The 122,262-nt window shown below is 44.7% G+C and overlaps 2 protein-coding genes across 3 annotated transcripts; one reads left to right on the forward strand and one right to left on the reverse strand.

Moving 5' to 3' along the window:
- Positions 1-5,400: 5,400 nt before the first annotated feature.
- On the forward strand, positions 5,401-82,780 carry LOC134337194 (uncharacterized). Its single transcript, XM_063032023.1, has 14 exons — positions 5,401-5,702; positions 6,384-6,443; positions 10,080-11,550; positions 12,667-12,863; positions 15,949-16,120; positions 21,063-21,113; positions 22,647-22,755; positions 42,253-42,980; positions 51,707-51,868; positions 71,620-71,765; positions 74,398-74,592; positions 76,925-77,096; positions 77,793-77,834; positions 78,836-82,780. Exons 3-14 carry the CDS (start codon positions 10,435-10,437, stop codon positions 78,935-78,937), a joined length of 3,192 nt encoding a protein of 1,063 aa, XP_062888093.1. The 5' UTR covers positions 5,401-5,702; positions 6,384-6,443; positions 10,080-10,434; the 3' UTR covers positions 78,938-82,780.
- A 1,168-nt stretch (positions 82,781-83,948) lies between these two features.
- On the reverse strand, positions 83,949-105,414 carry tm6sf2b (transmembrane 6 superfamily member 2b). Of its 2 annotated transcripts, none has more exons than XM_063032389.1 (10): positions 105,111-105,205; positions 94,946-95,049; positions 94,486-94,583; positions 92,836-92,939; positions 91,784-91,866; positions 91,127-91,251; positions 89,911-90,012; positions 88,321-88,413; positions 86,368-86,487; positions 83,949-85,876 (listed from the first exon to the last, which is right to left on the reverse strand). In XM_063032389.1, the coding sequence occupies exons 2-10, from the start codon at positions 95,043-95,045 to the stop codon at positions 85,667-85,669; spliced, it is 1,035 nt and encodes a 344-aa protein (XP_062888459.1). In that variant the 5' UTR covers positions 95,046-95,049; positions 105,111-105,205; the 3' UTR covers positions 83,949-85,666. The 2 variants fall into 2 exon arrangements, with proteins under 2 accessions (XP_062888459.1, XP_062888458.1); XM_063032388.1 differs by having other exon boundaries at positions 83,962-85,876; positions 105,166-105,414.
- Between the last annotated feature and the right edge of the window lie 16,848 nt (positions 105,415-122,262).

Below are 122,262 nucleotides of genomic sequence, written 5' to 3' on the forward strand. Positions count from 1 at the left end.
CTCTCACAGAGCAGTTCCCTCTCAGTACTGCCCCCTCACAGAGCAGTTCCCTCTCAGTACTGCCCCTCTCACAGAGCAGTTCCCTCTCAGTACTGCCCCTCTCACAGAGCAGTTCCCTCTCAGTCCTGCCCCTCTCACAGAGCAGTTCCCTCTCAGTACTGCCCCTCTCACAGAGCAGTTCCCTCTCAGTCCTGCCCCTCTCACAGAGCAGTTCCCTCTCAGTCCTGCCCCTCTCACAGAGCAGTTCCCTCTCAGTACTGCCCCCTCTCACAGAGCAGTTCTCTCTCAGTACTGCCCCTCTCACAGAGCAGTTCCCTCTCAGTCCTGCCCCTCTCACAGAGCAGTTCCCTCTCAGTCCTGCCCCTCTCACAGAGCAGTTCCCTCTCAGTACTGCCCCCTCACAGAGCAGTTCTCTCTCAGTACTGCCCCCTCACAGAGGAGTTCTCTCTCAGTACTGCCCCTCTCACAGAGCAGTTCCCTCTCAGTACTGCCCCTCTCACAGAGCAGTTCCCTCTCAGTCCTGCCCCTCTCACAGAGCAGTTCCCTCTCAGTACTGCCCCCTCACAGAGCAGTTCCCTCTCAGTACTGCCCCTCTCACAGAGCAGTTCCCTCTCAGTACTGCCCCTCTCACAGAGCAGTTCCCTCTCAGTCCTGCCCCTCTCACAGAGCAGTTCCCTCTCAGTCCTGCCCCTCTCACAGAGCAGTTCCCTCTCAGTCCTGCCCCTCTCACAGAGCAGTTCCCTCTCAGTACTGCCCCTCTCACAGAGCAGTTCCCTCTCAGTACTGCCCCCTCACAGAGCAGTTCCCTCTCAGTACTGCCCCTCTCACAGAGCAGTTCCCTCTCAGTACTGCCCCTCTCACAGAGCAGTTCCCTCTCAGTACTGCCCCTCTCACAGAGCAGTTCCCTCTCAGTACTGCCCCTCTCACAGAGCAGTTCCCTCTCAGTACTGCCCCCTCACAGAGCAGTTCCCTCTCAGTACTGCCCCTCTCACAGAGCAGTTCTCTCTCAGTACTGCTCCTCTCACGGTGCGGTGTGTTACCCATTCACAGTACCCTGCTGTCAGTACTGCCCCTCTCACGGTGCGGTGTGTTACCCATTGACAGTACCCTGCTGTCAGTATTGCCCCTCTGACAGAGCAGTTCCCTCTCTGTACTGCCCCTCTCACAGAGCAGTTCCCTCTCAGTACTGCCCCTCTCACAGAGCAGTTCCCTCTCAGTACTGCCCCCTCACAGAGCAGTTCCCTCTCAGTACTGCCCCTCTCACAGAGCAGTTCCCTCTCAGTACTGCCCCTCTCACAGAGCAGTTCCCTCTCAGTCCTGCCCCTCTCACAGAGCAGTTCCCTCTCAGTACTGCCCCTCTCACAGAGCAGTTCCCTCTCAGTCCTGCCCCTCTCACAGAGCAGTTCCCTCTCAGTCCTGCCCCTCTCACAGAGCAGTTCCCTCTCAGTACTGCCCCCTCACAGAGCAGTTCTCTCTCAGTACTGCCCCTCTCACAGAGCAGTTCCCTCTCAGTCCTGCCCCTCTCACAGAGCAGTTCCCTCTCAGTACTGCCCCCTCACAGAGCAGTTCCCTCTCAGTCCTGCCCCTCTCACAGAGCAGTTCCCTCTCAGTACTGCCCCCTCACAGAGCAGTTCTCTCTCAGTACTGCCCCCTCACAGAGCAGTTCTCTCTCAGTACTGCCCCTCTCACAGAGCAGTTCCCTCTCAGTACTGCCCCTCTCACAGAGCAGTTCCCTCTCAGTCCTGCCCCTCTCACAGAGCAGTTCCCTCTCAGTACTGCCCCCTCACAGAGCAGTTCCCTCTCAGTACTGCCCCTCTCACAGAGCAGTTCCCTCTCAGTCCTGCCCCTCTCACAGAGCAGTTCCCTCTCAGTCCTGCCCCTCTCACAGAGCAGTTCCCTCTCAGTCCTGCCCCTCTCACAGAGCAGTTCCCTCTCAGTCCTGCCCCTCTCACAGAGCAGTTCCCTCTCAGTACTGCCCCTCTCACAGAGCAGTTCCCTCTCAGTACTGCCCCCTCACAGAGCAGTTCCCTCTCAGTACTGCCCCTCTCACAGAGCAGTTCCCTCTCAGTACTGCCCCTCTCACAGAGCAGTTCCCTCTCAGTCCTGCCCCTCTCACAGAGCAGTTCCCTCTCAGTACTGCCCCTCTCACAGAGCAGTTCCCTCTCAGTACTGCCCCTCTCACAGAGCAGTTCCCTCTCAGTACTGCCCCCTCACAGAGCAGTTCCCTCTCAGTACTGCCCCTCTCACAGAGCAGTTCTCTCTCAGTACTGCTCCTCTCACGGTGCGGTGTGTTACCCATTCACAGTACCCTGCTGTCAGTACTGCCCCTCTCACGGTGCGGTGTGTTACCCATTGACAGTACCCTGCTGTCAGTATTGCCCCTCTGACAGAGCAGTTCCCTCTCTGTACTGCCCCTCTCACAGAGCAGTTCCCTCTCAGTACTGCCCCCTCACAGAGCAGTTCCCTCTCAGTACTGCCCCTCTCACAGAGCAGTTCCCTCTCAGTACTGCCCCTCTCACAGAGCAGTTCTCTCTCAGTACTGCTCCTCTCACGGTGCGGTGTGTTACCCATTCACAGTACCCTGCTGTCAGTACTGCCCCTCTCACGGTGCGGTGTGTTACCCATTGACAGTACCCTGCTGTCAGTATTGCCCCTCTGACAGAGCAGTTCTCTCTCAGTACTGCCCCTCTCACGGTGCGGTGTGTTACCCATTCACAATACCCTGCTGTCAGTACTGCCTCTCTGACAGAGCAGCTCTGGGAACGTTAGGTTAGATCGAGTCAAGTTGACACTCGAACTCTTCACTCTTTGACTCAGAGGCAACAATTTTACTCCTAATGCACATATGGGGCACCGGCGCCACGCAACATATAGACAACTGACTTCATATAGCATCAAAGTCACTTAAAGGACAAGACAGCAGGTGAAACACGCACAAAATGCTGGGAGAACGCCGCTGGTCTGGTAGCACCTATGCAGAGGGTTAAATAGTTGACGTTTTGGGCTGAGACCCTTCTTCAGGACTCTCAGCCTGAAACGTCAGCTCTTTATTCTTTTCCATAGATGCTACCTCCGCTGTGGATTTCCAGTATCTAAAGAATCTCCTGTGTTTATGAGACAGCAAGTGAATTATTGCAACAAAAAATATGAAATGACAGGTTCTTCAGATCCATTTAAAAGTAATTCCCAGAGTGTGTTAACATGCAGTCTGTTCCTTCACAAGAATAAAATCAGAAAACTAATAAAGAAAGCCTATTTGTTACCAGTTTTAATTCTTTTTCACACATCTCACTGTAGGAAATCTGATTTATCAGCATATATGTGTGGGTGTGCAGCATTCTAAAGGTTTCAGAACTCCCTCAGTCTTCTTCAAAACACTGGAATTGGAAAGGGGGGCAGGGGGGGTCTGTTTAATGTCACACCTGAAAGGCAGAAGCATCAGCGGTGATAAAGCTTCAGTACCATCCCTCCAATATTGCAGTCCTCCCTCAACAGTTTCCTCCAATAAATGCGGTCCTCTCTCAACACAATCCCCCCAATAAATGCACTCCTCTCTCAACACAATCCCCCCAATAAATGCAGTCCTCTCTCAACACAATCCCCCCAATAAATGCAGTCCTCTCTCAACACAATCCCCCCAATAAATGCAGTCCTCTCTCAACACAATCCCCCCAATAAATGCAGTCCTCTCTCAACACAATCCCCCCAATAAATGCAGTCCTCTCTCAACACAATCCCCCCAATAAATGCAGTCCTCTCTCAACACAATCCCCCCAATAAATGCAATCCTCTCTCAACACAATCCCTCCAATAAATGCGGTCCTCTCTCAACACAATCCCCCCAATAAATGCACTCCTCTCTCAACACAATCCCCCCAATAAATGCAGTCCTCTCTCAACACAATCCCCCCAATAAATGCAGTCCTCTCTCAACACAATCCCCCCAATAAATGCAATCTTCTCTCAACACAATCCCCCCAATAAATGCAGTCCTCGCTCAACACAATCCCCCCAATAAATGCAATCCTCTCTCAACACAATCCCCCCAATAAATGCAGTCCTCTCTCAACACAATCCCCCCAATAAATGCAGTCCTCTCTCAACACAATCCCCCCAATAAATGCAGTCCTCTCTCAACACAATCCCCCCAATAAATGCAATCCTCTCTCAACACAATCCCCCCAATAAATGCAGTCCTCGCTCAACACAATCCCCCCAATAAATGCAATCCTCTCTCAACACAATCCCCCCAATAAATGCAGTCCTCGCTCAACACAATCCCCCCAATAAATGCACTCCTCTCTCAACACAATCCCCCCAATAAATGCAGTCCTCTCTCAACACAATCCCCCCAATAAATGCAGTCCTCTCTCAACACAATCCCCCCAATAAATGCAATCTTCTCTCAACACAATCCCCCCAATAAATGCAGTCCTCGCTCAACACAATCCCCCCAATAAATGCAATCCTCTCTCAACAGTTTCCTCCAAAAATGCAGTCCTCTGTCAACACTATTCCATAAATGCAGTCCTCTCTCAACACTAGTTAAGTTAGCTAAAAAGTTAAAGTCTGTCACAAGCCTTGTGGTCCGTCAGGCCGGTGCTTATGCTGGTTTCCGTGGTGTGAAGCGACTGAGAGAACGAGAACACTCCCCCCCCCCCCCCCCCGGTTAGGACGCCAGTCTGTCGCAAGATTAACCCCCAGCATTTTGCCGGTACCCATTCTCAGCTGGGTGGACTGGAGCAGTGTGTGGTTAAATGCCTTGCTCAAGGACACACATGCTGCCTCGGCCGAGGCTCGAACCCACGACCTTCAGATCACTAGTCCAACACCCTAACCACTTGGCCACACACCACACCTCTCAACACTATTCCCTCCAATAATGCAGTTCTCTCTCAACAGTTTCCTCCAAGAATGCTGTCCTTACTTGACACCATCCATTTCACATTCTGACATTCCCTCAGTTCTGTCTAATAATGCAGTCCTCTCTCTAAACCCTTCCTCTGACAATGCCCCCTTTATGCTCTCCGAAAATGAAGTTCACTCCCAGTGCTCTCAGTTTGGCTGTGCGGTGCACCCTCGGGACCATTCCTCCCCCAAAATACTCTTTGTCCATACCAGCTATAGTAAATTGGAATATGCCATTTTCTTCATTTATTTTACTAATCCAATCAATGCAGTTCAAAGCTCTTGGACCGGAATTTGAAGTCACAATCTTTTGTGTGGGAGCCATTGAAAATCATTCACTGTTCCCTGCCTTCATGATAAATATCCTGTATTCGTAACAATCAAATACTGCGGTGGAACGAAACTCTGGAATTCCCTCCCTCCACCTGTCTCTCTGCCTCTCTCTTAAAGCTCGTGACCAAACTTGGAGTCGCCACACTTAATGTTTCCTTACGGGATCAGATTTAGTTTGCTAATATTCCCATCTACGTCCTGGGACGGCGAGGGGCCCGTATAAATGCAATAAATTGAGGTTAATAACTATTTTTCCTCCAAATCTGATCAGAAATCAGTTCTCTCTTTGACACTCTCTCCTGGTTAATATCTAACCCAGTGTGCTGGTGTTTCAATAAGCGGGCGTCACACTTGTGTCAGCGTTTCGCTCAGCCATTGTCTGGTGTTCGAGTCCAATCCGAAAGAACACGGTCCAATCCGAAAGAACACGATCTAATCCGAGACCAGCGGACGAAAGACAGGTTCGTATCTAGAACGGGATCGGAAGTACATTAGGCAGGTGGGTAACCAGTCGCGGGGACACTACCGAGAAGAGTTATTGAACTGAGTTTATCTGGTCTACTTTGTCTCTGCGTGCGTTAACGGTTCTCATTAGAAGTCGATTTGACGAGAAGTGGACTCGGATCCGCCCATTCTAGGGAAACAGCCTGCCCGTGATGTTTGGTGAGAGGGGTGGGGCTCCAACACCAACGAGCCTCTGACTGAGGGGAGGGGAGGAGGCTTCTGACCCTGAGGGAGAAGTTTCCGAATCCTGCAAGGAGTTAAATTGTGGAACCTGCTCGCTGTTCCCTGTGCCCAGGAACTTTTATTATTGTACATATTGGTGTCAGATCCAACTGTCCAAGGTTAATCTGACCGTTGTGGGATAAAACCTCCTGAACGAGGCGTGGAAATTCTTTTTTAATGTATTTGCTTCATCCAGTATGTGTTGACAATACAGTAATGGGTAGCTGGAAGTGTAAGAGTGTGCTGGAAGCGCCAGGAAATTACCCAGCCCCAATTTAGAAAATGGTGGGCTTCCTTTGGGCACAGTGCTGATGAGGTTGTGAGTTCAAGCCCAGGTCAGCATCCCTGATGGTATTGTGTGAATTGTTGACTTCCAGATGAAACAACACTGAGAATTGTTTTTACTTATTTTTCAGGATGTGGGTGTTGTTGGCGAGATTGTCACCTATTGCCCATAGCTAATTGCCCTTGAGAAGGTGAGCCTTTTTGAACCACTATAATACACATATGATGATTATGAGACAGAGCTCTGGATTGCTGATCTGGAGACAATCTCAGATCCCACCATGGCATTGGGGAGTTGAAATCCAAGTGATTCAATAAATATGGACTAAGCCTAACCACGAAACTATCAGAATGATGTAAAAAACTCACCTGTTTCAATAATATCCTCAATCTATTGGCTTTATCCCGTCTGCACTATGTGTGACTCCAGACCTATTAATGTTCTTGATTCTTGACTGCTTCTTCAAGGGCAATTGTGCATGATGGAATCTTCAGCATGTTCATTGCTCCTGTTGTAGGGCTGAGTGCTAGAATCTAGAGAATATTGATGGGATCTGAGGAGAATTAGGGCATTAGGAATAACATGGCAGTAGAGCAAGTGATGGTCAGTGCAAGCTGGACAGGCTGAAAAGCCTGTTTCTGTACTATGGCTAAATGACAAAATCTTTTACAATGCTGTTGGCTAGGACATTCTAGGACTTGGACCCCAGTGCTGGTGAAAAAATGGTGATAAATTTCTACATCACTAAGTCTACTCTGTCAGGTAGATCTAAACAAGTGCTTGGCCTAAAGAGGAAACGAGGGAAGTTGCCTGGTCTTTGCCTCTCTGCTGCTATTACTAAAAGCAGATTTTAGTTCTTTGCTAGGTGTTGGGAATTGTCTGCCCTACTTCCTGGACAGCCCTCCAAAACCACTGCTCTTTGAGACATTGTGAGAAGATACTATTTATGAAATTCTGCTCACTTGTGCAGAAGAACATAAGGACATAAGAAATAGGAGGAAGATTAGGCTAGCTGGCCCATCAGATCTGCTTGGACATTCAATGTCTTGTCTTGGACATTCATGGCTGATATGACCATGGATTCAGCTCCACCGACCTGCCTTTTTCCTATAACCCTTAACTCTCCTGCTATGCAAAAGTATGTCTTAAATATATTTAATGAGGTAGCCTTTTGTGCTTTGCTGGCAGAGAATTCCACAGATTCACTATTCTCTGGGGAAAAACTATTTCTCCTCATCTCCATCCTAAATCTGTTCCTCCAAATCTTGAAGCTATGTCCCCTAGTTCTAATCTCACTACCAGTAAAAGCAACTTTCCTGCCTCTATTATATCATAATTCTATAAGATCCCCTCTCATTCTTCTGAATTCCAATAAGTATGGTCCCAGGCAACTCAATCTCTCATAGGCAAAACCCCTCAATTTCAGAATCAACTTGATGAACCCCTTCTGCACTGCCTCCAAAGCCAGTATACTGAATCTACCCTCAAGTAGACCAGAACGACATGCAGTTCTCCAGGCACAGCCTCACCAGTACACTGTACAGTTCAAAGTTCAAAGTATGTATACATTATACAACCTGAAAATTCCTCTTCTTACTGGTAGCCACAAAACAACTAATCCATAAGAACCCATATAAAAAAGACTGTGAAACACCCAATGTGCAGTGAGAGAAAGTCATGCAAACAATAAAAGTAAGCAATTAGTATTCAGAACAAAAGTGAGACCGTAGACACAAAGCATAACCTCCCTGCTTTTACTGTAAATCCAGTCTTTCTGGCAGTAAAGGCTAATGTTCCATTTGCCTTCTTGATAATGTGGAAATACTGTAAAATAACAATGAAATCTCACATTTTAAATATTTTCCCTGAAGACCGACCTAGAAATACATTGTTTGGGGATCTCCCAGTGGAAAATAATCCCACAGTAAATCTATATACAGTAAATGCATAACTTTTAAATTAATTGTAGCTTCAAAACCGGCTGCCTTACATACTGTTTATCAATTAATGCATTCAATTCCAACTTCAACCTGGGCAAAACTAAGCAGGAAACAGCTATGTTCACTCCAAGTATTGACAGTCCATATCTAAATGTAATACGAACAATCTTTAGAAATGAATGTACAAATAGACAAAGTTCCAGGCTGCTAAGTTTTATAAGTAGACAATAATCCACAAGAAGCCTGCATTGGTCAATTTGAAGGTCACAGTAGAATAAAGAACTATTCCAACAGATATCTTTTCAAGGATTTATGTCTTATCCAGGATTTAGCCACAAGCATGTTCCATTCCCATCCTATGTCACTTAAGGCAAACTCCAGAAACAAATACAACTTAAACATCCCCACCAGCTCTTGTTCCCCTCTGCTTGTGAATACATAACAGCGAGCTTCACTCAGTCTGGGCTGTTTTCTGGCATGGTGGCAATCACCGACCAACAAACTGAGCGTGTGTCGCTTTTCCAAATTTTTCCCCTTTTCCAATGTGCCACCATTGCCAGCAACATCTGCTGCTGCCAGAGCTGAGTTCTACCTTCAACATCGTCTATACTAAAATCCATAATGTGTTGATTCTAATTGGCTGCATTACCATCTAAAATGGGTGGGTGGGATGCTACTGCACAGGATTGAAATAAGCTGCAGAGAGTTGTAAACTTCTCTCCATTGGGGCACTAGCTTCCGTAGTATCCAGGACAGCTTCAAGGAGTGATGCCTCAAAAAGGTGGCATCCATCATTAGGGATCGCCACCAGCTAGGGCATGCCCTCTTCTCGGAGCTACAGAAGCCTGAAGGCACACACACACTCAACGATTCAGGAACAGCTTCTTCCCCTCTGCCATCCGATCTCTGAATGGACATTGAACCCATGAACACTACCTCACTACGTTTTATTTCGACTTTTGCACTACTTATTTCATGTAACTATTGTGTGTATGTATATTGTACTGTAATTCACATTATCTCTGTTATTACCTATTGCATTGTACTGCTGCCACAAGGATAACAAATTTCATGACATATGCCAATTCTGATTCTATGAAACTTCTCAGAATACTTTACTACTTTGAAAGTACTTAATAAGTTCAAATTGTTGTTAAATAGAACAAGTCCTTCTTTAGCAACAACCATGGTGTAAACTAGATGCAGTGAGGTTGACCTGAAGCCAGGATCAGTGTCTCTGTGCCAGCAATAAACTACACTCTTAATATTAAATTTCTGTGTGTGGGAGTCCTTCACTGTCATATTGGCCCATATCCCTCAACTCCTTTTCTATCCAAGTACACGTCTAAATGCCTTTTAAGTATTATAACTTTATGTGTCTCCAACATCTTACAGATAGTCACCAAGCATTGCGTGAATAACCTGCCCCTCGGTCATTAAATTTCTCCCTTTTCACCTTAAGCCTGCGCCCTCTGATTCAAGATTCCCCAGCCCTGGGAAAAGTATACCTGCCCTCAGACAGTGCTTCAAAGTGTATATGCCAGCATGTATATCTAATTGTGTGTGTGAACATTGTCCTGACTATCTGAGGTCTTTCTTTAAGGAAGTCCAGCACAGTGGGGTAGAAGTTTGTTCAGTAAAGTCTGTGGGACAACAGTGCTGAATGCCAAACTGAAACCTAGAAACAGCATTCTTACATACCTAAGTGCCCTTGTTTTCTAGGTGTGTGTGTGTGTGTGTGTATATGTGTATATATGTACCTGCCTGTGTGTGTGTGTGTGTGTGTGTGTGTGTGTGTGTGTGTGTGTCCAGTGAGAATAACAAGTAAGAGAACCACAGGAGAAAAAAGCCCGAAGAGATTTAAGTTTGGCTTGTATTCTGTTTAGGACTGGCTCTGCACTCACTGCTCTGTCCAAGGAAGTGAAGTCACTGAGGGCACCAGGCCAATCCATGGAATGTTAAAACTACCCTCGGCTTTGAAGTAGGAAGGAACAGAAGTTCAATTCACACACTGGTAAAGCTCAGGAGGAGGTCCTGAGGCTCACTGAGTCTGCTGCAGCTCTTTGGAAGATTCAGTCCACTACCCGGCTTTAGCCCTAAAATATCTTTCGCCTTCAAATATCTATTCCGTTAGTTTTTGAAACCTGAGATGGTGAATTGAAGCTGTAAAACGATCAGTACTTTTGCACTGTCCTTTTGCATTTTCTGGCAGAGCACAGTGTTAAGGCAGATAGAAAGAGGATGTCGTCACATCAGAGAACGGTATCGGCCGATTATGACTGGGGTTGGCCAGCAACCAGTGCTGAACGTGCCGAGCGTCCTGGCCTGCAGAGGCAGATGCTGCCCACACACTTAATGTCAAACACAGGTGCCAGCACCAGCGAGGAAGAAGACTCTTACAGCTCAGTGGCCGTACCACCACCACTCCCCCTGCAGCCACCGGTGGGCTTGCCGGATGAGGAGCATCCTGGCATGATGCCTGACATCAAACCGAAGAGAAGGTTCATCCCCGACTCTTGGAAAAACTTCTGGAGGGGCCGCAGAGGGCAGGACAAGTTGCTGCTTGACCTCAGTTCCTCGTGGGGAGTAGAAGAGTGCTCGCCGCCGGTGTCACCCTTCCTAAATCGCCGCAAGGACACTTCTGAGGGAAGGCCCAGGGGTGCGGCTGAAGATGATGATTGCGGGACGTCCAAAACTGAACCAGAGTCCATGCCGGCGTTTTCAGAGAAGGAGCCCGAGACGGCCCAGAGCTACATGGAGAGGATGCACGTTTACCAGCTGAAACACGCCTACATGAAGTCATGGCCGGGGTTGCTGAGGGTACTGGGAGTAATGGAGCTACTGTTCGGAGCAATGGTATTTGCTTGTATATGTGCATACGTACAGAAAGACAGCCAGTGGTACAACTTCATTGGCGGGTCTTACCCAGCCTACGGACTTGGGAACAATTATTACTATACTGGACCCAAAACACCTTTTGTTCTGGTCATGGTCGCTCTGGCCTGGGTTGTGACAATAGGCCTCCTCGTCTTGGGACTGTCCCTGTATTATAGAACTATTCTTCTTGACTCGGGCTGGTGGCCCCTGACAGAGTTCACCATGAACACTTGCCTCTTCTTTCTGTTCATGGCAGCCGGCATTGTCTACGTCAACGGGTTAGGCCTGGGAGGCTTGTGCTACACCATGTTGGCCAACAACCCTCTGTACTACCAGCTGTGCCGAGTGGAGAGTGGACAGATTGCCGCCACGGCCTTCCTGTTTGTCGACATGCTCCTGTACCTGGTCAGCGCGGGCGTGTGTCTCAAGGTGTGGCGTCACGAGCTGAACAGAAAACAACGGGAGGCTTTGGCCAGTAAGGTAGGCTGTGCCCCATCAGTGACCAAGACAAATTAATCGCACAAACTCTTTCCTTCTGACCATTCAGGAAAGGTATTTTACCTCAGTCTAAAACCATGACTCATCTCTTCACAATGTACAAGAAAGTTTCAACACAACCCTTCTCAAAGGCCCAAATAACATCCGCTGTGACTCTGACTCAATTATCCATTCTTTTCACCCGTTCTCCTTAATCTGAGTAGTCCTCGCTATGGTGACCATGACTTCATCTTCTATTGCTTCCCCACTCTTAGCCAGTTCTTTTCTTCTGGATTTAGTCATCATCAGAAGATCCACTGCCATGGCTTCTCTTCCTGCTCCCTCATCATTCACTCAGGGATTCCTCCTTGGTCTCTCCTATTTCTCATCCCCCCCAAATACCCCCCTGTTCACCGACAATCCGCAGCTCTATTTGACACCTTCCCTTGTTTTGTAGGTCACGTAGACATTCAGGAGCAGGAACTTCTTCCTATTCAGCATAGGTACATTCAAACCATTGTCCTCTGTTCCCAACACAAACTGCACCCCCTTTTCACTAATCGATAGAAGCCGTTTGAAACTAAATCTACCTGCTCACAAACTTGGTCTTATGTTTGATCCTGGGATAAGTTTCTGATACCATCCCCATCCTCAAAGTGCTGCCTCTCTCCACCACTGCTTTGTCTCACCTGCTGCAGTAATTCCCGTCAACGCCCTGTCTTCCATCTACCCTAAGCTTAAACTCATGGGAGACCATATCTAAACTTGTCAGAGTCTCACTCACCCACTGCTCCAGGCTCTCTAACTCAGACTGGTTCCTGGTCCGTCAGTGTCGTCATTTAAAAATTTTCAACCTTGTTTTCAAATTGTACATCTTGTGTAGATTTGTAGAGATTGACTCCTGATCACTATCTTTGTGTGGTTCCAGAAGAAGGATCTGTTTAAGTTGAGGTCCCTTGAACCCTGAGTATAGGGTGGGGGTGGGCAGAATGTGATGAGGTGGGGGCAGAACGTGATGCGGTGTGAGCAGTGCTCCGTCTCCCCGCTCAAGTGAAAAGATCAAATTTATTGGCCGTGCCCGAGTTTTCTGCTGACGTGTCATTGTGTTGCTTTCTGTAGCGTGGAACAGTCACGGTGACCACACAGAGGCGCCCGTTCTTATTCAAGCGCATGTCATTCCGGACAAAAGCATCACGCCCTCCAGATGAAGAGGTTACTAAGAACATCCCATCAAGGTCCGCTGGTGCACACACCCTCAACAAGTCTATTCCAGCTGGATATATTCCGAAGCCCCTCATCATTCCTGATTATGTAACGTAAGGAAGATAGCCCTGTTGGTAAACACAAAACAATTGTTAATATAAAAGAGTTAATGTTTCTGGCCAGTGCACAGGAGACACAGTGGCATGACTACAATCCCGTAGTTTCCATGATGCAGATTCAATCCTGACCTCTTTTGCTCTGTATGGAGATGGTATGGTCCTCATTAATTAAATGGATTTTCTCTGATTTCCTCCTATAGTCCAGGAAACATGCAGGTGATAAGTTGCCCCTAGTGTAGATACAATCTGGGTGGAGTTAATGGGGAGAATATGTTACAGAGAAAATTAGTATTAGTGGGGAAATGAACATCATTTTTAACATAATAGAAAATGGAAGAACTGACACTGGAACAGATCCATTTGGTTTACGGTGTCTACACCGACCACTGTGCCAGTCTAAATTAATCCCATCTGTCCGTACAAGGTCCATGTTGCTCTGATCCCTTCCCGTTCGTGCCACTGTCTAAATGTTGCTACGTATCCGCTTGCACCACTAAGAGTGATTAGTGTGTGACAGCGTAGACTCAGTGGGCTCTTTGCCCTCCTTTTTCCAATTTTTTTTTTAGATTATGAGGACACACAGTCCTCTTTTATTGTCATTTAGTAATGCATGCATTAAGAAATGATACAATTTGTTCCTCCAATATGATATTACAGAAACACAAGACAAACCAAGACTAAAAAAAACTGACAAAAACCACATAATTATAACATATATTTACAACAGTGCAAAACAATGCTGTAATTTGATAAAGAACAGACCATGGGCACAGTAAAAAAAAGTCTCAAAGTCTCTCGAAAGTCCCAACATCTCACGCAGACGGTAGAAGGGAGAAACTCTTCCTGCCATGAGCTTCCAGCGCCGCAAACTTGCCGATGCAGCACCCTGGAAGCACCCGACCGCAGCCGACTCTTGAGTCCGTCCGAAAACTTTGAGCCTCCAACCAGCCCTCCGACTCCGAGCACCGAGCACCATCTCTGCCGAGCGCTTCGACCCCGGCCCCAGCAACAGGCAATAGGCAAAGCTGAGGATCTGGGGCCTTCCCCTCCGAAGATTCTTGATCGCACAGTAGCAACGGCAGTGAAGCAGGCATTTCAGAAGTTTCTCCAGATGTTCCTCCGTGCTGCTCACGTCTGCCTCCATCAAATCAGGATTGTGCACGGCACCTACTTACAAATACTGATATCAATTCAGAGCAGCTGCTTTGCGCTGCCATCTTCTCCTCCCCTCCTGTTTTAGGGATTCTTGGAAATATAGTCCCACTTGGTGGTCATTCCTGTGAAGCAGGTTGTGATAGTTTTAGAGGCTTAGGGGAGATTGCAGTAGAGCTTCACCAGAATGTTGCCTGGTGCGGAGAGTATTAACTCTAAGGAGAGACTGAATACATTTTGATTGTTTTCTCCGGTGCATCGGAAGTTGAGGGGTATATAATTATCAGAGGCATTGGTAGGGTAGATGGTCAGTCTTTTTCCCAAAAATGGAAATGTCACATGCTCAAAGACATAGCTTTAAGTTGAAAAGGGAAAAGTTTAAAGAGATTTAAAGAGACAAGTTTATTTACGCTGATAATGGTAGATGCCTGGTACGTGCTGCCTTGAGAAGTGGTAAAAGCAGGTATGTGGCAACATATAAGAAGATTTAGACAGTGGCACGAACAGGAAGGGATCAGACTCACACATGGACTTCGTACAGGCAAATGGGATTAATCTAGACTGGCACAGTGGTCGGTGTAGACACCATAAACCAGAAGGATCTGTTCCTGTGTCAGTTCTTCCATGTTCTATATTTATGTTCTATTAGGTTAAAATGACGTATGGATATGGGTTGAGTTGACATGACTCATGTCTCTTCTAATCAGTCAGTGCACGGAACTCAATTGAACCTCTGGTATTCAAGATTATTTATTGTCATTCTTCAGTAGACGTGTATAAAGGGGAGCAAAATGATTGTTACTCCGGATCCAAAGCAGCATAAAAACACACAATAAGCATAAAGAACACAATAAAAAATCACAATAAGTATAAATATAGAAGCAATGCTCTAATCACAATGTACAAGTATCTATTATATACACAGACTGATTGTATGTACATAAAATGACACTAGTTGATGAGTAAGTGGTGTTGTGAGTGGTGCAGTGAGTTAATGGGTTGAGGTATCGATCAGCTTAATGGTTTGGGTGAAGTAACTGTCTTTGAGTTAGTGATCCTGGTGTAGATGTTAAGTTTCCTCTTCCCTGATGGGAGTGGGGCGAGCAGTCCATGAGCAGAGTGGGTGGGATCCTCCATGATGTTGCTGGCACCTTTCTGTGGATAGATCCTTGAAGGTATGTCTGCTGGTGCCACCCATCAAGGTCCGATGGTGCACACACCCTCAACAAGTCTAGTTCAACTGGATTTATTCCGAAGCCTCTCTTCATTCCTGATTATGTAACGTAAGGAAGATAGCCTTGTTGGTAACACAAAACGATTAGATTAGATTAGATTAGATTTAGATTTAGATTATTTATATAAAAGATATATGGCCAACGCATGGGAGACACAGTGGCATGAGTACAATCCCGTAGTTTCCATGATGCAGGTTCGATCCTGACCTTCTCTGCTCTGTATGGAGACTGTATGGTCCTCATTAACTAACTGAATTTTCTCTGATTTCCTCCTATAGTCCAGGAAAGATGCAGGTTGTAAATTGCCCCTAGTGTAGATACAATTTGGGTAGAGTTAATGGGGAGAATATGTTACAGAGAAAATTAGTGGGGAAATGAACATCATTTTTAACATAATAGAACATGGAAGAACGGACACAGGAACAGATCCATTTGGTTTATGGTGTCAACACCGGCCATTGTGCCAGTCTAGATTAATCCCGTCTGTCCGTACAAGCTCCATGACCCTGTGATCCCTTCCTGGTTGTCTAAATGCTGCTACGGGTCTGCTTCCACCACTAAGAGTGATTAGTGTGTGACAGCATAGACTCAATGGGCATGCACCTATAAAGGGCCAGAGAGGTTTTGCACAAAGTTCAGATTTGTCTCCATGCTAATTACAACACATTGCAAACTTGTCTTCACTTTTGCAGGAAGTACCCGAAGATTGAGGCCGCGGAGGAGAGAGAGCGCTACAAGGGAGTGTTCAACGACCAGTATGCAGAGTATAGGGAGCTACACAGTGAGATCCACGCAGCCAACAGGAAGTTTGCAGAGCTGAGGACCCTGATAGAGAAACTGCCACGTTACACAGAGACATCAGAGGTCAGTGGAAATTAGATGTGTACTGCCTCCAGAATAGGTTTACAACCTACTAGGGCTGCCTGGGGTTTCTGAGAGTCAAACGTTAATCGTTGGGACACTGCTGTGAGTAAAGACATAGAGAGTTGTAGCACTTATAAGCTACTCAGTCTTTCAGGACTATTCTACCAATGAACACGACCATCCACATTAGTACCTTGTTCCCACCTTCTCCCCAGATCCCTTGATCTGTTTAACATCAAGAAATATTGCTATCTCCTGGGATATATTTAATGGCTTGTCCTCCTTTGTTGTCTGAGTGGAGAATTCCACAGGTTCACCATCCCCTGAGTGAAGTAATTTCTCCTGATCTAGGTCCGTTATCCTGAGGTTTGTTAGCCCTGGTTCTGGACACCTCGGCCTTTGGAAATATCGTCCCTCTTTCCAATCAGTCTAGTCCTGTTACAAAGACTAGAGGTTCCAACACTCAAATGTTCATTTATTATCAAAGTATACAACTCTGAGAGTCTTCTTCTCCAAATAGCCATGAAACTGAGAGAAAAAAAAATATAACAGCTGCACGATCATCAACCACAAACCACCCTCTTCCCCCCCCAACGAAACGCAGCAGATCCCCTTCCCCCACACAAAATAAAATGAGAAAGAACCGGCGTAAACATGAAATGTGAAATCATCTTTAAACTCCAAAGGGTACAGGCCTGTTGGCTTGGCCATTCCAGGGAGCAGTGTGGTAAGCCTTCACCGCACTCTGTCCATGGTAAGAACATCTTCCACCAGATAAGTGCCAAGCACATCACACAAACCAATCTTCCGTCCATGGACTCACTTTACACTGCACGCTGTCAAAGCAGTGCTGCCAGGATAATCAAGGACACGACCCACCCAGCCAACACACTTTTCGTCCCTCTTCCCTCCGGGAGAAGGCTCAGGAGCTTGAAGACTTGTACAGCCAGATTTGGGAACAGCTTCTTTCCAACTGTGATAAGCCTGCTGAACGGATCCTGACCCGGATCTGGGCCGTACCCTCCAAATATCCCGACCTGCATCTCGGTTTTTTTGCACTACCTTAATTTCCATTTTTCTATTTTCTATTTATGATTTTTATTATTTACTATCGAATTGTAATCCAGGGAGTGGGAAGTGCAGAATCAAATACCGCTGTGATGATTGTACGTTCTAGTATCAATTGTTTGGCGACGATAAAGTAAAGGCTCTGTCCAGCTACAACAGTGCTTGGCCCTCTTGCACCGAAGGTCAACGTGCCATTTACTTCCCGACTGCTTACTGTACCCTGACACTTGCTCTCAGCAATGATGTACAAGAGCACCCAGGTCCCATTAATCTTCCTCCTTTCACAAGCATCGCAGATAACAAACCACTTTCTCCTTTTAAAACCAAAGTTGATCACCTCTCATTGATCCATATTACCCAGCATCTGACTCGCACTTGCCCACGCACCCAACTTGTCCAATTCACGTTGTAGATCCCTTGCGTCCTCTTCACAACTCACATTGCGTCCCTTTCCCCAAATCTGGGCCATCTACAAACTTGAAAGTATTATACTTGGTTCCCGCATTCAAATCATTGATCTATATTGAATAGTTGGGGCCGCAGCACCGATCACTAGGCCCACTAGACTATGCTCCCCCTGGAAGAAAGCTTCTTTACTCCTACCCTCTGTTTTGTCTGTCAACCCATTCTCAATCGGCAGAGATTGGATAATATGGGCCTTATTTGCCTATGGTCATTTAAACATACAGTGAAACGTGTTGGTTGTGTTGAGAACGTGCTGGAGGCAACCCACAGATATCATCAAGCTTCTGGTGCCAACGTAGTGTGCCCACAACCTACTAACACTAACTCTTAAGTCTTTGGAATGTGGGAGGAAACCGGAGCACCCGGTGGAAACTACATGGTCATGGGGAGAATGTACAGACAATGGCAGGAATTGAACCCCAATTTTACAGTTGTAAAGTGTTGCACTAACCGCTATGCTACCATAAGAAAGCATCAGTTTTTTTTAAATGAAACACGTCTGTTCCATTTTCATAAAGACTACTGGGGCTGGGAGGTCATCTGATGAAATCTCCAGGAATATATTTTGACCAGGGTTGGTAAATCAGAGCCTGCTGCAATTACAGGACATCTCCTCTGATCCCCTTGTGTATGAGGCCCCTCCTCAACAGCCTGGGAACACAGCAAGGGTCAGGGTGCCTCGGCAGCTAAAGTGTCCACCTCCCTCCCTGTCAGCCTCTGGGGAGGAACGTCAAATTGAGCAAGGAGGGAGTGGTGGGAGAAGGTGGAGGAGAGAAAGGCGAGGTGTGGGGTGCGGAGAGAGGGAGGGGGGATGGAGCATGGAGGTCGAGAGGAGAGGAACAAGGAGTGGAAGAGGAAGGGAATGGGGATGAGGGATTGAGAAAAAGATGGATGGGGAGAGGAGAATAATGAGGAAGGTAAAGTCGGTGTGGGATGAGCAGAGGAAGAGGATTGAGGAGGGATGTGGATTGTTGTAAAAACAGCTCTTCTGGTTCACTAAACGAACAGGTCTCATCAGCCTCCCCCATTCCGGTTCATGTGTGACTCCAGAACCATTGTTAGGGTTAATTGTCTCCTCTATTCAGGTCTGGAGCAGGATACGCTGTGGGTAAACATTCTCCAGCACCAACTGTTGACAGCAAATATTTAACAGCTCTTGGCTTTTGTTTTCTTGAGCCTGAGTTGCTGATAAGGAGCTGATAGTCTGAGGAATGTTCCTCTCATTTTAAAATCTCCATAACTCATTGCAAGTTTAAGAAAACACAAAGCACCCCAGGGCCAGCTGCACTGGGTACACAACCTGATGTCTAAGGTACAGTTGCCGTCAGTGGCAGCAGTTCTTTGGCACCTTTGTTTAAAGATCCTGGGGACATTACCATCCACCATCAGCTCTGTTCCTGGCCCATCACAGCATCCACGCCTCTTTCAGAAAGGCCAACTTGGTTGACCAGAGAACCATAGAGTCTCAGAAATTTACAGCACAGAAGGAAACCATTTGGCCCTTTGTGTCCATGACAGCCAAGAAGAGCTATCCAGCCCAACCCCAGCTATTGGTCCATTACCTTGTAGAGCTTCAGGTGCTCATCTAATTAGATTTACATATGCTGAGAATCTGCCCCTCCCTCTCTCCAGATTCCCCACCAATTCTGGGCTCTGGCTGAAAAATTTTTCTTCAGCTCCTTTTTAATGCTTCTGCTAATGAACTAATGACTTTATGGGTGGCAGTGGAGCATTAGACCTGGTCATCACTGGCAGTTACAGGAGACGCCATTGGACCCATAACTGGTCATCACCGGCAGTTACGGGAGATGCCATTGGACCCATAACTGGTCATCAGCGGCAGTTACGGGAGACGCCATTGGGGCAGCACAAGGCCGTCACTGGCGGTTACAGGAGACGCTTGCGGGGGATACGCAGTAAAGAGTAGGAGGAACGCTGTAGTGAACACAGAAGCCCAAAGTGCAGATCCAGGTGGAGCCGCCACAGGTGCAGATCTTGGTAGTAATAGCAAATGTTCCACAAAGAACTTTGAAGGTGGAGGTGGAGAAGGGTTCCACGTGAACAACAGCAAACATAGGACAGTCAGCCATAACAATATGGCCTCTGATTGTGAACCTCTCCAGTAAAGTATCCACTCTGTCCAGCCTTCTAGTAATTGTGGATTTTAAATTGTACCTAAGCTTCATCTGTTCTAAAGACATACCCAGTCCTTCCACATAACTAAACTTCTCCAATCCTATAGCACTTGCCAAACACGAGACCTCCACCACACCGAAGGAGAGCAGCAAAAGCTTTGCACCAATCAAGCAAAATAACACTGAGTGTGCTGTTCCCTCAGCTGTTGCTGGGACAGACCTCCAGAACTCGCTACCCAAGAACCTCAGGAAGCTGGCTCACCTCCACCTCCTCACATGAATGGGACTCATCTATTTATCGCAGGCACATTGAAACATACAGAGAAATGTGGCGTTTGATTTAACAACCAGCACAAGTGTCGCCACACGTTCCAGTGCCAACGCTGCATGCCCACGGTGTTCAGCAGAGCAACAGCAGCAAAGCAAGCCCCTTTCCTCCCTCCCATCCACCCTCTCTCTCCCTCTCTCTCTCACACACACACACACACACACACACTCACTCACTCACTCACTCACTCACTCACTCACTCCCTCACACACACTCACTCACTCCCTCACACACACACACACACACACACTCACTCACTCACCCCAGGACAACCCTTGCCTCTAGCATCCATTGGACTTGCAGATGTTGGCCTCCAACTTTCCCACGACTTGCAGACTGACTGCTTCGACCCCCAGGCCTCGACTTCCAGACTTTTGATCTTCAGTATCAACCACAGGATTCACTGATGACGGGACTCCAAACTCCGGACTTGCTGATGATGGGTCCCTGAATTCCAGGCTTCTGTGGGAGGAAAGATGAACCTTGGTCTTGGTAGCAATGCTCACATTGCCATTAGTGTTTTTTTCTAAAATCCTGGTGTATGCTTTGTTTTCTCATTCCAGGAACTCTGAATAAGTTGCCTTTCCACAATCCATAACCCATAACCCATTGTAGCCATTCTCAGTAATTCCCTGGTGGAGATCAGCTGATACAGCACAAACCAAAATTCACCCATTGCGGCTTTATGGAAACTAAGCCCCAATCATTAGGGTTCCTGCTTTGGACCATGAAGAGATGGTTTTGTGTGCATCTATGTGAGAGAGAGAGTTGGGGTAAAATGCAAATAAATACTCTTTTCAAGCCAATCCAACAGGGATGAGGGAACTTGGGACGTGGAGATAAACATGATGGTTAAATACGTGTGAGATAGCTGAACTCTACTCAGAAACTGACTCACCACACTCATCTCACTGTGACTTCCACCCTTGCCCTCTTTTCTTCCCAGGAGCACAAACGGATCATGAAGATCATAGAAGGTTATAAGGAGAAAAAAAACGTAAGTAATCCTCATTGCAGCGGGAGCACTGAATGTTTGGGAAAGAAAAATAAATTGGAACAGTAAGAGGCTACCCAGCCCCCCCGCCATCCAATTCCATCATTAAAACAGACCATGGCTAATCTGTACTAATTGTAGAAAATTCTCAAAAGAATCAAGTGACGAGGTGGAAAGGGGTGCAAATAAAGATGTATGCCTGTGTGGTTATCTGCAATGATGGAAAATGTCAATAATTGATAAACCGGGTACGGGAGGTTGGAAATAAAATGTTGCTGATGCAACTCCCCCCTCTCCCCACTCAACGAGTTCTTCACAAGGCCAATCAACCGGCTTAAACACCCAAGAAATTTGCCTCAAACTACATTGGAAAAGGTTAGTTTCTTTGATGCTTAATGAGGAATAAATATTGTCCGGAACGTCCCGGAGACCCCCACAACCCCGGCTCTTCCTTGAAACAATGCCTGGAGGTGTTTTATATCCAGCACAAAACAATATTTTATCAGAAAGGTAACACCTCCGACTGTACAGCACCACTCAGTAGTGCACTGAGTGTGTTAGCGGAGATTAGTTTCATTTCACTCATTCCTGGACTGGAATTTAAGAGTACAGGAGTTGGGGTGTAATGTTGACGTTATATAAGACATTGGTGAGGCTTATTTTGGAGTAATTTTGTGCAGTTTTGGTCACCTACTTACAGGAAAAATATCAATAAGATTGAAAGAGTGCAGAGAAAGTTTACAAGAATGTCGTCTGGGCGTGAGGACCTGAGTTGTGAGGAAAGGTTAGGACTTTGTTCCCTGGAGCGTAGGAGAATGAGAGGAGATTTGACAGAGGTATACAAAATTGGAAGGAGTAAAGATATGGCTGGTGCAAACAGGCTTTGTCCACTGAGGTTAGGTGGAACTAGAACTAGAGATCATAGTTTAAGGGTGGAAGGAGAAATGTTTAAGGGGAATTTTCGAGGGAACTTCTTCACTCAGAGGGTGGTGAGAGTGTGGAAAGAGCTGCCAGCAGAAGTAGTGGATGCAGGTTCAATTTCGACGTTTAAGGGAAGTTTGGCTAGGTACGTGATGGGAGGGTATGGAGGGCTGTGATCCAGGTGCAGGTTGATGGGACTAGGCAGAATAATAGTTTAGCATGGGCTAGATGGGCTGAAGGGCCTGTTTCTGTGCTGTAGTTTTCTATGACTCTATGCCTGTGAGGATTACTGACAAACTAACCACTTATTACCCAGTGCCCAGAAGATGGTGAGCCACTTTCTAAATTAGTTACAGTCAATGCCTTCACAGCTCATTTGCAATGGAATGAGCCATCTTAGTGGACAGCTAGGAGTCAGCTCATGGTTCTAGAGTCACATGTAGGAGAGGACAAGTATGGTTTCTGGCGTGGGACTTGAATCCACAACCTCCTGAAATACTGTGCCCTGCTGACTCCTTTTCACAGGAGTTACTTGGTCAAACAATGGTCCTTGAGAAGTGTTTCCTAACGGGAGAATTGTGCTGCATTCTGACTGCAGCTCTTTTTATTCTCCAGGACCCAGCGTTTGTGGAGAAGAAACAACGATGCACCTACCTGAAAAACAAGCTCTCGTATATCAAGCAGCGGATCCAAGAATATGATCTAAAATGTGATTCCTCTGGGAGTTGCTGAAAAACTGTTCGTTAATATTTCATATGCTGTATGAAAACGTTCACATTTTCTTGCCAGAAGCCACGTGGTCCATCGGTTGTGTGCCAGTACTCAGAGTAATGGCAACATCCCCCCACTTATTTCCCAGTAACTGATTCCGTCTCACACACCCTGCTTCTCCTAGCACTCAGCACATACACTCCAAACACAAAGCTTTTAGAAAAGAGAGGATATCAGATCACTGGTGGAAAACTAGTCAGGTGTGATCACTTACTCTTCTGTCTAACGGAATGCTACATTGCAATAAAAAATCTGTAGCAATCCGTTCACTGGAAGAGGAGGAGATCACACCAGATTTAGACCACTATTTGGTTCTCAATCAGCATCATTAAACACAGATTACCCAGTTATTACAACATCACTGTCTGTGGGAGTGTTCTATGTGTTAAATGACTGCTCTGTTTCCCGTATTACCACATACTTCAGTATTTCATTAGGTGTGAAGTCTCTCGAAGTGTCCTTGCTTTGTGAAAGGTGCTATAGAAGTATAAGCACAAGAGATTCTGCAGATGCTGGAAACCCTGAGCAACACACACAAAATGCCAGAGGAACTCATCAAGTCATCTCGGCTTCTACAAAAGGGAATAAGCAGGCAATGATTTGGGCTGAGACCCTTCATCATGAAAGCATACGACTCTCTTTTGGTTTTGTTTGTTTGCATAGTGTGTCCGGAAAATAAAAGTACTTTTGCAACCAAACAGTGTAGAGTGAGCTTTACTCTCTGACCTGGATAATTTTCTGGGACATGCTTTGTCATTTGTGACCCTGGTCTGAATTCTGAATGCAGCTGCAGAGTGTCTTTAGCCAAAGGGTGGAGAACCTGGAACTCATTGTGGAGGCCAGGTCATTGGGTATATTTAAAGCAGATGTCGATAGGTTCTTGATTAATAAAGGTGTCAAAGATTACAGGGAGAAGGCAGGATAATGGGGTTGAGAGGGTTAATAAATCAGACAAGCTCCAATGTTGGAGCAGACTCAAAGGGCCGAATGGCCTAATTCTTGTTAAAGTTAGCAGGTCCTTGAAAGTACTCCTTGGGAGGAGAGGATATCAGGGGTGCCCCATGTATATCCATCTCTGTAGAACCATTACTGTGCCCTCTCTGAAGGTTTCTGGGTCAAGCTCTACGTGGGCTGGCAGCTCACCCTGATGACAGGACCCATTTGACCAACAGAAGATGTGCATGTCCAAGTGGTCATTTTGGCTGCATCTTCCACATTGGGACAATCAGTCCAAACTCCCAGTAGGATAGTGGATCCCTGCCAAAGAAGATGAGACCGTTCACATGGAGCATCATGGACCTCTCCTCTCTGGAAAACCTGAGGAAACTTGGTTGTTAAACTGGCAGGAGCTGGATGCAAAAGTCTCTATTGAACTGGATAGGATTGCAGTCCTTCACCAACAGCAGCTGGTAGCCTTGATGCTGTGGTACCAGTTGGACACTTTGGTCCCATCCTGTGCTTTTGCTGACCAAATCCAGAAGGAGCTGCGGATCTCTGTCCAGCACGAGGTGACTCTAGGCCTCTGCAGGTGAGGAGGATGGTCTGTTATTGATTTAACTCTCCTGCTGGAGTGGAGCTTATCTAGAGGATTAATGGGAAACAGATGCTGGAAATCCAGTGCAACACACACAAAGTACAGGAGAAACTCATCAGGTCAGGCAGCATCTATGGAGCAGAATAAGCATTCAACCTGTTGGGCCAAAACCCTTCATCAGGACTGGAAGGAAAGGGAGACGAAGCCAGAATAAAAAAGAGGGGGAGTTGAAAGAGTCCAAGCTGGCAGGTGATAGGTGAAGCCATGAATGGGGGATGGTAGATGGGTGGGGGAGGTAAATGAAGTAAGAAGCTTGGCGGTGATAGGAGGAAAAGGTAAAGGGCTGAAGAAGAAGGTATCTGATAGGAGAGGAGGGTGGACCTTGGGAGAAAGGGAAGAAGGAGGGGCACCAGGAGGGGGTGATAGGCAGGTAAGAGGGAATCCAGAATAAGGACTATTTTCCATATCTCCAGAGTCACTTCTGTGAAAAAGACAGGGTTGATGATGAAATTAACCCTCTCCTTTACCATGACAGCACAGAGTATGGGTATGAATGTTTGAGGAGGAACTCAGCATGGTTGATCGTGGTCTGCATGGAGCAGTGATCCCTACCCTCCTGTAAGCTTCCGACAGGCACTTTACAGCACTGCAGAGATACAATCAACCGATGCTGTCTCTGCAAAACCCTCCAAACCACAGAAACGTTCAAAGTAAATTCATTATCAAAATATGTATATGTCGCCATATACTACCCAGAGATTCATTTTCTTGCAGGCTTTCTCAGTAGAACAAAGAAATACAACAGAATCAATGAAAAACTACGCACAAAGACTGACAAACAACCAGCATGCAAAAGAAGACCAATTATGCAAATAGAAAAAAAATCAAATGATAATAATGATAAATAAATTATGCTGAGAACATGAGTTGTAGAGTCCTTGGGACTGGTTACATCACGACCTGGCATGGAAACACCACTGGTCAAGAACAGAAAAGCCTGCAGAAATTTGTGGATACAGCCCAGCCCATCACAGGAAATACCTTCCCCACCATTGAGCATGTCTTCAAGGAGCACTGCCACAAGAAAGCAGCATCTCTCATCAAGGGCTTCCATCATCTAGGCCATGCTCTCCTCTCACTGCTACCATTGGGAAGGAGATACAGGAGCCTTAGACCCCTCCGGTTCAGGAATGGTTATTACCTTTCAACCATCAGGCTCGTGAATCAGCATGGATAACTTCACTTACCTCAACACTGAACTCATGCCACAACCTATGGATAAATAGATATCACCTTGTTCATGGCCCAAATATCAGACTCCCAAAACACAGTCAAGACCGCGAGCTCCATGACAAACATTGACTTCAAGAGACAATTTAAAATTGGACAGGAGATTAGACCACACTTGGAGTACCGTGTTCAGTTCTGGTCGCTCATTATAAGAAGGCTGTGGAAGCTTTCGAGAGGGTGCAGAGCAGATTTATCAGGATGCTGCCTGGATTAGAAAACGTGTCTTATGAGGAAAGGTTGAGTGAGCTAGAGGATGAAGAGCAAAGGAGGATGAGAGGTGATTTGATAGAGATATGTAAGATGATAAGAGTCATCAGTGGAATGGACAGCCAGCGACATTTTCCCAGGGTGAAAGATTCCAGAATGAGAGACCATAAACTGAAGGGGATTGGACGGAAGTATGGAGGTGGGGGTGGAATGTCAGAGAGAGATTTGTTTTACACAGAGAGTCCCTGGAACGCACTGCCGGGGCTGGTGGTAAAGATTAATATATTAAACACTTAAAAGACTCTTGGATGAAAGGGAAATGGAAATCTATGCAGAAGGGCAGCATTTGTTTCATCTTGGAATAGGTTTAAATGCTGGCACAACATCATGGGCTGAAGGGCTTGTACTGTGCTTGCTCTCTATGTTCTGTGTAAGCATGCCAACACACATCACAAGATTAAAACCTTTTACCACTGCCACTAACATTTCCCTCCATCGAACACTACCCAGGTGAGAGTGATGAGGCTGCCCTGGAGAATTTCAGTCATATTCTGTGTCCCTGCAAAGATCTGGGGAGCAGAAGGGAGTCCTCCCTCACCCCATTTGTTTCTCACTTCCCAACTGGAGCATTTTGATAGTGAGGATGCAGGCGTGAGCCATCTGAACTCACGTTGTTTCCAGCCTAGGAGTTCCTTTTTAATTCCACAGCCCATGCAACCTGCTTTTTCTCTCAGTGAAAACCCCAGTAAAAAGAGCAAAACTCCAGCGATCAGAACAACAAAGAGGTGGTTGCAGGAGGCAGACGAGATGCTACAGGATTGCTTCCAGTCAGTGGACTGGACCATGTTCAAGGACTCATCCGTAGATCTGAATGCAGACACCATGGTTGTCACAGATTTTATTACAACAGTTGTAGATGAACGTGTCCCTACAAAATCATTCAGTCCTCCCCAACGAGAAGCCCTGGATGAAACATGAGATGCGCAATCTACCAAGGGCCAGATCAGAGGCATTCAAGGCTGGTGACAAGAGATCCAGGTACGATCTCCTGAAAGCCATCTCACAAGCGAAGTGGTGATTCTGGATTCAACTGGAATCAACGAAGGATGCTCGACAGTTGTGGCAGGGTTTGAATACTATCACCCATTATAACGTTAAATCAAATGACAGGCAGCAACAGGGCTTCGCTTCCCACTGAGCTCAATGCCTTGTATGCTCACTTTGACTGTCAAACATGGAGGAACCATCATGAATTCCAGCAGCCAAGTACTAAAAACCTGTGCTGATCAGCTGACTGGAGTACTCGCTGAGATTTGTAACTCCTGATTTGGTTGTCTGAGGTACCCACCTGCTTCAAGCAGGCTTCCCGTATACCGGTGCCTAAGAAGAACATGGGGATCTGCCTCAATGACTTTTGTCCATTCGTACTTACATCCACAGTGATGAAGTGTTTTGAGAGGTTGGTGATGAAACATATCAACTCCTGCCTGAGAAGCGATTTGGATCCACTCCACGTTGTCTACCAGAGCAACAGATCCCCAGCAGATGCCATCTCATTGGCTCTTCACCCAACCCTGGAACACTTGGACGGTAAAAATAACACAATACAGCTCAGCATTCAACACTATCATCTCCTCAAAACTAATCAATAAGCTTTAAGACGTTGGCCTCAATACCTCCTTGTGCAATTGGATCCTAGATTTCTTCACTTGCAGACCCTAGTCGGTTTGGACTGGAAACAACATCTCCTCCATGATCTCCATTAGCACAGGTGCACCACAGGGCTGTGTGCTTTAACCCCCTGCTCGACTCACTTTACACAGCTCCAATGCCATTTTCAAATTTGCTGATGTCATCACTGTGAATCAGAGGTGGTGAAGAATTTGCATATAAGAGGGAGAATGTAAATATGGCCAAGTCGTGCCACAGTCAGCAAGACCAAGGAGCTGATTATTGAGTTCAGGAGAAGGAAACCAGAGATCCATGAGCCAGTCCTCTTCAGAGGATCAGAGGTAGAGAGGGTTAAAAACTTTAAATTCCTCGCTGCTATTATTTCGGAGGACCTGTCCTTGCACGTAAGTGCAACTATGAAGAAAGCACAGCAGCACATCGACTTCCTCAGGCGTTTGCGAAGACTTGGCATCTAAAACTTTGACAAACTTCTATAGGTATGTGTTGGAGAGTATATTGACTGGCTGCATCACAGCCTGGTATGGAAACGCCAACGCCCTAGAATGAGAAATCCTACATAAAGTAGTGGATACAGCCTAGTCCATCACAGGTAAAGCCTTTCCCACCACTAAACACATCTACATGGAGCGTTGTTGCAGGAAAGCAGCATTAATCATCAGGGAGCCTCCCCACCCAGGTCATGCTCTCCTCTCGCTGCTAACACCAGGAAGAAGGCACAGGAGCCTCGGGACTCACACACCAGATTCAGGAACAGTTATTACCCCTCAGTCGTTAGGTTCTTGAACCAAAGGGGATAACCACTCAACTTCACCTGCCCCATCATTGAGATGTTCCCACAACCAATGGACTTACTTTCAAAGACTCTTCATTTCATGTTCTCGATAGTATAGTTTATTTATTTATTTATTTCCTTTTCCTTTTTTTGTATTTGTAGAGTTTGTTGTCTTCTGCACACTGGTTACGTATGTTTCACCATATACAGCCTTGAATTTCTTTTCTTGCAAGCATTTACAAGAAAATAAAAGAACACAATAGAATTTAATTTTTTTTTAAACTGTACATAAACAAAGACTGACAGACAACCATTGTGGAAAGAAGACAAAATGTGAAACACATCTTATGGAAATGTTTGTTTGATGATGAACTTCAATAAAAAATAAATTACAAAAAAAAAGAAATAAAAATAATACTGAAAATATGAGTTGTGGAGTCCTTAAAAGTGAATCTGTAGGTCATAGAATGAATTCAGAGTTGGGGTGAGTGAAATTATCCACACTGGATTAGAAGCCTGATGGTTGTAAGGTTAATAACTGCTCCAGAACCTGGTGGTGTAAGACCTAAGACTCCTGTGACTCTTGCCGGTGGTAGTAGCAAGAAGAGAGCATGGCCTGGATGGTGTGGGGGGGGGGGGTGCGGTTCATTGATGATGGATGAGGGGGAGACTATTTAGGTCTGTAATGAGGAAACTTTCTTCTCACAGAGGATGGTGAACTTTTAGAAGTCTCTAACCCAGAGAACTGTGGAGACTAGGTCATTGAGTTTGTTGAAAACAGAGGTTTAACACACTCAGTGAATCAGTGCAGGAAAATGGAGCTGAGGTAGGTTAGTCATTACCTTGATGAGGGGTGTAGCTGGCTCAAAGAGTCCACCTGCTTTATATCCTGTCTTGTAACTAAATTTTCAAACTGTCCCACTTGTTAATTTGAACTGACAGTAATTCAAAGGCAAAAGCTTTACACTGCCACCCACACCTGTTGCTCAGGGCCTGAGTATGCTGTCGTTGACATTAAACCAGTGGATTAGGTCGCAATCAAAACAACTGTGTGTAATCTGCACGTGCTTTCAATGCGACCTCATCCACTGGTTTAAGGTCAACTCCAGGCACGTTCAGCCCCTGAGCGGTAGAAGGATTACTCATGTGTAAGGTTTCGACCAAGCACACGAATGCTGAGTCCAGCTTTGGTGACTCTGCACAGAGGTTGTTGAAGTGGCCCTTGAAAAGACTCCGAGAAAATCAACATGATAGAAAAGAGCTCCGTTTCAGAACAGGCTGAGAGCTGAGTATTTCTACATGAAAGAGTCAAGGGATGGAGAAAGAGAGAGGGGTGAGAGACAAAGAAAGAGTTTGTAAGAAAGACTAGCTTCCTCATAGTGCCATTCCCAACTCTCCTGTGAAAGGGCTGGGCAGCCAATCGCATATCAATGGTGTGGCTACTGTTGTAATGTAAATCAGATCACACAGCAAGATCCCACAAACGGCAATGACCAAATACAGTAAAATTCCAATAACCCAGTGATTTCGGGACTTTGGAGGTGCCAAATAGGCAGATTTGCTGGACCATTGAATATTATTCCAATAATAACCCAACACACCTTTAGTTCACTTTTGTTTTAAGAGGTTACACAGCAATATAACCAATTTTCCATTGAACTTGGTGTGATTAAACACAGTTGGAGAAACAGAACACAAATGAGTTTAAAGGGAGTGCAATAAATAGGGTCCAGCGTGTTTAATAAAACATGAGAGATGGGGTTTGAGCAAATCTAAAGGGAACACACGAAACAGCAGCCGGTGTATTTAAAGAAACATAGCAAACAAGGTCCCAGTGACTTAAGGGACATGCAGGAAATGGGAAAAGGTGAAGCTGGTGCCAGACAATCGTGACTTCTGAGTTACGAGATAGCAGATTATCAGGGTTTTAATGCTTTTTTAAAATCTTTTTTTTGCCACATTAATATTGACCCAAGAAAACAAAACCATGTCATGGGAACTTTAATACATACTTCACAGCAGAGAGATGATTTAGCATCTTATCTGAAAGACGGCAGGCAGCTCTCACAGCACAGCGCTCCTTCATTCAGTATTGTGCGAGAACATCAGTACAGGCTTTTGTGCTCAGCTCTCCGGGGTAAGAACTGAACAACCTTTGACTCACAGATTACTGTGCAGTACTCTGAGGTGTTACTTCACCTTCAGGATCTTTGATTGACAACTTTGAAATAACTAGAGAAAATATTTAAATGTGTATTTATGAAGGATTAGAGAAATCACACCATTTAATCTTCCCCCTCACCTGGTTTCACCGATCACCTTCCACCTTGTACTCCTTCCCCTTCCCCACCCACACCTTCTTATTCTGACTTCTTCCCCCTTCCTTTCCAGTCCTGATATAGGGTTTTGGCTCTTTATTCCTTTCCGTAGATGCTGCCCAATCTGCTGAGTTCCTCCAGCATTTTGGATGTGTTAGGGAAATTATCACAAACTAGATAAGGAGATACGCAAACACGAGGAAATCTGCAGATGCTGGAAATTCAAGCAACACACATCAAAGTTGCTGGTGGAACGCAGCAGGCCAGGCAGCATCTCTAGGAAGAGTTACAGTCGACGTTTCAGGCCGAGACTCTTCGTCAGGATGACCCTTCACCAGCAACTTTGATGTGTGTTGCTTAGATAAGGAGATAAGTGGGTCTGTGTTTTTTTCACGATTCCCTAGAGATTTTCTGTGTTTGTGGATTTAGAAATTCACTTTGTCTAATTCAGTTGCTTGATGTTCTCTAGTTCTTGGATGCCCTATCCAATTTCAGTCCTGGGGAAGTACCGAGGTTGTAAGGGGGTAGCACAGGGTCAAGGGTGTTCTCATCAAAGGCAGAGTCTCAATGGTGTTCGTCAAAGATCTCCTTCCAGTTCTCGGTCCCTGTCTGACCTCTCTCTCAGCCCCCTCTGTAGAAAGTACTTGGACAGTAAATGGTCTTAGCAGCACTAAATAATCCATTCATCTCACCATTAGGTCACAAGTTTCTTGTTGGTCCGTAGCTTTCAGGCATCTGTATGTTGTTCCTTTCCTTCAGTTGTGGGTTCTAAGAAAGGAACCAAGTCCAGTTGTGGCAATGACAGTGAAAACTCCCACTCTGCCCATTGATTCATTTCCATCAATGCAAAAGTGATCACTGATTGCCTCTCCTTCAATTCCTTTGAACTGAGCACTTTCTTGAGAGGCATTCAAGAGTCAACCTCATTGCCGGGTTAGGTGTCACCTATGGACCAGGCTGGGTAAGGAGAGCAGATTTTCATCTCAAAGGCATTGCTGAACCATATGTGCTCCCGATAACTGGCTGAACCATATCCATTCCCAGTAACTGGCTGAACCTAGAGAACTAAAGGCACCCTAGAGTAAGTGAAAGGATAAAAGGGTGGATAGATGTGTGCTTTTTTAAAAATTCAGGTCTAAACTGAATTCAAATTCCACAACTTCCAAGGTGGAGTATGAACTCACATAAAATGCTGGAGGACTCAATGGGCCAGACAGCATCTGTGGAAAAGAGTAAACAGTCGACGTTTCGAGTTCCTCCAGCATTTTGTGTGTGTTGCTCAGATTTCCAGCATCTGCAGATTTTCTCTTGTTTGTGTATGAACTCACTTCTCTGGGTCATTAGTTGAAGCCTTTGGATCGGCAATACCCCAAAATCCACCCCGTCCTAGTGGCTGAACAACTGCTCCAGTATCACAATGCCAGCTCCTCTATCAAGAGGGACAATGGACATCATCTCCAGCAAGTGAACAAGCCAAGAAAAAAGTAGGAACATGGCCTTTTCTGACATCTCAAGGGTCTTCACATCCATCAGTAGAAGCAGGATTGTGGAAGATGCTTCTCAACTGTGGCTGTCCTCTGAAGTTCACCAGCTTCTCTTGGTGTTCCATGTGAGCCATCATCCTCCTCAAAGGCACCACCTCAGTGCAAACTGGGATCAACCAAAGCTGTGCCTCGGCACCAGTCCTTACTGGATAACTGCTTCCCAGCTCCAACACCGCAGCGGAACTAAATCACACCATGAGCAGAAAACAGTTTCAGGTCCAAGCCTGCACCAAGCTTGGCCATCGGTTTACAGTGCCCGGATGGCACCATCATTCCGCACACGGGCACCGAGTTCTCCTGAGATGGATAAGAAGCAAAACTTACATGAAAAATTTGGGAGGCAAAGATCCTCCAACAGCCCATCCTCTTGGTGCACACTATCCCTCCTCCTGACAATTCGGATCCAAGAGAAGACCCTGGTCAACATGAATCAATTACCCAGGGAGTCGCCTCTCATTGATGATAGAATGTACCACACCCTTCAAAAATATGGCACCAAGTTCATGGTCACCAAGCACCAGCGGCCCCTCCCCCACCCTCCTGTATCCTTTGGAGACAGGGACAACTCAGAATGAAAAAACCACTACCAACGCTGCCTCAGCAAAGAATTTATTTCATTTTATTTAAAAATGCAGTACGATAACAGATCCTTCTGACTCAACGTGTCCGCGGCACCCAATTACACCCATGTGACTACTAGCCCATAATCTTTGGAATGTGGGAGGAGGAAGAATTGTAATCCATCTACTGTCTTTTATTGGCTTTCCTCCATTATGTCCTGTTTAAGTTTAGAGAAAACAAGAAGTCGGACATTTGATACATCCTTTAAATTTGAGCAAATCTGGCGACCTTTTATTCAATATTTTCATTTGATTTGATTTATTACTCTTCCAATTATTTTTTTCGAAGTTTTAGATTTGATCAGAAAGTCTTTCCTTTTTTTTTGGTCGTATCCTCAGATTGGACTGCCCAGTCCCTTTTTTTCCCTTTTCTCATATAGTGTAGTGGGTTTTTTTTTCTTCTTCATTTAAAAATTTAAAGTTTTTTTTCTCTCTCCATGAATTGATAAGAGGAGAATTAGCTGTCTTCTTTTTTATTATATACTACATATTAGCTTAATACTATGTGTGATTTTGATAATGTCTATTTCACTTTCTGTTTGTATTGTTATTAATATATATATTTGAGATATGAGACCCGTGGTGGGTCTCATCAGCAAGAACGATGAGTCAGCATACAGAGAGGAGGTGCAGCGGCTAACGGACCGGTGCAGAGCCAACAACCTGTCTCTGAATGTGAACAAAACAAAAGAAAAGGTTGTTGACTTCAGGAGGACACGGAGCGACCACTCTCTGCTGAACATCGATGACTCCTCCATAGAGATCGTTAAGAACACCAAATTTCTTGGTGTTCACCTGGCGGAAAATATCACCTGGTCCCTCAACACCAGTTCCATAGCAAAGAAAGCCCAGCAGTGTCTCTACTTTCTGTGAAGGCTGAGAAAAGTCCATCTCCCACTCCCCATCCTCACCACATTCTACAGAGGTTGTATTGAGAGCATCCTGAGCAGCTGCATCACTGCCTGGTTCAGAAATTGCACCATCTCAGATTGCAAGACCCTGCAGCAGATAGTGAGGTCAGCTGAGAAGATCATCGGGGTCTCTCTTCCCGCCATTAGAGACATTTACACCACACGCTGCATCCGTAAAGCAAACAGCATTATGAAGGATCCCACGCATCCCTCAGACAAACTCTTCTCCCTCCTGCCATCTGGCAAAAGGCACCAAAGAATTCAGGATCTCACGACCAGACTATGTAACAGTTTCTTCCCCCAAGCCATCAGACTCCTCAATACCCAGAGCCTGGACTGACACCAACCTACTATACCCTCTACTGTCCCTATTGTCTTGTTTATTATTTATTGTAGTGCCTGCACTGTTTTGTGCACTTTATGCAGTCCTGGATAGGACTGTAGACTAGTGTAGTTTTTGTGTTTTTTCTTACGTAGTTCAGTGTAGTTTTTGTATTGTTTCATGTAGCACCATGGTCCCAGAAAACGATGTCTCAATTTTACTATGTTCTGTACCAGCAGTTATGGTTGAAATGACAATAAAAAGTACTTGACTTGAGATAATTCTCCTCTTGTTTGTATATATGCTCTTTTTAAATCAATAAAAAGATGGAAAGCAGGAAGGACTGACTGTGGGAGGAAATTGGAGCACCCAAAGGAAACCCATGTGGTCATGGGGAGAACATACGAACCATTTAGAATCAGCGGTAGATTTGACCCCAGGTCACTGTCACTGTAATAGTGTCACACTAACCCACTAACAAGCCGCTCCAAAATGCCACCTCATTTTCTAATCCACTGGCACTCTTCTCCAGCTTCTAGGCTCTGATCATGGTGGGTGTGTGACATATCTGACACCAGACACACTGCTCAGCGTTCCAAAGTGGCGAGAAATTTCCAAGATGGCAGCGAAAGCTCTTCTTGGAAAGTCACGACGTCCTCTTTGATTCAAGGAAGTCGCTAGCCTGGGAGGGTGAGGCATCCAGGAAGGCACTGAGCACTTGAAATCCCTCTGGACACATGTGGAGGCGAAGCTCAACTTGTGGATTAGCACTGGAACAATCCACCACCAGCTCCAACTGCCCTTCTACTGCACCACCACCATTCCCCAAGGAGCCTCCTCAACCACCAGCAGGCAAAGATCTCACCCCAGAATCACACCACGATTCCTGCACAGGTCTCTTCAGTCACTCAGACTGGAAGCACGTCATCCTCAATACTGAGGAAGAAGAATATTTAAAAGAAAAACAGAAAGCACTAGAAACACTCCACAGGTCAGGCTAAATCGTGGAGAGGGAAATGGGGTCAACATTGCTAGTGGATGGCCTTCTGATGAGAAGTCACTGGCCTGGAAGTTGCATCTGCAGTCGGTATATATTAAGCACCTACTGAATATTGAAGGACCTTAGACAGAGTGAAAGTGCAGAGGATAGTGGGAGAGTCTAAAATGAGAGGGGACAGCCTCAGAATAGAAAGGCAACCACTGGAACAGATAGAGGAGGAATTTCTTTAGCCAGAGGGCGGTGAATCTGTGGCATTCATTGCCACAGGCCGCTGTGGAGGCCAAGTCATTGTATGTATGTAAAGTGGGGCGGAGGGGTAATAGGTATTTAATTAGTAAGGCATCAAAGATTATGGGAAGAAGGCAGGAGAATGGGGTTGAGAGATGATAAAACAGCCACGATGGAATGGTGGAATGGACTTGATGGGCCTCTGCTCCTATGTTTTATGGAATGTTAATTGTCTGTCCACAGCTGCTCCCTAACCTGCTGAGTATCTCAGCATTTCCTTTTTTTAAATTTCAGATTTCCTTCTTTAACCGTCCTTTATGAGCAGCCCTGAAACGTGTTTGCCCTCCTCTGTTTGTAGTAGAAAGCCACTCTTTGATCCAACTGTTTCTTTTTATTAGCACTTTGACTCATATCAGTAATCAAACATGAATTGTTAACTGAGTTTCTGCGGCATAAAAACGACAAATCAGTGAGGACCCATCATTGGGGGAATGTTTCGCAAGTTTCGGTTAGGAGAGGTAAATTTTCAACTAGTTTCGGTAGATTTTTTGCCATTTCCCGTTCTGCCCAATAGCGCTGAGGGGTTTTAATTTAATCACTTCCACCGATTTCACAGCGAAAGGCGCTGTTACAAGTGAGGGCAGTCGGAGTTAATGAAGCTGAACTTTCGCCCTTTCTTTGAGTGCAGTTTGTTTATCACAGATGAATGATTAAACCTCCTCGCTGCCATTTTTCCCTCTCAGTAACTGGCTGAAACCGTACGGCTGAAGCCAACGTAGAGGGAGAGAGCGGACAAATGGGTGGTTAGATTAACTCTCGGGATCCTGAGACACCGAGTGGCAGTGGAAATCTTTCTGGATTCAGACAGAGAGAGAGAGAGAGAGGGAGGAAGGACAGAGAGAAAACAGTACAGAGATAGTTTTTGGAATAAATCGCGTAAAGCGAGAACTCCAGACACCACACCCGGTGAGCGGATTGAGGATTGAAAGGTAAGGCACTTTCAGGGTTACTTTGAAGTAGACTCGTTAGGTCTCCGTTTTGCAACTCTCTCATTCCACAGACGATCTCATACACTTTAAAAAGGTGTTTTTATATTACTACTTTCGGAAGTTGTGTGTTGATTAAATTCAACTTTGAGAACAAAAAATCGTGCAAGGTAATTGCAAGTGGAATTGAATTGAAGGTGAATAATCCGGTGAAGTTTGTGGGGGGGAAGAGTCTGCGGTCTGCAGAGAGCAAAAGGGCGTATGGAGAAAGGAACCCTACACCTTGGTAAAACATTACGTGTTTCTCAGTCTAATCATCCTGAATAAAAGCTTTTTAATTTGTGCAACGCGTCTAAATGTGTGTTGAGCTGGGGGAAGGTGTAAATCGCAGGAGAAATTGTTAAGGATTGATTTTTGGGAAAATATGTTTTGTTTAGTTCAGGTTTGAAGCACGTGATTTGTTATTTAAATAGTTTCCCCCACCCTGGCGACACATGCTGTCGTAAAGGACAATGCGAGAGAATATGGGAATATGTCCTCTATAGTTCCGAAATTTAACACTAGCTTTCGTGTATCTCCGCTTAAACTGTCCTAATTGATCAAATCCCCGGAGCGTTAATATCATGCATAATTGTTAATTCTATTTGCATTTCTTCAGACATTGAAGCAGCTCGTGCCTGTATGCAATAAAACCGGACAGCATTCACCCGTTTAGAACATTAACGCACAGTACAGGCCACTCGGCCCGTAACGTTATGCTGACCTTTTAACCTACTCCATGATCAATCTAACCCTTCTTTCCTACATAAATAACCATTTTTTTTCTATCATCCACGTGCCTATCTAAGAGTTTCTTAAATGCTGCTAATATATTAGCCTTGAGCACTACCCTGGCAGGGCGTTCCACATACATACCACTCTGTTTTGTTTTTAAAAAGAAAAAAAACATATCCTACCTCTGACGCTCCCCCCCCCCCCCATACTTTCCTCTAGTCATCTTAAAATTGTCCCTGGTATTAATCATTTCTTCCCTGGGGAAAAAGTCTCTGACTATCCACTATCTATGCCTCTAATTATCTTGTAGATTCCATCAAGTCACCTCACATTCACCTATGCGCCAAAGAGAAAACCGCTATCTGCTAAATCTGTCTTCATAAGACATGGTCTTTAGTCCAGACAGCGTTCTAGTCAATTTCCAGCGCCCTCTCTAAATTTTCCACATCCTTTTCTATACTGAACACAATGTTCCAAGTGAGGTCTAACCAGGACTTGGAGCTATAACTCTTGAACTCAATCCCAAACTAATGAAGGCCACCGCACCAGATGCATTAGTGATAATTTTTCAAAACTCATTAGATTCTGGATGCATTAGTGATAATTTTTCAAAACTTGTTAGATTCTGGACTAGTTTCTGAGGATTGGAGGGTGGCTAATATAACCCCACTTTTTAAAAAAGGAGGGAGAGAGAAACCGGGGAATTATAGACTGGTTAGCCTAACGTCGGTGGTGGGGAAACTGCTGGAGTCAGTTATCAAGGATGTGATAACAGCACATTTGGAAAGCGGTGAAATGATCAGACAAAGTCAGCATGGATTTGTGAAAGGAAAATCATGTCTGACGAATCTCATAGAATTTTTTGAGGATGTAACTAGTAGAGTGGATAGGGGAGAACCAGTGGATGTGGTATATTTGGATTTTCAAAAGGCTTTTGACAAGGTCCCACACAGGAGATTAGTGTGCAAACTTAAAGCACACGGTATTGGGGGTAAGGTATTGGTGTGGGTGGAGAATTGGTTAGCAGACAGGAAGCAAAGAGTGGGAATAAACGGGACCTTCTCAGAATGGCAGGTGGTGACTAGTGGGGTACCGCAAGGCTCAGTGCTGGGACCCCAGTTGTTTACAATATATATTAATGACTTGGATGAGGGAATTAAATGCAGCATCTCCAAGTTTGCGGATGACACGAAACTGGGTGGCAGTGTTAGCAGTGAGGAGGATGCTAAGAGGATGCAGGGTGACTTGGATAGGTTGGGTGAGTGGGCAAACTCATGGCAGATGCAATTTAATGTGGATAAATGTGAAGTTATCCACTTTGGTGGCAAAAATAGGAAAACAGATTATTATCTGAATGGTGGCCGATTAGGAAAAGGGGAGGTGCAACGAGACCTGGGTGTCATTATACACCAGTCATTGAAAGTGGGCATGCAGGTACAGCAGGTGGTGAAAAAGGCGAATGGTATGCTGGCATTTATAGTGAGAGGATTCGAGTACAGGAGCAGGGAGGTACTACTGCAGTTGTACAAGGCCTTGGTGAGACCACACCTGGAGTATTGTGTGCAGTTTTGGTCCCCTAATCTGAGGAAAGACATCTTTGCCATAGAGGGAGTACAAAGAAGGTTCACCAGATTGATACCTGGGATGGCAGGACTTTCATATGAAGAAAGACTGGATGAACTGGTCTTGTACTCGTTGGAATTTAGAAGATTGAGGGGGGATCTGATTGAAACATATAAGATCCTAAAGGGATTGGACAGGCTCGATGCAGGAAGATTGTTCCCGATGTTGGGGAAGTCCAGAACGAGGGGTCACAGTTTGAGGATAGAGGGGAAGCCTTTTAGGACCGAGATTAGGAAAAACTTCTTCACACAGAGAGTGGTGAATCTGTGGAATTCTCTGCCACAGGAAACTGTTGAGGCCAGTTCATTGGCTATGTTTAAGAGGGAGTTAGATATGGCCCTTGTGGCTACAGGGGTCAGGGGGTATGGAGGGAAGGCTGGGGCGGGGTTCTGAGTTGGATGATCAGCCATGATCATAATAAATGGCGGTGCAGGCTCGAAGGGCTGAATGGCCTACTCCTGCACCTATTTTCTATGTTTCTATGTTTCTATATGCCTGCTTAACAACCCTATCAACTTCCGCAACAACTTTTGAGAGATCTATGGACGTGGACCGCGAGATCCCTCGGTTCCTCCACACTGCTGCAGATTAACCATTAACCCTGTATTTTGCCTTCAAATTCAACCATTTAAGATGAATCACTTCACACTTTTCTGGGTTGAATTCCATCTGCCCCATCTCAGCCCGGCTCCTCATCCTGTCAATATCCCAACTACCCTCACTCAACCGACAACTGCATCAATCTTGGTGTTATCTGCAAAATTTCTAACCCGCCCTTCCACTTACTCATCGAAGTGGCTTATATAATAACATTTAGATCAAAACTATCACCTTTCATCTTTAATGTTACCATAGGTGGGTCTCTCACCCTCAATATCCTGGGGATAAGCATTACTATTCACTAGAAACTCTACTGGATAGCTCAGAGACTTATGCACCAAGTAACATGCCTCTTGACTTCCAAAATTCTTGGCATCATCTACAAGCTGCAGATCAGGAGGATGAAATTATATCCACTTCTCTAGACGAAAGCAACACTTAATGACACTGGAAAAGCGTATCCCCATTTCGGACAAAGCAGCCAATGTGACTGACACCTTTTCAACCTCCCGAAACGCTCCTCCGAACATGGTTGAAATATGTGCCATCTACAAAATACACTTTTTCAAAACCACGATTGATCTTGGCAATTTTTTTTCTACAGAAGTGGTTTGCCATTGCCTTCTGGAGATTGTTTTTGTAAGACAGGTGACCCTAGCCGTCATCAGTGCTCTCCAGAGACTGTTTGCCTGGTGTCAGAGGTCAAATAACCTGGACTTGTGATGTGCACCAGCTGCTCCCATGGCTTCATTGGAGAGGGGGTGGTTATGCAAGTGCTACACCTTGTCCAAGGGTGACCTGCAGGCTAGCAGAGGGAAGGAGCACCTTGCACTTCCTTTGGTAGAGACGTATCGCCGCCCACGCTTAATGACGTCCTTCCAATAGCAGGGTGATCAGAGTTGTACGCAGTACTCCTGATGTGGCCTTACCAGCGTCTTGCATAGCTGAAACGCGATGTCCCAGCTCCTCTACTCAGTGCCAACCCAATAAAGGCAAGCACGCCCAACGCCCTCTTCACCTCTCTGTCTACCCATGTCATTACTTTCAAGGAACTATATATCTGCACTCCCTAGGTATCTCTGTCTTACAGCACTTTCCAGGGTCTTGCCTTTCACTACACTGGATCGGTTGAGGGACCCAACATCCTAACGTTAGGTCTAGGAGACTGATCACCTTTGACGTACACTCTTTCTCCAACTCCCCCCGCCCCCACAAGCAGTCATCACATGGTACTGAAACAATTGATGCTATGTTCGCAGTATCTGTGTTCCCAGGGTACACCATCTTACATGATCACTGTTTCATTAGTAATTTTCCCTACGCAAACAGGCTGCCCAAACACTGACACGAGGAATTCTGCAGATGCTGGAATTTCAAGCAACACACATCAAAGTTGCTGGTGAACGCAGCAGGCCAGGCAGCATCTCTAGGAAGAGGTACAGTCGACGTTTCAGGTCCTGATGAAGGGTCTCGGCCCGAAACGTCGACTGTACCTTTTGCTAGAGATGCTGCCTGGCCTGCTGCGTTCACCAGCAACTTTTATGTGTGTTGCGCAAACAATTACTTCATTTGGGTGCTGCCGTAAGAAATTGGGTGGTGGTGTTCTGAACCTGCCGTGCCAGGTTTCAGCAGCCCTGTTAACTTTGTTACTGTGTGACTTGAAAACCTTTGAGCAGCCTGACTTGTTCTGGTTCATTTATTGACGAGCTTTCCATCGCGCCCTCCTTTCTTAGTTCCCACCCCAGCATCCCTTCCAAATTAATTAATAACCTTTGACTAACACATCCATCTTAACACCAATCTCCCAAGCCTGCCTCTAAATCCATCTAGTGGTTGCCCTGATTACCTTTCCCGCCCCTCTTCTCTAACCCCTGGCCTCTCTTCCCCCAGGGCCAGACACCTGGTTTTCTCCTTGCACTTCACTCGGGTGTGGTATACAGATGAAAGCCCTGTCCTCCTTCAAGACCATCTCAGTAGCTGCAGATACAGCACTGTGCAAAAGTCTTGGGTAGGACTCGGAGCTATTGAGCTGGTCTTACAGGAGGACAGGGCTTTCGTTCATGTATGTAGCGCCTAAGACTTTCGCACAGTAGTGCATTTGTCAATGAAGAGTGGAGATCGAGTTTATAAATCTGGCGGGGGCAAGGGATGTTGGGAATGACGAGGGTGGGACTCCATGGGAGGAGGGTGGGGTAGTTGGCAGACAAGAGGTGCCAAGACTGTGGACGCAGATGCACCCAGCTCTGAGACAGCAGGGAAGGTCATTTGATTCCAAGCAAGACATTGCAGAATATTTCTCCCTCCCTTCTCCCTTCCCCTTTTCCCAACCATGGTTCCCCTCTCCCTGCCCCCTTCCCACTCTCAGTCCACTATAGAGACCCATATCAGAATCAGGTTTATCATCACTTACATCTGTCATGAAATTAGTTCTCTGAATCGTGGCAGCAGTACAGTGTAATACATAAAAATAAAGTACTATGTATAAGTCTTGGGCACCCTAGCCATATACATGTGTCTCAGATGTTTGCACAGTACTATATATGGAGCCTTGGATCACGTGAAATTTTTAAGCATCGTGACCAGACTGGTTATTAACACACCTCACCACAAACAGTTAAAGCGTGCACTGCGGCCAGCAAAGAATGACTCGTATTCAGTTCTGATTTACTCTTAACCCTGCTTCAAAGCCCCTGAATGCTACATGCCTGGTCTTGCATGAGGCCACGTTCCAGTGCCATCTCGAAGCCTGAGATCTCACCTTTGTGATAGTGATCGGAACCGTGTTCGCGCGCATGCCCCAGTCGGACATGTAAACACTCCCACCCAGCATCTAAAACGCGAGAGTAAACTGAAGCAGAGAGAGCCTGAATTCAAAGTGCGTTTGGCTGAGTGGTGTCAGCCTGGGTTGATTATTAGGTGTTCATCAGATATGTAGAGTTCTGAGCACAGTGCTCCATTTCAGTAAGGCTAGCATTGGCTGTTCCGCGATCACTGTCACGATGTGATTTTTTTTTCCCCCTCTCTCCTAGGTCATTTTGCCAGCACCATGTACGAGAGTCGACCCTTTGGCAGCCCCCCTGCTTACAGCCCCACCCAGTACAGCCATCCAGTGGCCTACAGACCCTCGATGGGCAGCTTTGAATTTGACGTGCATTCGCCCCCACCGGGCTCTTACTACTTTGAGGATAATCCGCAGCACTTTTACAAGTGGAGCTCCCCGCCTGGCATCGTCCGCATTTTAGAAGGGATTGTTATCATCTTGTGCCTGGCTATTTTTGCCTGCGTGGCGTCTACGTTGCAGTGGCAGTACAGTTATGGCTATGGTGGAGGATTTGGAATGGGTGGTGGCTTCTACCCTGGGTTAGGAGGAGGTGGCTATTATCCTGGGATGGGGGGTGGCTATGGTTATGGTGGAGGTGTCACCGACCCCAGGGCAGCCAGTGGCTTCATGATCGCAATGGCGGCGATCTCGTTTATCATTGCCCTGGCCTTCTTCATTACCAGTGTCAGCAAGTCCCAGAACTCCAGGAGTCGGAAGTTTTACCTGTTGGTGCTGGTGTTCAGCACTATCCTGGGTGGGATGGAGCTGATCGCCAGTATCGTTTACATCATGGGCGTGAACCCCACGGCTGGCGGTGGTGGGTCTGTGTACTACAGCCAGATCAGAGTGATATGCAGCCAGTTCTATACAGGAGGAGCAGGGTTGATGATTGGCAACCAGTATCTCTATCACTACTGTGTTGTGGATCCTCAGGAGGTGAGTCACACTTTACTCTTACTGTGTCCTGGCCTTTCTTAGAGCTTTTCTTTAAATTGTGCATAGAGTAAAATATGAAAATCTTCATGACCTCAAAACATCTTGGTTCGCAAATGCACTGTGTTGTAAATATTATAAAGCTTTTTGGTATGGTTCTGCTCTTTGAGTGACTCAAAGGACCATGGCAACAAGAGGAGACCATTGCATTCCTTACCATTCACCGCTGATTTATATTTGCACTCTGTTTAATCTCTTTGGCTCCTTTCTTGTTTGATACGATCACATAAGAAGGATCAATCAATCACTCTCAAATTCTTCAAGTGAATCCCAGCATCTGCAGTATTTGGACGTGGTGGGGTGGGGGTTGGGAGTGAAAGTGGGAGAGAAATATCTCCCTTCTGCATGATAACGTTCATCCTGACAGCAGTCTTAAACAGCCAGGCTCTGGTTCTGTTGTGAGCTGCTTCACTGGGGGAAATAGCTGGTCTTTCTCTGCCACATCAGTCAATTCAGTTGGATCATCCCCTCTGTGTTATTTATGCATCTTCCCTCCTAATTTATTCCTTTCAACCCAAAGTCCTCCAAGACCTGTTTCTCATTTCTTTGGCTTGAGGCCCGGAACTGAACAGTCTGCTCTGGGGGTGGGGGGAGCTGTTACTCAAGAATCAATGCTTCAGAATTATAACTCCCTTCTGTTTGCATTCCAACCACCTTATGATAAGGCAAGTGTACTGCAGTCCTGCAGGTTGTTTTCACTAGTTAGTCCGTGCATAACCAAGACACTCCCTCAGAGCTGTGGGGTGGGTGTAGCAGGACAAAGGTTCAGCAGCGATGAAGGAGCCGTGAAATATTTTCTAGTCAAGCTCGTGTTTTTCTGGGAGGGACACATCAGATGGTCATGTTCCATGTGCCAACCCCCTCTTCATCTAGGCTGCAGAGATCATGAATCTGGGAAATGCTGGCAAAGGTCCAGACAAGCAACTGGATTAGCATTATTTGTTACATGTATATCGGAGCATTCAGTGAAATGTGCCATTTGCGCCAACGAACAGCACTGTCCAAGGAATGTGCTGGGGCAAATGTCGCCATGCTCCCGGTGCCAACTTAGCATACCCAGAAGACACCAACCCTAACCATGCATCTTTGGAATGTGAGAGGAAACGTCACCCAAGGAAGCCCATATGGTCAGAGGGAGAACATACAAACTCCTTACAGACTGCAGTGAGAATTCAACCCCCCTCAATGGTCAACACTCACACAATGCTGGAGGAACTCAGCAGGCCAGGCAGCATCTATGGAAAAGAATACAGTCGACATTTCGGGCAGGACTGGAGGGAAAAAGCTGAGGAGTAGATTTAAAAGCTGGGGGGGGGGGGAGAGGAGAGAGAAACCCTAGGTGAGTGGTGCAGTAAAGCAATAGTGCTAACCGCAAAGGTACTTCAAAGTTCAAAGTACATTTATTATCAAAGTATATGTAAAGTATACAACCTTGAGATTTGTCTGCTTGCAGGCAGCCACAAAACAAGAAACCTGAAAGAACCCATTTTAAAAAAAAAAGACCAAAATTCAACAGAGATATATATACACACATACACCTTTTAGGAGTACCTTGTAGATGGTGCACTGGTGATACAGGAATGAATGTTTCAGGTGGTGAAAGGGTCAGTCCAAGAGATTGATTTGGTCTGTTGAACTTCAAGTATGTAGCTGAAGTTCCATTCATCCAGATAAGTGGACCACATTCCTGCCCTCTACTTTTGCTTTTTTTTTAAAGCACACCTCTCGTGTGGAAACATAGAATGCTTCTTGAAATCCCAATTGGATAGAAACTATAGAAACTCCTTAATACAGCATTTAATAGTCAATAGCCTCATTTAAATTATACATTTCAGTTAGGTTAGTCAGATATGACCCTCTTTTCAGATTTACACAAGTATTAAGTCATTTGGTGAATAATGACAGAAATTCCCCAGAAAACTGGGGCCAGGTTTTAAAGAATGTCCTCCAATTTTTTAATGACCCAGGGTTTCTTATCACTACCTGGAGATCAGGAGCAAACCTGGGGATTGACCATAACACCACTAATTTGTAAAAATTCTAGAAGACACCTCTAAACCAAAGAAACACAGAAGTATTGCTGTATTCTTCAAACAATTTTGTGTGATTTAAGATTTCAAAAATCTGATGTGGAGGGGACTAGTGATGGACAATGGCAGGCAAACAGGAATAGTCTGATGCAAGAGTCTGTTTGCTTTAAGGCTGGGAAAGATGGTTGACAATATCAGACAGTATAACGACAAGTATTGCAAGTGCTGGAAATTTGAGAAAGATGGAAATACACAACTGGTCAGGCAGCATCTGTGAAGAGGGAAAAAAACCAAAACTAGTATTTCAGATTGAGGACTCATTTGGGAGAGAGTCAGCCTGCTGATTCAGCCTTCACTGTTCTACTTGTCAGCGATACACAAGTGATACTTGGATCAGACCAATAGGGCACTGTGGTACGGTGGCTAAATTTGGAGACCTGACCTATTGACCAAGCCTATAGCTCTGTGAAAATATGAATAAATAATTAATGTTTGAAATATAAAGCTGGCCTCAATAGTGGTGACTGTGGAATCTCTAGATAGTAATTAAAAATCTGCTGGTTCATGGAATGAAATCTGCCATGCTCGCCCAGTCTGGACGACAGGTAGCTTCACACACACTATATTGTTGAGTCTTACCACCACCCCTCAACCTGAAATTATCTAGCAAGCATAGATAGATTCAGCAATAAATGTTATCCTTGCCAGTGACACCTACTGCCAATGAATTAAAATCAACTAAGATAAATGTAGAATTAAAGTGGCTTCTTATCAATACTCCAATGGAGTTTATGATTGAAGGTTGATGCTGTAATTTCCATATTCAAATTACAGGAGTACAGGCAGGGGTTGTAAGTGGAAAAATTTGAAGACCTTCTCAGGAGATTCTGTCAGCATTTTTTTTCAAAAATCGATAGATTCATTTATTATCAAAGAATGTATAAATTATACTGTACAACCTTGAGATTTGTTTGCTTATAAGCAGCCGCAAAGCAAGAAACCCAAAAGAACCCACTTAAAGAAAAAAACGATAAAAGACCAACACCCAAAGCACAAGAGAAAGGAAAAAAATACACAAATTACACAAACAATCGAAGCAAACAACAACATTCCAAACCAAAATTGAGTCCTCAGATCGGAACCCTGGAGCAGGCCCAAAGCCTCTCTTATCAGTTCATCATATTAGCCGGCACAGAGCACAGCAGCCGGGGCAATTTTCGTAGTCTCAGCACCATGGAGAAAGGAGAAACCTTCGTGGAGAATACGTGAAATTGGCTCTCATCTCACTGGTGTTTAAATTGGAGGAAAAGGGGGTTTGATGGAATTTTGGTCAGACTTCACAACTTTCTTGGGAATTTATTGTGGAAATGAATGAAGCAACCCACAGAAACTAATTGTTCAGATTCATCTAACTGTTGTTGGATCTGGTGATATTGATCCGTAGGTGGTTCAGAAGTCAAGAATGAGGCATAAAACTTGGTGGTTATGACCATTTTATTAATTTTACAAGTGTTCTGGTTTATAACTCCAGAAATTAATTGTAAGAAAAACCCAGGAGCCCGGGCTACAGCTGTACTCACTTTCTTTCCTTTAGCGAGGTGCGCATGTATGACATGATGTCATAATAATGTATGCAATTTGCATACTTTTTACATCTAACCTGTAATGAATTATGTAAACAAAGATTGCTTAATATATTTACAATATTACTCAAAGATTACTGAAATATTAATTACACAACAAAAAGAGCAAAGAAAAGGAACACACATCAAAGTTGCTGGTGAACGCAGCAGGCCAGGCAGCATCTCTAGAAAGAGGTACAGTCAACGTTTCGGGCCGAGACGTCGACTGCACCTCTTCCCAGAGATGCTGCCTGGCCTGCTGCGTTCACCAGCAACTTTGATGTGTTTTGCTTGAATTTCCAGCATCTGCAGAATTCCTCATGTTTGCGATAGGAAAGGAATCATGGTTGCCTTGTGTTCAGCCTAGAGAGAGCACAGTCTATGGTTAAGATGTGACCTATGACATAGCCAGATTCAAATGGCTTGACACCTGCTGCTGAAAGGCTAAGAAGATTCTAGGAAATAGAGAACCAGCTATGCAATTACTGAAAATTCATTGAACAATTGCCTGTATATAGGTGATTATATAAGAATTATAAGCAAACAAAGGAGGTTGAAACTACAAGATAAACTATTTTACGCCCTAGTCCAACACTGTCCGGTGGTATAAATAATTTTAGGTCGAAGATTAGGTGTCCTGTAAAAGATGACTCATTTTCAGTCTCCCAAAGCCTTTCCAGCATCTACACGGCACAGGTCAGGAGTATGACAGAATACCCAGGCTCACAAAGATAAATGCAGATTCAAAGCTCTCACGAAGCCGGGACAAAGCGACCTACTTGTTTGGCATCCTACCCGCTACCATAAAAGATAATTCCTGTGGGGCGCATGTATGCAGTGTCTGTCATCTGCTGTTGCTAGTCTGGGTCGATGTGAGGCACCTCCCAAATCCAGGACCTTCACTGCCCGGGTGATCAAGAGTAGCAAGCACACAAAATGGCTTCTGGCAGTTGCTCAAGTAGGCAGCTCACCCTCTGTAGTTGAATTGGGATTGGGCAATGAATACTTTACCAGAAAGGCCTTCATTCTGTGAAAGAAATAAAAGATGGTTCATAAAAAGCCACACCTTGTAGTTTCTTCATAAAGGCACACCATAACGCTGGGTACTGTTCTGGATGGAATCAAGGGATATAGTAACCCGTGTGAGAGACAGCACAAGAGGCCAAATGGCTCATTCCTCTTCCCATTTCTTGTGGGAACATCTATGCTGAAGAGTCAGAAGTATTGCAAAGAGAAAATGCAGGAAAGTGTCAGCTCTGTGGGTTGAGTCTCCCCCCTCTCCCCCCTCTCCCCCCTCTCCCCCTCTCCCCCCTCTCCCCCCTCTCCCCCCTCTCCCCCCTCTCCCCCCTCTCCCCCCTCTCCCCCCTCTCCCCCCTCTCCCCCTCTCCCCCTCTCCCCCTCTCCCCCCTCTCCCCCCTCTCCCCCCTCTATTTATGCTTTCTATCCAAGGGGCTTCTTCACTTTGGGCCTCCCTCCCTTCTGAATATATGTCCTGTTTACTATGTGGAAAATTTATTCCATATAGTAAACAGACTTATTCTCAGTTAATTAACTGTTTTTCAAAAGAAGTCAGTTAAGAGTCACTTTGAAGAGAGTTGGCAGAATGGAAGATATATTGGGTAACATCTCACTCGAGTTCAGAAAGTCATGGATTTGAGTTTGGCTCTGAACGTTGAGCACGTGTTTCAGGCCGACCCTCCCAGTGCAACACTAAGGATGAGCTACAGTATCAGAGGTGCCATCTTTCAGATGAGAGATTCAACTCAAATCCCACGTACACTTTCACTCAAAGAAGCATTCCACAGTCTCCAGACGAGTGCGCGAGCCAAAATATGATGACAATTTAAAAGATAAATTTAAAAGGTAATTTGATAATTGCTCAGCGCCCCATGTCCTGACTCTCACCAAGTCCTATTCAGACATTAGCCTAGTTCTGGCCAATCTATCCATACATTGCCCTGTTAAACAATATCTCAAATCTGAAAATCTTATCTTTGTTTATATGTTCTCCTCCTTTGTTTTTCCTGAGACCTCCTCCCATGCTAATCTTTTAATCGCTGTACCTTCACCTCGCATGTAAAATGTCCTTTAAACTCTCTCTCTCACCCCATTCAGTTAGATACTAATTTAAAACCCACTCACTCTGTCAACCCGCTTTGTCAATCTGCCCTACTATCTCCTCCTGCACCCTGTCTTGTGATTATTTTTGGATAATTCTCCATTAAAGACGTGGTGATGATTTCCTGTTTTTATCTCATCCCTATCTACTGTGCAGATTGGCTGCTATACTTTCTGCATTGCAACAACTACTGCTCTGAATTTTCTGCAACTTGGTTTCAGACATCCTGGAGATTTTGACGATGTAACATAAATTCCAGTTCTACACCAGCCTTTTGTGCAATCATGTGACCGGCCGCATTGCGTGACTGAACTGAGGGCAGAGAGTTCTTTTTATTTTGTTAGCTTTGCACTGGAAATCCTGCTGTTAATGTTGCATATAAATATTACTTTGCCTGGGTGCATTCTCTGTTGTCGGCTGTGACTGGAGGCATACAAGCTATCAAGTGTGCAGATTTAAATGGTGTTTATAGACGTGAGCCTGGAGTGTGAGTTGTATGTCACAAACTCTCCCGGGGCAACTCAGAAATGATCTGGAATTAACCCTTTGGGGATGGCTGGGAGCAAAGCCCTGGGAAATAAAAACTAGTGCTTTTGGAACATTTCTCTCCGCTAACTTTGTTTCGGAAGTGTTGGTGAATATGAGGTTGCTCAAGTCAAAGGTGGCAGGGCACTTGGAGGTGGGAGATCACTCAGTGTTACCTACTCTATGCTGGTTGGACCCAGCTGTGACTAAATGCAGAGCTTTATTGCATATCAGTTCGATGTAGAATGCTAGGGAGGTGTTGTCCTAACTTTGTGGATGGAGTCAAGAGATCCTAACCTTTTGAACTCTGGGATCATGCCTTGTAATCCACCTCAGGCAGATCTTCTCCAAACAGAAAAGTCACCAAAACAATCATCATCCTGGGGGGAAAAAATCAGAGATAGGTCACTTTGAGTATCCCAAGGCCACCAAAGACCTGGGAATTTTAGGCTCTTAGCTTAAAGAAAACAAAAAAAATTGTTGAAAATAAATCAGAAACACAGCAATGATGATCTTAGACAAAAGGTCTTTAGTTCATCCGTAGTTTTGATGGGCAACACGTTCACCTCTGTCAAAACGTTTGTGGGTCCATGTCTCACTGGGAATTCAGCAGAGTCAGAGAGGTCAAATTTTGCCCTGTTCATTAAGCCAGGGGTCTGACTTGATTTCTAAGGCGGCCTGAAAAATTCCGCGGATTTGTTCTTCAAAGCAGATGGGAGTTCCTCAGTGTCCTGGGGTTGATAGGTATCCTTCAATTAATTTCGCCTAAATAACCAATCTTGCCATTTAGACATTGTTGTTTGTGGGAGCTTGCTTTACACGTTCACTGGGTCGGCACGGTAGTATAGCTGTTAGTGTAACGCTGTTACAGCGCTAGAGACCCAGGTTCAATTCTGCAGCTGTCTGGAAGGAGTTTGTACATTCTCGAAACCGACTATGTTTCCTCTGGGTGTCCTGGTTTCCTCCCACATTCCTAAGATGTGTGGTTTAGAAGGTTAACTGGTCAAATGGGTGAAACTGGGTGGCATATGTCTGTTGAGCTATTTGGGCCTGTTATGGTGCTGTATCTCAGAACAAAATCATATTGGATCACATGTTCCCTCGAGCTCAATATTGGCTGTGAAGGACCGAGAGAAGTCCTAAAGTTGTGAAATGTGCTAAAAATGTAGGATATGGGTCCTTGTCCATTAGCTCCCAGTCCAGACTGTGCTTAGACTTGGAGAGAAAAAGTAAACTAAAATGTCAGGTCAATCTTATTCCAGTAATCCACAATCTTCAAATCCCTCCGTAGATTTACCCTTCTCTACTTCTGTGATCTCCCATAGCCCTTAAAAGTGTTGCGTCTCTGGTATTCTCCAATTCTGGCCTCTTCAATATCTTTGAATCCCATCGCTTTGCTGTTGACATTCATCTGGGATTCTTTCCCTAAACCTCTTCACTTCTACCTCTGTTGCCTTTAGGGTGCTCCTCGAACAACTGGGCCAGCCTGTTGGTCCTTAGTCCTAGTGTTTCTTCATGTAACTCAGCATCAAGTTTGCTTGACAATGCCCCCCACCCCTCCCGAAGATCCTTGGGATGTTTTTAGCATTCAGGGGCACATACTGATGTCACTGATTCCTCCTTCCTTAGCATTGGATAGGGGCGGTGGTTGTGAGACAGTGTGATTGACAGAGACAGAAAGATGGAAAATAAGCAAGAACAACAAAAGCAGGCTGAGAGGAGCAGAGTGAGAAAGAAAAAGAGACAAAACAAGGTGGAGAGTGCAGAACAGAGCAGAGGAATGATAGTGACAAACACGCGTACTGACTGAGAAAGTGAAGCTCACCTATGTAGGCTGAGCACTGCTACTGTGCGATCGAGAATCTCCAGAGGGTAGGCCCCAAAATCCCCGGCTTTGCCTGCTGCTGGCGACCGAGGCTGAGGTCGAAGCGTTCGGCAGAGATGGCACTTGGTACTCTGTGTCGGAGGGCTGATCGGAGCTCGAAGTTTTCGGACGACTCAGAGTCGGACTGTGGTCAGGCATGGCAGGGAGAGTTTTCTTCCTTCTCATGTCTGCGTGAGATGTGAGACCTTCGAGAGACTTTGAACTTTTTTGCTGTGCCCGTGGCCTGTTCTTCGTCAAGTTATGGTATTGTTGCACTGTTGTAACTATATGTAATAATTATGTGGTTTTTGTTAGTTTTTCAGTCTTGGTCTGTCCTGTGTTTCTGTGATATCACACTGGAGGAATATTGTATCATTTCTTAATGCATGAATTACTAAATGACAATAAAAGAGGACTGTGTGTCCTCATAATCTAAAAAAAAATGCCTGGTGATTTCTGATAATCCAGCAACAAGCTGATGCTAATCCCACTTCTGTCTGTTTCCACAGGCCGTGGCCATTGTTTGCGGGTTTCTGGTGGCGCTGACGTTTTGTATCATTGCGTTCTTCGCTCAAAGAGTGCGGCACAAAATATGGAAGTACGGGAAGCCCAATATCATCTGGGATAAGAACTTTGCTGAAGTAGGGATGGGGCCGAACGTGGAAGAGTGGGTAAGTGGACGTGTTGGGTGTCACTGATTCAATCACCGGACAGTGAATCAGAGAACATTGGCTGAACCGTCGGGGTGGAGCATCTAACTGTGTGAGAAGGTCAGTGGAATTTGACCAGGACAATCTGATGCACTGTCTTTAACCCAGTCACAACAGAGAAGAGGGTGGATAAACAATGAGGTTGAATAGGTCTCGTGCTTTGGGAGACGCTGGGCACTGAAGGAACGTCCTCAATTAACCGGGGTGAATATTTTGACTTGTTTCCCTTTGAGATTGCACGTTATTTACACCCAACCTTGTCTTACACTATAAATTACCGGGATATAACTGAGTTTGCTAGCCAGCTGAATTTAGGCAGTGAGACGAGTCTGTGATGGGAGGCTATATCCATGGACTGCAGCTGGAGTTTCAATGGGGGGGGAAGGTGTACATGAGGGAGGAGAGGCTTTGCTTAAGCTGTGCTTCCTGTTGCTTTCTTAGTGTGATCTAGGCAGTCTTTCCAAACAGTGCATGGCAGGACTGGGTAGGAGTTATTTTTCATTCAGGATCCTCACTGCCAGGAGGAAAAGGGAATTTTCATCCTGTTTGTATGATTATTTCATAACCAGGGTGTCAGGAGAGGTGGATTGGCAGTGTGTAACAGGAACATACAGTGGCCATATAAAGTTCTGCTGTTTGATTTGTCACTTGTACAAAGTGAAACAGTCAGGCAGACTTACTGTCATTTAGATAAAGGCTCAGTTATCTGATCTCTGTCGATAACTGTTACTGTGTTTTCTCTCACTTACAAGGCTGGAAATAAAAGGCATGTCTTCCCCAGAAACACATTTGTGGTGTTTTCACAAAGCAATCACTGACAGTGAGGGACTGATCTTTCCATAAGACATGGGAGCAGAATTAGGCCATTCGGCCCATCGCGTCCTCTCTGGCACTTGCTGAGATTGGTTTCTCAGATCTTCGTAAAGTTACTTCCTAAAATACTACTTCACAGCCCCAGGCAACCTTCTGATTCCTCACTGTGAAGGTACTCTTGAGATACTGGGTGGATAATTCAACCACCAATCATGAGCAATTTTGTGTTCCTTTACCATCCTTAACATGGTTTTTATATTAAAAAAATCCCCTAAGACAACTTCACAGGATTAAGATTCCGCAAATACAGTCACAGAGCCACATTAGGAAGCAGGTAATCAAAGCTTCATCAAAAAGTATACATTTTAAGAAATATCTTATTAGAGATGCTTCTCCATGTCCAAGCAAGAGGATTTGGTAGGTTAAATTGTCCTGAGTGTTGGTGAATTTTAGAACCTAGGAATTCTGGTTTACGATGGCACTGGTGATGTGCAGTGATGACTTGCTGTCAGCAAACACGACTATTGACTACTTAATTACTCGTTGGAATTTAGAAGATTGAGGGGGGATCTGATTGAAACGTATAAGATCCTAAAGGGATTGGACAGGCTAGATGCAGGAAGATTGTTCCCGATGTTGGGGAAGTCCAGAACGAGGGGTCACAGTTTGAGGATAGAGGGGAAGCCTTTTAGGACCGAGATTAGGAAAAACTTCTTCACACAGAGAGTGGTGAATCTGTGGAATTCTCTGCCACAGCAAACTGTTGAGGCCAGTTCATTGCCTATGTTTAAGAGGGAGTTAGATATGGCCCTTGTGGCTACGGGGGTCAGGGGGTATGGAGGGAAGGCTGGGGCGGGGTTCTGAGTTGGATGATCAGCCATGATCATAATAAATGGCGGTGCAGGCTCGAAGGACCGAATGGCCTACTCCTGCACCTATTTTCTATGTTTCTATGTTTCTATTACACACACTTCTCCTCAAAACTATCACTGCCGTCAGTAGTCCGTGGCTTTCCTCTTGGAGTCGAGCTTTTGAACAGCCTGTACGACCCAGCACTTTCACAGTGTGAACTGGAGTCTCGAAGGTCGCAGGGCAATTGCGGAGTGGCATGTAGGGGCTGAATTGAAATAGTAAGGCCTGGGACCGGGAGCCAGCAGTGGGCCAGCGTGCCTTGCTGCTGGAGCGGACTTGGAGGCGATTTGAAGCAGCAGGACCAGGGCACTGCAGGCCTTGGAGCGAAGAGCAAACCAAGGCTTGACTGACTTAGGTGCCGGGTTGAATTGAGGTGGTAAGGCCCCAAGTCTGAGAGCAAGGAATGACCCGGCGTTTGACTGATTTAAGCACCGGACCAGACTGAAAAGGTGAGGGCATTGAGGGTGAAGGCCAGTGTTCAGCTCACTGCTTCGTGAGGTTTACTCGTCTCTGCACTGAACTGAGGCTGTGGCCTGCACCTGACAGCATCCTGGATTGGCTGTGACTGGATTCATGGCTGTGAACTCAGTTTTGTGAACTTCAATCTGAGTGTTATTTGTCTGTATTGTTTGCACAATTTGTCTTTTGTTCTGCAGGTTGGGTGTATGACAAGCTTTTTTATGGCTTCTATTGTTTTGGTTTGTTTTGTAAGTAAACAAATCTCAAGGTTGTATATAGAATACACACTTTGATAATAAATGTACTTTGAACTTTGAGTTAAAAAGCCACATGAGCATCATCTTCTTGAAGACAGTGGATGTCAAAGATTTTATCTGGGTTTCGGTCGTGGAGATCTTCACCACCGCCTGCTCTGCATACTTGCAGATATTTTCCTGAACATTGGTGCAAGGAAGTTGGGAAAACTCTGCGGCTTTATGTAGGCAGGACAATGAGCAACTACGGTGTGGAGGAGCTGGTAGTCAGCTGTCCTAGTGTTACTCGGGCGATGTATTTAATAATGAGAAATGAGAAGTAATCCCTAGGGGCTTGTACGAGCAACCCCTGGTCGTACTGTGGTTGCATCACAACACTCAGTTATGTCATTGGGCTTCCGTTTATGTTGGGTAGGCCAGGAATGTACAATCAGTGGCCACTTGACCTCCTGTACCTACTGAGTATCTGTTCATAGTCTTCTGCTGCTGGAGACCGTCCACTTCAGGGCTTGACGTGCCGTGTGTTCAGAGATGCTCTCTTGCACACCACTGTTGTAACACGTGGTTATTTGAGTTACTGCCACCTTCCTGTCAGCTTGAACCAGTTTGGCCATTCTCCTCTGATCTCTCTCGTTAACAAGGCATTTTCACCCACAGAACTGGCGCTCACTGGATGTTTTTTGTTTTACACACTGTTCTCTGTAAACTCTGGAGACTGTTGTGTGTGAAAATCCCAGCAGATCAGCAGTTCCTGAGGTACTCAAACCACCCCATCTGGCACCAAAAAATAATTCCACAGTCAAAGTCATTTAGATCACATTTCTTCCCCATTCTGTTGTTTGGTCTGAACAAAACTGAACCTCTTGGCCATGCCTGCATGCTTTTATGCACTGAGTTGCTGCCACATGATTGGCCATTTAGATAATTGCATTAATGAACAGGTGTACAGGTATATCTAATAAATAGCTACAGAGTGTATATTGTGTGAATGGTAATGTTAAGCGTGGTATGATATTGAGAAAACATGGGGTACTGATGAACTTCTTGTCCGGCCCATGCCAGTTTCCCATTGGCATAATTTCACCCAGGTTGCCAATGCCATCCACTTCAAATATAGTTTTATTTATTTTCATGATTAGCATTAAAATGGTCTAATCTAGTTTCCAGGCATGGGCATCCTGGAGTATACAGTATAACACTGCCCTGAGTAACGTCAACAAACCAACATAAGACCATAAGATATAGGAGCAGAAGTAGGCCATTCGGCCCATTGAGTCTGCTCCACCATTCAATCATGGGCTGATCCAATTCTTGCAGTCATCCCCACTCCCCCGCTTTCACCCCATACCCTTTGATGCCCTAGCTAATCAAGAAACTATCTATCTCTGCCTTAAATACTGTACACCCAATGACTTGGCCTCCCCAACTGCTCGTGGCAACAAATTCTACAGATTTACCACCCTCTGATGAAAGCAATTTCTCTGCATCTCAGTTCTAAAAGGATGTCCTTCAATCCTGAAGTCATGTCCTCTTGTCCTAGAATCCCCTACCATGGGAAATAACCTTGCCGTATCTAATCTGTTCAGGCCTTTTAACATTCTGAATGTTTCTATGAGATTACCCCCCTGCCCCCACCTCATTCTCCTGAACTCCAGGGAATACAGCCCAAGAGCTGCCAGACATTCCTCATACAGTAACCCTTTCATTCCTGGAATCATTCTCGTGAATCTTCTCTGAACCTTCTGCAATATCAGTATATCCTTTCTAAAATAAGGAGCCCAAAACTGCACACAATACTCCAAGTGTGGTCTCACGAGTGCCTTATACAGTCTCAACATCACATCCCTGCTCTTATATTCTGTTCTGTTCCATATTCTATACCTCTAGAAATGAATGCCAACATGTTGAATGTGAAACCCTGACTGCCTTTATGAACTATCAGGACAAGTTCTCAAGCCCATCCTTGTACCCTTGTCTCCTTAACCTGGCACATTCTTCCATCACTCCTGGACAATCAACAGCAAATTTGACTCGTCCAATCTCCAGGCCAGAGACAGGAGAGGCTCCTTCATGAGCAGCTTGTTAACCTCTGTGAGATATCAAGCAGTGTCCGTGTTATTGGTGCTTGTTCTTGCCACCCAGTTTTATCAGCTTCTAGTGGAACGCTTGATGATTGCTCCATTGTGCCACCAAGCTCTGTTTGCTTTTTGATAAAATTGCTTTCGGTTGAATTACTGATTAACTTGGTTGTTGTTGCTGTATTGGTTTTGCTTGTTCACTCATGGTCCTGCCTCAGTGCCACTGCTCAAATCAGTCCAGCCACCAACCCATACAGTGTGAGTACCTACAGGCGAAATCAAAATACCTCCAACATCAAATTTCTGAATGGGCAGTGAAACTACCCATGAACATGGCCACACTACTTTTGCTCTCTTATTTAATTTATATTTTAAAATATATTTCTTATTGCCATTTATAGCTTTTTACATATTGCCCTGTAACACTGCCACAAGACAACAAATTTTATGACACATGTCAGTGATGTTAAACCTAGTTCTGATTCAATGATTCACTTTGTTTAAAAGTGCAATAGGGAAAAGAAAATAAGGAAAGACTTGCAACTATAAATTTCTTGTCAGAAGGTCCAAAGTGCTTGGGAGTCATTAAAATAATAAACTATAGTAATCATTTTTGTTACAAATGTAGCAATCAATTTATGGACGTCAAGGTTCTCACAAACTGCACTGTTCATGATCAGGTAATCGATTTGATCGTGGGATAAATGTTAGTTTGATCACCAGGAGAACTCCCTTTCGAAGTAGCCCATGGAAACTGAGGGAGCGGTCAAAATCTTTGTTTAAGTTCTCAAATGAATTTGACCTCTTTCCGTGTGGCATCTCTCCAACACTACAGGAAACATTGGCTTGACTACTGATTCACAGTTTGCAGTGCCTGGCTGCCCAGTGGTTGCTTCTGTTAGGAAAGGGTCACGTGTAGGTGAAGGAGCATTAACGACGTTGGATTATTGGGAAAGGCAGAAATGAGGTGATGGTGACTGGGTGAAAGTAGACATTTGTTTGAAAACCCATTGATTGCTGGTTGCAGGGAAGGTGAGGGGTTAACATAGAAACATAGAAAATAGGTGCAGGAGTAGGCCATTCGGCCCTTCGAGCCTGCACCGCCATTTATTATGATCATGGCTGATCATCCAACTCAGAACCCAGCCTTCCCTCCATACCCCGTGACCCCTGTAGCCACAAGGGCCATATCTAACTTCCTTTTAAACATAGCTAATGAACTGGCCTCAACAGTTTGCTGTGGCAGAGAATTCCACAGATTCACCACTCTCTGTGTGAAGAAGTTTTTCCTAACCTCGGTCCTAAAAGGCTTCCCCTCTATCCTCAAACTGTGACCCCTCGTTCTAGACCTCCCCAACATCGGGAACAATCTTCCCACATCTAGCCTGTCCAATCCCTTTAGGATCTTATACGTTTCAATCAGATCCCCCCTCAATCTTCTAAATTCCAACGAGTACAAGCCCAGTTCATCCAGTCTTTCTTCATATGAAAGACCTGCCATCCCAGGAATCAATCTGGTGAACCTTCTTTGTACTCCCTCTATGGCAAGGATGTCTTTCCTCAGATTAGGGGACCAAAACTGCACACAATACTCCAGGTGTGGTCTCACCAAGGCCTTGTACAACTGCAGTAGTACCTCCCTGCTCCTGTACTCGAATCCTCTCGCTATAAATGCCAGCATACCGTTCGCCTTTTTCACCGCCTGCTGTACCTGCATGCCCACTTTCAATGACTGGTGTATAATGACACCCAGGTCTCGTTGCACCTCCCCTTTTCCTAATCGGCCACCATTCAGATAATAATCTGTTTTCCTATTTTTGCCACCAAAGTGGATAACTTCACATTTATCCACATTAAATTGCATCTGCCATGAGTTTGCCCACTCACCCAACCTATCCAAGTCACCCTGCATCCTCTTAGCATCCTCCTCACTGCTAACACTGCCACCCAGCTTCGTGTCATCCGCAAACTTGGAGATGCTGCATTTAATTCCCTCATCCAAGTCATTAATATATATTGTAAACAACTGGGGTCCCAGCACTGAGCCTTGCGGTACCCCACTAGTCACCGCCTGCCATTCTGAAAAGGTCCCGTTTATTCCCACTCTTTGCTTCCTGTCTGCTAACCAATTCTCCACCCACACCAATACCTTACCCCCAATACCATGTGCTTTAAGTTTGCACACTAATCTCCTGTGTGGGACCTTTAAGAGTTACCAGCACAACAACTTGCTTTTAGTATTAGTAGCACTGTCAGTTAAATATAAGACCATAATCTGTCAGAGCAGAACCAGGCCATTCAGCCCATTGAGTCTCTTCTGCCATTCCACCATGGCTGATTTATTATCCCTCTCAGCACCATTCTTCTGCCTCCTCCCTGCAACTAATTGCTAATGTAGTTGGTTCAGCACAACGTTGTGAGTCAAAGGGCCTGTCCTCTGTATTGCACTGTTTTATGTTCCAACTTTTGATGCCCTTGCTAATCAAGAACCTATCAACCTCCGCCTTAAATATACCCAATGACTTGTTCACCACAGCTGTCCGCAGCAATGAATTTCACAGAATCTCCAGCCCCTGGCTAAAGAAAGTCCTCCTCGTCTCTGTCCTAAAGGGACGCTCTTCTACTCTGAGACTGTGTGCTCTGGTCCTAAACGTCCGAGGCACTTCACGGGTCCCCACATGGTCAAATAATGTTTTACGCAAGTTATACAGGAAATGTTAAGATAGGTGACCCAAAGCTTAGTCAAAAAAAATTAAAAAGTGTTATAAAGGAAAAGAGGAAAACAAAGTATTCTGTACTTTGATCCAGGCACCTGAACCCAGGCCTGCCTGTGGTGAGGTAATGGTGCAGAATGGGAGATGTACAGGATGCCTGAGGTTTGTAGGACTAGATATACGTTTGTATTACAGATATCAGAAGGGAGGAGGGGTTTGAAAACGGGCATGAGTCAGAGATAGGCCAATAAACTTTTGATTTCAATATGTAAATCTGTGTAGGGCGCCATTCCTGGCACAGATACCAGAGCAATGTGTGATTAAGTGCCTTGCTCAAGGACACAAACACGCTGCCACAGCTGAGGCTCGAACTAGCGACCTTCAGATCACTAGACGAACGCCTTAACCAGTTGGCCACGTGCCCAACCTTATAAGGGTCACCTCTCAACCTCCTGCACTCCAGGGAAAAAGACCCAGCCTACCCAGTCTCTCCTTGTAGCTCAAGACCTCAGTCCCTGTAACATCTTTCTGAATCTTTTCTGCTCCCTCCCCAGTTTAACAATATGTCTCCTGTGCCCAGGAGACCAGAGCTCCATGCAGTACCAGGAGAGTAGTGAACAGCTTGCATTGCTGTGGCAAAGTTCTACAGGGAGTTCGTGTCTTGTTTCTGCATCCCCAGGAAGCAGTTTGTTTTAATACTTTCTGTTGATGATGTTCAAAGAGAGCCTTATCATCTAATTGCTGCCTGAAGCTAATTAGTTGAAGATCCGGTCAACAGTGCAGGGGCAGCATCTGTAGCTGGAGGAGGTTGGTTGGTATATCTAAGAGAGATGAAGCTATTAGCTTTATTTGTCACATGTATGTCGGAGAGTACACTGTAATAGCTTGTTTTATTTTTTTTGGCATGGTTCTGTCTCTGTCTGGGGTGCCTCGTTAGTTTGGATGTCATATTTCAGTTTTTTCCGCTTCAGGAAGACTTGGCACCTTTCGCAGCTCAATTGGCTCCTACAGAGCAGTGCAAATGGTTTAAACTGCTTGTGCATTAACACTCTATCATTCTAACTCATTCTTTCCCTGGGATGCAAAGCCCTAAGACCAGGGGTTCCCAAGCTGGGGTCCACAGATTCCTTGGTTAATGGTAGGGGTCCGTAGCATAAAAAAAAAGGTTGGGACCCTCCGATTTTTATCAGGCCTTGAGTTTTTCCCTCACCCATATGCATGTTTACAATTTGCTTTGGGATATCTAGTACTTTGGGATTATAAGTGTGACTCAGTGTATTCTCACATCTTGAGGCAGAATGTTGAGTAAGGGGTTCCCGCTCGGGTGAGCAGCTCCCACTCAGAAACCTGAGGCCTGTAATCCAGTGTGAAATTCCAGGTGGCATCACTGAGCCGCTGAGGCACTGTTGGAGATGGTGAACACTTGGTGAAAGATGAAAGCCAAAGACCCCTCAGCTGGGCATAAGAGGTCATATGGCAGCCATTTTGAAGAAGAGCCTATTATTTCTCCCCGCGTCGCCCCAGCCGATAGTTATTCCTCAACTAACATTTAGACAAAGTATCTGGTCATTATGATCGTGCAGTCTATTGGACCCTACCACGTGTAAAATAGTGTAAAATACTAACTCTTCATTAAAAAATGTCATTGTTACTATTGGATGCCCTGAACTCTTGCAGGAGAGACGTGAATTCTCTAGAGATCCCTTCCTTCTTAATTTAAACCACTTGCTCCTGTACTCCTCTGTAGTTGCTTATATCTGTGCAATCCATCACTTGGCGTTGAATACCACACGCAAACAGTGTGGATTCACTTTGGAAAGCTCTTTTCTCTATTTCTGTCCTTTTGCTATTCACCCCTGAGGGTATTTAATCGCTAACTCTCCCACCTTTGGTTGAAGTTTCTTGATAACAACAACATCCATTTATCGAGCACAGTTGATGTAACAGGATGTCCTAAGATACTTTATACTTGGAATTGTTATTTGACACTGCAGAGTTGGAACATGATGCATGATACTGTTAGTTGCTGGTATGAGGCCTCTATATTAAGATCTTCTTATGAAATGTTGGGATGGGTGAGCAAAATCATGGTCAAATGTTCAGGTTTTTAAGTAGCTACTGAGTGTGGGCTGGGAGCCAGTGTAGATCAGCATTGATTGGAATGAGAAGTGAGCAATAGATGCATAAAATGAATAGTGGGTTGGAAGATTCGAGTCTAATGACAAAGGCATTGATGAGAACTTCATCTGCGGATGGGCTGTAAGTGGGTGGAGTTGGCTATCCAATGGATAAGTTCCCCACATAAACTGTTGATATCCCAGTGCTAAAGAACTTCAGCTGGACGCTGACAGCTTAACGGTTAATGTGGGATCTTGGGCAGTCCTTTCACACAGAGAATTAGAAATCTCTGAGCGTTCTCAAGTCCAGTCACTGGGGACACGTGGCAAGGACAGACGATTTTGTTTTGCAATGTTACAGAAGGATTCAGAATTCAGACTGAAGCTGAATAGATCTATTTGAATAGAGGGGGTTCACAGTGACACAGGAGGTGGAGCTGTTGTCTCAACAGTTTCAGTGGCTTGCGTTCAATCCCGACCTCTGAGGCTGACTGTATGGAGTTTGGACATTCTCTCTGTGATCATAAATACTTCCCCGTCGAAAAATGCTCCTGTTTCCTCACGTATCCCAAAGACATGGTTTGGCAGTTCAATTGGTCACTGTAAGTTACCTCTAGTCCAAAGCAAACCTGAAGGGAGTTTCTGGGTGTGTGAGGGAGAATGTTGTAGGGCAGCCCGTGGGGGAATGGTAAGCTTGCTCTGAGAGACAGTACAATGGGCTAAAATGGGTCATATGTGAATGATTGAGAGTCCATTCAGTCTTCTCCTGTCCCTTCCCTTCAGGGAAATTTTCATTCATGGAGTTAATTGCTTGCAGAGACTATGCTAACAGAGACTTACAACTGATTGGAAGATAAAAAGGAAAGTGTGGTAAATAGGGATGCAGGAAGGAAAGGGGGATATGGGGAAGGTGGAGATAGGGAAAGTGAGGTGAGGAATATGGGAAGAAGGTGGGGTGACACTCCAGCCATGTTGTTTGGGGAAATCGGGGAGAGGGCAGTATGGCGGATAGGTGAGAAATCGTAGAGTCGAGTGAAGTCAAGTCACTTTTTATTGTCATTTCGACCATAACTGCTGGTACAGTACACAGTAAAAACAAGACAATGTTTTTCAGGACCATGGTGCTACACGAACAATACAAAAACTACACTGAACTACGTAAAAAAAAAACACAAAATCTACACTAGACTACAGACCTACCCAGGACTGCATAAAGTGCACAAAACAGTGTAGGCATTACAATAAATAATAAACAAGACAATAGGCACAGTAGAGGGCAGTAGGTTGGTGTCAGTCCAGGCTCTGGGTATTGAGGAATCTGATGGCTTGGGGGAAGAAACTGTTACATAGTCTGGTCATGAGAGCCCGAATGCTTCGGTGCCTTTTGCCAGATGGCAGGAGGGAGAAGAGTTTGTATGAGGGGTGCATGGGGTCCTTCATAATGCTGTTTGCTTTGTGCATGCAGTGTGTGGTGTAAACGTCTGTAATGGCGGGAAGAGAGACTCCGATGACCTTCTCAGCTGACCTCACTATCCGCTGCAGGGTCTTGCGATCTGAGACGGTGCAATTTCCGAACCAGGCAGTGACGCAGCTGCTCAGGATGCTCTCAATACAACCTCTGTAGAATGTGGTGAGGATGGGGGGGGGGGGGAAGATGGACTTTTCTCAGCCTTCACAGAAAGTAGAGACGCTGCTGGGGTTTCTTTGCTATGGAGCTGGTGTTGAGGGACCAGGTGAGATCCTCCGCCAGGTGAGCATCAAGAAATTTGGTGCTCTTAACGATCTCTACAGAGGAGTCGTCGATGTTCAGCAGAGAGTGGTCGCTCCGTGTCCTCCTGAAGTCAACAACCATCTCTGTTTTGTTCACATTCAGAGACAGGTTGTTGGCTCTGCACCAGTCCGTTAGCCACTGCACCTCCTCTCTGTATGCTGACTCATCGTTCTTGCTGATGAGACCCACCACGGTCGTGTCATCGGCGATCTTGATGATGTGGTTCGAGCTGTGCGTTGCAACACAGTCATGGGTCAGCAAAGTGAACAGCAGTGGACTGAGCACACAGCCTGGGGGGCCCCCGTGCTCAGTGTGATGGTGTTGGAGATGCTGCTTCCAATCCGGACTGACTGACAGGTCTCCCAGTCAGGAAGTCTAGGATCCAGTTGCAGAGGGAGGTGTTCAGGCCCAGCAGTTTCAGCTTTCCAGTAGGTGCTGAGGAATGATTGTGTTGAATGCTGAACTGAAGTCTATGAACAGCATTTGAACGTACGTGTCTTTTTTGTCCAGGAGGGTTAGGGCCCGGTGGAGGGTGATGGCAATGGCGTCGTCTGTTGAATGGTTGGGACGGTACGCGAACTGCAGGGGGTCCAGTGAGGGGGGCAGCAGGGTCTTGATGTGCCTCATAACGAGCCTCTCGAAACACTTCATGATGGTGGATGTGAGTGCAACGAGACGGTAGTCGTTGAGGCAGGACTCTGAAGACTTCTTCGGAATGGGGACGATGGTGACAGCCTTGAAGCACATAGGAATGATGGCGCTGCTCAGGGAGATGTTGAAGATGTCAGTGAGAACATCTGCCAGCTGGTCTGCACATCCTCTGACCACTCTGCCAGGAATATTATCTGGTCCATCAGCCTTCCGTGGGTTGACCCTGCACAGGGTTCTCCTCACATTGGCCACGGTAAGACACAGCACCTGGTCATTTGGAGGAGGGGTGATCTTCCTCACCGTCACGTCATTTTCCGCCTCAAAATGAGCGTAGAAGTTATTCAACGCATCTGGGAGGGAGGCATCACCAGCACGGGCAGGTGGTGGTGTCTTGTAATTGGAGATGTTCTGAATGCCCTTCCACATGTGCCGTGTGTCGCCGCTGTTCTGGAAGTGACTGTGGATTCGCTGGGCGTGTGCACGCTTTGCCTCTCTGATGGCCCGGGACAGTTTGACCCTCGCTGTTGTTGGGGCTGCCTTGTTGCCTGCTTACTCAGATTCAGGCATTTGCACAAACAGAGCTTTAAAACAGAAGAAAGTTAAATTCTTGGAGACACGAGATAGTAGATGCGAGAGTCAAAGTGCCGGATGCAGAAGATTGGTTGATGTTTTGTAGAGACTGCATCAGGATCCTTGACACGCAAGTGATGAAAAGTTACCCGAGTAGATAGGACCGTCATGTTGAGGTCACATTCCAATGTGAACTTATTAAATGGTTAGCCAGGCTTGAGGGGCAGAGTGGCCTACTCCTAATTTATATACTTTCACTAACTAATCCTTCACAGAACAAACCCCGTCCATGCCAATGAATAATAGCTTAATTTATTGTGGAATGAAAACTTCCCCCATGGTTGACCTAGTTAATGTATCTGTGGGAATAGAGCCAGTTTCATTCTCTATTAAACCAGCTAGTCTCATTGAGTTGCTGGGAATGTGCAAGAAGAGAATTGGCCGTGTTCCCTGTTGCCGAGCGCCCTCCACTGAAGCTTGGCTGAAAGTGCAGATTGAGCTTGGCATTGATTCACCATGCAGTCAAATACAGTAGTCTGTTGTCATAGGCACTCTGGGCAGGAATTCATGCACAGGAATTAGCTTCGGTTGACTTACTGTTGTTGGTCTGTAATTGGAAGCAGATCCTGGTAGGATTCTGGAGCCAAGGGGAGAAAATGTTAATGACAAAGAGAACTTATTAAGCTTCAAAGTTAAAATTCCCAATCCTGTTTTCAAATCCTACCCTTGCCGCCAACTCCAGCCATCCCATTCTCCTCCTTGTCCTTGCAATTTCCTCCACTGCTACGTTTGGGTGGTACGGTACGATAGAGGTTAGTGCCTCCTGTAAGACTGGGGTTCGATTCCCATCACAGTCTGTAAGGACATTGTGCATTCCCCTGGGACCATGTGGGTTTCTCTGGGTGCCCCACATTCCAAAGATGTATGGGTCATGTTTAGTGAGCTGGTGCCAGAAGCACGGAAGCATTTGAGGGCTGCCTGGCACAGTCCTCGCTGATTTGATTTGACACAAACGACACACTGTACTGTATGTTTCAATGTACATGTGACAAATAAAGGTAGACTTTAAATTTTACCCCTCAGCCGCATAAACTCTTTTTGGGCTTCCAGCCAGGTACAAGTATCAATTTTAACTGACATTTTGATGACGGACTCTGCCATCTTCATCAGGGAAGATGCCTAGACGTGCTTAGACAGTGGTATATAAACTACTGTCATCTGTCCGTCCCTCCTGATTGGTTAGTCCTCAGCCAATCAGGTTCCTGCTGTCCCACCTTGTTTACAATCAAATTCCAGTTTCTACTTAGAATGAGACTTCATCTTTGTTAAAATTCTTTTTCTATTGATTTATTTCAGTGCCTGCCTTCACTAGATGGTCCCAAAATCCTTCAGCCTCTTTGCATTTCAGTCCGATCCTCCTGATCAACCTCTGTTTCAAACGCTCCTCTATTGGCAGACATAACTGAAGCTATTGGAGTCTTAAACCTGGAATTCCCTCCCATTTTCTTTCCATCTCCACTGCTCTAAGTCAGAAAGCTGTAGGTGTAAGTTATAGTCCATAGTGTTGCGTGCAATATGTAGCCTGACTCCCTACTGAAGTCTGAAGGAGAGCTGACAAATCATAGCCTAATCCATTATTTGCAGCACCCTCTGGTATCCCTCACAATTCCCTGACACCTCACATCCTTTAATATCCCACACAATATAACCTCACTCTCCCTGCTGTAATATTCCATCTTGTCATATTCTGCTTTTCCCTCCTTCCCCATATCCTTTAACATCTCACCCAGTCTAATCCCACTCTTGTTCGTGCCATGAGCTCTTCAATGTAGATGGCTGTTAAATTTGCTAGGGTGCCGGGGTGGAGGTGAGACGTAAGGCGCTCCTTCCCTCCGCTAGCCTGCAGGTCACCCTTGGGCAAGGTGTAGCACCCGATTAGCCCCCACTCCCCCACCCCCGATTTTTGGGGTCACATGAAGCCACGGGAGCAGGTGATGAATCCTTGCTGAGGAACTAACTAGGGAAAACATTATTTTGGATTCCATTTTGTGCCATGAGTAAGAGTTAATTGACAGATTGATTATAAAGGAGTCTTGGGGAAGAGTGACCATTAAAAAACAAACTTTACGTTGAGTTTGGAACATAGAAATTTGAACAATACAGCACTGGAGTAGGATCTTTCAATATATTTTCTATTCCCTGCCTGTTCATGTGTCCGTAAATGTTGCTGTTGTATTTACTTCTACTCTAACCCCCAGCAACTCATTCTAAGCACCTAACACCTTTTAATATCAAAAAAAGCCTTGCTTTGCAAATCTCCTTTAAATTCCCTCCCCCCTCCCCTCACCATAAATGTATGCCTCTGATATTTGACATTTTCACCCTGGGAACATCAATTAATCTGTCTATCTACACCTATCTATGCATGTCATAATTTTACATAGTTCCATCGGGTCATCCTTCAATGCCTGACACTCGGGAAGGAGTGATGTAGTTCTTAAAAGTAAACCAAGGAAGTAATGAAGATAATGTGGGAAGAGTTGGTTGATTGAGAGGATGCATGGCACCAGCCAGCAGTGATTAGTATTTAAAATAGATAATGCAGAAGCTTGTTGTGGCACAAAAACACAAAAGTAAAAATGATTCATCTCCGCATGACAAGAGAAATTTTTAAAAATATTAAATCTAAGAGGGGGTTTACTAGCTTGCCAGAAACAGTTGTAGACACGGCAATTGGAAACATCTTTGAACTCAGCAAAGAAGGACCAAGAAATTCATGAAGAATGATGACAGATACTGGTGAGGAATACACAAACGCTCCTGCAGTCTGTGTTGAAGATTGAATAAAGATAAAGACTAGTGAAGGTGAAAGATGCACAGATATGGGAGAATTTATAGTGGGGAACAGGCAAGTGGCAAAATAGATGAAGGATGAGTTTTTATCTGCTTTAACAAGATTGATGAACTCAGGGGACTATTAGTCAAAAAAATGGTACCAGAGAAGATATTGAGTTCAAAACCTGATAAATCCCGATATCCCAAGGTTTGAAGGAGGTGGCTTTAGAGATGACAGATGTTCCTGTGGGTCAAGGAGCAGCAAATATGACCCCACTCTTTAAGAAATTAGGAAGAGAGAAAACTTAAAATGAAGCTATTGAACATGTAACAAAACACTAGTGAATCCTATCATACTTCTAAAAAATGCTGGAATTGAGTAGGGACTTGGTGAATTGTTGTTTGTTCTATTTATTTATTTAGAGATACAATGCAGAACAGGCCCCTCTGGCCTAATGAGCCATACTGCCAGGCAACCCTCTATTTAGCCCTAGTCTAATCATAGTACAATTTACAACGGCCAGTTAACCCTCTAACAGGTACAGCTTTGGTCTTTGGGAGGAAACCGGAGCATGTGGAGGAAACCCACGCAGTCGCAGGAAGAAATGACAAAATCCTTACAGGTGGCATCAGAATTGAACTCCCAATTCTTGACGCTCCGAGCTATAATAGTGTCGCACTGTAGTAGCGTAGATGAAGTTACCAGAGAGACAAAGTTACTGGTCGATACAAAGCAATTTCTTTATTCGACACAACATGGTACAGCAGGCATCATACGGACGGAGATGCTTTCGGTAGAAAGGTCTGCTAGCCCAGTGTGGGCTTGATATTTATATGCTAAACATAAAGGCAATCACTACTTAAAAAGTTATAGACAATGCATAGACAATGCTTCCTTTTGAAGCTACATACAAACATCACACCTTCTGACTTCATCCTTTCCTTCTGATGCCAACATGTCTGGGTTGGTATCCACAGCCTTTAGGAGTGCAAGTTAAATCCAGAATACATTTATTTGGCATTTTACGTGCTAACATAGAGGACAATTAATATTATAAAGTATAGATAATACTATCTTTGAAACTACCTGTAAACGTCACACTTACATCCGCAGCATCTGGCTAGTATCCCGATATTCACAGCTTTTAGGAAATGCATTATTGTGAACTCAATCCACAGTACTTTGTCAAATAGAAGATTGGTGGCCAGAATCATTTAAGTGTAAATGAATCATCTACCCATAAACTCACTCCAACAGCGCGAGCCTCTATGCTACCGTAATGCCCCCTGAGAGAGACAGGGTAGCATAGCGATTAGGGTAACACTTTACAGCGCCAACAATCAGAGTGCGATTCCTGCCCCTATATGCAAGGAGCTTGTACATTCTCCTTGTGACCGTGTAGGCTTCCTCCCACACTGCAAACACACCAGGGTTTGTAGGCTGTGGGCACGCTATGCTGGTACCAGAAGCATCGTGCCACTTGCAGCACATCTTTGAAATACAGGTGTCCCCTGCTTTTCGAATGTTTGCTTTACGAAACCTCACTGTTACGAAAGACCTACGTTAGTACCCTGTTTTCGCTTTCAGAAGGTGTTTTCACTGTTACGAAAAAAAGCTGCACGCGGGGAAAATCAGCACGCGCCCTGAGCAGCCGCCCTCCCCCGGATTCGGAACTGCGTTCTCGCCGGCATGGCTTAAACACGTGCCTGTGAGCAGCCGTTTGCAAGATGAGTTCTAAGGTGTTGGAAAAGCCTAAAAGAGCTTGTAAGGGTGTTACACTTAATGTAAAACTAGACATAATTGAGCGTTTCGATCGTGGTGAACAAAGTAAGGACTAAGTGAGTTTGGCTTGTGGAAGCTGACGAACATGATGTTGAAGAGGTTTTGGCATCCCATGACCAAGAACTGATAGATGAAGAACTGATGCAATTGGAAGAGGAAAGGATAACAATTGAAACTGAATGCAGTAGCGAACGGACCAAAAGTGAAGTCGTCCAGGAACTGAACGTGAAGCAACTGCATGAGATTTTCGCTGCAATGATAAAGTACGACTTTAATTTTGAAAGGGTACGTAGGTTTACGGGATATTTGCAGGATGGTTTGAGTCCTTACGAAGAACTGTATGATAGAAAAATGCGTGAGGCTCAGCAGTCAAGCAAGCCTTCCGCATCAGCCGCAGCAGATGACGAACCTCGACCTTCGACATCGAGGCAGGCAGTCATAGGAGAAGATGAACTGCCTGCCCTAATGGAAACAGACGACAAGATAACACCCCAGTGTCCCACCACCCCGCGATTCACGGAGAATGCAGCGGTAGCTGGGAGGCACACAGCACATCTTTAAGAAAAAAGCCGAAATAAACAAGCTAATTAATTAGGTGCCGCCCAACATGTAATTGTCGGCCCAGATCAGAGACGACGCAATCGGAAATCGGCACTGATCTGGGCCGACAATTACGTGCCGGGCGGCACCTAATTAATTAGCCTGTTTATTTCAGCTTTTTTCTTGAAGATGTGCTGTGTACCTCCCGGCTACTGCTGTACCCCTGTGTGCCTTGCGGCAATGTATCTGTCGGTGGCCTGGAGGGTGGGGGTCACTGCACCACCCCAACCTGCAATGACTCAGTCTAACACACCATCATCAGTGTGTTCTGCGCTGTCTTCCCGATTCTGGTAAGTGATACTACACTGTACATACATTATTTCTACTTTATATAGACTGTGTATTTTTACGTGTTATTTGGTATGATTTGGCAGCTTCATAGCTTAAAGGTTACTGGAGAGCGCTTGCGCCGTGTTTTTGCCGATGGCGCTTGCGTGAGATTTTCACTACAGAGAACAGTGCAGTAATGATTGTGGAAAAGTATTTCTACTTTATATAGGCTGTGTATTTATCGTATCATTCCTGCTTTTACTATATGTTACTGTTATTTTAGGTTTTATGTGTTATTTGGCATGATTTAGTAGGTTATTTTTGGGTCTGTGGACGCTCACAAATTTTTCCCATATAAATAAATGGTAATTGCTTCTTCGCTTTACAATATTTCGGCTTACGAACCATTTCATAGAAACGCTCTACCTTTGGATGGCAGGGGAAACCTGTATGTTGGTGGTTGATGGATGAAGAAAAAATTGTTTGATTAATCTGATGGAGTGTTTTTCTTTTGAGGTTGTGTCTAGTTAAAATAGATAAGAAAGATCTAGTATGTATGATGTTTCAGAAGGCTTTTGATGAGGTCCCACACAGGAGACTGGTTGAGAAGGTCAGGTTGGGAGGTTAATGTACTAACGTGGATTAAGAATTAGTTATTGGATCGAAAGCAGACAGTGGGAATGAGCAGATCTTTCCCAGGTTCGCATGCTGAGGTGCCACACGGGAACCAAATATCATATTTCCAACTTTGCTAACAATATGAACGAAGGTAGGGTTGTGCGCAGGGGGGATATAAAGTGACTTCAAGATGATATGGATCAGCAGAGTGAGTGGTTAAGAACATGGCAGGATATGGTTAAGAACATGGCAGGATATAGATATAATGGGGAAACCTATGGAGATATCTCCTATGATTGAAAAGTGGAGTATTTGTCAAACGATGAGAGATTGAGTAGTGGTGATGTTCAAAGGTACCTAGGTGTCCTTGTACACAAATCACTGAAGGCAACATTTAGTTGCGACAAGCATTTAGGATGACAAATGGTAAGCAAGTCTTACTGCAATTGTACAGGGTTTTGGTGATATCATTGCTGAAGTTAAATGTACAGGAATACACTTGACCCAGAAAATATACAGTAAATATTCACTGGACTGAGTTCAGGGAGGGCAGGTTTGCTGTATGAGGAGAGGTTGAATAAATTGGCATCATCTTCTCTAGATTTTAGAAGAATGAGAGACAAATCTCATCAAAACTTAGAAGTTACTTAAAGAACATAAGCAGGTGAGAAGCAGGAAATACTTTTCTCATGGTTGCCAAATTTAGAACTAGGGTCACAGTTTCAGAAAAATTGAGTAAAGAAATTTCTCTTCATCTGGCATACAGAGGGTGGTGATTCTTTGCAACTCTCAACCCTGGAAGTCTGTGAAGGCTCAAACAGGGATCAAAACAGATCAGTTCTGGACATTGGGGGAGTCAAGTAGGGATAGTGTTGGGAAATGAAGTTTGAGGCAAAGTATTAGCTGTAGTTTTTTTATAATGCAAGAACAGGCCTTTTCCGACCTCTTATTTTCCCTTTTCTGAAGCTATCTCCCACCAGTCAAACCCAATTTCCTCTCAATCCCCACATGCAATTTATATGATGCTCCAATCATTCCTAATTTCTGCACCTTTTAATGTCCTGTCTAATATAATCTCATTTGCCCCTTTATAATCTTGCACCCAGTCCAAACCGGTCAGACTGCCGCTTTTGTCTTTGTGTACAGTATTTCCCAACCTCTTCAGAGTTCACCCCAGCCATGCGGCACCAGACCAGCCCCTAAGGTAAACAGATGATGTTGTGATGAGGCAAGGTGCTGACCCCTTTACATTTTCTGATCGTTTCAGGTGAAGACGGTTCCAGCGGAAATTAATGATGATAATGAGACACTTCAGTTCTCTGATAAACCAGCCAATGGAATCAATGTAATGAGTGCCACAGATTATAACTCACAACCAACCATGTACACCTTGGAGAGACAAAGTAATAGTCCGTAAGTGTGATTACACCATGGGGACTGTTTTACAGGCTGATGAGTAGTGGGAAGCATATCAAGAACTTGCATGGAAATTCCGGAGATATGATTAAGGTACAAAGTATTGATGATAGGAAGCTTCAGCTGTTCAAATCCAGACTGGGATAGTGATGAGTAATGAGATGGAGGGGGAGGAGATTCTGAGCAGTACATACAAAATGCTGGAGCAACTCAGAAAGTCAGGTAGCATCTACGAAAATGAATGAACCACCGACATTTTGGGCCGAGACCCTTCATCAGGGCAGAAGAGGAAGGGGGAAGATGCTAAAATAAGAAGGCAGGGGAAGGGGAAGGAGTACAAACAAGATAGGTGAAGCCAGGTGAGTGGGGGAAGAAGGATGAAGTAAGAAGCTGGGGAGGTGATAGGTGGAAAAGGTAAAGGGCTGGAGAAGGAGGAGTGTGATAGAAGAAAGTGGTGGACCATGGGAGAAAGTGAAGGAGGAGGGGCACCAGGGGGAGGTGTTGGGCAAGTGAGGAGAAGAGGTAAGGGGGGGTGCCACAGTGGGGAAAGAAAGGGAAGGGAGAGGCGGAAAAAATTACTGGAATTTGGAGAAATCAATTTTCATGTTGTCAGGTTGGAGGCTGTCTAGATAGAATATAAGAAGCTACTGCTCCAATCTGAGAGGGGTTATGGACCAACATGTCAGGATGGGAATGGGGATTAGAATCGAAATGGTCGGCCACAGGGAAATTCTGTATTTTGCGGATGAAGAAAAGGTGCTTAACAAAGCAGTCCCCCAATCTACCTTTGGGTCTCACCAATGTAGAAGAGGCCCAATCAAAAGCATGAGATATGGTAGATAACCCCAAAAGATTCACAGATGAAGTATTGCCTCACATGGAAGGACTATTTGGGCCCGGAATGGAGGTGAGGGAGGAGGGATAGGTGCCAAGAGGGAGATTAGTAGGAAGGGATTGTGAGGTCATCACATCGTGAGGAATGGATAAGGTAATCACGAGGGGAGCCTTCCCAGCAGGCAGCAGAGAGTGGGTGGAGGTGGTAAAGATGTGTTAGGTGGTAGGATCCCATTGAAGATAGCGAATATTGCAAAGAATGATGTGTTGGATGCAGGGCTCATGGGGTGGTAGGTGAGGACAAGAGGAATTTTATCCCTGTTATGGCTTCTAGAAGATGGGGTGAGTGCGGATGTCCAGGGAATGGAAAAAATGCGTGTGAGGGCAGCATCAGTGGTGAAGGAAGGGACACCTCATTCTTTGAAGAATGAGGATGTCTCTGATGTCCTGGAAAGGAAAGCCTCAACTTGGGAACAGGTGCGGTGGAGACAATGAGACTGTGAAAAGGGAATGACACTTTTACAGGAGATGGGGTTGGAAGAGGAATTGCCAAGATAGCCATGGGAATCAGTAGAAATATAAAAGATATTGGTACACAACTTGTTTCCAGAGATGGAGATTCTGAATTCTGTTCAGGAAAACCTTCTTGATCAATACGGTTGTGGTACAGCTAGACAAGCTTCTAGGACGTGAGTCAAATGGAGCAAGTATTAATGGGGAGACCTCAGAAGAATAGTAATCATAATATCTGCAAGAAATTACGGGCCCTTCCAAGATAAATTGCCCATGACAGGGTCGTCTTCTTATCGTGTCCACGGGCAGTCTATACATGGCCCAGCCAGAACTGGACAAAGTTTTGTGCCTTGATGTTGAATTCGGCAAGATATGCAACAGTACAAGGTTCTTCTAGCGATGGGCATTGCAGGAGATGTTGCATAGTTTGTGACTCAGTTCCACATTCACAAGTTATCGGGCTGGTTGTATAATCCCCATTTGCTTAGTGACCCCTTTGAACGACCTACACCAGTCCTAAGTCTGCTAAGGCACTTCCAGAGAGAGTGATGGAGGCAGGTATTTTCATAGCATTTGCATAAGTATCTGGACCTGAATCACCAATGTAGAAGGCAAAGGACAACTGCTAATAATTGGGATTAGTACTGACAGTGCTTGGTGGGCCAAAGGACGTGTTGTTTTTCTCAACTCATAGAGAAAGCCAAATTTCAGAAGGTAAATAGAGGTCACAGCATGGTACTTGGAAAAGGGAGATCTTTATAACGGAAATGTTGCAGCCGCAGTAAATGTTCATTGCCATGAGGGAGATAGGGTGGGGAAATTAAACCAAGAACTCCCAGGATAACTATGGAATAGAGATTGAAATAAAGCTGAAAACAAAGAGCCAATGATGCTGGATCGGAAGGAACAGTGATATCCATAAGAAATGTAGGGACATGCTAGATTCAGTTACAACCCACTGGCATAATGCTAACCCATTAAATGGACACAAGAAGTTACTTCTGATCAAGTTATCTTGAGGCTATCCTAAACAGTGTGTATTCAACTTTGTGAATGCATTCTTGGTGCAAGCATATAATTGGTACCTCAATTTCATTGACACTGTATAAGAATTTGTGAGTTCTTGTAGCGACAATCTAATGGGGTTAATTAGAATCTTCAGTGGGAGTCAACCCTGAAGAAGGCGAGAAAAAAAAGGATATATCTGGAGTAGATTCAGTCAGATTCTTTATCCTGGGTTTCTGAAGATGGTGTGATTGGTCTCTGTGTGTTCTGTTGCCAGGTACTGGCCTGCCTCTTGCCCCTCGAGGAACTTCAACTCTACTCCATCGGAAGACATGTTGAGGAAGCCTCCAGCTGGTCGGAGGAAGGGGAAGAGGAGACAACGCAGATCGGAAATGGAGGAGTCTCAGTATGAGACAGATTACACAACAGGAGCAGAATCTGGTGAAGACATGGATGAAGACGAATGGGAGAGGTGAGCAGTACAGAGGAAGGTGGGCTCCTAGCATTCCCTGCCTTATCCTTCCACCCTTAAAAACAAGCTTGCGGCCCTTTGGTAGACCTTCCCTACTGCTCGTTCATCATGCTTGCCCTCAATCCCAGCCATGGATGAGCAAAGATTAGAGTCAAAGTGTTTGAGTCCACTCAGGGATTTGAACCCATAATCAAGGCTGACTTTCCTGGAGAGCAGTGTGTTCAAAGGGGGTACGTTTTGAGGAGAAGTGAGGAGAGCTGAAATTGAGCCAGTTGATGTCTCGTTGACAGTTGGAGATGGAAAGATCCAAAGCAGGCAGAAAACCAGAGCTGTGTGTCCAAGGAGAGGAGGGGGGTTTGGACACAGGGCAACACTTCACCTCCAGACCGGTGTGGTTGTCTACTGTATCCGGTTCTTCCAATACCATCTCCTCTACTTTGGTAAAACCAGACGTAAATTGGGGTTCGCTTTGTCAAGCACCTCTGCTCCATCTGGCAAGAGCAGAATTTCCTAGTGGTCGTTCATTTTCAATCCTATCTCCATTCCCATTCTGACATGCCAGTTCCAGGCCTCCCCTTTTGCCGTGGTGAGGCCAGTCGGGCTGGAGGAACACCTCATATTCCAGCTGGGTAGCCTTCTACCTGATGACATGAACATCAATTTCTCCTTCCAATAAAAATTTCCCTCACTCTTCCCTCTTCTAATCCCCATTCTGGCCTCTTACCTCTTCTCCACACCTGCCTGTCACCTCCACCCAGTGCCCCACCTCCTTCCCTTTCTTCCACGGTCCACTCTCCTCTCCTATCAAATTCCTTCTGCTCCAGCCTTTCACCTTTCCCACCCACCTGGTTTCACCTATCATCTTCTAGCTAGTCCTCCTTCCCTACCTCCCAACCTTTTTATTCCGGCGTCGTCCCCCTTCCTTTCCAGTCCTGAAGGAGGATCTCGTCCCGAAACATCAACTGTTTATTCATTTCCAAAGATGCTGCCGGGCCTGTTGAGTTCCCCTAGCATTCTGTGTGTGTTTCTCTGGAGGTCTGATGGGGTAGGTGCTGAGTGTAGAGGTTACAACCAGTCTCCAGTTAGGGAGCTGCTGATTTAGTATTGAGATGAAGAGATACTTGTTTACTCGGAGGGTTGTGAGGTTTAGAAATCTCCCTCTCAGGGTTGTGGGCTCTCAGATGCTAGGTGTAGACGTGAACATTATCTACTATCTTGTTCTTCTTTTCCATTATTTATTTTAATAACTTGATTTGTAACTTTTGTGTTGCACTGTACTGCTGTTGCAATACAACAAATTTCATGACGTGTCAGTCATGTTGAAGCTGACTGTGAGTGAGAGCGATAAAATTCAGATTGCTGAGGAAATGCAGGAGTTGAACAACCTGAGTTAAGGCCAGTGTTCAACCGTAACAAGCTTAAGGGGCCGAATGGGCTACTGGGGCTGAGACTAGAAACATAGAAAAACCTACAGCACAATACAGGCCCTTCGGCCCACGATGCTGTGCTGAACATGTCCTTACTTTAGAAGTAAGTGGAAGCTTAATGTTAATGGGCACTTCATGCTTGCTGTGGACTCAGTGAGCAAAAGTGCCCGTGTCCTTGCCTTTTGGCTCTATGGTCCAATATCTTGTATTGAATCCGAAGCGGGTTTATTTATAACCGACGTACTGTATGGCGTGAAGTTTGTTATTTTGAGGCAGCGGGACGGTGCAAAACATAAAGATTATCATCTTTTTCACAATGCAAAAGAGGAATAATGTGGTAGTGTCCACAGGCTCGTGGACTGTTCGGAAGTCTGAAGGCGGAAAAGCAGAAGCTGCTTCTAAAATGTGAGGTTAAACAGGGGACCGATACAGCGTCTCTGCAGCAAGGCAGCTCTGACACACGGTGTAATCATAAAGGAAGGGCTGAGTGAGGAGAGGGGGAATTGAGAACTGGAGAGATTGAGGGAAAGGGGAAGCTAAGGGAGGTACGGTTAGGGGAAAGATAACAAGAGGAGGGGTTATTAAGGCAGAGTATATGTGTGCAAGTACCTATCCCTGTTTGTGAGCATGCACTTGTGCTAATTCTGGTAGAGAGCCTGGTCTCGGACTACCTTGGACATCCTCGCCATTGGACCGAGACCTCACTCTGTCAACCTGGTGCACCATGAGACTCCCTCAGTAAAAGAATTCTTGCAAAGGCATCCTCCACTCCTCAGTCAGCTACCCCCAATCCCTCGGAATCGGGGACAAACGCAAACCTTTAATAAGATTCAGCCTTAACCCTCCAGGGAGCGTGAGATGAAGAATGAGTCGTGCACTGACCCTGCCCTTCCTTGTCTTATCAGGTTGTACCCTCCCATCACCTCTAACCCCATACGGCAGGAATACAAGCACGAATTTGATGCTGACCATCAGGAATATAAACAGCTTTGTGCCGAAATGAACGAAGTCAACAACCAGATTAATTACCTGAATAAACGACTAGATGTCTTGACCGAAGATGACCCCAACTATCAGGTATGGAAGCACCTCATGTCCTCCCCAATGTCATCAGACCATAAGGAACAGCTCCACCATTCAGTAGGATCGTCTCCCATTTTTTTTTGATCCAGGGTCATTTTCCTTTACTAACCCCACATCCCTTGTTTGCGTCAACTTGAGCCATTGCGTGCTCACCCCCCGCCCCAGCTTGGGCAGTGGGGTAATGGAGCTACAGTATAAATGCTGGCCACAAACTGAGGCACCCACAAATCCAGATCCAGGCCCCAAGGAACTCGAAACAAATCCTGTTTTTACTTTGTCTTCTGTCCTTATTCTGGTTTTCAGTGGGACACTGGGTTTGTGATGGGGGTAGCTGGGTGCTTATTTGGTGAGATAATTGCGAACCTGTTTGTATCAAAAGCCTGATATATTTTAAATGGATGGGGCTTCCTCCATTTAACCCAGCTCCCATTACCCAACGTATGACATTGTGTCCTATATTACAGCACCAAGCACCCTTTGGAGATCAGTGTAATGGTGTATTCTGCACTTGCCTTAATGAGCGTAGCTCAGGAACATTCAGGACAGTGCAGCCCACCTAATCACACCCAGCCATAACCAACCTTTCGCTCCCTCGGCCAGTGACACAGAATGGTACATTTCATTGTATGTTTTCATGTACGTGTGACAAATCAAGCTAATCTTCATCTGTTGTATTTTATTTTGTTTCAGGGCGTTGCCGAGGAATACAACAGGTTAAAGGATTTTAAACAGGTGAGTGAGTTACTGTAATCAGTGTACAATCAATAGATTAATCTGCAGCCATGTCAGATCCTGTTGTGATCCCAGTAAAGACTCCTCTCTCAGTCTGCAGTTTCTGTGCTTTATGCATTACAGAACCCTGGGGGCAATGGCTGGTTTGCACTTAAAAGATTCTGTATGACACATTCGGTAGCATTCTACAGTAAGTCAGTACTCTAGACTTGCAGACTAAAGTCCTGGCTGACAAACCGGTGCTGTACTGAGGGAGTGTAGCACTGAGGTGAGATATTAAATCTCTCTCATTATTCACAGGAGTGAAGTTCTGAGAAAAACATGTATCTATCAACAAACAGCAGAAAAACAAAATCTTTTAACTCTTTAATGTGACAAGATTCCTCCCTCCCTCCCTCCCTCCCTTCCTCCCTCCCTCGACTACAAATCCAGAAATCTAATCTCTCTCTCTCTCTCTCTCTCTCTCTCTCTCTCTCTCTCTCTCTCTCCCTCTCTCTCCCTCTCTCTCCCTCCCTCTCCCCTGCAAATGAGTGATGGGACTGTGGAAGGGGAGCTTTACTCTCTATCCCATCCATACTTTACCGCCCTGAGTGTGTCTGGTGTTGGAATTTTGTGCCAGAACGAAAGGTGCTTTGTTCTCCAGTTTTGACATCCTTCTCTTGACAAAGAAAATAGCAAAGGCAGAACAAAACTGTATTAGTTAATTAAGCCCACCTCCCCCACTGGGGGCTTAGACTGCCAACAGCAGCTCGCCAGAGTCTTCTGTTCTGAGCAAGTCTTCCAGGCTTAGCCCATCTTCTGGATCCTTCCTCTCCTGGGAATGGGCTCTTTGGAGCTTCTGTTGGTGTTTTTGTAGCTCTGGGGTTTCACGGGCTGTGGTTGTTAGCTCTCCATGCCCATTCCTCCTCCTCTCACAGCCAAGCTTGAGACCGTCCGGGGGGAGTTAGCAAAACTGAGTGCTGGGCGAATGTTGTAACCTCTGTGGCTCGTGTTGCTTTCAGACCTCCGACTACCAGAGTAAGCGGCAGAGGAGCAAGCAACTGAAGAGCAAGCTGTCCCACATCAAGCGGATGGTCAACGATTATGACCGTCAGCGAGAGTAAGGCCGAGTGTGGATGCCGAACCTTCCTCCCCTCCCCCACCCAGCCGAACACGAAAACTGAGAATAAACTGCCGTCATTATTGAACATTCCAAACTCCAGTTGGAAGCTCCCCCATGGACTGGAATGCCAGTATCATAATCTGGATCACAGTGAGTTTGAATACTGCCAAGCCCTCAGCTCCAGTATTAGTCTGGAGAAGATCCCCTGTGACTTCTGTTCCTATGTTACTTCACTGGATATTTTGTTCTAAATGCGTGTGGACAAGCATTTATGTCTGATGTTCAATATATGGTTAATTAGTTAACCAATGGTTGATATCTGGGGAAAGGAGCCAATCCATGGCATCAAACAAGGAGAGAAGTTAATTCACGTCATGTGGTCTGTGGAAGGAATCTGAATGGGACGTAGAATGTATCCACAACCATGTGAATGACTGTAATCAGTCAGGATGTTACAGTAAATGAAAATTTAAAAAGAAAAACAACTGCAGATACCGGAAGCCTAAAATAAAGTTATTTTAGGTTGATGATAATCCATGGCCAAAAGGATTTTTTAAAATCTTAACTTTGTTCCCAGGTCCAGGAAGAAAACTGCATTTAGAAACCACTTTATGATATAAGTTGAAATATTCTAAGGAGCCCTATCAAACTAAACTTGAAGCTGAGCCATGGAAGAATGGTGACCAAAAGGTCCAAGAAGTTGGGTTTGTGGAATACCATGAAGGGCGAGGGGAGGGGAGAAAGAGAAATGGGGAAGTTAAGGGAGGGAATTCCAGAGATCAGGACATCAGCAGCCAAAGGCATTGCCAGTGATGGAGGGATGGAAATGAAAGATGCAAAGAGGCCATTTGGAGGATCCTAGGGAATTGTAGAACTGGAGAACATTGCAGAGATGGAGAGATGTGGAGGACATGAGGATATCTGAAATTTCAAGAGTTGCCTGGCAGGTCTCTGAGATCAATGGGTGATGGACGAACAAGAGCATGTGAGAAGGGCTATGGGGCAGAAGGTTTAGGATGAACTCGTTTGTGGAGAGTAGTTCAAGGGAATGCGACCAGGAAAAGAATGCAAAAATTGAATCTGAAGAGGAAATCTTTTCAACGGCCCTTGGCTGAAGCAGCTACTGTAATTTTCTGGAGGTGATTGACAAGTGAAGGTTTAGAAGGTTGACTTGCAAATGGTAGAATGCCGAGGTTATGAGTGGTGCAGTTTAGAGTTGGTGTCCAGGGAGAGGGGTGGAAGGAGTGGAGAATACAAGATACTAGGGACCACAGATAATGGAATCTGGATAAATAATCTGCTGGAGGAACTCCGTGTATCTGTGGGAAGAAAGCAATTGTTGGTATTTCAGGTTAAAACCTTGCATCAGGACAGAGTGGAGAGCGGTGATAGCCAGTATAAAGTGAAGGAGAATGGTGAGACAAGGGTCTGACGTGATTGGTGTACTGAGGAGGGGTGAAAGATGACAGGCAGGTAATGGCAGGTAAGGGAGGTGAGAAGGAGAGTGTGACAGGTGAATGATAAATGGAAGTAGAGAAACAGATACAATGGAGTAATGGGGGGGGGACGGGGTGTGAATGAGGTTCGTACTGGACTCTAATGTCCCCAATTTTCTCTTTTTTTTTGTGTGTGCCATACTCTGGCAGAGCCTCGGCGACCACTTTTTCAAGTGGTTGTCTTGGAGGAAAGATCCTGTGAGTGGTCCCCCACGGCCTCCTCACAGCGGTGTTTTTTTTTTATGAGGCCGAGTTGGGAGCTCGACACTCAACCTGGCACGGATGGAAAGCGTGCCCGGGTGTGGCCCGACTGGCTTCAAACTCGGGAACCCTCGCTCCGGAGTCCGGCGCTGATGTCACTGCGCCACCATTTTCTCTAAATGGAGTTATTGAATACCAGAAAAGTGACCCAAACGTGGGGCAGTGCCAACCAGCAGTCCATGTTCTAGTGGTGAGTGGACGGAATCTGGGGTCTAAAGAAATCAGTCACAAGGTCAGAACTTTGGGCTAGTGGAGAGGGAAACCCGTGATCAGTCCAGGTGCCTGGCGACTTGTAATGTTCCAGTCCTCTCGCCCCGAGTCTATCCAAATGGAACAGCTTCGTCAAACTTGCCAGTGATACAGGACTATTTTTATCAAATTTTTTTTTTAATTGCATCTCTAGTTTTGTTTGCGCTTCATGATTATTTACACTTTAGCAGCACTGAAATCTGCAAATTCAGAAGTAATTATGTGTTTAAATAAGTCAACAGTATCAAGTAATTTACTCTGAACATTGCCATCTTTACTTCGACTAGAGGGCCTTGTTTACATTTATGGGTTATTCGCTGATTTGTCTTGCGTGGAATCAGAGGGTCTGGGGAATTGGAAAGGGTGGTTCTTACTGTTAGGTACGTGTTAATTCAGAGCACTAAGGTTTGTAAGTTTTGACAGTTTCTATACAAAATTAATGGCAAATAGGAGTGAAATAATATATGTTCATTTAAACTCCCAAAATACTGGGCTGGATTTTGGGGGTCAGTAGCAAGCAGTTTGTTTTTTGTTTGTCTGCACACATTTTCTATGGGATTTTCCATTCTAATTGAGTACATATTTAATTATTTAAATACAGGACTGTCTGTGGGCAGCCTGGGATTTGTGTGCATGGTCAGACTAGACTATCATTGGTGAACACTACAGCATCTGAACCACACATCTCAGTTAAATCAAAGCCATGAAAGTAAAACAGAGGGAAAGGAGGGAGAAAAGAAAAAGAAAAAAAAATTGAATATCCAATAATCAAAATTTGATAACATTATTTGGAGAGTCGGAGTTTGTTAGGCAATTACTAAAATATTATACTGATATAAACTTGTCTACAAGGAAAAGAATGAGCTCCATTTGTTTCTGTGGAGATTTATGGATCAGGACTATAATTTCACTCCTCGTGTTATGTTTGAATGCCAAGTTTCTCAGCAAAATCTCTGGAAGAGCCTGGTACCTTCAGTGAGTATATTTTTGGTGTATTTTTTGTATAACTGTGCAAATATTAGATACTGTCCAGGTTAAAAATGGCAAGCATAAATATCCTTGTGATAAGTCATACTGTAAATCAGACTCTGTGGAGATGTTGAACCATTTTAATGCTTTTTCTAATATTTCTCTGGTGTAATTCCGTCACCTCAGACTGTATAAATTAATCAAATTCCATTGGTTTGTTGTGAAAATAATCATTTTATTACAGATTTTGTATAGCAGTAACACCCAATTATTGTAAAAATAATGCTTTAACCTGTTTCAATATGAATTTTTAAAAAAAACTCTTTGTATGGTTTGTATCTTAAATATTTAATATCGTTTAGTAACCAGCAGTGATGGAGTCTTATTATGCAGGAAAGCTAGGTTCTTGTCCACTGGCGAGTTTACCTGTAAATTAACCAGACCATATCGTAGACTGACAGTCTTGGGAGGAGTCCATTCCGTCTATTGTGTCTGTGGCAGCACTTTGAAAGAACTCCGATCTCATACATTGTCCTGTGAAGTTCTTTCTTCATGTAAATATCCATTTTGTATTTCTCTGGTGTAATTTCATCGCTCTGCTTTATTTCAATCTCTTATTTATAGTTCTGCTGGGAGCTGTTGGTATTTTTTCCCCTACCCTTTCTCTCTCTCATGGAGTTGTGTTGAAATACTTTCCACAGCCCTTTCAGGCAGTACCTTCCAGATAGAAACATAGAAAATAGGTGCAGGAGTAGGCCATTCGGCCCTTCGAGCCTGCACCGCCATTTATTATGATCATGGCTGATCCTCCAACTCAGAACCCTGCCCCAGCCTTCCCTCCATACCCCCTGATCCCCGTAGCCACAAGGGCCATATCTAACTCCCTCTTAAATATAGCCAATGAACTGGCCTCAACTGTTTCCTGTGGCAGAGAATTCCACAGATTCACCACTCTCTGTGTGAAGAAGTTTTTCCTAATCTCAGTCCTAAAAGGCTTCCCCTCTATCCTCAAACTGTGGCCCCTCGTTCTGGACTTCCCCAACATCGGGAACAATCTTGCTGCATCTAGCCTGTCCAATCCCTTTAGGATCTTATACGTTTCAATCAGATCCCCCCTCAATCTTCTAAATTCCAACGAGCACAAGCCCAGTTCATCCAGTCTTTCTTCATATGAAAGTCCTGCCATCCCAGGAATCAATCTGGTGAACCTTCTTTGTACTCCCTGTATGGCAAGGATGTCTTTCCTCAGATTAGGGGACCAAAACTGCACACAATACTCCAGGTGTGGTCTCACCAAGGCCTTGTACAACTGCAGTAGTACCTCCCTGCTCCTGCACTTGAATCCTCTCGCTATAAATGCCAGCATACCATTTGCCTTTTTCACCGCCTGCTGTACCTGCATGCCCACTTTCAATGACTGGTGTATAATGACACCCAGGTCTTGTTGCACCTCCCCTTTTCCTAATCGGCCACCATTCAGATAATAATCTGTTTTCCTATTTTTGCCACCAAAGTGGATAACTTCACATTTATCCACATTAAATTGCATCTGCATAGACAGACATAGAAAACAGACATAACACAGACATAGAAAAATCTCTGCTTCGTCCCCTCCAGGTCTGATGCCAGTTTCTTTAAATCCATGCCCTCCTTTGCACTGGAAGCATGTCTCTTCATATTTACTCAAACTTTTCTCCTCATTTCAACTTCCCTTGGTTAAATTTTCTTTTACCCTTCCATGCTGTAGAGTGAAAACAGAGCTTCTGCAGTGTCTATGTGATTAGCTTCTCATTCCTGCAACCATTACAGTAAATCCCCATTGCATCCTCTCCTAGACTTAAAATCTCATTGTTGGCCCCATAAATCAGGGGTGGCCAACGTTTTACATTCCATGCATCAATTTTTTCACTCATGAGTTCAGATGGGCCATACAACTCTTGTACCCCCATTCAATTCTTGTAAGAAATATGTTAATATAGAACTCATGCGTGGAAAAATCGCATCTGAACTCGTGTGTGAAAAAATTGACGCATGGAATGTAAAAAGTTGGCCACCCCTGCAAATGGGCTGAAGATGGGGCCTGATGATTGTTTTATAAACCTGGGGTTAAGTCTAGAACTTGTTCATAGTTGGGACCAATTTGCCATCATCTTCCACTAATGGGAGGTACAGTGCTGTGGTGCATGCTGGTAGGTGATAACAGGATTCCTTCCCTGTATTCGATAATCTAAGGGCTGATTATACAAGACAGGCTGACTAGGCCTGACTAGGCTGATTTATTTTCCCTCAATCCCATTACATAGAAACATAGAAAACCTGCAGCACAATACAGGCCCTTTGGCCCACAAAGCTGTGCTGAACATGGCCTTACCTTACAAATTACCTAGGGTTATCCATAACCCTCTATTTTTCTGAGGTCCATGTACCCATCCTGGAGTCTCTTAAAAGACCCTATCATATCCGCCTCCACCACCGTCGCTGGCAGCCCATTCCATGCACTCACCGCTCTCTGCATAAAAAAAACTTACCCCTGACATCTTCTCTGTACTTATTTCCAAGCACCTTAAAACTGTGCCCTCTCGTGCTAGCCATTTCAGCCCTGGGGGAAAAAGCCTCTGACTATCTACACGATCAATGCCTCTCATTATCTTGTACACCTCTATCAGGTCACCTCTCATCCTCTGTTGCTCCAAGGAAAAAAGGCTGAGTTCACTCAACCTATTCTCATAAGGCATGCTCGCCAAACCAGGCAACATCCTTTAAATCTCCTCTTCTATGGTTTCCACATCCTTCCTGTAGTGAGGTGACCAGAACTGAGCACCCTGCCTTTTCTCCAGAACCATCAACGCCCTTTCTAATCAATAACCCATCAATCTCTGCTTTAAATATAGCCAATGACTTGGCTGCCACAGCATCACCACCCTCCGGCTAAAGAAATTCCTTCTCACCTCTATTCTAAAAGGACATCCTCCTATAGTGAGGTTGTACTCCTGGTCCGAGACTCTCTACCATCACTCAGCACTGAAACCAGGTATCAATCAAGTGCCTTGGGTAGGATGTGACTTGCTTTATCATCAGATGAGCATCTTAATGTAGTCTGCCTGCGTGGATTTGGAACTGATAAAACTGAGTAAGTATTTTTGTACAAAATGAAATTAACTTTATTGTTTCTATTTTACAAAATATTAAGCCAGAGTAGGCAAGGTAAAAATTAAGAGATCGTATAAAAAAAACATTTTACAAACATATATACAATAAAGTTGATTACTAGAGCAAACCTTGAATTAGAGAATTGTTTATAGCACAAAGGAGGCAACTTGGTCTATTAACCCCATACAGTTTGGAAGAATAATCCAGTTGGTGTGTAGCTTCTGCTACCCTGACATTTACTTTTTCTTGAACGACTTATCCAATTCCTAGAACAATTCAACTGTCTGGCTTAAATGAAACCCACCACACTGACTCTTAACTGCTTTTGGTTCTGAGGCAATTGGGAGGGAGTGGGAGGCAACAATACATGTTTGTGCCAGTAAACCGAGTAAACTAAGAAGAACTTCTGACTCTAGGACAGGGGTTCCCAACCTTTTTTAATGCCATGGACCCCTACCATTAACCAAAAGGTCCGTGGATGCCAGGTTGGGAACTCCTTACTCTAGGTGATAGAAAGAGGGAGATACCCTGAGCCACGTGTGCCATTGCATTTGACGTCATTTTAGTGGCTTCCCCTCAGCCTGCGGTGCAGTTAGGCCAGGTTCTTAATTTACTTTCTTCTCCATCTCCTCGTTACTTCTGGGCACGCCTTTGAGGAAGAAGCTGGAGCAAATAGCACAGCGAAACGCCAGGAGCTGAGCACCAGCAGCGAAGAAGACATTAACGTAGAGGAACGAGGCTACAGCGTTGTCTGGGACCCGGTACGTAAAGGAAGTGCGTGGGTGTAAAGATGATCCAATGTGGGAAAACTGGGCCTGAGAAAGTAAAACCAGAATTATCCACTGTTGAGTTCCATAACCCATTGCCACAAAGCACAGCTGAAATACCAAGGTGATTGATAGGAGTAATCACACCAAATACTATTTCAAGCCATATGAGGGGAGGTTTTGTCAAAGGGAGTTTTGTATGGTGTCCCTTAAAAGAGGTGGATGGAAGGAACCCTGAAGGCTGGGACCGTGGCAGCAGAAGGTAGCGATAGGCTTCTGAAAAGTCAAGGATGGACAAGGAAGTGGAGTTAGAGAGCCACAGGATCTCAGGTGCTAGAGATAGAGACGGGTACAAGCAGTTGCCAGTAGGGAGGTCTGGTTGGGAATGGCAAACAGGAAGGCACATTGTGCTTGGACCTCCTCCCCTCCTGAAATGTGATTTTTGATGGGAGTCCATGGATGGGACCTGACCCTTGGCCCAACTGGTGTTTCAGTTGCAAAGAATCCCAATGCTGCCGCCTTTGGTGCCTGTTACTCACCTGAGCAATGGCTCCAGCAAATATTATGGTCAAATCGAGCATCCACGTACAGCCGGGCACTAACAGGCCATACAGGGCCAGGCCAAAGAAGGGCAGGAGGTAGAACATATTAACCAGCATCTAAGAAAGAGAGGTGTTAATGTTAAGTGCCTGCCATGGAAACTCCCAACACCCCTCACCTAAAAAAAAAAATTGTGCCTTTGCTGCTACTATGCTGGGTTCAAGTGAAAGTTGGCATGTAGGTGATGAAATGATCAGGAGGCAGTGTTACAGAGAGGGCAGATCTGCCAACACAGTAATCATTTTATATCTTGCAGGGCACTGCTCCCACAAAACAATGAATTTCATGACATGTCAATGAGAATAAATCATGATTCTGAACTCCCTTGACATTGAGATTTCTAGCACTTGAAGTTTAATGTTGCCACACGTACATCAAAACGGTGAAATCTGTTGTTTCGCATTAAATCAAATCGGAGAGGTTTGTTCTGGGCAGCTGTGAGTATTGCCACACTTCTGGCACCACCGTAGCACGCCCGCAACTCACGAACCCTAACCCGGTCTTTGGAACGTGGGAGGGAACCCACGTGCTCACAAGGACGTGCAGTGGGGGGGATTGAACTGCTCTTGGTGATGGCTAGCGCTGAACCAGCATTACGCTAACCACTCTATACCAGCAACCTATCCCAAAGCACCTTGTGGGATCATTCTCAAACGCTGACACAGAACAATGAGTGCCTGCAAATGCTCGTGGGGTCAGCAGGAGCAGAGATGACTACTTTGTCTGAGGCCTTACTGAACAGGCATCACAATATTTCCATCAACGTGAGCCACCTCTCACCAGAGCCATGAGGCTGGCAATTACAAACAAAACCAGGGTCCATGGTTGGCAGCGGGGCAGGGCGCCTGGGACGGGGAACATTTGTCCCACATGGCCGAGGTGAGCAGTGCCCTCATCTGACTGGTGCTCCAGAGCTTATAGATCCAAAATGGCTGAGATTGTCACTCATAAGATAATGTAGTCTAACTGCCCCCCACCCCACCCCACCCCACAGACCTTCAAAAAGGATAGTGCATGGCAAATGGTATCATTAGATAGACATCCCGTCACAGCAGATATGCAGATGAAACATCCCAGAAGGTGCCCAGTTGAATTTCTACACCACCTGGGAATTCTCATTATTATGTTTCACTTCCACGAAGATGATTTGTTTTTTCAATTTGGTGGGGCTGAAATAAAAAGTGAAACCCCCTCCGATTTCTCAGCTTTGATTTCTGAGGTGGGTGACGGTGTTTGGTCAGAGGGCGAGGAAGGTGAACTCTGGAGCTTGGGGAATTAGCAGCTCAAGGCGAACCCCCCCGTGACTGGGTGAAGGTAGGAGGGGTCTATGAGGCCAGAACTAGAGAAGCACATCTCTGAGTGGTGCAAGTCCAGAGGGATTTTTTTTATTATAGAGATACAGTGCAGATTGGGCCATTCCAACCCTTCGAGACTCGCCGCCCAGCAACACCTGACATACTGATTTAACTTTAACCCTAACCCTACCGTGGGATAATTTACAATGCCCAATTAACCTACTAACCTGTATGTCTTTGGAAACCAGAGCACCCGGAGAAAATGATGTATCCCACAGCAGGCACACAGACTCCTTAATTCAACTAAGCTGGAACTGAACTCCAAATTCCCAACGCCTTGAGCTGTAATAGCATCACACTAACCACTACACTGCTGCAGTGGTACAACTGAAGCTGGTGGGGTTTGAACAATTGATTGAGAATTCCAGTCCCAGGCACCGGAAGAGTGCATCCTATCTTGGCCTCTATCATCGACATGGTCCCAGCTTTGGGACGATCGTACACCTTTGATCCCCTCGCACAGCCTGAGGATAATATAATCCAAGTCAGCAGTGGCCGACGTTCCATTCAGCGTTTTCCCCAGCAACTGGATCTTACCTGGATTCTGGGATACGTCACTGGATCCAATAGATAAGGCTCCTGTTCGTACTTGTAGGTGTCACAGATATCAAAGGGACAGTCGAGGGTGACCTAAATCAAGGAACTACATGTCATAAGGAGCAGCCAAGTTCAGCGAACTTCCCGGAAGTGAATCTACCCCACTGAGCGAGGGCAGGGAAATGTAGAAAAATAATTAAATCTGAATTTTTGCCCTTCATTGACTGCTAAGGAAGGTAATATTATACAGGATTTAGATTCAAAGTACTTTTATTATTGAAGAATGTATAAATTATACAACCTACACCATGAGATTTGTTCGCTTATAAGCAGTCACAAAGTGAGAAACATGAAAGAACCCAATTTAAAAAAAATAAAAGGCCAACGCTCGTGCAAGAGGAAGAAAAAAAAAGTTAAATCATGCAAACAATTGGACCGAGCAACAGTATTCCGAACCAGATTGAGTCCTCAGATCCGAAGCCCAAAGTCTTGCTTAGCCGTTTACTATATTAGTGGGCATGGTGCACAACAGCCAGGGCAGTCTTCATAGCCTCAGCACCACAGAGAGAGGAGTAACCATCACGGAGAGCGAGCTGAATTGGCCCTCAGCTCAGATCTCGACACCCTGTCCTTTCAGTCTGGCTGGGCCAGTGTTTAAATTGACCAAACAACAGCGGAAGGCTCCGCTGCGCGGGAGAGTGGAGGGAGCATCACAGAGAGCGAGCGAAATCGGCTCTTGCCTCCAATCTGGGCCGGCATTTAAGTTGTCTAAACGGCGAAGACTTGTGTTGTCAACCCCATCAGCTTCCTACTGGAAGTCTGACCCACTCTATGATGATCAGCTAGCTGAATTAACCAATGAATGATCGAGAGAGAGGAATTCAACACTGCTCATGGATAGCATTCCAATAATCTGGCGCCTCTTCCATGGAGGTGGTCAGGCCCAAGGTGGCCATTGTGGAATTATCAGAGATCAAAGGGGAAATGGACCTGTACTGGTGCAGAATGAGAAAACTATTCTCACCGTACTGACTTGTTGCAGATTCTTGTGACAAGTTAATGCCTTAAATTCTACACTTGGTGATTGAGGGCCGCGGGATGGCCAGAACTTCCTGGCTCTTTCCCAATAAGGCCAGACGCCCCCAACATCCATCTGAGTTACAGGGTGACTTTTTATCTGAAACAGTCGATAGTGTAGACCTGCTTTAGAACTCCCTCCTTCCACCACCGACAGCTCCCTCCCCAGTGACTCAACATTGTGACACACTCTTAAACCGTCCCCCCACCTTCCACAAAAAATGTGACTCGCCGTCTGATCTGCTATCCCTCCTTGACAGTGCAGTACATCCTCAGAGGGGCATGCATGCCAGGACTGTTGAAGGAGAGCGCAGAGTCACAGCTAACACCCAAGTTAAAGTGTTCTTCACAATTTCCACAGCGGTTCCCTCTATTGCAACCGCTGGACACCCAGCTCCAATACTAGGGCCCTGAGAAGGGTTGGTGTGGTAGTAAAGGTTGTTTAGAAGGGTTGAAACAAACTGCGTCAAGTCAGTCAAAGCATATCTGTTCACAAACATAGTCAAAACTTACAAAGCCCCTGAGCAGTGTGTAAAAGATGGCAAACAACAGGTAAAGCACAAGACACAAGTCCAGAGGCCGTCGATACAACCACTTCCTCTGCTCCGTGGCAACCTGAGGAAATGACAACAGCACAGCCAAAATAACCAGTTCAGATTAGCAACCAATAGGTAATCCATCACATGTTTAATCACGATCAATAGCAAGTCATCAGGTGATAATTAGCAATTAATAATGAGAAAATAGTTAATATTCTTGTTAATGAACTGTAACATAATCAAACAGTAACACTGACAGAATTAATAATTATGGAATTAACACGTGGGAATTCTCATGCTGAGAGTAGCCACACTCTAGCTGTTCTGTCAGTCACACACTTTTCAGTTTTTTAGTGGAAGTTGATGTGTGTGTTTATAATGCAGTGTGGTCTGTGCTGACCAGATACCACGGACTTCGCAGAGCAAGGACGTGATGCGGTGGCAAAGGGGGCCAAGACAAATGGAGACCAGCCTCTTCAGCATATGTATTAATGCCCCTCTGCAGAGCTTTTAAACTCAGGCCAAAGGGGTCCTTACCCCACTACCTCATTCCCCACTGCATACCCAGTCACTAACGAGCCAGACTACACTCCAGTCCCATCCAGACAGGCAGCTGGCCCACTTTCCCAATCCCTAGTCCACATTTCAGATCCCTTACTTCACCTACACGCCTAGTCCATGTTCCAGACACTCACACATTCCCAAACTGTAAAGAAAAAAATTTTTGATACAGAAAATATAAGGCTTAGAAGAAAAGATTTAGGTACAAGTTAAAGTTCTCTCCACCCCATCCTATGCAACAATTCCAGGGCAGGGTCAGCATCGGTTTGAGATGTTTGCAGGGAGTACGGAACTATATCAAATCCATGCTACTTTGCTCTGGGAGTTTTGGCAGAACAAAATAGAGGGAGCACGACTTTCTATTAATTCCGTCATCCATCACTAGGACTCTACTGAGGAAGATATATTTGGTCACCACTGTCTCATCACTTCCAGAAATAGGCCAGTAGCTATTTGATCCAATGCTGAGCTCCCTCTGCACTGTTCCATCAGGCACTCCCAGTGCAAGGTTAGCTATGGAAATAAAGCTTCCTCCACACGGTAACTGTAGCTTCATGGAAACCTCCCTGTTCTCGAGAGAACCAGTGCTGTGATTTCTCCAGATCCTTTTTGATCCACGTTTTCCTCACCTGATCAGCTGTTGCCTGTGACAAAGGTCTGGGGCTCCACAAAATTTTCTTTCCAGCCCAAAGTGGGATCAGCACATATGGTACGTTCAGCAAGAAGGCAGGACGAATATCATTTCCGAATTTACCTTCCGGATTGGAGACAGAACACATTACAGGCACAGCTTTCAGATAAAGCGGCAAATATATTTGTATTATGCAAGTCTCTGCTCGTTGTATAGTTAACGAAATGCTGAATTCCACAAGAGTTCCCATCTACATCCTGAATTAAACCTATCAGGTCAGGCAGAGCACAGGACAAAGAAAAAGTAAAACTCCCGCTACCAAGCGTTCCTAATCTCTGGTCCACAGACTCCTGCTTAATGGTATTAAAAGGTTGGGAACTCCTGCCCTACGCTATCGCTTCAAGCACAGCCAGGACAGGGGCATAATGGAAAAACAGGAATAAGCCAAATTCCACTCATCTAGTGCACCATTCCACGGGATCACAGCTGATCTGGTTGTTAGAGGCTCTCCAGTCACACCAAGTATCTCAAGGTAACAATGCACTCGCCCAGACTGAAGGCTTTCCCTTTGTGATTTACTGCCATTATTTGGTTACTTTTCCTTCTACGTGGCAGCTCCCAGGCAGGGTGGGAATGAGAGCCGAGTGATACTCACCCACAGAAGTTCCAAGTAAAAGGGTGACCAGACTCATCGCCAGGGAGCCCAGCCAGTACAGGCCGACAGTCCGGTAATTCCTCCTGTGGGGAAACCACGGGGCTTTGTTATCATGCGTACTTTCTATCTCCATCACTGCACGTGCTTCAGGTCCCATGCAAGCTCGGTTCCGCTAACCTTTTCATCCCCAGTATCACTGTGGTGAAGCTAGCTCCATCGGCAAGGACATCTTCAAAAGGCAGTGCCTCAAGAAAGGTGGCATCCATCATTAAGGACCCTTTCCACCTGGGTCCTGTCCTTTTCTTTTTACTACCCTCGGGGGAAGGTACAGGAGCCTGAAGACTCTCTATATTTTAGGAACAGTTTCTTCGCCTCTGCCATCAGATTTCTGAAAGGTCCATGAACACAAATACACTAGCTCACTACTTCTCTTTTGCACTATTTATTGTAACTTGTAGTAATTTTTGGTGTTGGCACGTGGCCAAGTGGTTAAGGCATTTGTCTAGTGATCTGAAGGTCGCTAGTTTGAGCCTTGGCTGAGGCAGTGTGTGTGTCCTTGAGCAAGGCACTTAACCACACATTGCTCTGCGATGACACCGGTGCCAAGCTGTGTGGGTCCTAATGCCCTTCCCTTGGACAATATTAGTGGCGTGGAGAGGGGAGATTTGCAGCATGGGCAACTGCTGGTCTTCCATACAACCTTGCACAGGCCTGCGCCCTGGAAACTTTCCAAGGCGCAAATCCATGGTCTCACAAGACTAACAGATGCCTACAAGTAATTTTTATGTCTTGCACTGTACTGCTGCCACAAAACAACTAATTTCACGACATACAGTTTGTCTACTACTACTACGTCAACTCAGGCCTAGGGGGCCGGCGTTGGGCATGATGACGAACTCTCCACTCCTCCCTCTCTCTCTCTGTCTGTCGGTGATGATAAACCAGATTCTAATGGCCCGCACCCTTCCAAGGCCAGCCTCCCCTTCACGAGACGGCACCCACATTCTCTATCAATAGCGGGCATCGAGGTGTGTTACTATTTGGTGTCTTACCCAAGTGTAATTGCGGCTATCATGGTCAGGTAGAGCACATAATGGACGGTGCCGTCCCAGTAGCAGATGAGGGTTCCGTAGGCACTGCGGAGGTAAGGCTCCCCCTGTGACGGGAGAACAGAAACAGCACCTTGGTTCACCACTGGCCAGAACACCCCTGCTCCGAACCGTCCCCTGTGTTCCACTCCGCAGCAACTACCCTGCCAGCTTATACAGGTAGGAAAAGACATGGTGGTTCATCAAGCTTTTTCCCACACTGTGACAGGCAGAGCATCAGGTACAGATGCTCACACACCACATCATCCATCCTACGCAATCAGCGGGGAGGCAAAGCAAAACTCTGACAATAAGGGAAATGGCTTTCTACATACCCCGCGACCCACAGTTTGAAAACCAGTCCAGAGCCACATTCCCAGTGAAGGCTCAAACCTTCTATTGGATGTGATGTCAGTGACACATTCCAGAGTCTCCCTGTGCTCCAGAAATGGGAAGAATCCTCAAACCTCCAGGTGATCCTACTCTTAGTGAGATTAAGCTCACGTTGCCCTCTCGTTCCTCAGGCTGCAAGCTCACTGGGACCCAGGGCGCACAGGAGGCAGCACACTGCATGGGTCATCCAGACAACAGGTAGCATGCTCGTGGTTCATAGCAATCCTGAGCACGATGACCTTCGTGCCATCCTTGCTGAGTTTCCAAAACAGCAACAGAAATGCCTCCAAACATCCTGCACCCCCCATTATTGGCCAAACATCTCTGACCTATTCAGAAGGGACTGGATTCTCTGCTGCCTAACTCCCATTGCCCACTACGTCAAGATGCACTGGGTGGTGTGTGTGTGCATCCTAGTCTCTTGACACTGGACAACTGAATACAATCAATAGAAAATGAAGGGTCTCATTTCTACAGCCCTTCCCAACCTCAAGGCATTCAAAGCTGTTTCCTATTGTAAAGAACATGCCAATTGTTGGCCATAACCTCCCAGAAAACAGCGATGACCGGACAACATTTCAGTGTTCGTGGGTGGAGGAAATTATTGATAATTCCCATTACTTATTCATGCACCTCAGGAGTAGCAGACACCAACAGAATCAACAAACTCATTCGTAAGGCCAGTGATGTTGTGGGGATGGAACTGGACTCTCTCACGGTGGTGTCTGAAAAGAGGATGCTGTCCAAGTTGCATGCCATCTTGGTCAATGTCTCCCATCCACTACATAATGTACTGGTTGGGCACAGGAGTACATTCAGACAGAGACTCATTCCACCGAGATGCAGCACAGAGCGTCATAGGAAGTCATTCCTGCCTGTGGCCATCAAAATTTACAACTCCTCCCTTGGAGGGTCAGACACCCTGAGCCAATAGGCTGGTCCTGGACTTATTTCATAATTTACTGACATAATTTACATATTACTATCTAACTATTTATGGTTCTATTACTATTTATTATTTATGGTGCAACTGCAGCAAAAACCAATTTTCCCCAGGATCAATAAAGTATGACTATGACTATAGGAGGCAGTCAGGCATTGCTTTAATCTCCTCTGAAAGGCCCTGAAAGCTAAAGTGAGAGACAGGCAGGAATGCTAGAGCATTGGAATGAAGCCAGCGGGAGATTAACTTAATGTGATGGAAATTCCAATTGAACCCACCTCTTTTAAGTAAAATGCCATGAATCCTTTGATGTAACCATCTAGCTCCAGGGAGATAACCAAATCGATGACACTTGTGAATGAGAACACTGCAAAAACTGCAACAATATTCAAGAGTTACTCAATAACCCACCATCATTTACCTGCTTGTCACACCCCCACCTGCAATCTCACCTCCTATCTAGGGTCACATTATTTCCAGGACAATATGAAGCTGACACGCATAATTTTGACTGATTCACCAGCTAGGATTTACTACTTTTCAATGCTTCCAACTCTGAAACCAAAGGGTCCATAAATAATGGAGACTTGCTGATTCAGTCTGATTCATGTAGATTCAGTTCTATCCAGCCGTGAACATAATAGCTGATGATTCAATTTTGGATGCAAGTGTCAATGAAGGCTCCTGCTACTCTGTTCTGAAGCTGCAGGTCTAGAGTTCTCCAAGAGGTTCCCTTACCATAAAACAGGGGGTCCTTAGGGCAATTTCCTCGAACCAGAAGGTACAGTAAGAGCAGCAGACCCAAGAGAACGCCAGCACCAGCAGCAAAGACCACCATCGGGCTTTGAAAGAGAAAGGGAATTGTCAGTCAGTCTAGAGTGCTTTAGGGTTAGTGTCTATCCTGGGTCATAATCAAGGAAATGACATGATGCCAATTGTCCAATTTCCACAAATTAACGGGGGTGGGGGGGGGTGGTTCCATGATGGCTATCAAAACACAAAAGTTGCTGGTGAACGCAGCAGGCCAGGCAGCATCACTAGGAAGAGGTACAGTCGACGTTTCGGGCCAAGACCCTTCATCCGGACGAAGGGTCTCGGCCTGAAACGTCGACTGTACCTCTTCTCAGAGATGCTGCCTGGCCTGCTGCGTTCACCAGCAACTTTTATGTGTGTTGCTTGAAATTCCAACATCTGCAGATTCCTCATGTTTCCATGATGGCTATGTTTTGCAGATCAAGATTCTCAGTTAAATAGCTGACAGATTTGGTATGGTGTCTCCCTAGTGAGTCAGAATGTGGAAAGAGGCAGTTTAGACCAGTAAGTCCTTACCAACTGTTAAGCGCCCATTTACACAAATCTTTTTCTTCCTCCACATTCCCTTCAACCCCTAGGTTCCAACACTCAGCTCAACATTAGAGGCAATTTTACGATAGCCAATTAAATCCCAGCCTGCATGTGATTCAGATGCAGGAAGAAGCACATGCAGTCACAGGGAGGATCTGCAAACTCCATGAAGGAAGCATTGGAGATTATTAGTGAATGTGGGTCGCTGGAGCTGGGAGGCAGTAGCTCTACTAGCTGCACCTCTCTGAGGCTCCACGTTCGTTGTCAAGCCAGTGCACACACCATCCCTCCACAGGATTAAATGTTGCATCTATAGGCTGGGAAGACTTTACAGTTTATGTCGAACACCTTTTCACTACATCTTATAACAAAGAACAAAGACTGGATCTATCATAAAAGCATTTATTTTACTTGTTGCAAGGAAAGGCATCACCACACAAGAGCTGGAGGTAGCTTCAACAAAACAAACAGTGTAGTCATTCCATTATACACTAATGTTATCTACCCATGCCAGTTCAGGGGACAGGGTGCATTCTGTTAGTCTGCTTAATTAGTGCATTTGGCATTCTTCCAGTAACCGAATCACTTGCCTTTCTGCAGTTTTTCATATACTCAAGGTCCGTCCGCATAATGTTGCGCAAACACTACTGGCAAAGCACTCTGGTACAATACAGGTTCCATTTTGTTACTACAGGTACATTTCCACATTTACTAGGCTCAGCCTGTGCCCAAGCAGTGATTTGGTAGAGAAGTGGTTAGCATAATGCTTTACAGCACCAGCTGTAAGATCAGGGTAGAATTCTCTCCACTACTTGTAAAGAGTTTACATTCTCCCCGTAACCATGTGGGTTTCCTCTAGGTGCTCCAGTTTCCTCCTACATTCCAAAGATGTCCAAGTTAGGGTCAGTCATTTATGGGCCTGTTACATTGGTGCTGGAATCGCGGCGACACTTTGAAAACAGGGTGGGTAGCTGTAAATAAAAGTAGAGGTCTGATCATTGGCATAGCAGCAATGAGCATTTCTACAGGAAGTCCCTGATGATGGATGATGCAGGAAAACAGCAAGGCTACGTGTAGATGTACTCAATGGATGGGAGCGTGTTATGTTTTCAACTCCAAAATGTTAAACTAATTCAAAGGAAACAAGGAGAAGGGGATAAGTCGTGTAAGTTTATTTATCACTGAGTGAGGCATGCATGTATCATGTAGTGGCATGTGGATTGCATACATCATCGGTCTTTTTACATATAACCGAAGAAACCCTAACTAAAAATATTTATTTAAATGAAGAATCCTTAACTAAAAATATTTACAATATTACTCAATTATTACATATACAGAGGGCTTTACCTGTGATGGACTGGGCCATATCCATTACTTTTTTGTTGGATTTTCCATTCAAAGGCATTGGTGTTTCCATACCAGGCCATGATACATTCATGACAGAGTTGGACATAACACCTTATGCAAATGGTAAAATTTCTTCTTCAAACATCAAGATGTCGCTGCATAGCTTAACTATGTACAACAGCGTAAAATGCCAATGTCAGTCTTGTGACTGTGTACTGAATGTGTCAGCACTATCCAGCTAGATTCCATGATTACACGCACCAGGGTAAACCCAGCTGCAGACAAACTAATACCACTGTCAGTAGTGTTTGCTGATAGCCGTCAGAGTTAAGGACAGGTCCTGCTTCCCAGTTACCACCAATACAACAAACAAAGACAATCTAAAACCTATTCATTGTTCAGGTCCCTAGTATCTCAAGATAAGCTGCTGAATTTACAAAAAAAAAACAGATTCCAGAGTCTAAAGCCAACACACTTCTTAGGGGAAAATACTTGCAACTCTCAAACTAGACTGGTCAAAGTCTCTTTTTTCTGCGCCAACAATGCAAATGTTAATTACAGGTTAATCTGTGTACCAGTGCCAGAAGGTGGTAGATGAAAATGTCATACTGCAGGTTAGCAAAGCTCTAAAAGTGGATTCTAAACTATTGGTGATTAAGACACTTAAGCATTTCAGCAGTTCTACTGAATGGCTACAGATTTTGGACACTGAGTAAACTGATTTGCTACAACACAGTTCAGCACACTGGGCCATTATTTCCCCAGCAACAAATACACTAGCCTACAGACACCCATGGAGCTGTCCAGAGCAACTGTCACCAAATGTGATTGCTGAGAATGAGCGCAGTGAGGTTTACCGTAGTTCCTTATCGATTACACTTGGTGTTCAGGATACTTTGAACTGTTTGGAGTATTTGGCTGTGTCTGTGCATGAAGTATGTGGTACAAATTAATGGTCTAGAAATGTAAAGCAAAAGTGACCTGTTTGTGTTGTGTATTTAATATTTCGGTACTATTGTAAATATGGTTTGATTAAGCATTCTTTGTTGTTTACATAATTCATTACAGGTTATGTGTAAAAGTATATGAATGGCATATGTCATTACACCACCTTGATATAAGTGCATGCTTCCCTGAAGTGAAAAAATGAAATACACACGTTGTATCTGGCTCCACGCTTATCTTTCGATTAGTTCTATGTTTTAGAATTACAAAACATAAGAGTGGCGACGAGTAAATTTTAAATGAAACCAAGATGCCAACCTGTCTGTTGAAGTGCAGCAAGACATTTGAGTTAAAAAAACTACAGGAAAACATCTTTTTTTTTAAAAAAAAGCACAGCATAGTTAAGAGTCCTGATGAAGGGTCTCACACCAAAACGTTGACTGTTTACATTTTTCCATAGATACTGCCTAGCCTGCTGAGTTCTTCCAACATTTTGTGCGTTGCCTTGGAGGGACATCTTTCGGCCTGAATGGGCCAATTTAAAATTTGCTATGCTGTGGATGTCTGTATATAGTAGTTGTATTATATAGTATACTGTGTATATAGTTGAGATGCATTCTATATTGAGTTAAAGTTTATAGCTAAGCAGTGACAAATTTTGTGTGTTTAATATTTCAGTAATATTATAAATATATTGTTTATTTAAACATGTCATAAATACACACCTCACTAAAGTAAAAAAAAAATGAAGCATACACATTATCCCCAGCTCCATGTTTTTCTTTTGATTACATTTATACTTTGGAGTTACAAAACAACAGTTTGGAATGGCATATTTAACTGCACAAGACCTTTATTGAAACTTTACCAGATTTTATGTGGAATACCTGGAGACATCCTGAAGAAGACCAAATTGGACATTCTCTTGCACATGTGCACAAATTCTGTATTTCAGCATTGGATAAACACAATAACCATTAACTTAAAGTAATTCTAAACTTTGTTCTGTCCAGGAAAACAATGAAAAATTTGAAACTATGAAATGCTGGCTTAGGTGGTCACCGTACCTCTAATCTTCCTAACAACGAAGCAGCTGATTTTATTCATATGAAGTATACTGGTCTGAATGTTCATTATTATATAGGCATCCGTTAGTCTCATGAGACCATGATTTGCGCCTTGGAAGGTTTTCAGGGCACAGGCCTGGGCAGGGTTGTATGGAAGACTGGCAGTTGCCCATGCTGCAAGTCTCCCCTCTCCATGGCACTGATGTTGTCCAAGGGAAGGGCATTAGGACCCATACAGCTTGGCACCGGTGTCGTCGCAGAGCAATGTGTGGTTAAGTGCCTTGCTCAAGGACACACACACTGCCTCAGCCAAGGCTCGAACTAGCGACCTTCAGATCACTAGACGAACGCCTTAACCACTTGGCCACGCGCCAACACAATGTTCATACAGTGTGCATTTTTTCAGTTATTATGGGCAGAGCAACTGGAAAGAGGAAGAATCGTATTCAGCTGATGTCCTAAATGCAAGTGAAAATGATTATGTGTTACAGTCACGTAAACAGAAAGATCACCTTGTGCACGTAATATAAACAAGAAACTATTGGTATGGAGCGCCAAGACAAGGATAAAAGCACATTTTGTTACCTTAACACACATCTTCCCTATACCTGGAAATAGGTTTCTATTTTGTTCCCCCACACACCATTTGGGCATCCCAAATCATGCAAGCAGTCTGAAGAGGAAAAAGCCAATAAAATGGGTTACATTCCTTGGATATCAGAACCATGACATTATTATGGTATTAAAGGAAGCTGTGGGCATGTGGCCAAGTGGTTAAGGCATTGGACTAGCTACCTGAAGGTCGTGAGTTCGAGCCCCAGCCAAGGGAACATGTTGTGTCCTTGAGCAAGGCACTTAATCACACATTGCTCTGTGACGACACTGGTGCCAAGCTGTATGGGTCCTCATGCCCTTCCCTTGGACAACATTGGTGTCGTGGAGAGGGGAGACTTGCAGCATGGGCAACTGCTGGTCTTCCATACAACCCTGCCCAGGCCTGCGCCCTGGAGAGTGAAGACTTTCCAGGCGCAGATCCATGGACTTTCAAGACTAACGGATGCCTTTAATTTAATTTTAAAGCTACCCCATTAAATTTATGCCTTCATCTAGATCAGGGATTCCTAATCTGGGATCCATAGACCCCTTGCTTAATGGTTTTTGTCAATGGCATAAAAAAAGGTCTAGATCAATCCCCAGTGCCATCATGCTTCCCTTTCACCAAACCCATGAAGATATTCTCCCTCAATTTTTTGGTGAAGGGAGCAAGTGATTCAATTCCCAACACTGCTTTAGGAAATGAATTCCATAGTTCCACAACAGGTAGGGTTAAGAGGAGACCAAACAGAGAGATTCATTTCTGAGGCCTCACCTTGAGTATAGTGAACAGTTTTGGGCCCCTTGTCTTAGAAAAGATGGACTGGCATTGGAGAGGATTCAGAGGAGGTTCACAAGGATGATTCCAGGAATGAAAGGGTTGTTATACGAGGAACGTTTGATGGCTCTGGGTCTGTACTCGCTGGAATTCAGAAGGATGAGGGGGGGATCTCATTGAAACCTTTTGAATGTTGAAAGGCCGAGACAGAGTAGATGGGAAAAGAATGTTTCTCATGGTGAGAGAGTCTAGGACAAGAGGGCACAGCCTCAGGATAGAGGGGCACCCTTTCAAAACAGAGATGCAGAGGAATTTCTTTAGCCAAAGGGTGGTGAATTTGTGGAATTTGTTGCCACATGCAGCTGTGGAGGCCAGGTTGTTGGGTGTATTTAAGGCAGAGATTGACAGGTTCTTGATTGGACATGGCATCAAAGGTTACGGAAGAAGGTCGGGAACTGGGGTTGAGGAGGAGAGAAAAAGGATCGGAGCAGACTCGATGGATTAGATGGCCTAATTCTGCTCCTATGTCTTATAGTCTTATAACGATGAAGGTGTTTGACAAGGAAAACAGAAAATTCATCCACATATGATTTAACCTCTTCAGAGGAGTGGTTAGATGTCAAAAAATGGAAGAAATAAACAGGTTAAATATTTTTTTATTTCATGCTGATAGACTACTAGGATGGAAGTTCCACAGGGATCAGTAACAAGCCTAAGCTACTTCCGATCTATATTAATGACTTCAAAGTTCAAATGGAAACTCATTCTCAAAGTACGAGGGGTGATTGATAAGTTTGTGGCCTAAGGTAGAAGAAGTCAATTTTAGAAAACCTAGTACATTTATTTTTCGACATAGTCCCCTCCTACATTTACACACTTAGCTCGGCAGTCGTGGAGCATACGGATTTTGGACCTCCAGGCCTACGGTAGAAGGAGATGAGTTATATAGCTCTTGTTACATGCAAAGACAAACTACGAAAAAAAATACAGAGAACATGAGTTGTAAAGGGACCTTGAAAGTGAGCCTGTAGGATGTAGAATCAGTTCAGAGTTGTGGTCAATGAAGTTATCCTCACCGGTTTAGGAGCCTGATGGTTGTAGGGTAATAACTATTCCTGAACCAGATACCGTGGGACCTAAGGTTTCCATACTTCCTGCCTGATGGTCGTAGCGAGTAGAGAGCTTAGCTTCGATAGTGGGGGTCTTCAATAATGAATGCTGTTTATGGATGCTATCCATGTAAGTGTACTCAGTGGTGGGGAGGGCTATGCCTATGACGGATTGAGCTGTCTCCACCACTTTCTGTAGCCTTTTCTGTTCCTGGGCATTGGTGTTTCCACACCAGACCTTCATGCAACCCGTCCACTGTGCATCTACAGAAGTTTGTTGGAATATTTGGTGGCATACCAAATCTATGCAAACTTCTAAGAAAGCAGAGATGCTGCCAGGCCTTTTTTTTCGTGATGACTCTTAGGTACTGGTCCTAGATCAGATTTCTTGATATATTAATGCCAACGAATTTAAAGCTACTGACCATCTCCACCAACGATCCCCTAAAGAGGACTGGCTCAAGGATCTCTGGCTTCCTCCTCCTGTAGTTGATAATCAGCTCTTTGGTTTTGCTGATGCTGAGTGAGAGGTTGTTGCTGTGGCTCCGCTCGACTAGATTTTCAGTCTCCCTCCTACTGCATATGCCAATTTGCCACCACCTTTGATTCAGCCGACAACAGTGATGTTGTCAGCAATCTTAAATATGGCATTGGAACTGCACCAATAAATATAAAGACAACATAAATAAAGCAAGGCAGTTGAATGTGAATTGAGGGGAGGCAAAGTGATGGACACTAAATAAATGTACAAAACGTTTCATTTGGAGTATGATGTGGGAGAAATGCAAAGTCATTCACACCAGAAGGAGGACTAGAAAAAAATTAGGTAACGCAAATGTTAATGTTCAAGTGACTTTGGTTACTTATATATAACATCCACAAACAGCAAACAATCCGGATGGAATCCTAATGAAGGGACTTGGCCTGAAACATCAATTGCTTATTCATCTCCATAGATGCCGTCTGACCTTCTGAGTTCCTCCAGCTTTGTATGTGGGTGTGTCATTTGGAAGGTGGACACATCAATGGCATTTGCTGAAAGGGGATGAGGATATGAGAATAACACAGTCATGCTGTGAACGTGCAGGGTTACGATGAGAGCACACTTGGAGTCCATACCGGGAGGCCGTGCAATGAAGGCTCACCAAATTACTGGGATAAACAGATTATCCCGGGAAGGAGAGGTGGTAAGGATCTTAACTATTTGGATTATTACAAGGCAATCTCACTGAAATATTAGATTCTGAAAGAGATTGGCGTGGTAGATGATGAGAAGTCTCCAGAGCCTAGAACTAGTGAGGCATCATTTCAGCCTGGGGATTCAGCCACTTAAGTCAAAAGGGAAGAGAAATTTACCGAGGATGTGAATCTTTGGAATTCTTCACTCCAAGCACTGTGTGCCGCTCTGCCAGTCACCGAGTCTGTTCAACCTGAGATTCATAGCATCGAGATGATCCAGGGTAATAGGCACCAAGAGGAAGATGAAAGTGATGTGGTGGACCAACCATGCTCTTCATGAAAAATAGAACAGGCTCAAGGATCTGTATCCTTCCTGTTCTCCTCTCCACTCCACAGTCATACTACTCTTAACTACGAACATCAGTCTCTAATAAATCCAATAAAGAATTCAGGGTGAATTCTTTAGAGAGAGGCAAGAACCTTGAAGTCACTCCTAACTGAGTCAACCAACAAAGATGCCTTCAAAGAAACACCAGACAAATGAAAGGATATTGTGATGGGGGGGTGGGGGGTGAGGTGAGAAGAGGCTTAGTGCACAATATAAACACTGTGATGGACTCAATGTGCTACCAATTTTTAAATTTCAACCATAATTGAACTTGTCATAGCACTCAGAAAAAGGGTAAAATACAGGCACCCAAGAGTCATCCACTTGTATCCTTTCAAAGATTTTGCGCAACATTCATAATAATGGCTTCTGACAAAAAGTGTTAAAGAAAAGAAAAAAAATCACAGCTCATTTGCCTCTGAGGTTAACAATCTCCCAGATACCGGCCTCACCTGATTTTGCAGTCAGTATCCAAAATCTGACCAATCTGCGCTCAACAAGGAAAACCACAAGTCAGAGCAGAATGATCAAACTAAACACAGATAACCAGAGTGCAAAGATTGAGAGCACATCAGAGAGCAAAGAGCAAAAGAGGGCGTAAACATCAAGGGTGACACTGCAGAACGTGGTGCTAAATCAATCCAGTCATCTGAGAGAATTGAGGAAGGAGATTTCTATGAGGCACATGGATGGTGGAGAAATGGACAGCTACATAGGAGGGAATGGCTACATTGATCTTACTGTATGTTAAAAGGTCAGCACCACATCATGGGCTGAAGGGCCTTACTGTGCTATGATGGATTTAAACGTTCCCACCACTTCCTAGGGAAAGACATTCCTTGTGAATTCTGTTTTGGATTCATTGGTCATAGAGCACTACAACACTGAAGCTGGCTTTTTGGCCAATCCAGTCTGTGCCGAACTATTAATGTGCCTAGTCCAATTGACCTGCACCACAGCCTTCCACACCCCTCTCTTCCACACACCTATCCAAAGTTCTCTTTAACATTGAAATCGAACCCACATCCACAACTTTTGCAGGCAGATTGTTCCACACTCTCACCACCCTCTGACTGAAGAGGTTCCTCTTTACATTTCCCTTAAAATTTCACCTTTCATCCTTACCCCATGGCCTCTAGTTCTAGTCTTTCCCAACCTGGGTGGGGGGGGGGGGGACTGTTTACATTTATCCTATCTACACCCCTCATAATTGTGTATGTCTCTATCAAATCTCCCCTCATTCTCCTCCACTCTAGGGAATAGAAGTTCTAACTTGTTCAATCTTTCACTGTAACTCAAGTCTTGAAAAAATCCTTGTAAATTATCTCCGCACTCTTTCAATTTTACTGACATATTTCCTGTATGTAGGTAACTAAAACTGCACACAATACTCCAAATCAGGCCTCACCAATGTCTTATACAACCTCAAGAGAATATCCCAACGTCTGTACTCAATACTTTGACTTATGAAGGTCGATGTGCCAAAAGCTCTCTGTACCACCCTAAATACCTGCGACGCCACGTTCAAGGAATTTGGAACTGTATACCCAGATTCCTCTGTCCTACTACACTTCTCACAGTGCCAGTCCTCCCAAAGTGCAACACCTCACTCTTGTCTTCATTAAATGACATCTGCAATTTTTCAGCCCATGTTTACCAGCTGGTCCAGATCCCGCTGCAAGCCCTGATAGGATAACAGGATAAAACTTAACCCCCTGTTTCTGGTTTCTATGAGAATGTAAAAGTTAGGAGCGTTCTCCCATTCAGAGACCATGACGTTGGACGTCATCTCAATGTTCCCTCAGTTCCCGTAACCCTGAACTCTCTCGGAACTCGGGTCTGCTCTCTCACGGGGTGACTCCAGTACCCTACAATCTTCTCATTGAGGTCACACTCCGCCCCTTTGTACCCTAGAACTTTGCTTGCTGACAATAAATGGCTTTTACTGAGCAGTCTAACATTGTTCCGTCTCCACTCTCTTACCAGGAGCCGACTCTCACTGAGCTTCGGGCCCTTCCTTTCCCCATGGTGCTGACTTTCAACAGTTACCTTCCCTCCTCCCCTGAGGTTTCTGCCAAGGAAAACTTGCTCATCTCTCTGTAAGGCAAGAGCTGTTCTAATTCAATCACTTCCACAGATACTGACTCACCCCCACTTTCCACCTCGCAAGCCTTCTGCACACAATCACTGATTGGGCGGCTCACCTTTCCATGGCCGACAGGCTGTTGAGCAGGTGAGAGACGGGGATAGCGCTCAGCGACACGAGAAACGCTGCAAATCCTGCACCAGGATGCATGGCTGTCGATCCCGAAGTTCAGTGCCGAGCCAGGTGTCCGCAGTGTCTCTGACAAAGATTCAGACTGAGACGAGACAAAGTCCACAGAATAACGTCCTGATCTGAAGCCGCCCGGAACACCGGCACAAAGCAACCCCCAGAAGGTTTAAGGGCGTCTCGCAACATAACCTGTCGATCCCAGCGATTTTCTCCGCCTTCCAGAGGCTTAAGGAGCCAATGAAAAACTTCGGAAATGTTGTCATGGCTCTCAGATAGTAAACGGAGTAGTTATCTGGGCTCACGAAAAGAATTGCGACAATGATCACATTTATCTACACTAAAGAATAAACCTTGGCCCCAGAGAGAATTCTGGCGTTCCACTTTGAACTGTATTATGGAACGACTTCACCTGAGAGCGTAATTGCGACCTCGGTTAAGCAGCTCATTTGAATGTCGGCACCTCCAACAGTCCAGCCCTGAATCGTATCGCACTCCCTCAGTATCTCTGCTTCAACAATGCGGACCTCCCTCAGGGCCGACCCTCGGAGACTGGTGTACCTCCTCGGGCTTTTCCCAGTTCATTCCTGCCCCTCGCTTTTATTGCCCATTCCTATTTGCTGTTTCAGTTCAAGACGCAGATTGAATGGTGGGTCAGAATTCAGATACAAGTGGAGTAAATCAGGCAGAAATGGCAATTTTCTTAAGCTGCAAGACGATGGGGAGGGGTGGGGGAGGTGGTTTCTTGCAAAAATCTACCGTTTCTGGTAAAATTTTCCCAATGACCATTTTAATTTCAAATTATTAACATAATTCAAATTTCACCAGGACCAAGGTTGATTTAAACCCAGGGCTGGATTAACCTACTAGCAAAAGTAGCATATGCTACGGGCCCTGCATTTTCGAGGGCCCCACCCGCACTAAATGCTTGCAAGCTTCAGTCTGGTGAAATCGGCATCTCACCGACGTATTCTCACGACTGTTAGAGTGAGTTTTGGGTAGACGATTCACTTACTCTTAAATAAATTACTTCAGCCATCAGTCTTCTGCTCTTTGACAAAGTACTGTGGATTGAGTTCATAACAATGCATTTCCTAAAAGCTGTGAACCCAGTTTCATTTGTAACAATGCATCTCTGGCACCTCTGAAACAAGAATGCTAAATTTATAGGTAGTTGCGAAGACACCATATCTATGCTTTTTGAATATGAATTGTCCTCTATGTTAGCACGTAACATACCAAATAATGTATTATGGATTTTAACTTGCATTCCTAAAGGCCATGAATGCCAGCTTAGGCATACTGGCGCCGGTAGAATGAATTTAATCAAAAGATGTGAAAACTTCAAAGAGTTGTCTATACTTGTAACTATGAACTGTCCTTTGTGTTTAGCAAATAAATTTCGAGCCTCAATCACAAGGCAGTTAGACCTGTTCTGCCAGGGGTCTCTGTCTGCTGTATCTTGTTTTGTCGAATAAAGAAACTGCCTTGTACCTACCGGTAATGCAACACTCTGTGATTTCATCCACACCAAAACAACGATGATCTGGCAACGCTGTTGTTTTCATGTCGGGAGTGCTGCATGCTGCATGATACAGTATGTGTGGGCAGGTGTGTGTTGGCTCCTTGCTGTGTCGTGGTATAAATGCTCATGCAAACCAAGGAAGGGGACATAAATCATACCTATCTAAAACAACATGTGAGGAATTCATCAATCTGATTGGATCCAGCATACTGGATCACATTATCAGTGAAGTGAAGAAATCCAAGTATCATTCTGTTTCATTGGATTCTACTCCAGATATATCTAATGTGGACCAGCTGACTTTGACTGTGTGCTATGTTTTGCTGTCTGGACCAGTTGAAAGATTTGTGAAGTTTTTGGATATGGAAGGTCATAGTGCTGAACAGCTCGCTCGAAGTTTACTTGACTTTTTAAAGGAAAATGACATTGATATAAAAGACTGCCATGGTCAAAGTTATGACAATGCCAGCAACATGAGTGGCAAGTATAGTGGCTTACAAGCACAAATTAAAGAGCTGAATGAGTTTGCGGATTACATTTCATGTTTTGCACATTCACTAAATTTGGTTGGAAAATGCGCTGCTGAATGTTGTCAAGAAGCATTAATTTTCTTTCAATTTGCAGAAAGCCTGTACACATTTTTTTCTGCTTCTACTTATCGGTGGGATCTCCTTTCTGCTGCATTATCTGATGGTGGTGCTCACTTGCCTATTGTGAAAAGAATGTCAGATACCAGGTGGTCAGCTCGTGCAGGTGCAACAAAAGCACTTTTTACACAGCTTTTCTGCAATAAAACAAGTCTTGGATGACATTTCAAATAACAGTGATCAGAAGGCAGAGTGCCGACAGCAGGCTCGTGGACTACTTTCAACCATGATGAAGTTGGAAACAGGAATAATGGTCACATTGTGGGATCAAGTATTACAGTGTTTTCAAATGACCAGTGCTTCTTTGCAATCTTCTGGCCAAGACTTGAACACAGCTTGTGCACTCTATGAATCCTTGCATGGATATATTCAAGCTATGTGGTCTACTTTTCAGACATTGAGCAAAGCCAAGGATCTGACTAAGTGTGAAGATTATCAACAGCAAACTCGAAGAAAACACAAGCAAAATCGCGCATATGATGACTTCAGTGGTTCCAGCACTCTTCATCCACTTGTTGAATCTCAAACACCTTGTCAGAAGTTTAAAAGCCAAACATTTCTTGCCATTATTGACAGCTTGCTTTCTGCCCTGTCAAAAAGGCAGAAAGCTTATCTAAAGGTGAATGGTGTTTTTGGATTCCTTCATCAGTTACAGTTGTTTACACCTGAAGAGATCATAAAGAGGTCATCAAATCTTATTAAATCATTTCCAGAAGATCTGGAAGAAAGTCTTGATGAAGAATTTGTGCAGTTTACTGAACTGTTGAGAACTGATCTTGCTTCTCATATTGGCGCCAAACATGACCTTGTAGAGTTACAGTTGTACAGTTTGATAACTGACAATTCTTTGGAGTCGTGTTTTCCAAATGTAGAAAATGCTTTGCACATCTATTTGTCACTCATGGTTACCAACTGCAGTGGAGAACGCTCATTTTCAAAACTGAAAAGGATTGAACATGAACTAAGGAGCACCATGGGTAAAAACAAATTGACCAATCTCACTCTAATGAGCATTGAACATGAACTTCTGCGTGAAATAGACATTTCCAGTATCATCAACAAATTTGCTCATGCTAAATCTAGAAAATCTATCTTTTAAATTGTAGTTTTGTTACTTTTCACATTTGAAATTGATACCTACATGTAAGTATTACTGAAGTGCCAGACATTTGTCGTATTATCTGGCTGTATAGCAAATGAAAAAATTGATTACTATGCAAGTAAATAATTTATGTTTTAATACTTATGTGCATTTTTGAAATTTAGGGCCCCTTTATAACATATGTTACAGGCCCCGCACTAGCTTAATCCGGCCCTGTTTAAACCATGCCTGAATTATTACCTAACCTACGCATTAGTAGTGAAGAACCCGGTCTAAACCACCGCTATTCCTCCATCTGGGTTTCACGCATGGAAACGTGGGTTGGTTTGGGTAACATTACTGAGTAACAACGGGTAGATTGAGAAGGGGGGGAGCTTGGATGAATTTTTTGGAAAACAGGAAGTTTTTGCTATTGATTCTCTGGCTATAACTGGACAGATAAGAACTAAATAAGGCGTGAGTGATTCCATCAGTTACGGTGCCTGGTTGGAGGACGACAAGGTAGCCAACTGTGTCAAAGCCTGACAAACAGGCTGGAATAGGTGACGTTTTCAACAATCACATGAGATGTTGTAAGTGATTTTGGTGAGAACATAAGATGAGCCAGTAAGGGAGAGAGAAGCAGGGCCAGTCCTCTTACAGACATAAAAAAATAAGATAGGCAAATTCTTTGCGACTGTCCAAATCTCTGTATACGCGGGACCCCAAATAAAACTCGCACTCCCTGCCTCGAGGAACAAGCTCCGTCATTGGGTAAGAAGTACTTTGTGTAGCAGAAGCGGAATCCTGATTGGAATTCCGGGAAAGATTCCCATGATGGAGACGCTACAATACTTACAAGACTGACGAGGAAAGGGCGGTAGGAGCTGAGTGTAGTTTGCAAGGCCAGAAAGTTCAAGGGTATTATTTTATGAAGGGGGCTGATGGCAGGGTGGATGGGGAGGGGAGGGATAGCAGTGCTAACAATAGAGAAACATCAATAATACTTGAAAAGTTGGCGTGGCAAGGCTGAATAGAACTGAGGATGTAGGAGATGATTGTGACAATATGGGGAAGACAGTTAAGAAACTATATAAGGATGTAAGTTTATAGTTACAGCTGAGGTAAACATTAAATATTTGGTTTGATGCCTATATATTAGGGTGGAAACTAGCAGACACTCCAGGGAGAGTGGTCCCAATTAGAGTCAAATCAGAATAGAAACTGGAAGCCATTTGACCTTTTATGATCACTGACTCATTCATCAAGGTCAAGACCGACCTTCAACCTCATTATCATTTTCCAGCACTATCCCCATAGCCTCTGATTTAGCCAGTATCCAAAAATCAATCAATCTGTTTGGTGATCTCTATTTAATCTATTGAATTTCATTTGCAAGTTCCTTGTGTTTGATGAAAGCACCACTAGCGGAGAAGGAACCACTCGAAGACAACTAACTATTTGCAGTAGAGAAGGTTCCAGTGTTCTCTTTGTATTCACATTGATCTGGAATAATGCTAGATGCGATTGGGAATTGGTGGTGCTTTATATGGTCAAGTGATACCATGGTACCAAAACCTTTCGGTCTGCACCCACTGAATTTAAGACCTGGATGAACAGGACTGCTGGCTTTAACAAGGATTAGGAAGTCAACTCTAGCTCCATAGCTATTGGAGGTACAGAATCTCAGTAATTCAGAGCCCTCTGAGAAAATAAATGATTCCTCATCTACATCTTGAAGCGATGACCCCTTATTTGGAATCTATGTCCTCTGGCCCTATTTGGATACAAGGGGAAACTGCTTCAGCATCTACTCTAATGCGCTCCAATTTCTTATGCATTTCTCTGATTCTTCAAAGCTCCAAGAGGTACAGGCTCAACTACTCTTCATATGTCAACTCCTTCATCCCAGGAATCAACCTAGTGAACCTTCTCTACAGGCCTCCAATGTAAGTATTTGTATGAAGAACAAAATCTTTATGCAACACCCTAGATGTGTTCTCACCATTGCCTTGTAAAGCCGAAACAAATCTTCCCAACTTCCATACCCTTTGCAATAAAGGTGAATGTTCCATTAGCCTTCCTGATTATTTGTTATAACTGCATGCCAACCCTTTGTGTTTAAGCTGGGACCTAGATCACAGTACAAGTGTTTCGGCCCACAATGTGCTGACATATTAATCTACTTCAAGATTAACCTAACTATTCTCTCCAATGTAGCCCATAACATTCTATTTTTCATTCAATCATGTTCCTTTCCTAAGAGTCTCTTAAGTGTCTAGTGTATCTTCGTCTACCACCACCCCTGCAGTGCACCCATGACTCTGTAAAAACAAAAAAATTACCTCTGATATCTCCACAAAACTTTATTCCAATAACCTTAAAAGGATGTTCTCCTGGGATAAAGGCACTGGTTGTACGCCATATGTCTCATATTATCTTATGCACAGTCTCTTTGTAACATTTTGTAGTCTCACTCCATTTAAATGATGCTTTCATTCATTCTTTCAAAACAGATTATTTTATCTTTCTCAAATTATAAACTTTTTGCCAAGTCTTGCCTACTCATTGCATTCATATCCCTTTGCAGGCTGTGTCCTTTTCACAGCTTGCTAACTCACTTAATTTTGAATCATAAGCAAATTTGGCTATAACACATCTGATCCTTTCATCTGAATCACTAATAGTTGAGCCTCTAGCACTGATTCCAGTAGCACCCTTTGTTTTGATTGCTAATCCAAAATATAAGCCTTTTATCCTCAATCTCTGTTTACAATTAGTTAGCAAATCACCTGCATGCCCATACATTACCTCAACCCAATGCAGTCTTACTTTGTGTAGTCACATCTATTTGACATATCTGGAATGCCTTCTGGAATTCTAGGTACACTATATCTACAATTTCCCCTTTATTAATCCTCATTGAAATTTACTCAAAGAGCATAGAACAGTACAGCACAGGAACAGACCCTTTAGCCCACAATGTTGCATTGAACCATTAAAATAGTAATCAAATCCCAACTAAACTAATCTCCTGCCTTCACAATGACCATATCCTTCCATTTTCATTGTATCCATGTGGCTATCCAAACGTTTCTTACAATCCCCAATGTATCTGCCTCTACCACTATCCCAGCAATCTACCACGCTCTGTGGAAAAAAACTTGCCCCTCACATTCCCTTTGAAATTACCTCCACTCAGTTTAAATGCACACACTTTGGAATTAGACATTTCAACCCTGGGAAAATGACACTGTCTGCCTACTCTCTCTATGCCTCTCAATCTTGCAAATCAGAATCAGGGTTAATATCACTGGCATATGTTGTTTTGCAGCATCAGTACACTGTCATACATAATAAAAACTAAATTACAGTATGAAATATTTAAAAAAATAAATTAAGTAGTACAAAAAGAGGATTTAAAAAAAGAAAAATAACATTGAGGTGGTGTACATGGGTTCACTGTCCATTCAGAAGTATGATGGCAGAGGGAAAGAAGCTGTTTCTAAAACATTGAGTGTGTGTCTTCAGGCTCCTGTACCTGAGAAGAGGGCACGTCCCATATCACGGGGATCCTTAATGATGGATGTTGCCTTTTGAAGATGTCCTCAATGCCAGGGAGGCTGGTGGCCATGATGGAGCTGGTTGAACTTGCATCTTTAAGCAGCTTTTTCCCATCCTGTGCAGTGGCCCCTCCATACAAGATGGTGAGGCCACCAGTTAGAATGCTCTCCAGTGTACATCTGCAGACATTGGCTGTCATACCAATTCTCCTCAAACTCCAAATGAAATATAGCCACTGTTGTACCTTCTTTGTAGTTGCATCAATATGTTGGGCTTAGGAGAGAGCATCAGAGATGTTGACAGCCAGAAACTTGAAACTGCTCACCCTTTCCACTGCTGATCCATCGATGAGGACTGGTGTGTGTTCCCTCGTCTTCCCCTTCCTGAAGCCTACAATTGGTTCCTTGCTCTTACTGACGTTGCGTGCAAGGTTGTTGTTGTGACACCACTCGACCAGCTGTTCTATCTCAGTCCTATATGCCTCCTCATCACCGTCTGAAACGCTGCCAACAATAGTTGTCATCAGCAAATTTATAGATGGCATTTGAGCTGTGCCTAGCCATACAGTCGCGGGTGTAGAGATGGTAGAACATCCATCAGGGATGGTAAGCACACATCCCTGAGGTGCAGCAGTTGCTTGTCAGCGAGGAGGTGTTATTTCCAATCTGCACTGACTGTGGTCTCTCAATAAGTCAAAGATCCAGTTGCAGAAGGAGGAACGGAGAAACAGAGATTTTGGAGCTTGTTGATTAGAACTAAGCGTATGATGGAGCTTAACGTTGAGTTGTAATGGACAAGAAGCAGCCTGACATAGGTGCTGCTGTTGTTCCGGTGGTCCAAGGTCAAGTGGAAAGCCACTGAGATTGCATCCACTGTAGACCCATTGTGGCCACAGAGGGTCCAGGTCCTTGCTTTGGCAGGAGTTGATTCTGGCCATGACCAACCTCTTACAGCACTTCATTACAGTAGATGTGAGTGCAACTGGATGGTAGTTGTTGACACAGCTCACCCTGCTCTTCTTAGGCACTGGTGTGATTATCTGTCGATGGGAGTTTTCCGTCATTATCCTGGTAGCGGTGTGCAACCCTCTGAAGCAGTTGGGAGCCTCCAACTCACTGCAGGGAGATTGAAGATATCCTGAACACTCCCACTAGTTGGTTGGGGTAGGTCTTCAGTGCCCTTCCAGTTACACCATCAGGGCCTGATGCCTTCTGAGGGTTGTCATGTGTGAAGCCAAGCAGAGCTGCAGAATGGATTATGTTAATGAGAGAGATAATGAGAGACAACGGAGAGCCATTCAAAATGCTAATAAGAGAGAAGAGAGAGATAACAAAAGAGAGAGACACATAATTCAGATGTTGGTGTCTGCCACAGACAGTTTGCTTTGAACCTGAACTGTTCATTAAAAATCCTGCTGAGACAATAGGAAGTGTGAAGTTTGATGGACAGGTGATACCCCATCAGGGGGATAAAAATAGCAGGTTTGCTAAGGCACAACACACAAGCCACGAGACCTTGGAAAGAGCATTGTGCCCCACAAGTTGGTGGGAGTTTGGAGGACCGATTCGCGGGAATCGGCCAGAGGCTCACAGGGTGTAAAGGTACGACCAGTGGGGACCTGTTGTATGTCCGCCCTTGCCTGGGTGCTGGGTTCACCACGGAAGAACGGTCGCATCCAGAACGGAGGGGTCACAGTCGGTGACCACAGCGGGATCAGAAGGCATCGAGAGGTTTTCCTGAAACCTCAACTGCATCTCTCACTCTTTCTCTCTCTCTCTCTCCAACAGTACAACAACAGTGATTACTTCGAACTACACTAGACTGAACTGAACTCTGCTTCACTCTAAGACTGATCATTTTACCCCTAGACTGCGATAGAGCTTGGTTGATTCCTATTACCCTATTTCTGTGTATATGTGTATACTATCATTGCTAACCCGTTACATCTAGCAGTCAAGCATTGTCAGTTTTATTTATATCCTTGCAGTTAGTGCACTGTATTACTTATTTTTGTTAATAAAACTTTAGTAGTTTCTAGTAATCACAGACTCCAATGAGTGTTCCATTTCTGCTGGTTTGACAACCCAGTTACGGGGTACGTAACAGGGTTCACTCTCTCGAAAGTTCTGTTGCTGGTCTCCAAGACAGTGGTCACAGGATCACTTGTGATTCGCACAGGTACAGTATGGTTTTATTCTCCCTTTCAAACCATGCATAAAAGGCATTAAGCTCATCTGTGAGTGAAGCATCACAGCCACTCGTGGTGTTAGGTTTCACCCTGTAGGAAGTAATGGCCTGCAAACCCTGCCAGAACTGAGGTGCAAATAACTTCAGTCGGATTTGTTTTTCCATTCTCAAAATAGCCTTCCATAGCATGTACCTGGACTTCTTGTATAGTTCTGGATCACTAGTTTTTAATGCCACTGATCTAGCCATCAGCAGATTACGAAACTTCTAGTCTATCCACAGCTTTTGGTTTGGATATGTCTGGTATGTTCTCGAAGGCACACACTCACCCACACAGATCTTGATGAAGTCAATGACAACTGTGGTGTAATCATTCAAATTCAAAGATGAATCCCTGAATATTGTTCAGTCCACTGGCTCAAAACAGTCCTGTAAGCGCACCTCCACCTCCCTTAACAATATCTTCTTGGTCCTCAACCCTGGTGCTATGGTCTTTAGTCTCTGCCTACATGCTGGGAGGAGAAGTACAGCCAGATGATTGGACTTTCCAAAGTGTGAGCATGAGATGGCATGGTAGGTGTTCTAGATGGAGGTTTAACAGTGGTCAAGTGTATTGGCTCCTCTGGTTCCACAGGGGACATGTTGGTGGTGGTTGTTCAAACTTCTTCAAACTGGCCTGGTTGAAATACCCCAAAGTGATAGGGAAAGGATCAGGCTGTGCTATTTCCTGACTGTTGATCAGTGCTCAGCTCCTCCAACACTTGCCTGAAGCTGGTCAGAGGTGCAAAGCATACCACTACCAGGATAATGATGGAAGACTCCCATCGGCAGATAAAGCTGACAATGCTTGACTGCTAGATGTTCCAGATCGAGTGAGCAGGAATGAGACAGAATTGCCACCATCAGATCTCCCTCAGACTCTGCCGCTCCAGAGAACACAACACGTTTGTCCAACCTCTCCTTTATAGTACCTGCCCTCTAATCCAGGCAGCATCCTGGTAAACATCCTCTGCATCCTCTCCAAAGCCTCGACATCCTTCCTATAATGGGGAGACCAGAAATGGATGCAATACTCCAGATATGGCCTAACCAGAGTTTTATAAAGCTTCAACATAACAACTTGACTATTGAACTCAATGCCTTGATGAAGAAAGGCAAGCATGCCTTCTTACCCACCCTATCAACCTGGGTAGCCACTTCCAGGGAGTTATGAACTTGGAGCTCAAGATCCCTCTGTCATCAACACTGTTAAGGGTCTTACCCTAACAACATACTGTCTCCTTATATTTGACATATGAAGGTGCAACACTTCACACTTGTCTGGGTTAAACTCCATTTCCCATTTCTCCACCCATATTTGCAACTGGTTAATATCCCACTATATTCTTTGCCAGTTTTCTATACTATTCTCACCACTACCGATCTTCATATCATCTGCAAACTTACTAACTCATCATTTTCATTTTCATCCAGGTCATTTATATACATCTCAAACAGCTGAGGTCCCAGTACAGATCCCTGCAGAACACCACTAAACACCGACCTCCAGCTAGAGCAAGTCCCTTTGTCGACTACCCTCTGTCTTCTATGGGCAAGTCAATTCTGAATCCAAACGGCCAATTCACCATGGATCCCATGCATCTTAACCTTCTGGATGAGCTTCCCAGAAAGGACCTCATCAAATGTCTTACTAAAATCCATGTAGACAACATCCACAGCTCTAACTTCATCAATCTCTCTCGTCACCTCATCAAAAAACTCAATCAAGTTAGTAACACACGACTTGCCCTGCACAAAGCCATGCTGGCACTCTCTAACTAGGCCATAGTTTTCCAAATGCTCATAAATCCTATCCTTAACAATTCTCTCCAATGACTTCTCTACCACTGACGTGAGACCTGCCAGATATAGCTTCCAGGATTATCCCTGGTTCCTTTGAATAATGAAACAACATTAGCTACTTGCCAGTCCTCTGGAACCTCGCCTGTGACTAGAGAGAATACAAAGATATTGGTCAAGATCCCAACAATCTCTTCTCTTGCCCCTCTCAATAACCTGACCTATCCCATTAGGTCCTAGAGACTGATCCACCTTACTGCTCTTTAAGAGACAACACTACTTCCTCTTTCGCTCGAAATGCCCCAGCAAAGATGCACTCAGCCTGATGGTTTGAGATGTGTCCATTTAAATGCAAAGAGTATCATAAACAAAGTGGATGAACTTAGAGTGTGGATCAATACACGGAACTGTGACGTTGTGGCCATTACAGAGATTTGGATGTCTCAGGAGCAGGAAACGCTGCTGAGTGTGCTAGGCTTTAGATGTTTCAAAAAGAACAGAGGGAGGCAGAAGAGGTGGGAGTGTGGCATTGCTAATCAGGGATAGTGTCATGGCTGCAGAAAAGGAGGAGGTCATGGAGGGATGGTCTACTAAGTCAGTGTTGGTGGACGTCAGAAACTGGAAAGGGGCAAAGTTCTACTGGTGTTTTATAGACACTCCCCCCCCCCTCAATAGTAACAGGGATATTGAGAAGCAGATAGGGAGGCAGATTCTGGGACTGTGTAATAGTAATAAGGTTGTTGTGATGGGAGATTTTAACTTTCTTAATATTGATTGGCATATCCTTAGCGCAAGGGGTTTAGATGTGGAGGAGTTCAGGAAGGTTTCCTGGTGCGATATGTAGATAAGCCAACTAGAGAAGAGGCTGTACTTGATCTGGTATCGGGAAATGAACCTGGTCAGGTGTCTGATCTCTCAGTGGGACAGCATTTTGGAGGTAGTAACCACAACTCTATCTCCTTCACCACAGCGCTGGAGAGGGATAGGAGCATACAATTTGGGAAAGCATTTAATTGGGGTAGGGGGAAATATGATGTTATTAGGCAAGAACTTGGGAGCAGATGTTCTTAGGAAAATGCATGGCTGAAATGTGGCAAATGTTCAGGGAACATTTGCATAGATTTCTGCATAGGCATGTTCCATTGAGGTAGGGGAAGGACGGTAGGGTTAAAGAACCATGGTGTACAAAGTATGTAGAAAATCTAGTTAAGAAGAAAAGTTTATGAAAGGTTCAAGAAACTAGGTACTGTTAAAGCTCTAGAAAATTACAAGGTTGCTAGGAAGGACTTTAAGAATGGAATTAGGAGAGCCAGAAGGGAAGGGACCATGACAAGCCCTTGCTGAGCAGGATTAAGGAAAACCCCAAGGCATTCTACAAGTATGTGAAGAGCAAGAGGATGAGCCGTGTGAGAATAGGACCAATCAGGTGCGATAGTTGAAACATGTGCATGGAGTCGGAGGAGGTAGCGAAGGTACTTAATGAATACTTTGCTTCAGTATTCACCAGGGAAAAAGACCTTGGCAATTGCAGGGATGACTTACAGCGGACTGAAATGCTTGAGCATATAGACATTAAGAAAGAGGATGTGCTGGAGCTTTTAAAAAGCATTAAGTTCGATAAGTCACTCAGACCGGATGAGATATACCCCAGGCTACTGTTGGAAGCAAGGGAGGAGATTTCTGTGCCTCTTGCAATGATCTTCAAGTCATCAATAAGGACAGGAGAAGTAATGGATGATTGGAGGGTTGCAATTGTTGCTCCCTTGTTCAAGAAAGGGAGTAGTGATAACCCAGGAAATTATAGACCAGTGAGTCTGACTTCATTGTTGTTGGAGAAGATCCTGAGAGCAGAATTTATGAGCATTTGGAGAGACATAATCTGATTAGAGATAGTCAGCATGGCTTTGTCAAGGGCAGGTCATGCCTTATGAGCCTGACTGAATTCTTTGAGGATGTAACAAAACACATTGATGAAGGTAGAGCAGTGGATGTAGTGTATATGGATTTCAGTAAGGCTTTTGATAAGGTTCCCCATGCAAGGCATATTTCAGAAAGTAAGGATGCATGGGATCCAGGGAGACCTTGCTTTGTGAATCCAGAATTAGCTTGCCTACAGAAGCCAAAGGGTGGTTGTAGATGGTCCGTATTCTGCTTGGAGATCGGTGACCAGTGATGTTCCACAGGGATCTGTTCTGGGACCCCTCGTCTTTGTGATTTTTATAAATGACCTGGAGAAAAAGGGTGGGTTAGTAAGTCTGCTGATGACACAAAGGTTAGGTTTGCTGTGGATAGTCTGGAGGGTTGTCAAAGGTTACAGTGGGACATCAATAGGATTCAGGACTGGGCTAAGAAGTGGCAGATTGTCTTCAATCCAGATGAGTGTGAAGTGGTTCAGTTCGGTAGGTCTAATTTGAAGACAGAATATAATGTAACTGGTATGACTCTTGGTAGTGTGGAGGATCTGAGAGATGTTGGGGTCCACGTCAATAGGACTCTCAACTCTGCTGCACATGTTGACAGTGGCGTTAAGAAGGCATATGGTGTGATGGCATTCATCAGCTGTGGGATTGAGTTCAAGAGCCATGAGTAGATGTTACAACTATATAAGACCTTGGGCAGACCACCTGGGGTATTGTGTTCAGTTCTGGTCACTTCACTACAGGAAGGATGTGGATACCATAGAGAGAGTGCAGAGCAGATTTACAAGGATGTTGTCTGGACTGGAGGGCGTACCTTATGAGAATAGGTTGAGTGCACTTGACCTCATAGAGGTGTATAAGATGTTGAGGGGCATTGATTGTGTGGATAGCCAGAGACTTTTTCCCAGAGCCAAAATAGCTATCACGAGGGGGCATAGTTTTAAGGTGTTTGGAAATAGGTCCAAAAAATAGGTGATGTCTGGGGTAAGTTTTTCACACAGAGATGGTGGGTGTGTGGAATGCACTGCCAGTGGCGATGGTGGAAGAGGATACAATAGGGTCTTTTAAGAGCCTCTTAGATAGGCACATGGAGCTTAGAAAAATAGAGGGCTATGAACTAGGGAAATTCTAGGCAGTCTCTAGAGAAGTCGGCATAACATTGTGGGCCAAAGGGCCTGTAATATGCTGTAAATTTCTATGTTCTATGCACATATCAATGTGTTCAGCACTGATCTCCCTATCCACCATGTCCTTCTCCTTGCTAAATACTGATGTACTCATTAAGAACCTCGCCCACATCCTCCACATCAAAGCAAATGTTGTCCCCTTTATCCTTGAGTGGTTCTATCCACTCCCTAGTTATCCTCTTGCTCTTGATGTATAGAATGCCTTGGGTTTCACTTTAATCCTACTTACCAAGGATTTCTTCTGGCCACTCATGGCTTTCCTAATTCCCTTCTTGAGAACTTTTCTGGCTTCTTTATAATCCTCAAGGGCTCTGCTTGACTCTAGCTTCTTAAGCTTTACATACCTTTCCTTTTTCTTGACTAAATTCATCACCTCTCTCAACATCTAAGATTCTCTTACTTTGACATCTTTGTCCTTCCCTCTGACTAGAACATACCTGCCCTGTACTCTACATTGTTGGTCTTTAAACACCTGTCGGATGTAGACTTGCCCAAAAACACCTGTTCCTAATAAACATCTAGTTCTTACCCAAGGCTGTTATAATTTGCTCTGCTCTAATTTCATACTCTCCCACAAGCTCCATGCTTATTCTTATCCACAACTACCTTTAAACTTGGCCACTGTTCTCTAACTCCTCACCCACTGAAAGGTCAGTCTCCTGACCAGGCTCATTATCCTACATCTAGTCCAATACAGCCCTTCCTTTTGTCGTACCATCTACATATTGTATTTAAGAAACCCTCCTGGGTGCAACTGACAAATTCTGACCCATTAAAACTTTTTGTACCCGTACTAAGAAGATCCAGTTTGTATCAGGGAAGTTGAAGTCCCAAAGATACCGAGCCTTATTGTTTTCACATCTTTCCTTAATCTGACAAATATTGCTTTCCCAGTATATGCCCTGTCCTATCCTGTCCATACTGGGATAACCACCACTGCTGGGCTATAAACGTGCAGGAGCAATGTGTGGTTAAGTGCCTTGCTCAAGGACACAACACGCTGCCACAGCTGAGGCTCAAACTCGCAACCTTCAGATCACTAGTCCAATGCCTTAACCACTTGGCCATGCACCACAATGTTTGGGTTACCTGGAGAAATCAGCAGCAGAAAAACATTGCATTCGCAGTGGCTATCAGATTGACTTTGATGGCACAAAACTACTGTGCCACGTCAATGTCTTTTGGAACAGCTTAGTGATGGAAACCACTGAAATAAAACTGGAGGAAAAGAATTTAAGAAAGACGAAGGTCCCGCTCAAAGTAAGAACTGAAATTTGATTGTAAACAAGGTGGGACAGCGGAAACCTGATTGGATGAGGACTAGCCAATCAGGAGGGAAGGATGGTGGGATTATTATACACCACCAACCAGACATGCCTAGGTCTGATCCCAGATGATGATGGAAACTGGCAATGATTGGTTAAAATCGATACCTTGTGCCCGGCTGGAAGATCAGGAGGAGTTTATTCGCTTTCCTCAATCTGTTTGCATATGTTCCTCAATTTCTGGCAATTTTGTTTAACAGTATTTCCCTTTTATAAAACAAGGTTGACTATGCTTGATCAGCTAACTTCCTAAATGTTCTTCTGTTACCTACTTGGTAATAGATTCTGGGATTTTTTTAAAAACAATGACAGATGTTGGACTTAATAACCTATGATTTTCTGCTTTCTTAAGTAATAATGTAACACTTCTATTTTTCCGGGACCTCTTAAGATTCCATAATACAGGATTTTGGGCCAGTCTTTAACCCCATTAGTTTGCCTGGTACTTTTTCCACATTATAGCTTGTCTAAGCGCCTCCCTTCCAATGGTTCATCCATTATTATTGGATGTGTTTAGTTTCCTTTATAAAAATTAATTACTTACAATCACAGTCATGGCTTTATTTGTCATAATAGGGAGGCACTATTATTGGTTAAGCCCTGGTTAAGGAACCATTTTATTGTATTTCTACTGCTATGCTATGAAGTATTTTATTAGAGTATTAAGAATACTCTTTCTCCCCCCCCCCCTTTCCTTATCTCCTTGCATGCCCATCATATCCTTCTGGTGTTCCTCACCCCCCCCCCCCCACACCCTTTCTTTCATCCTTCCATGGCCTTCTGTCCTCTCCTATCAGACTCCCCCTTCTTAGCCCTGTATCTCTTCTGCCAATCAAATTCCCAGCTCTTTACTTCATCCCTCTCCCTCCTGGTTTCACCTATCACACTGTGTTTCTCTTCCCCCCCCACCTTTAAAATTTACTCATCTTTTTTTTCCTCCAGTCCTGCCCAAAACATCGATTGTACTTTTATCCAGAGATGTTGCCTGGCCGTCTGTGTTTCCCCAGCTTTTTGTGTGTGTTAATAAGAAGGAAGTGCATTGTTTTAGCATGAGCAGGCAGTCTGGACCTACAGTTCTGCTGAATTTAAACGAATGAGGGGCAAATTGAACTGAAATCTACAAAAATTTACAGGATAACTCGGCAAGTCAGACAGCATCCATAGAAATGATTCTGAAAAAGAGTTTCGGCCAGAAACGTCGACTGTTAACTCTTTTCCATAGATGCTGCCTGGCCTGCCGAGTTGCTCCAGCATTTTGTGTGTATTGCTTGGATTTCCAGCATCTGCAACAAGGGATTGATGTGGAGTCAATGTTTCTGCTGGCTGGGATGCAAGCTTCAAGACAGAAGAGGAAAAAAAATCTTCACCTAGTTATTAAATCTTTGCAAGTTGCTTAGCATATTCAAGAGCGAGCAATACATTTTTGGCTATATTTAGGAACATTATATTAATGCAGGAAAATGGCAGAGATAAAAATATCCAAATGCCCACTCCTGCTTCTACTTTTCATCTTGCATGTAAGGTGTTTTTCTTACAAACCTGGCCAAAGCTTACTGTTAAATCGGACGGATTATCAGGATACCGTGGTAATCAAAATGGTGCTGTTAAGTGGCAACTTGTTGTGTGCAGCTTTTCAGTGCCGAGCAAACGTCTACAGATGTACTGTGGAGAGCATTCTAACTGGCTGCATCATCATCTGGTATGGAGGGATCAGTGCACAGGATCGGAAAAAATTGCAGAACATTGTAAACTCAG

The sequence above is a fragment of the Mobula hypostoma genome, chromosome 24 (assembly GCF_963921235.1).
Source record: "Mobula hypostoma chromosome 24, sMobHyp1.1, whole genome shotgun sequence".
Taxonomy (NCBI): Eukaryota; Metazoa; Chordata; class Chondrichthyes; order Myliobatiformes; family Myliobatidae; genus Mobula; species Mobula hypostoma.

Coding starts and splice junctions, on each gene's coding strand:
- LOC134337194 (XM_063032023.1), top strand. CDS start 10,435: ATGTCGTCACATCAGAGAACGGTATCGGCCGATTATGACTGGGGTTGG. Junction 16,121..21,062: donor GTTACACAGAGACATCAGAG/GTCAGTGGAAAT, acceptor TTTTCTTCCCAG/GAGCACAAACGGATCATGAA. Junction 21,114..22,646: donor GTTATAAGGAGAAAAAAAAC/GTAAGTAATCCT, acceptor TTTATTCTCCAG/GACCCAGCGTTTGTGGAGAA.
- tm6sf2b (XM_063032388.1), bottom strand. CDS start 105,257: ATGCATCCTGGTGCAGGATTTGCAGCGTTTCTCGTGTCGCTGAGCGCT. Junction 88,414..89,910: donor ACACACTGCTCAGGGGCTTT/GTAAGTTTTGAC, acceptor TCCTTGATTTAG/GTCACCCTCGACTGTCCCTT. Junction 86,488..88,320: donor TGACGTATCCCAGAATCCAG/GTAAGATCCAGT, acceptor TCTCTTTCTTAG/ATGCTGGTTAATATGTTCTA.